The 144,179-nt window shown below is 44.6% G+C and overlaps 2 protein-coding genes and 5 pseudogenes across 2 annotated transcripts; all 7 read right to left on the bottom strand.

Moving 5' to 3' along the window:
* Positions 1-3,587: 3,587 nt before the first annotated feature.
* On the bottom strand, positions 3,588-8,246 carry LOC139311845 (zinc finger protein 845-like; annotated as a pseudogene).
* A 20,661-nt stretch (positions 8,247-28,907) lies between these two features.
* Positions 28,908-30,995, bottom strand: LOC139311854 (zinc finger protein 850-like). Its single transcript, XM_070936379.1, has 3 exons — positions 30,185-30,995; positions 28,991-30,106; positions 28,908-28,909 (listed from the first exon to the last, which is right to left on the bottom strand). Coding segments are annotated over exons 1-3 (1,929 nt in total).
* A 1,995-nt stretch (positions 30,996-32,990) lies between these two features.
* LOC139310001 (zinc finger protein 721-like) lies at positions 32,991-57,838 on the bottom strand (annotated as a pseudogene).
* A 5,895-nt stretch (positions 57,839-63,733) lies between these two features.
* Positions 63,734-82,168, bottom strand: LOC139311848 (zinc finger protein 665-like). The gene is made up of 4 exons (XM_070936369.1): positions 82,148-82,168; positions 80,162-80,208; positions 76,421-77,709; positions 63,734-64,390 (listed from the first exon to the last, which is right to left on the bottom strand). The coding sequence occupies exons 2-4, from the start codon at positions 80,184-80,186 to the stop codon at positions 63,734-63,736; spliced, it is 1,971 nt and encodes a 656-aa protein (XP_070792470.1). The 5' UTR covers positions 80,187-80,208; positions 82,148-82,168.
* Positions 82,169-87,008: 4,840 nt separating this feature from the next.
* On the bottom strand, positions 87,009-88,303 carry LOC139311882 (zinc finger protein 665-like; annotated as a pseudogene).
* Positions 88,304-97,725: 9,422 nt separating this feature from the next.
* LOC139311889 (zinc finger protein 91-like) lies at positions 97,726-120,860 on the bottom strand (annotated as a pseudogene).
* A 20,039-nt stretch (positions 120,861-140,899) lies between these two features.
* On the bottom strand, positions 140,900-142,609 carry LOC139311865 (zinc finger protein 420-like; annotated as a pseudogene).
* Between the last annotated feature and the right edge of the window lie 1,570 nt (positions 142,610-144,179).

Below are 144,179 nucleotides of genomic sequence, written 5' to 3'. Positions count from 1 at the left end.
GGGAGGAGGGGCGGCCTGGAGGCCGGAGGGAGAGCAGCCCCACCTGACGCCAGCGGGATCCAGAAACCTCTCCGGAGGGATCCAGCGCCGATCCTCGCCGGGCGAAGCGGGACACGCGGAGGGCAGCGGAGATCCAGGCAGTGGGAGGGGAGAGGGGGGGCGGGGCTTCTGCGCTCATCTGGAGTTCCGCCCCCTCCTTGCAGCCTCTGCTCCTCCCCCTCCCTCCCCCCAATCTCCCCTCCCAGCCAGGAAACCTCCGCCGTTCCTCCGATGGGCGTCGGGGTCGAGGGTTCCTCTGCCCATGGAAAGAGTGTCCCCTGCACGGTGGAAGCGGGGCTGCCCTCCTCCTGCTCCAGGGTGCCTGGGAGAGCTTGGATGAAGCCCCTTGGAGGGTTTTCTCTTGAGGAGCTCCGTGGAAAGGGCCAGGAACCTTCACTTCCCTTTTGGGGGTTTCTTTCCTTTTTGGGGGGTTCCTTCCTAACTGGATAATAAATATTTCTTTTTACTCTCAGGAACTTTTCATTCAGCTGCCATCAGATCTTACACTGATCTCTAATAGTCTCTGGTGCAGGGGTTCCATGAAGACCCTCCATCCTGAGGGTTTAAACTGGGGGAGGATCTCTGAGCAGAGATGGGGCTTCTCTCATTCCTTTGCTAATCACCAGGAACCCCCCAGACAGGAAAGAAGAGACTTTGGGGGAGCAGCCCAGATCTGATGCTTTTCCCCATAGAGGCAGCACAATACAATTGGGAAACAAGGCTGAAAATATTGCCAATCCACTGTCCAATAGAAATGATTCCATTTTTCATTTTTCACTTATGTGAGATTTAAAAACCCAAAATTTGATACAACTCGAAGACACATCTGGTGAACAAAATCAAAGATTTATTGAAAAACATGAAAATAAAAAGAAAAGCGGTTGCAAATGTCATAATGAATAAGTCCAGTTGATCCATGACTTAATGGAGTCTTCCCATTATGGGTCTGGGTCATAGGTCCCATTTGGGGATGTGTCCGTCATAACTTCAAATGGTCGCAGGTTGATGGCTGCCTGGAGTGAACCTCCATGATGGCTGCCTCTGCCCTCCAGCTGTGCCTGATGAGCTCTTGGCTCAAAGGGGGGACCGACCCAAACTCAGCCTCTCCCACTGGAGCTGAGAAGGGAAGACGGCAGAGACCCCCACAGGAGGGGCCACAAACAATGGAACCCCCTTTGATGGCAGGAGAAGCTGAATGCTCACAGAGGCACAAAAGGGTGGGTGGGTGGAGGAATTAGCAGCGTGAAATGGCAGAAATGCCCTTTTTCCTATTTTCAGTTGACCTTCTGTGTATCCCAGGACTGGACCTTCTTCCCAGAGAGCCTTAAATCCATAAAGAGAAAGAGCCTCCATCAGACTTGAGGAGCATCCGGGTACCAGGCGCCTCTGGGGAACCAGGTGTCCGGATCAAGGGGCTCACAGGCGGCTCCCACTCTGTGCTTGGAGGGACTGGGGAGATGCCAGAAACCCCCCTGAAGTAGCCAATTCATGAATCTCACAGAAAGATCCCATTAAATGTATACTAGTCCTCTTGATTATTTTGAACATTAACTTTATTAGGGAGATCGCAGATCCAACAAAGGAACAATATAAGTTGTGTGTGTCTGTATGAAAACATGAAAAAGACAGTGTGAAAAATAATCTTTCCAAAAAAGATAGTAAGAAAAAGAAAACTTTCTCTTTTCTTCCTCCGCCAGCATATTCAACATCAACATTTTATCCTTAAATAAACCAGCAGATGCATCTTCATTCCACCCTCACCCCATTTTCTCCTCTCTAAATCTTCAGACTTCTCCTTATTGATCAACAAAGGCGCCTCTGGGGAACCAGGTGTCTGGATCAAGGGGCTCACAGGGGGCTCCCACTGTGCTTGGAGGGACTGGGGAGATGCCAGAAGCCCCCCTGAAGTAGCCAATTCATGAATCCCACAGAAAGATCTCATTAAATGTATACTATTTGAAGTGATATTTTTTATGAGAAATAGGTAAATTGGGTTTGGATTGATGGAAATAGGCAAGAAAAATATTTAATGTAACATTATTATTTATGACTAATAATGAAATATCTCTGTAAAGAGTCAGAATATACTTAAAGGAATATAAATTTATAGTTAAATCCACAACTGTGCACAGAGTAGCTTTAATTGCACACACAACAGCCTCATAGTAACTGAATTTGGGGCAGTGGTCAGTTCCTTCCGGTTCGGCCCGGTTCTCCCGAGCCGGTAGCAGTGACAATATGACATCACCGAACTGGTTCTGCCCCCCCCCGTGCCCCACCCCTCCCCCATGCCCCACCCCCTCTCCACGTTATTCTTACCTTTTATTTGGCCCCACCCCCAATCTATTGCTTCCTCCTGAGTCCCAGCTGACGGCTAGAGGGAAAAAAACTGTTTAAGCTCTTGCCGTGGAGCTTCAAAGGGCTGCCCTACAGCTGATCAGCGTTAAAAGAAAATAAATGGGTAGACCATTCCCTGCAAAAATACTTGAGTAGATCAGTGCCTGCAAAAATAAATGGGTAGATTGGTACAGCTCTGCAGTTAAAAGCCTGGTAGACCAGTACCTCTGCTAAATCCTAAATAATTGTCACATGACCATCAAGCTGTGCCCACAAAATAAGCTACACCCACAGAACCGGTAGTAAAAAAATTTAGAACCTACCCCTGATTTGTGGTCACATGAAACGCAACTTGGTATCTATTTTCAATTTGCAATAAATTGATGACATAATCTTGTGACCTCAATGTGTGACCTAAGTAAGATGGGATCCATTTAATCACGGGTGTGTCAGGCACATGTAGGTGGCGACCAATGATCTGCCCTCAAGAGCAGGGATCCATCCAAATTCCAACCCAGGACATTTCTCTTAAAGTTCCCCTCCGAATGCAACACAGGAAGTCAAGTGTCCAGCGAGGGAGGATGGAGCCCGAAGAATCGGGATGGCAGCTGTTTGTACACAATTGGTGTTCTTTCTGTTTTAAAGGGCATCATACAAAAAGTTAAAAAAAACAGCAAGATTTTGACTAAACACTAAGGCACAATTTGACTGCCATCTTGAGGTTTTTGACATCCAGCCAGTCCATGCCCTGAAAATAGTCCTCTTGATTATTTTGAATAATAATTTTATTAAGGATCGTATTCACAGGTCCAACAAAGAAACAATATAGGTTTGTGGGTGTCTGTATGAAAACATGAAAAAAGACCATGTGAAAAATAATCTTTCCAAAAAAGATAGTAAGAAAAAGAAAACTTTCTCTTTTCTTCCTCAACCAGCATATTCAACATCAACATTTTATCCCTAAATAAACCACCAGATGCATCTTCATTCCACCCTCACCCCATTTTCTCCTCTCTAAATCTTCAGACTTCTCCTTATTGATCAACAAAGTCTAGTAAGAATTAACAAAAATATCTGGGTGCCTTCACTTACGACTGTAGCAACGTATGACCGGAAAGCCATTCTAAGTGATGGTCCTAAGCTGAGGACTTCCTGTTCTCTGCAAAACATTTTATCTACTCTGCACATAAGTTACTAATATGGCTTTGTGAGCAAAATATCCTCATACTCCCAACACTTGTGCCCTTTTGTCTCATTGTGTTCTCTCTGATGGTATTTAAGGTTGCTTCAGTAGGAAAAACATTTTCCCCACATCAAATATTTGTACGGTTTCCCTTCTGTCACTGTGTGAAGTTCCTGGTAAATGTTAACATCTGAATGTTTTTTTAAAAGAGGGTTTCCAACATTTTTCACAGCTGAAAAGATTTATCTCTGCTATGGACTTTCTGGTGCTTTTTTAGCTTTGATTTACTATGAAAAGGTTTCTCGCGCTATGCACACTTGTGAAGCTACTTTCCTTTTTTATTTTGAAAAGTTTTTCAGTTTTATTTCTTATACACATAATATAAAATGTACATTTTCTTATACATAATCATACATATACATGTTTTCCTTAAAGAAAGCATTAAAGTAGGCGTTTTAATTACATTCAGAGTTGCTCTTCTACCCTTCTTCCCTCATTTCGCAACCTTCTTTTCCTATTTCCCTTACCTCCCTCCTCTCCCCTCCTTTCTCCTTCCACCTCTCCTACCTCATCCTACTTCCCCTTCCTTTCCCCCACTCCTCACTTCTTTTCCCCCTTCTCACCTTCTCTCCTACTCCTGTCCCCTACCCTTCCTTCCTCTCCTTTTCCCTTTCTTCCATTCCTCTCACTCCCTGTCCTCTTCCTACCCTCTACTCCTCTCTCCTTTCTATCTTCTTTGCTGTGGAATATTCTCCTTGTTTGGTATCCGAGCAACTCCTATATTCTAATAGTATATACTTTCTTTCAATTTCTTTTCAGATTTATTCCATCTATCAGTATTATCATCATAATTGTACATTTATTCTTATTATCTTCTTTCTCCCCCCCATCCCCTGTTTTCATTTACTCTGGTGTCGTCTGGGTTTCTATTTCTCTTTTATCCTCTTCCTCGTTTAACTTTCTATTATCTAAATCATTTATCTAACCTCTTATCTTCATATTTCTTTTCTAACCATATGTAAAATCTTCCCAATGTCTTGAAATACACTGATTCCTCTTTATCTCTTATTCTTAATCTATTCATTTCCACACAGTCTGAAATCTTCTTTATTCCTTCACCTTCTGACAGAATTTTTTCTGTCTTCCAATTTTGTGCAAATACAATTCTTGCTGTTGTTATTATATGTAGAGTTAAATGCACATCTTCTTTACTATATCTCTCTGGGAGAATACCCAATAAAAAATCTCTGGTTTTAATTCTATAGACTTATGTGATATTTCTTCCAACCATTTTTGTACTCTAGACCAATAATTTTTTGCTTCTAAACATGACCACCACATATGATAGTATGATCTTGGAAAACGCAAACATTTCCAACATTTGGCTGAATTATCCTTAAACATCTTTGTTAATCTTTCTGGTGGCATATGCCACCTATAAAACATTTTATATAGATTTTCTTTGCCCAATCAGACTCTTCAGGTTCTTGAAACCCTAATCCACATAGATTTGATCCATAAACCATACAAAAAACCAAGAACAATCAAACAGTCCAAAAGGGCATAAATAGAGGAAAAAAATAGAAAGAAAGAGAGAGAGAGAGAAAAAAGGAAAGAAAGAGAGAGAGAAAGAAAAGATAAAACCAGATCACGGCAAAAATAAAAATGCACTAGTCCAAAACCCAGGTGTTTGCCCAAAATATCCAACCAGGCAATAAAAAGATGAAAAAAATATATCTCCCCCAAAAATAGAAAAAACAAAAACCCTGCCAATGAACTCTTTTAAATCCAGGAAGAGGGAATTTCTACAAGGAAAAAGGAAAAGGCACAAAAAGAAAAAATCCAGAAAGAAAAAAATAATATTCCCAAATCTTACAAAAGTTATAACTCCATCAAGCAAAAGGTAAAAACAAACAGCTTTCTTTCTTCTTCTTTTTTCTTCTTCTGTATCTTCCCCCTTCTGTTACAAAGTCACAAGACCATTTCTTATCAAAATCTTCTAGCCAGTTTCCAAAACATCCCAAGGTCACTCCCTTCTCATCTTTCCCTTTGTCCAATATATCTCTTTTAATATCCTCTGCAATCCAAAATAGTCTTAAAGGAGAGAGGAAAAAAAAACCCCAAACCCCAGCTTCGAAGCTCTAAATTCAACTTTTCAAATTACAGTTCATTAGCCAAAAATTCCTCTTTTCCCAATCTGCGTTCAGTTTGTTAAATTACTTTTTCAGCTTTTGTTAATTAGCTTTTATTAACTGCTTCTGCTTCTTTGCCACTGTTCCGGAGATGGGGAGGTAGCCTTTTTCAACTCCCTCCCCTCTCTCTTTGCCAATTTTCTCAAGTAAAATAGTTTTTAAAAGTTCAGGAGTTAAATATATAAGGAATCTTGTTTCCGAGACCAGTTTCTCACCCAGTTGATCACCAAGTTCTTTTTGTTTCTTCTCTTCTTGTGTGCGATCGCCCGGCTTTTGACAGTTCCTAATGATTGTCTTCCCTTTGCTGCTGGGTCGGAGGCTGATGCAGACACTTCAGGGGACTTGTGGCTTCCCTGTTCGTGCCTGCCTGTGCCTCCGTTCTTCACTGTCCTTACAGGACAGCTATGATCCCTGGTGATCCCCTAAAGCAGCTGAGATATCAGCATTTTCCAGGAGCCCCGGAATTTACTGTACCGCCACTGGCACTGGCCACACACCCCATCGTGAGACTACTTACCTGTGTGACTTCGGATATGCACACGTAGTACCGAAGGTTGGGCAAAACATTTCCCACACTCCAGACATTTCTATGGTTTCTCTCCAGTGTGGATTCGCTGATGAGTCACAAGAGTATCTTTCCGAGAAAAACATTTATCGCACACTGAGCATTTGTGGGGCTTCTCTCCTGTATGGATTCGGCTGTGACTTCTAAGGGAACCTGAATGAGCAAATGCTCTCCCACAGTCTAAACATTTGTAGTTTTTTTCCCCTGTGTGAATTTTCACATGACTTCTAAGGGCTGATGAGGTACGATAAAATCTTCCACATTCATTGCATTGATGTGGCTTCTCCCCTGTGTGGGTTTTATGATGTGTCAAAAGGTTTTCCTTATAAGCAAAAGATTTTCCACATTCTACGCATTTGTATGGCTTCTCTCCTGTGTGGAGCCTCCGATGGCTTCCAAGGTGTTGTTTTTGGGAAAAGCATTTCCCACACTCCCCACATTTGTAGGGTTTCTCCCCTGTGTGGATTCTCTGATGAATTTGAAGCACTCCTGGACAAATAAAACTTTTCCCACACTCCCCACATTTATAGGGCAACTCTCCTTTATGCCATTCCTGGTGTCTCTGAAGTTCATAAGAATACATAAATCGCTTCTCACATTCTGGGCATTCATAGGGTCTCTCTCCAGTGTGGAGTTTCTGATGTCGCATCAAATGTGATTTTGTGGTAAAACATTTCCCACATTCGAGGCACTTTTTGTTTTTCTCCCCTCTGTGTGTTTTCTCATGACTCCGAAGAGATGAACTCTGGGTGAAACATTTTTCACACTCAAAGCATTTGTAAGATTTTATTCCTGCATGAACCTTCTCATGGAGCCAAAGACTTGAGTTCTGAGAAAAGCTCTTCCCACATTCCCAACACTTGTAAGGTTTCTCCCCTGTGTGAATTCTCTCGTGGTTTCTGAGAGTGGTTTTTTCACGGAAAAATTTCCCACATTCCAGACATTGATAAGGTTTCTCTCCAGTGTGGATTTTCTGATGTGAAAGAAGTCCTGACTTTTGACCAAAGCGTAAGTCACATTCCTCACATTTGTAGGTTTTTACTGTTGGGGGCCTTCTGAGATCTTTGGCGTGTTTTCCAGAGAAGGATTTCTTACCCTCTAAACCTTTACTGGATCCACTTCCCACATGGACCTTCCTGTGGGTCAAAAGGAGGGACCGGCGAGCAAATGATTTCCCACACTCTCCACATTTGCAGGGTTTCTCCTCTTTGTGCCTCTTCTGGTGACTCCGAAGTTGAGAAGAACCCACAAATCGTTTCTCGCATTCTGGGCATTCATAGGGTCTCTCTCCGGTGTGAAGTCTCTGATGTTGAATTAGGGTTGACTTGTCAGCAAAACATTTCCCACATTCTGGGCACTTTTCGTTTTTCTCCCCTGTGTGTGTTTTCTCATGTCTCTGAAGTGATGAACTCTGGGTGAAACATTTTCCACACTCAAAGCATTTGTAAGGTTTGATTCCTGCATGGCTCTTCCCATGGCGTCTAAAACTTGACTTCTGAGAAAAGCTCTTCCCACATTCCCAACAGTTGTAAGGTTTCTCTCCTGTGTGGATTCTCATGTGGTCCCCGAGAGTGGCTTTTGCACGGAAAAATTTCCCACATTCCAGACATTGATAAGGTTTCTCTCCAGTGTGGATTTTCCGATGTGTACGAAGGCTTGACTTTAGACCAAAGTGTAAGTCACATTTCTCACATTTGTAGGTTTTTAGTGTAGGGGGACTTCTGAGATCTTTGGTGTCTTTTCCAGAGAAGGATTTCTCGCCCTCCAAACCTTCACTGGATCCACTTTGCACATGGACCTTCCTGTGGGTGAAAAGGTGGGACTGGAGAGTAAAGGATTTTCCACACTCTAAGCATTCATGGGATTTTTTGTCGTTTTGTGGAGTGCTGCTTGTGTCTGACGGGGCATCCAAAAGTTTCCCAGGCTCCATCCTTTTTGGCAGAAGCTGCCTTGGGCTCATTTTCTAATATTTGTTGATAGTTGACTTGCAAGGTAGATCTAGTTTTATCCGCTGTTGGAAAGCAAAAGAAGCAGAGAACATTATTTCCTTTCCAGAAATGTAGAGAGTCACAAAATCTCTAGAAGGAAAACACATGTTGTTGTGGTCATTAAGTGATTTTGGGGGGGTTGCTAAGTGAAGGAAGACGCAGGGAAGAAATGGAGGGGTGCCTGAAGGGGGTGGGGGACACTCTGGAAGTCCAGTACAGGCCACGCCTGAATTAGGAGAGCTGCAGTGGGGTGCAAAGCTGCAGCTGCCCCCAGAAGCCTCAGTCGCCCCATCTGGGCTCTGCAATGGGGCAGAAATGCCAAGATGGTGCCTTATTTATTTATTTATTTATTTATTTATTTATCGGACTTATATGTCACCCTTTCTCCACAAGGACTCAGGGCGGCTCACAGCAATAAAGCAACAACAAGTCCAGATTAAAATTCAAACGATAAAAGAATCTAAAATTCCCATTAAAACCCCTTCAGTCCAGGTCAGCCTGGCGAAACAACCATGTTTTAAGGTCACGGCGGAAGGAGCAAAGATCGGGGGCCACCCGGAGCTCCAAGGGGAGCTGATTCCAGAGGGTAGGTGTGCCTACAGAGAAGGCTCGCTCTCTAGGGGCCGTCAGCCGACATTACTTGGCTCAATCATTACAGTAATTGAGCAAAGACATCATGCGATACCTCACATAATGACCACTTTGCTAAACGATTGAGATTCCAATTCTCTTGTAGTCATACGTCGAGGAACCCAAAAGATTAAGGCATCACAGAAGCCAAAGAGGAGGAAAGAAAGCTGAGGTTAGTGTAAGCAACCCTTTTTCTTTTCCCATTTCCCATTTTTCTGATTATTCCACTTATGAGCTCCATCCCATCATGGCTAGTTGATCCTGGCTTCCTCGTGACACGTCTCCTCTCCCTGCATGGATGGGTTTTACAGCTCAGTCTCTTCCTCTTGGGAAGACCATGCAACCCTCCTTCGTGCTCTTTATTTATTTGCACTTTAAATTTATTTGCCACCCATCTCGCCGAGGGGCTACTCCAGGGGTCTTATGAGAGTAAAAATGGAGAAAGGAATAGAAGTGTAAACGTAACAGTATTAAGGTAATGAAATGATGAGCACCCCGAAAAGCATCACTGCTGATCAGAGCAAATAAAGCCACACAGAGCTTCCCAAAATTGAAATGAATGATCCTGTTTGTTACCTCAACTGGCCCTGAAAGCAACAGAAGAAAGAAAAAGAAAACTAACAATCTGAGCTTAATGGCTTAATCATGGCTTAATCCTGGCGTATATTTGATCCTAGGGTTTCTGAAGGGGGAGGCCTCACTGAATACCTTCAGAAGGAAAAGCCCCAAATAAAGGATCCCCAATAAAGGATCCAGAGAATTTCAATTAAAATGTAAGCTTTAGGAGAAGGCCTAAGCGCTTCAGTTTACTAAACCAGGGGTCCCCAACCTTTCGGATCTCAGGGAGCATTAAATTCATAATTTTAAATTCCGTGGACCACTAATATGATCTGCCTAATGACCGGCTGGGTGGGCGTGGCTAGGTGATCATGTGACTGGGTGGGCGTGGCCAACTCGATGTCCAACTCTATGTCATTCACATTGAGGGGCACCTCGCCCCTCCCCTGCCAGCCACTCTTGCCTCCCCTCCTGGGCCCCTTAGGGCCCCAATAGGAAGCAGTTGTTGGAGCCACCACGAGAAAGGAATGACAAAACAGCTGGCTCTTCCCTCCAGTCGTCCAAAGCCCTGCACCAGGAGGCTGAAGCAGACCCCAAGTTGGAATTTCTGCCCCCCTCCAACCCGCACAAAAAGACCCCAAAGGGGAGAGACTCTCTGCAGAAACACAAATGTTCAGTGCACATACCCAGCCCAGGAGCCATAGTTGGAGGACCCCTGATTTAGTGCAATATAAAAAAATGCAAAAAGTTTTAATGCGGCCACGAAAATTTTCTCACGGACCACCAGTTGGTGACTGCTGTACTAAACTGTAACCCCAAGTGCATTATGGGACAAGGCCTAAACAGGAACAATCTGCATACATTATGGCATGACGCAAAGAGGGGGCTGCGGGGTTTTTTAAAATTGTCTTTGTTTAACCTTTTAAGGGGTCTGGGGAGGGGGGAGGGGGGTTGGATGGGAACTAGGGTTGTGGGTTTGGGGGATAACCCACCAAGGGGAGGGTCGGGCCTGGCCATGACGCGCGGTGGGGGGTGGGGGGGATCCGGGGGTAATGGGGGGGGGGGGTTGAGCTTGTCCAGACTGTGTTTTCACCATCGGTACTGTGAGTGGGAGGGGTAGATATGGCGGGAGCAGGGGGCCATATTATGTTAAGGGAGCACGCACCCGCTGTCTTCGAGCAGTAGGGCGCTCCGGCCCCCAAAGCTCCACTCGTTTTCCAGGTTGCACAGACCCTCAGGGCCCAGGCCTTCGACTGATGTTGTGCAATGCCAGGTCTGTAGTAAATAAAGCCCCCCTCATTTGTGATCTTGTTCAGGAGGGGGGAGCGGACCTGGCAGGTATTACGGAGACCTGGTTGGGCCCGGAGGGAGGGGTCCCTCTGGTAGAAATGTGCCCACCAGGTTTCCACGCATTCCATCAACCGAGGCCACAGGGGAGGGGCGGCGGAGTAGCGGTTATTATTAGAGAAGGCCTTAGGCCGAGGGAGACCACTGTTCCTCAGACGGCCGGTTGTGACTCCCTCCTTGTGAGGTGGGGCCATGGGGTTCGGATGGGTCTGTTGATCATGTACCTGGCTCCCTGCCACGTGGCTGCAGCCCTGCCTGAGCTACTCAACGTTATCGCCGCGGTGGCGGTTGATACCCCCAGACTTATGGTCATGGGGGATTTCAACCTGCCGTCCGTGGGTGAGGCGTCTGAGGTGGCTCGGGAGTTCATGGCTTCCATGACGGCCATGGACCTGACCCAGCTAATTCATGGCCCTACGCACACGGGGGGAAACACACTGGACTTGGTTTTTGTCTCTGGACAGTGGTTGAGTGATCTCGAGATAGGGGACATAGTCATCGAGCCCTTGTCATGGTCGGATCACTCTCTCTTTCGCCTTGACTTTCGAACCGCGGTACCCCGCCGCAGGGAGGCAGAACCCATAAAATGGGACCGCCCCAGGCGCCTGATGGAACCTGATAGGTTCCAGATGGAGCTTGGGCCAATCCCCGAGGATCTGGCTCACGCCTCGACTGGAGCCATAGTGGCCGCCTGGGACAGGGCGGCCGCTGGAGCTCTGAATCGAGTTGTGCCTTTGCGGCCTCTGACCCGGCGCCGATCTCACCTGGCTCCTTGGTTCACCGAGGAGCTGAGGGAGATGAAGCGCTGGAAAAGACGCCTAGAGAGTAGTCGGAGGGCTAGTCTTTCTGATTTGGACCGGACACTGGTAAGATCTCATATTAGGAATTACCTAGTGGCGATAAAAGCAGCAAAATGTACTCATTTTGCTGCTCTTATTGCATCATCAGATAATCGCCCGGACGCCCTGTTTAGGGTGACCCACTCCCTGCTCCACCAGGAAGCACGGGAGGACCCCTTAAAGGGAAGAGCCGAGGATTTTTGTTCAGTATCTGCATGACAAAATCACTCAGATTCGGGAAGGTCTGGACTCCGACTGGGTAGGTCCAGCCAGGGTGACGGAGGCAGGTCTTGAGAATGTTATCTGGGATGAGTTTGATCCTGTGACCCCAGATGACGTGGACAGGATTCTGGGTAGATTGAACGCGACCACGTGTTTGTTGGACCTGTGTCCCTCTTGGTTAGTGCTGGCTTCCCGGGAGGTGACGCTAGGCTGCCTCCAGGGGACTATAAATGCTTTATTGGGTGAGGGTGCCTTCCCTGCCACCTTGAAGGAGGTGGTGGTGAGGCCTCTCCTCAAGAAGCCCTCCCTGGACCCGGCAGTATTGGCTAATTATCATCCAGTCTCCAACCTTCGCTTTGTGGCGAAGGTTGTTGAGAGTGTGGTTGTGTGACAGCTTCCCCAGTACCTGGATGAAACGTCGTATCTGGATCCGTTCCAGTCGGGTTTCAGGCCTGGGTACAGCACGGAAACGGCATTGGTCGCGTTGGCTGATGATCTCTGGAGGGCTCGGGACAGGGGTTGCTCCTCTGTCCTGGTCCTGTTAGATCTCTCAGCGGCTTTTGATACCATCGACCATGGTATCATGCTGCACCGGTTGGAAGAGTTGAGGGTGGGAGGCACCGTACTATGGTGGTTCTCCTCCTTTCTCTCCAACCGGTCGCAGTCTCTGTTGACAGGGGGGCAGAGGTCGACCCCGAGGCCCCTCATATGTGGGGTGCCATAGGGATCGGTCCTCTCGCCCCTTTTGTTCAACATTTATGTAAAGCCGCTGGGCGAGATAATCCGTGGTTTCGGGGTGAAGTACCATTACGCTGACGACACCCAGCTGTACATCTCCACCCCGGGCCACCCCAACGATGCCCTTGAAGTGATGTCCCGGTGCCTGGAAGCCGTACGGATCTGGATGGGGAGAAACAGGCTCAGGCTCAACCCATCCAAGACCGAGTGGCTGTGGTTTCCGACGTCCCGATATAGTCAGCTGGTGCCATCGCTGACTATTGGGGGCGAAACATTGGCCCCCACGGAAAGGGCTCGCAACTTGGGCGTCCTCCTGGATTCACGGCTGTCGTTAGAAGAGCACTTGACGGCCGTGACTGGGAGGATTTTTCATCAGGTTCGCCTGATCCGCCAGTTGCGTCCCTTTCTAGATCGGGACTCTCTACACACAGTCATTCATGCCCTCATTACCTCTCGTCTGGACTATTGTAACGCTCTCTACATGGGGCTCCCCTTGAGGTGCACTCGGAGGCTCCAACTGGCGCAAAGTGCGGCCGCGCGGGTGGTTATGGGAGCGACGTGGAGTTCCCATGTAACACCTCTCCTGCGCGAGCTGCACTGGCTCCCAGTGGTCTTCCGAGTGCGCTTCAAGGTTCTGGTTATCACCTTTAAAACGCTCCATGGCCTAGGACCTGGTTATCTACGGGACCACCTGCTACCACCAATAGCCTCCCACCGGCCAGTATGCTCCTATAGAGAGGGGCTCCTCCGGGTGCTGTCGGCCAAACAATGTCGACTGGCGGCCCCTAGGGGGAGAGCCTTCTCTGTGGGGGCACCTACGATCTGGAACGAGCTCCCCCCGGAGATACGGAGGATCCCGGATCTGCGCACCTTCCGTCGCGCGCTTAAGACTTTTTTATTTCATCAAGCTGGCCTGGCCTAACCCTTCTCCCCTTTTAAATATAAATCTTAATTTGTTTTTAAATTATGGGGTATTTTAAATTTGTTCAGCCTTATTATTTAATTCGTTTTTATTCTATTTTAAATTTTTGTATTTATGTGTTTTATCTTCTGGCTGTTCACCGCCCTGAGTCCTTCGGGAGTAGGGTGGTATAGAAATTTAAATAAAAAAATAAAATAAATAAATAAATAAATAAAATAAATGGCTAAGAATGTATCGCTGAAACAAGACCTAGTTTGGGCTGAGAGAACATTTTCCCCTGAAAGAACCAGATGAAGGCTGGGCAGGGCAGCCCCACCTCCACTTGAGTCCCCAGGCAGCCTCTTTTGGCTTCAGGGCTGCCTCCCCCACCCGGCCGATGCGACTCCCCCACTCCGTGGCTTTCCGCTCAGGGTCCACGTCCAACTCCACCAAGAGTGGCTTCTCACAACTAATACAGATCAAACAAATTTCGCCTTCACTCTACACCTTGGCAGAAAAACCCAATTTTATTTCATGGCATGGGCCCTGGGTACTTGCAGGATCACCTTCTGCCTGCCTCCAACCGCCCAGTGCGCTCACATAGGACTGCCCTCCTCCGGGTGCCATCGGCCAGACAATGTCGGCTGATGACGCCCAGGATGAGGGCGTTCTCTGTGGGCGCACCCACCCTCTGCAATGGTTAACCCACTGGGCTCCGGATGGCCCCCAACCTCCGCTCTTTCCGCGGTGACCTAAAGACATGGCTTTTCCAACAAATTTGCTGATCTGATGGGAGCTTTTAACTTTAATTCTTTGGGGATTTTAAATTGAGTATTTTAGTCATAATTTTACTGTTTTATTGTTTTATCTTATCTTGTCCTTCGGGAGAAGTATAAATAAACTAAACTAAACTAAACTATTGCATTGCCACATAAAGATTTTTTTAAAAGCTTATTTTCCAGACCAAATTTCATTGACTCACCTTTAAAGTTACAGCCAAGAGGTCTCTGGGTCACCTCTCTGAGTCAAGGGCAAGGATGACCCTCACTTGGTTTGATTTCTCCTTAACTGATTGGCCCTTTGTGCAGGAAGCTGCTTCTCCAGCCGGGCCAAGATTCCCAAATTTTCTAGGATGGAGTCCTGGCCAAAATGTTGCATGTTCTGATCCAAGAAGGCCCCTTTCTCCCCTCTGCAGTTCACGGCCAGATCCTTGCTGGTCTCCTGCAAAGAGAAATGAAAAAGGCTCAGATGCCGACAGTAACGCTGAGCTTAATCTATAAATGACCTGGACGAGGAAGGAAAAATAGGATTGTTTGCTGAGAATACAAGATAAAAGGAGGTAGAATTGAGATTCAAGAAGATCTTGATGGGCCAAAACGGAAGAAACCAGCAGGATGAAGTCCAACAGGGAGCAACAAATAATTGTGAGTGGAAAACTCAAAGGAAGACAAGCGAGATCATAAAAGGGATCCTGTTTCCTGCTCTTTTTGGAGGCTGCAAGGCCATAAGAATTCCAGGCTTCCTGGGACCCAATGCTACTTTGGACAGGCATTTTAAAATCATGTACCGTAAGGCAACCTCCTGGCCATCAGTTTGTTCTAGGAGCCGCTCACAAGACCAGCCTCAAAACTTCCTTAGTTTGTGCTTTCTAAAACATTAAAGGTAAAACAAAGCGAACTGAAAAACAGGAAAGACAAAACTAAAACTGGAAGAAGAGAAAAACCTCTACTGTTCAAAGAATCGACAAAATAACTAGGAACTTGAAAACAAGCTAAAAGAGCATGGGCAAGAGACTAATGAATATTGACTCACCTTGCATAGATTGTCTGCTCATTCAAATTCACATGTCATGCATGATTTAGCATGTTTGGGGAGGGAAGCAGGCAATATGTAGAAGATGGTCGGTGAGAATGGAACCTCATAGTATCTCAGCCAATGGGGAAAGAGATGGAGGGATGGGCGGCCATTTTGAAAGCTTCTCCCCGTTTATGGCAATAAAAGAAATGAAAAGTCTTCAGTGTCTCTTGGTTGGTTCTTGGTCAGGCACATTTGCCACTGGTTGAGATGGAAAGCAGCCAGGAGGACATCACAGACCCAAAGCTACTTTGGACAGGCGTTTTCCACTTATGCCAGGCAACCTTCTGGCCATCAGCTTCTTCTAGGAGCCGCTCACAAGACCAGCCTCACAACTTCCTTAGAGTTTGTGCTTTCTAAAACATCCACCGTGGAGGCGATGCCACATCCAGGACTCCCCATTGCAACGAGGTCGGTCAGTCTGTGTTAATTCCACATTGCATATCTCAAGACACCTTTTAAAGCTCCGTTTACTCCAGTTTTGCAACTGCGCTTGAGGGAAACGGATCTTCAGAGGCTTCCTGTTCAAACGGACCACACAGAGACCTCCTGCAAGTAACCTCCCCTAAAGCTTCTTCCCCGATCCATCCGGATCCCCCCGGGGAGCCTTGGTCGGGCGAAGAGGGGGCAGATCCACCCCGGGGATTAGAGAGAGACTTTTCTGAAAGCAACTTCGCCACAGCTCCTTCTAGGATCCCCCCGGATCCCCCAGGGAAGCTTTGGTCGGGAGAGGAGGGGACAGAAATCCAGCCAGGAAACCTCCGCCGTTCCTCCGATGGGCGTCGGGGTCGAGGGTTCCTCTGCCCATGGAAAGAGTGTCCCCTGCACGGTGGAAGCGGGGCTGCCCTCCTCCTGCTCCAGGGTGTCTGTGTTGCAATATTTTGAGGATCAGACTCAATAAATAATTCAGGAACAAAGTATTCAAACAAAGTACTATTTATTTATAATAGGCATTCTATATTCTCTGAATGATCACAGATAGAAGCAAAGAAGGAGGTGCATACATCCCCTTTTATACCAATAAGGCGGAGTAAAGGATGGGAGTGGTTACATATGAATATATTAAGGAAGGAAGAATAAATTAACCCCTGATACCCTGTGTATGTACATTTTCCCCATTTGAAAATAAGGCATTTACTTGTGACAAATCCCCCTCTAAATGCCGATTCGATATACAACAATAATTACATTCAGATTCAGAACAATATAACACTTGTAGTTTTGAGGTTAAATATTTATGTTGTTTAGATTGCAAAGGCTTAGTCAATATATCAGCTATTTGTTCTGAAGTTTCGCAATGAATGGCCTTAATGAATCCATCTTGAGACAATTGCCTTACATGTTTGAATTTGATATCTATATGTCTGGACCTTTGACCAATGGCATCAGATATAGATATCTCTATAGCAGCTTTATTATCTTCATGTATAATAAATGGTAATGAAGGATTTTTCCAAACATCTGATAACAAATCATTAAACCATACTAAATTATTTGAGGCTTTAGACAAACAGACATATTCTGCCTCAGTTGTTGATGTGGCTACTAAATCTTGTTTCCCAGTATACCAGTAGACTGGACAATCGTTAAGGAAGAATACATAACCTGAGGTGCTTTTTCTGCACTTAGTATCACCTGCCCAATCTGCATCAGCGTAACAAGTGAGAATGGGTTCTTTAACATTATTAAAGTAAGCAGAAATCTATGCTATGCTTTAAATATCTTAATATTCGTTTAATAGCTTCCCAATGATACGTTAGTGGCTTACTAACATATCTGGATAACAGATTAAGGGGTAAAGCAATATCAGGTCTAGTCCAATTAGATATATACAAAAGGGAACCAATAACCGATCTATAAAGTGTGTTATCTTTAAATTCAGGGGATGATTCATCCATGTTTCTTAGAAAATCAGTTTGCATTGGAGTATCACAAGGTTTAGCATCATTTAAATTACATTTATTTAGAAGTTCTATAATTTTGTCTTTCTGAGATAATTTAAATCCTTTTTTTGTCTTACTGATTTGAACTCCAAGATATTTATTTACTTTCCCCAGTGATTTCAAAGAAAAATGTTCATTTAGTTTTGTTACAAATATATCTCTTTTTTCTTTATGTTTACCAATATATAAAATGTCATCCACATAAATTAATACGAATTCCAATGAATCACCTTCCTTTTTAACAAAGAAACAGTTGTCTGCAGTTGTGGCATTAAAATTCATGGTTTTGAGTACATTGACCAAACATTCATACCAACGTTTGCCGGATTGCTTTAATCCGTATAAACTTTTGTTTAATAACCAAGTTTCATTTTTGTTTGTGTATTGGCTGTGAGGTGCTCTCACATATATCTCTTTATCAAGTTTTGCATGTAAATATGCAGTGTGTATATCATATTGAAAAACATCAAGATTAAATGCAGATGCAATAACCAAAGCAGTTTTAACACTCTCAGTTCTTACAGTGGGAGAGTATGTGTCAGTGTAATCTTCAGGATATTTTTGAGCATAACCTTGTGCGACTAGTCTAGCTTTATATAATGTGTTGCCTTCCTCCAAATTTTTAATTTTAAATATCCATCTGGTACCTATAATTGTTTTGTCTTTAGGTGCAGAAGTTGGTGTGAATACATTTAATTCTCGCAAGCTGTCCATTTCTTTGGCCATGGCTAATTCCCACTTTTTTCTTTCTTCAGTGGGGAGTTTTAATACTTCCTCGTATGTGTTGGGTATTGATGTTTCATTGTTCATGCACATTATGTAATCTTTATATTTACTTGGTACTTGATTTGTGTTACATCTAATTGTCTTTTTTGGTATGCTGTCGTTATCGTGTAAGTATCTTGCTTCCTTTTTGGTTAATGAATCTGTTTTTATTCTGGTGTGACTATTTGTCCATGTTTTATTCTCGTTTTCATGTATGTTGTGGTTATGTTCTTCTCTCTCTATTTTATCTTGATGTTTAATGTCTGTTTTTGTAATTCGAAATATCTCATTAAGATGTATCTTAGACCAATTGGCCTGTTCATGAAATACAGCTGTTCTAGAAATTATGAATTTGTTGTTATTATCAATAAATCTGTATCCTTTTGTGCCTGTTTCGTATCCCATGAATCTAAGTCTTCTGGATACGTTATCTCCTTTACGTCTTAATTGTTTTGGTATGTGTACATCCGCTGTAACTCCAAATATGTGCATGTGTGATATTTTAGGTTTTCTATTATACATTAGTTCATATGGTGTTTTATTTATGATGCTGGACCAAGTTCTGTTTTGAGTGTAATTTGAATATAATAAGGCTTCTGACCAGAATTGTTTTCCTAAGCCAGCATCTTCTAATGTACATCTAATCATGGTTTGTAGTGTCGAGTTTTTTCGTTCTATCACTCCATTTTGGAATGCAGAGAAAGGGCTAGATGTGAAGTGTAACATTCCTTTATCCTTTAGCCATTGAGAGAATTCTTTTGACATGAATTCAGATCCCCTATCTGTCATGATTTGTTTTATTTTAATATTGTGTTGTGTTTCTACACGTTTATGAAACTCTTTTGGAAAGTTTCATCTTTGTGTTTCAAAGTATAGACAAACCCGTAACGACTATAGTCATCTACAATAGTTAGGAAATATCGTTTTTTATATGTGATTGATGGGGTTAATGGACCAACTAGATCCATGTGTACCAGATCAAAAATGTGGTCAGATGACCTTGTTGCCCTTTTTGGTTTGGGATTAGTTCTGAGTTTTGAGGATTTACATACTGAACATTCCAAATAATTTTTACAATTTTTTATCTTAACACCTTCAGCATGTTCAATCATTTTTTGTATTACAGGAAAACTAGCATGTCCTAATTTTCTATGTAATATATGTGCACATTCATCATGAATTGGTTTCCCAATGGTGGGTTTCTTGTTATTGAGTGTATCACTAGTGGATGTGTTTTTGTGGTCATGGTTTGTTTCATGTTCCTCATTATCACTATTACTGTTATCTTCATTTTTTATGCTAGTGTTATCTTCTGTGTTTGAATCAATAATATGTAGCCATTTTTCTTCTGTGATTAAATAAGGCAGGCCCCCTTTGATAACCACACTACCCAGATTTGTTTTGTTTTTCTCTAGGATTGCTTTTCCTTTTGAGAATACTATGTTTATGTCAGAATCTCTGCTTAGTTTTATTGCACTAAGTATGTTGTGAGGTATTTCTGGTATTAATAATACCCCCTCTATTTTCCCTAGACCAGGTAAATTTACACTTCCTCTTCCAATAACTTGGACATTTTCTTGATTGGCTAATTTTATTACAAATTTATCTTCTATAAATGAAGATAGTATTTTCTTGTCATGTGTTGTGTGATTGGTTGCTCCAGAATCAATGAGCCAAGCATTATTACTTGACTTTTGTATGTTAGTTATGTTATGTTTATCTAATCCATTTAATGATCCAGATTTTCTATCTCTTGAATTATCTCTGCCCCCTCTATGCTCTCTAAAGTTTGGTGAGTTTCTATATCTATATCTATCAATAGATGATTGTCTGTTATGATATCTGCTTCTATAGTCATGTTTTTCTCTTTCTCTAAGAAATTTAGGACAATCTCTTCTACAGTGTTCTTTGGATCCACAATTATAACATTCAATTGATTCTCGATGTTCCTCTTGGAATACTACTCTCTTCGTCTGTCTATGTTCTGTGTGTGTACTATAGCGGCTTCTTCTCAGATTATCTTCAGCTATTAGCTTATTTGATAAGTTTTCTATAGATAGGTATCCCAAATTAATTGTGTCTAAATGTGATATGTAGTTATCCCATGATGAGTCTAATGAATTAAGGATAACACTTTTCATTGTTTGATCTGATATTATTTCTCCCCTTAAATGTAGCTCTGCTCTGATTTTGTTTAGTGATATTAAGTGTTCACTTATAGTGGTCCCAGATTTTATCCTGGCTGAGAAGAAATCTTTAGACATTCTTGTTGTGGTTGCTACGCTTTCACTATGAAACAGTTTAAACATGCAATGAATTATTTCTGAGACAGTGAGATTATGCTTAATACTATGATGCATAGCGGGAGATATACTAGATATTAATAAGTAGAATGCTCTGTGATGCAGGCAGTCCAATTTTAGAGTCCAAGGTTTTTTGGGAGGGTTAGTTATGAAAAATAATAAATTTTCTTTTAGAAAAACAACCTGAAGTTGTTGACACCATTCTTGTAAATTAATGCCATCTATTCTCAGCTTTGGGAAATCATTAGGCAAGTCCCCAATATTGTTTGTTTCATTACTTACAACTGGAGGTTGTCCATGATCTTGTAGATGTTGGTAGTTGCAGAATGGTGTGGGTATGCTCGCAATGAGTCTGAATGGTTCTCTTTGTTCTTCATGTCTTCCGTAGTTGTCTGTGTGTGTTTGCGCATGCGCGTTGCTCATTTCACTTCTGTAGCTGTCGGGAGAGGTTCTCGTCGCTGTAGCTCCCTCGTAGATCTCTTCCTCCGATGACTCGGTCTCCGGTTCGACCTTGGGTGTCCAGGAGATGGCCGGCGCTCACTTCCTTTCGCTGAAGCTATCCTGGTTGAAGTCTCTGGCTCCCGGAAGCGTCTGCGGCGTGGGGGAGTATTTGCAAGGTCCTCTGGGTTCAGGCGCTGGTATTTTCGCCGTCCGGATGGAAGCGGGTGAATTCTGAGAAGTTTGCTTGCTTGCTTGTCTTTTCTTTATTTTTTGTTCAGCAGCTTCTGTTGATTTTTTTGTAATTTTTAAATTTGGGCCAAATGTTACGAACAGCGTTCTTATGGCTGATTTTATTTTTAGTTCAGTAGAGGTTTCTTCGATGTCTGTATCAGATTCTTCTGAAGAATAGAGTTTTTCTTTTTTATCTTTCACACTGTGTATGGCTTTTTGCGCCAGAGATTTTGAATCCTGTTTTCTGATTGGCTCTGCTTCGCGCATCTTAGTGGTCGGTTGAAACCAAGATGGCTGCCATTCAAAATTTTGTGCGGGACCGTTAGTCTTTCTTTTCGTTATATTTTCATCTATAGGTAATTCGCTCACCATTTTTAGGTCTTTAGATTCAGCTGTTACGATGTGGTTTTCTCTCGCTGCTCCGCTGTCTTTTATGTTGTTTTGGAGGTTCGCGGTGAGTTTCAGTAATTTCAGTATCTCTGATTTGAGAGCGTTGTTTTCTACCTTGTTCACTTCTTGGTTGTCAGGTTCATCGGTTACCTCTTTGTTGTCTGAAGTGTAGTTTTCAGATTCTTCTGTCATCTTATTTGTAGACTCATCGATCATTTCTTGATCTGTTTCCATTTCTTTATTGTGTGCCCTGGTGTTGGGTCTTTCTCTTTTGTTTCTAGGGTTTTCTTTCTTTGGCATGTTTATTTTTATTGAGTCATTTAACCATCCTCTGCTACCAGCTTGTTGCAATATTTTGAGGATCAGACTCAATAAATAATTCAGGAACAAAGTATTCAAACAAAGTACTATTTATTTACAATAGGCATTCTATATTCTCTGAATGATCACAGATAGAAGCAAAGAAGGAGGTGCATACATCCCCTTTTATACCAATAAGGCGGAGTAAAGGATGGGAGTGGTTACATATGAATATATTAAGGAAGGAAGAATAAATTAACCCCTGATACCCTGTGTATGTACATTTTCCCCATTTGAGAATAAGGCATTTACTTGTGACAGTCTGGGAGAGCTTGTATGACGCCCCTTGGAGGGTTTTCTCTTGAGGAGCTCCGTGGAAAGGGCCAGGAACCTTCAGTTCCCTTTTTGGGGTTTCTTTCCTTTTTTGGGGGTTCCTTCCTAACTGGATAATAAATATTTTGAAACTTGCTTTTGAACCTGCGAATGCGGATTGTCAATCTGTTCTCAAGCCATTAGTCTCTAACCCGGCCTCCACTCTGGCGGATTTTCTTAAAGCTTGCCGTGTTATCGGCACCCAAACCTACCAGATGGATGCATTGGCCGCAGCCCTAAAAAAGGGGAACCAACCTCGAGGCACTTGTTTCAATTGTGGAAAACCTGGCCATTTCAAAAAACAGTGCCACGCCCTGGGTGGCGGCGCTGCCCGCCCCCTACCTAATTTCAGTGCCAAACCAAAGACGGTATGCCCTAAATGTAAAAAGGGCTACCATTGGGCCAATCAATGTCGACCTTTCCCTCAGAATCAGGGAAACTAATAACGGGGCTTGCAGCTAGCCCCCCTCCAAAGGCTGCACCCCCTCTTTCCTGTGGTGACATTTCTTTCTCTCCTGTCGCTTCCTCTCCGCTTTCTGCTCTGCCCTGCTGTCAAGGCACGGATCTGAAACTTCTTGCTGACACTTCTGTTGATTTTCCTAATCTCCTGGTTGTCGCAGACGCCCAGTTGCCCGGCCCGCTCCCACCGGATGTTACTGCAACCATTCTCCCGGTGGCGGCGGCCTGTCAACGAGGCATCTTTGTCCTTCCTTCCGTGATTGATCCTCCACCCCAAAATTGTGTTCAGATTCAATTCTATACCAATGTCCCCATATTGGCGAAAAAAGGGGATATTGTTGCTCGGTTGGTACTGTTACCTAAGGATGTGTCAGCTTCCTCTGTGGAGCCCCCGCCCACTGAGCTCTTAGCTCTTACCAAGCCAATCACTCCCCAGAAACCGATTATGCCGTTTTTAATTAACGGCATTCTCTTTTCTGGCCTTCTAGACTCTGGCGCTGATGTTTCAGTCATAAGAACAGCGGAATGGCCCTCTCAATGGCCCCTTGAACCATCTCCAGCAGTACGGGGAGTGGGAGGCACACAACAGGCAAGTTCCAGTAAAAATTGGCTCACAGTACAACGTGTTACAAAAGGAATTACGGCACAAATCAAGCCAGTTGTCCTGCCTCTTCACATTAATTTATGGGGCAGAGATCTTATTTCACAATTTGATGCAAAACTTATTTTAGAGGACTAGCAATGTCTCCAACTCCCCTGAAACTTACTCTGCTCTCCCCTACGCCTGTCTGGATAGATCAATGGCCACTTACCAGTGAAAAATTAATTGCATTACAACAGCTGGTGGATGACCAACTGTGCTCCGGACATTTGGAGCCAACCACTAGCCCGTACAATACTCCAGTATTTGTGGTCAAGAAGAAGTCAGGGAAATGGAGATTAATTCAGGATCTTCGCGCTGTCAATGCTATCGTTAAGCCAATGGGCCCACTTCAATGCGGGATGCCCAATCCAAATTTGATTCCTAAAGATTATGATTTGGTGGTCATTGATCTCAAGGACTCCTTTTTCACTATCCCGTTGAATAATAATGATAAGGAACTTTTTGCTTTTTCGATCCCTCAAACTAATATGTCTCGCCCTACCCCGCGCTATCAATGGACTGTCTTACCTCAAGGCATGCTCAACAGTCCCACAATGTGTCAATTTTATGTCGACGCAGTTCTTTCGCCTTTTCGTACTTCTCACCCTCATTTGCTGCTTTATCACTACATGGATGATATCCTCATGGCCGCCCCGGGTCCTCCTGGCACGGTCCGACCTTTTCTCCCTGAACTGATCCAGCACCTGTCCTCTCATGGGTTTCAGGTGGCTCCAGAAAAAATTCAGACCCACCCACCTTTCTCATATCTGGGTCATAAGGTCTTAACCTCCTCCTCTTCACCTACCCTGCCTCATATTATTCTTCCGAATCCTCTTACTCTTGTGGCCCTCCAGCAGATATTGGGCGCGATAAATTTTGTCCGCCCGTTTCTTGCACTCATCACGGCCCAACTTTTCCCTCTTTTCCTGGCCCTCAAAGGCCCTTCATCTCCCTCCTCACTCATTGTTTTGACTGATCCTCAAAAGCATGTGCTCACCCTCATTGACTCCGCGATGGCCACTCGTTGGGTGGATCGAGCCATCCCTAATGAACCTGTATCCCTTGTACTTTTTAACACCCCCTCCATCCCAACCGCTGCCCTCATTCAATATAAAAAGGGCACTGTTGCCGTCCTGGAATGGATTCATCTTCCTAATACTCCGCGCAAATCTATTAAACCCTTGCATTATATGTTCGCTTTGCTCATTACCAAAGGCCGGTTTCGAGCAAAGTGTCTCATTGGCTTTGACGTTACTTCTTTGTTTGTTCCTATGTCCCTCACCACTTGGGAACCCCTGTATGCTACCTCTGATTCCTTGCAACTTTCTTTGGCAGAATGGGCGGGCAGTGTCTCCTGTCATGTCCCGTCTGACCCTCGCTTTCAACTCCTTCACAATGTTCCGATGTCTTTCCATTCCACTCTTTCCTCATCCCCAATCTCTAATGCTGTCACTGTGTATGTAGACGGCAGCAAATCTTATGGAGCGTGTGTGTGGAAAGAGGGGGCCCAGTGGCAGACCAAAATTACCCCTCCTCAAACTTCTGCTCAGCGGGCCGAATTAGCCGCTACCATCTTGGCTTTTCAAACTTTCCCCACCTCTCCCTTCAATCTTATCCTTGACAGCCTTTATGTTTACAAGGTTCTCACATCCTTGTCGGACTCCTATATCTCCCCATCTCTTGATGATAATCTTTTAAGTTTATTTATAACCTTACAATCCCTTCTTCATGCTAGGACTGAACTCTTTTTTCCAGCCCATATCAGAAGTCACCAACCATTTCCTGGTATTATTCAAGAGGGAAACTCTCGGGCTGATGCTGCAGCAGCCGCTGCCCTTACTGCCCCTTCTGATCTCTCTATTCTCTCCTTGTCCCCTATTACCCCGTGGGCTAGCCACTCTTACTTTCACCAAAATCGTAAGGCCTTAATGAAACAATTCTCTCTCTCTGCAACGGAGGCCTCTGCTATTATTCAACAATGCCCCACTTGCAGCTTACAAGCGCACTCTGTCCCCCTGGGGGTCAACCCCCGGGGCACGGAGAGTTGTCAATTATGGCAAATGGATGTCACATTGTATCCATCATTTGCCCCCTGGAAGTATGTTCATGTTTCTATTGATATGTACTCAGGGTTTATTATGGCCTCCGCGCAGAGGGGTGAAGCCACCAAACATGTTATTAATCATTGCATTCGGACTTTTAGTATTCTGGGCAACCCCAAACAATTAAAAACAGACAATGCCCCTGCATATACTAGTGCAGCCTTTGCACAGTTTTGCCATCGCTGGTCCATCTTACACAAGCTTGGAATCCCATACAATTCCACTGGCCAGGCGATCGTGGAACGGGCTAATCAGACCCTAATAAAGGCCCATGATGCTCATAAAAAACAGAAAGGGGAAAATACCCCCGGCTTGCCTGGAATACAAAATACCTTGAACCTTGTCTTGTTTACCCTCAACTTCCTCAATGTTTCCGGCACCCCCGGGTCAACCGCCGCAAGTCGGCACTTTTCTGCTTCTCCTACAGACTCTCCACGACCGCAAGTTTATTATCGCCGTCTTCCAGATCCTACGTGGAAAGGCCCGGCCTCTCTTGTCACCTGGGGTCGGGGCTACGCTGCAGTCAACGACAATGGCGAAATTATATGGACTCCTGCTCGCTGTGTTCGTCCATATATGGTCACTTAACCATGTCATTGTGACCAGTGATCCAGGGACATGGGCCAGCAACGCATTGGTGAGAGATTTGAATAAAGCTGCTTTACTTCTCAATAAAACTAACTGTTGGATTTGCATGCACATCCCCTCTGATGGAAAAACAGGCTTGGCACTTCATAGTGTGACTTTCAATGAGACCGGATGGACGTTCCTGTGGCCCTACACAACAGCCCTGCTTAACCACACGTATGCTGTTCCTACCCGGATTTTAGAGCCAGCCCGTTTTTGTTTCAGCAGCGCCGGCCTGTCCACTAATGCCACGTACATGGGGACCAATTGTTATCGGACCATTACATGGAACTCGGCGGTCACTAAAAACTCAGATATCCAGAGGCATCTTGCCCAATCTCGGGGTGGCAATGAACTATCGGGATCTTCATTTACTAAATAACTGGACAGTACATATGTTCAACGAGACTATCAAGGTGCTGAAGCTGATGAACAAAGAACTGGTTGAAATCAGGGAGGTAGTCTTACAAAACCGATATGCCTTAGATATTATGCTAGTAACTAAAGGAGGCGTTTGTGCCCTCATGCACTCACCTTGTTGTACCTATGTATCTGATTATCAGTATAACATCACTCACACCATAGAGCATATAGAGAACATGATCAAAAACAATCCCTTATCATCTGATGGATCTGCCATTGACATTTGGGCTGCCCTTTGGTCATGGCTCCCGGATGGTTCTTGGTTAAAATCAATTATGCCAATTATTGTATCTATAATCGTATTGCTTGTTTTGCTTTGCTGCTGTATCCAATGTCTCCCCTCCCTTCTGCAAATGTGCAAAGATTTTATTCCCTCCAATAGGAAGGACGTCCTGATAAGTGAAACCAAAGCCCTTCTGGAACTGGAGGAAGCCAATCTCAACAAAACAGAAAAGGAGGAGATGTGGGAATATTTGTACAGAAATATACTTGCATATTAGAATTATCCATAGGCCTTGCCACAGCAGGGAAATAGGATGTTGACGTCATCTGGAAAGTCCCGACTGCTCAGGCAAGAAATACCTACATTGTTATTCTCGTACCAGCCTGGGAAGGGTCTACGTAACTAATATAATATGAGTGTATGCAACCCGATCATGTAACCACCCCCAATCCCGCCTTGCTATGATGCTGTATAATGAGTTTTATGAATTTCTAATAAAAGGGGGTCACGGAGTCAGCTCTTGGCTCCCATCCCGAGATACCTGTCTGCGTGTCTCATTTTTCTCATGGGAGACCACCACAGGTCTGGGTCATAGGTCCCATTTGGGGATGTGTCCGTCATAACTTCAAATGGGGGCAGGTTGATGGCTGCCTGGAGTGAACCTCCATGATGGCTGCCTCTGCCCTCCAGCTGTGCCTGATGAGCTCTTGGCTCAAAGGGGGGACCGACCCCAACTCAGCCTCTCCCACTGGAGCTGAGAAGGGCAGATGGCAGAGACCCCCACAGGAGGGGCCACAAATAATGGAACCCCCTTTGATGGCAGGAGGAGCTGAATGCTCACAGAGGCACAAGAGGGTGGGTGGGTGGAGGAATTAGCAGCGTGAAATGGCAGAATGGCCCCTTTTTCCTATTTTCACTTGACCTTCTGTGTATCCCAGGACTGGACCTTCTTCCCAGAGAGCCTTAAATCCCTAAAGAGAAAGAGCCTCCATCAGACTTGAGGAGCATCCGGGTACCAGGCGCCTCTGGGGAACCAGGTGTCCGGATCAAGGAACTCACAGGGGGCCCCCACTCTGTGCTTGGAGGGATTGGGGAGATGCCAGAAACCCCCCTGAAGTAGCCAATTCATGAATCCCACAGAAAGATCCCATTAAATGTATATTATTTGAAGTGATATTTTTTATGAAAAATAGGTAAATTGGGTTTGGATTGATGGAAATAGGCAAGAAAAATATTTAATGTAACATTATTATTAATGACTAATAATGAAATATCTCCGTAAAGAGTCAGAATATACTTAAAGGAATGTAAATTTATAGTTAAATCCACAACTGTCCACACAGTAATGCAACACAGGAAGTCAAAAGTGTCCAGCGAGGGAGGATGGAGCCTGAAGAATTGGGATGGCAGCTGTTTGTACACAATTGGTGTTCTTTCTGTTTTAAAGGACATCACACACAGAGCTTTAAAAAAGCAGCAGGATTTTGACTAAACACTATGGCACAATTTGACTGCCATCTTGAGGTTTTTGACATCCAGCCAGTCGATACCATGAAAATAGTCCTCTTGATTGTTTTGAACAATAATTTTATTAAGGATTGTATTTGCAGATCCAACAAAGGAACAATATAATTTTTTGTGTGTGTGTATGAAAACATGAAAAAGACAGTGTAAAAAATAATCTTTCCAAAAAATATAGTAAGAAAAAGAAAACTTTCTCTTTTGTTCCTCAACCAGCATATTCAACATCAACATTTTATCCCTAAATAAACCACCAAATGCATCTTCATTCCACCCTCACCCCATTTTCTCCTCTCTAAATCTTCAGAGTTCTCCTTATTGATCAACAAAGTCTAGTAAGAATTAACAAAAATACCTGGGTGCCTTCACTTACGACTGTAGCAATGTATGACCGGAAAGCCATTTCAAGTGATGGTCCTAAGCCGAGGACTTCCTTTTCTCTGCAAAACATTATATCTACTCTGCGTATAAGTTACTAATATGGCTTTGTGAGCAAAATATCCTCATACTCCCAACACTTGTGCCCTTTTCCCTCACTGTGTCCTCTCTGATGGTATTTAAGGCTGCTTCAGTAGGAAAAATATTTTCCCCACATCAAATATTTGCACAATTTCCCTTCTGTCACTGTGTGAAGTTCCTGGTAAATGTTAACATCTGAATGTTTTTTTAAAAGAGGGTTTCCAACATTTTTCACAGCTGAAAAGATTTATCTCTGCTATGGACTTTCTGGTGCTTTTTTAGCTTTGATTTACTATGAAAAGGTTTCTCGCACTCTGCACACTTGTGAAGCTACTCTCTTGTGTGATTTCGGGTGTGCATTTGAAGTTTTGAACGATGGGCAAAACAGTTCCCACACTCCAGACATTTATATGGGTTTTCTCTAGTGTGGATTCGCTGATGTATCACAAGATTATCTTTCCGAGAAAAACATTTTCCACACTCCAGACATTTATATGGTTTCTCTCCTGTGTGGATTCGCTGATGCTTCACAAGAGTATCTTTCCGAGAAAAACATTTATCGCACTCTGAGCATTTGTGAGGTTTCTCTCCTGTATGGATTCGGCTGTGACTTCTAAGGGAAGATGGTTCAGCAAATGATCTCCCACAATCTAAACATTTGTAGTTTTTTTCCCCTGTGTGAATTTTCACATGACTTCTAAGGGCTGATGAGGTACGATAAAATCTTCCACAGTCGTTGCATTGATATGGTTTCTCCCCTGTGTGTGTTTTATGATGTGTCCAAAGGTCTCCCTTTTGAGTGAAACATTTTCCACATTCAACGCATCTGTATGGCTTCTCTCCTGTGTGGAGCATTTGATGCCTTCCAAGGTGTTGTTTTTGGGAAAAGCATTTCCCACACTCCCCACATTTGTAGGGTTTCTCCCCTGTGTGGATTCTCTGATGAATTTGAAGCACTCCTGGGAAAAAAAAACTCTTCCCACACTCCCCACATTTATAGGGCAAATCTCCCTTATGCCATTCCTGGTGTCTCTGAAGTTCATAAGAATACATAAATCGCTTCTCACATTCTGGGCATTCATAGGATCTCTCTCCAGTATGAAGTTTTTGATGTCGCTCCAGGGTTGATTTTTTGGAAAAACATTTCCCACATTCAGGGCACTTTTTGTTTTTCTCCCCTCTGTGTGTTTTATCATGATAATGAAGACCTGAAGAGTTGACGAAACATTTTCCACACTCAAAGCACTTGTAAGATTTTATTCCTGCATGAACCTGCTTATGGACCCAAAGACTTGAGTTCTGAGAAAAGCTCTTCCCACATTCCCAACACTTGTAAGGTTTCTCCCCTGTATGAATTCTCTCGTGGTTTCTGAGAGTGGCTTTTTCACGGAAAAATTTCCCACATTCCAGACATTGATAAGGTTTCTCTTCAGTGTGGATTTTCTGATGTCTAAGAAGTCCTGACTTTAGACCAAAGCGTAAGTCACATTCCTCACATTTGTAGGTTTTTACTGTTGGGGGCCTTCTGAGATCTTTGGCGTGTTTACCAGAGAAGGATTTCTTACCCTCTAAACCTTTTCTTGACCCACTTCCCACATGGACCTTCCTGTGGGTCAAAAGGAGGGACTGCCCAGCAAATGATTTCCCACACTCCCCACATTTGCAGGGTTTCTCCTCTTTGTGCCTCTTCTGGTGACTCCGAAGTTGAGAAGAACCCACAAATGGTTTCTCGCATTCTGGGCATTCATAGGGTCTCTCTCCGGTGTGAAGTCTCTGATGTTGAATTAGGGTTGACTTGTCAGCAAAACATTTCCCACATTCTGGGCACTTTTCGTTTTTCTCCCCTGTGTGTGTTTTCTCATGTCTCTGAAATGATGAGCTCTCAATGAAACATTTTCCACACTCAAAGCATTTGTAAGGTTTGATTCCTGCATGGCTCTTCCCATGGCGTCTAAAACTTGACTTCTGAGAAAAGCTCTTCCCACATTCCCAACAGTTGTAAGGTTTCTCTCCTGTGTGGATTCTCTCATGGTTTCTAAGAGTGGCTTTTTCACGGAAAGAATTCCCACATTCCAGACATTGATAAGGTTTCTCTCCAGTGTGGATTTTCTGATGTGTACGAAGGCTTGACTTTAGACAAAAGCGTAAGTCACATTCCTCACATTTGTAGGTTTTTAGTGTTGCGGGCCTTCTGAGGTCTTTGGCGTCTTTTCCAGAGAAGGATTTCTCGCCCTCCAAACCTTCACTGGATCCACTTCCCACATGAACCTTCCTGTGGGTCAAAAGCTGGGACTGGAGAGTAAAGGATTTCCCACACTCTAAGCATTCATGGGCTTTTTTCTCGTTTTGTGGAGTGCTGCTTGTGTCTGATGGAGCATCCAAAAGGTTCCCAGGCTCCATCCTTTCTGGCGGAAGCTGCCTTGGGCTGATTTTCTAATATTTGTTGATAGTTGACTTGCAAAGTAGATCTGGGTTTATCCGCTGTTGGAAGGAAAAAGAAGCAGAGAAGAGAATTTCCTTTCCAGAAATGGAGAGAGTCACAAAATCTCTAGAAGGAAAACATTTCCAATGTTGTGGTTATTAAGTGATTTTTTGGGGGGTCGTTAAGTGAAGGGAGACCCAGGAAGAACTGGAGGGGTGCCTGAAGGGGGTCGGGGAGACCCTGGAAGTCCAGCACAGGCCACGCCTGAATTAGGAGAGCTGCAGTGGGGTGAAAAGCTGCAGCCGCCCCCAGAAGCCTCAGTCGCCCCATCTGGGCCCTGCAATGGGGCAGAAATGCCAAGATGGTGCCTTAAGTGGAGGCCTGGGGCCTTCAACCATTTCAGCCAGTGCCACTGACCCCAGGCCTGGACTTCAGCCCAATGTCACCGGTGCCCCCCAGAAATGTGACCTTAATCCCCAGACCGGTGGCCCTTGCAGCCTTGCGCCATTCTGCAACCCTCAATGTTCCATTCTGTTTCTAAGGAACGTCTCCCAAAGCATCTCTAAGCCTCTCCTCAAGTCAAATACGGACTGTGCTTGGACTCCAATGGCCTCCCCAGCCCTCTGCCCCCCCCTCCCTGAGACAAAGTTATGCTTCTTACTTGGGACTTCATCCACTCAATGACCAGTGAAATCATTACGCTAATGGAGCAAACACATCATGTGATACCTCACATAATGACCACTTTGCTAAACGATTGAGATTCCAATTCCATTTTTAGTCATACGTCGAGGACTACCGACAGGCAACCCAAAAGATTAAGGCATCACAGAAGCCAAAGAGGAGGAAAGAAAGTTGAGATCAGTGTAAGCAACCCTTTTCTTTTCCCCTTTTCTTGCTTTTTCTGCTTATTCCACTTATGAGCTCCATCTCATCATGGCTAGTTGATCCTGGCTTCCTCGTGACACCTTTCCTCCCCCTGCATGGATCCGTTTCACAGCTCAGTCTCTTCCTCTTGGGAAGACCATGCAACTCTCCTTCGTGCTCTTTATTTATTTCCTGTTTAAAATTATTTGCCACCCATCTCACCGAGAGGCTACTCCAGGGGTCTTATCAAAGTAATGAAATGATGAGCAATGGGATAAACAATGAAAGTACAGTAACGTCAAATGAAAAATGGAAGGTGGGTGAAGCAGTGAGTGTGGGTGGAAATAGGCTTTGCTATCAGTCTGGTGGCCTCCTCCTCCCTACCTGCCCCACGGGGGTCCTTCAGTCGGAAGTGACACACCTGCCTTGGGCAAGAAGGGAGGGGAACAGAGGAGCTGATGGCTTCTCCAACAAGAGTTTACCTCCGTGGCCACATCTGGCTTCCTCCACAAACCACACTTTAGCACAAGACACAGGACTATCTGAGTTGAGGTCATCCCTCTGCATTTCCTACCCGGATGGGAGAGAGGCCGGCCGATTCCCTGGGCCACCCCAGGCTGCTTGGCTGATGCACCTGAGCACAACCAGGTCCAACCCAAAAGCTGTGTGGGTGTTTGTGTAATGGAAGGAGGAGCTCAGTCAGGCCACCCTAAAAGGGACTCGATCCCAGAAGATCAGGCAGGAAAGGAGGAGGGGAAAATGGCTCCGATTTAGCATTTCATCCTTCTCCAGGAGAGCCAGCACAGGCACCCCGAAAAGGATCACTGCTGATCAGAGCAAATAAAGCTAAACAGAGCTTCCCAAAATTGAAATGAACGATCCTGTTTGTTATCTCAACTGGCCCTGAAAGCAACAGAAGAAAGAAAAAGAAAACCAACAATCTGAACTGCGAAATGGCTTAATCCTGGAGTACCTCTGCACCTTGGCAGAAAAACCCAATTTTATTGCATTGCCACATAAAGATTTTTTTTAAAAGCTTATTTTTCCAAACCAAGTTTCATTGACTCACCTTTAAAGTTACAGCCAAGAGGTCTCTGGGTCACTTGTTACTTCTCTGAGTCAAGGCCAGGGATGACCCTCACTGTTTGATTTCTCCTTAACTGATTGGCCCTTTGTGCAGGAAGCTGCTTCTCCAGCCGGGCCAAGATTCCCAAATTTTCAAGATTGGAGACCCGGCCAAAATGTTGTGTGTTCTGATCCAAGAAGGCCCCTTTCTCCTCTCTGCAGTTCACGGCCAGATCCTCGCTGGTCTCCTGCAAAGAGAAATGAAAAAGGCTCAGATGCCGACAGTAACGCTGAGCTTGATCTATAAATGACCTGGACGAGGAAGGAAAAAATAGGATTGTTTGCTGAGGATACAAGATAACAGGAGATCCAATCGTGATTGAAGATCTTGATGAGCCAAAATGGAAGAATCTGGCAAGATGGAAGCCCAAGAGGGACCTATGCATAGTTGTGAGTAAGAAAACCCAATGGAAAACAAGAGAGATCCTGCTGCTCCTTCGGGCTCTTTTTGGAGGCTTAAGAGGTCATAAGAATTCCAGGCTTCCTGGGACCCAAAGCTACTTTGGACAGGCATTTTCCACTTATGCCAGGCAACCTTCTGGCCATCAGCTTCTTCTAGGAGCCGCTCACAAGACCAGCCTCAAAACTTCCTTAGAGTTTGTGCTTTCTAAAACATGCACCGTGGAGGCGATGCCACATCCAGGACTCCCCATTGCAACGAGGTCGGTCAGTCTGTGTTAATTCCACATTGCTGAGCACATTGTAAGCCGCCCTGAGTCTTCGGAGAAGGGCGGCATATAAATCAAATTAAAAAAAAAAATTGCATATCTCAAGACACCTTTTAAAGCTCAGTTTACTCCAGTTTTCCAACTGCGCTTGAGGGAAACGGATCTTCAGAGGCTTCCTGTTCAAACGGACCGCACAGAGACCTTCTGCAAGCAACCTACCCAAAAGTTCCTTCCCGGATCCACCCGGGGAGCCTTGGTCGGGAGAGGAGGGGGCAGATCCAGTCAGGGGACGGAGCCCCCTTTGCCCCCCTGGAGCGAAGGGAGGGATCGGCTCCCTGCAGGCAACGCCAGAGCCGGATCTCCCCGAGGAAAGCCCGGCAAGCCGAAGAGCGGGATCCGCAGCTCCCTTCCTCCTGGCGGGGAGAGGATCTCCTGGGAGGAGGGGCGGCCTGGAGGCCGGAGGGAGAGCAGCCCCACCTGACGCCAGTGGGATCCAGAAACCTCTCCGGAGGGATCCAGCGCCGATCTTCGCCGGGCGAAGCGGGACACGCGGAGGGCAGCGGAGATCCAGGCAGTGGGAGGGGAGAGGGGGCGGGGCTTCTGCGCCCCTCTGGAGTTCCGCCCCCTCCTTGCAGCCCCGCCCCTCAGCAGCCTCTGCTCCTCCCCCTCCCTCCCCCCCAATCTCCCCCCCCCAGCCAGGAAACCTCCGCCGTTCCTCCGATGGGCGTCGGGGTCGAGGGTTCCTCTGCCCATGGAAAGAGTGTCCCCTGCACGGTGGAAGCGGGGCTGCCCTCCTCCTGCTCCAGGGTGTCTGGGAGAGCTTGGATGAAGCCCCTTGGAGGGTTTTCTCTTGAGGAGCTCCGTGGAAAGGGCCAGGAACCTTCCGTTCCCTTTTGGGGGTTTCTTTCCTTTTTGGGGGGTTCCTTCCTAACTGGATAATAAATATTTCTTTTTCCTCCCAGGAACTTTTCATTCAGCTGCCATCAGATCTTAAACTGATCTCCAATAGTCTCTGGTGCAGGGGTTCCATGAAGACCCTCCATCCTGAGGGTTTAAACTGGGGGGGGATCTCTGAGCAGAGATGGGGCTTCTCTCATTCCTTTGCTAATCACCAGGAACCCCCCAGACAGGAAAGAAGAGACTTTGGGGGAGCAGCCCAGATCTGATGCTTTTTCCCATAGAGGCAGCACAATTCAACTGCGAAACAAGGCTGAAAATATTGCCAAGCCACTGTCCAATAGAAATGATTCCATTTTTCATTTTTCACTTATGTGAGATTTAAAAACCCAAAATTTGATACAACTCAAAGAGACATCTGGTGAACAAAATCAAAGATTTATTGAAAAACATGAAAATAAAAAGAAAAGCGGTTGCAAATCCATGACTTAATGGAGTCTCCCCATTATGGGTCTAGGTCTTAGGTCCCATTTGGGTGTAGGAAGTAAGCACCCCCTCCCCATTCCTGGAAGAGTAAAATATTTTAGGAAATATTAAAAAGGCAGAATATTATATTTCTCTGGATGAGAACTGGAGAAACATGTTTTAAAAGAAAAGCAGCTTCCTGCCCCCACCCTTTTGTTAATGGGCCAGAGGTAGAAACTCAATCCTTTGTCAAAGGACATTTGCAACACAATGGGACCCATCTAGGATGAAACTCACCACATGTGACTTGGGAAGCACATGTGACCATCAGCCAGCAAGGCTAGCTAAGAGCCCCACCCCCTGGGAGTCTGACAACCAATCAGGATACTCTTTCGGGGCCCCAGGAAGTTCAGAGCCAGGGAGAGCATAAAAACCAGAGAATTTGCTGTATCTGCCCTTTTCTGTTCAGGAACTCAAGCCATGTGATCCTGTCCACCATTAAACCATCTTTCCAAGCAGTCTCCATGTTTCCAGTGTCTGTTTCCCCACTTGGAGCAGAACCCAGAAGGATATTTCTTCCAACATGGGGATGTGTCTGTCATAACTTCAAATGGGGGCAGGTTGATGGCTGCCTGGAGTGAACCTCCATGATGGCTGCCTCTGCCCTCCAGCTGTGCCTGATGAGCTCTTGGCTCAAAGGGGGGACCGACCCAAACTCAGCCTCTCCCACTGGAGCTGAGAAGGGAAGACGGCAGAGACCCCCACAGGAGGGGCCACAAATAATGGAACCCCCTTTGTTGGCAGGAGGAGCTGAATGCTCACAGAGGCACAAGAGGGTGGGTGGGTGGAGGAATTAGCAGCGTGAAATGGCAGAATGGCCCCTTTTTCCTATTTTCAGTTGACCTTCTGTGTATCCCAGGACTGGACCTTCTTCCCAGAGAGCCTTAAATCCATAAAGAGAAAGAGCCTCCATCAGACTTGAGGAGCATCCGGGTACCAGGCGCCTCTGGGGAACTAGGTGTCCGGATCAAGGTGCTCACAGGGGGCTCCCACTCTGTGCTTGGAGGGGGCAGGAAGATGCCAGAAGCCCCCCTGAAGTAGCCAATTCATGAATCCCACAGAACGATCCCATTAAATGTATATTATTTGAAGTGATATTTTTTATGAAAAATAGGTAAATTGGGTTTGGATTGATGGAAATAGGCAAGAAAAATATTTAATGTAACATTATTATTTATGACTAATAATGAAATATCTCCGTAAAGAGTCAGAATATACTTAAAAGGAATGTAAATTTATAGTTAAAACCACAACTGTGCACACAATTAGCTTTAATTGCACACAAAACAGCCTCACAGTAACTGAATTTGGGGTCACATGAAACGCAACTGGGTATCAATTTTCAATTTTCAATAAATTGATGACATAATTGAAATTCGCACTTCTTGTGACCTCAATGTGTATCCTAAGTAAGATGGGGTTCATTTAATCACAGGTGTGTCAGGCAGATTTAGGTAGCGACCAATGATCTGGCCTCAAGAGCAGGGATCCATCCAAATTCCAACCCAGGACATTTCTCTTAAAGTTCCCCTCTGAATGCAACACAGGAAGTCAAAAGTGTCCAGCGAGGGAGGATGGAGTCTGAAGAATCGGGATGGCAGCTGTTTGTACACAACTGGTGTTCTTTCTGTTTTAAAGGGCATCATACAAAAAGATAAAAAAACAGCAGGATTTTGACTAAGCACTATGGCATAATTTGACTGCCATCTTGAGGTTTTTGACATCCAGCCAGTCCATACCATGAAAATAGTCCTCTTGATTATTTTGAACATTAATTTTATTAAGGACTGTATTCACAGATCCAACAAAGGAACAATGTAAGTTTGTGTGTGTGTGTATGAAAACATGAAAAAGAGCATGTGAAAAATAATCTTTCCAAAAAAGATAGTAAGAAAAAGAAAACTTTGCCTCTTCAGCCTCAGCCAGCATATTCAACATCAACATTTTATCCCTAAATAAACCACCAAATGCATCTTCATTCCACCCTCACCCCATTTTCTCCTCTCTAAATCTTCAGAGTTCTCCTTATTGATCAACAAATTCTAGTAAGAATTAACAAAAATACCTGGGTGCCTTCACTTACAACTGTAGCAACGTATGACCGGAAAGCCATTCCAAGTGATGGTCCTAAGCCGAGGACTTCCTGTTCTCTGCAAAACATTGTATCTACTCTGCACATAAGTTACTAATATGGCTTTGTGAGCAAAATATCCTCATACTCCCAACACTTGTGCCCTTTTGCCTCATTGTGTTCTCTCTGATGGTATTTAAGGCTGCTTCAGTAGGAAAAACATTTTCCCCACATCAAATATTTGTATGATTTCCCTTCTGTCACTGTGTGAAGTTCCTGGTAAATGTTAACATCTGAATGTTTTTTTAAAAGAGGGTTTCCAACATTTTTCACAGCTGAAAAGATTTATCTCTGCTGTGGACTTTCTGGTGCTTTTTTAGCTTTGATTTACTATGAAAAGGTTTCTCGCGCTATGCACACTTGTGAAGCTACTTTCCTTTTTTATTTTGAAAAGTTTTTCAGTTTTATTTCTTATACACATAATATAAAATGTACATTTTCTTATACATAATCATACATATACATGTTTTCCTTAAAGAAAGCATTAAAGTAGGCGTTTTAATTACATTCAGAGTTGCTCTTCTACCCTTCTTCCCTCATTTCGCAACCTTCTTTTCCTATTTCCCTTACCTCCCTCCTCTCCCCTCCTTTCTCCTTCCACCTCTCCTACCTCATCCTACTTCCCCTTCCTTTCCCCCACTCCTCACTTCTTTTCCCCCTTCTCACCTTCTCTCCTACTCCTGTCCCCTACCCTTCCTTCCTCTCCTTTTCCCTTTCTTCCATTCCTCTCACTCCCTGTCCTCTTCCTACCCTCTACTCCTCTCTCCTTTCTATCTTCTTTGCTGTGGAATATTCTCCTTGTTTGGTATCCGAGCAACTCCTATATTCTAATAGTATATACTTTCTTTCGATTTCTTTTCAGATTTATTCCATCTATCAGTATTATCATCATAATTGTACATTTATTCTTATTATCTTCTTTCTCCCCCCCATCCCCCGTTTTCATTTACTCTGGTGTCATCTGGGTTTCTATTTCTCTTTTATCCTCTTCCTCGTTTAACTTTCTATTATCTAAATCATTTATCTAACCTCTCATCTTCATATTTCTTTTCTAACCATATGTAAAATCTTCCCAATGTCTTGAAATACACTGATTCCTCTTTATCTCTTATTCTTAATCTATTCATTTCCACACAGTCTGAAATCTTCTTTATTCCTTCACCTTCTGACAGAATTTTTTCTGTCTTCCAATTTTGTGCAAATACAATTCTTGCTGTTGTTATTATATGTAGAGTTAAATGCACATCTTCTTTACTATATCTCTCTGGGAGAATACCCAATAAAAAATCTCTGGTTTTAATTCTATAGACTTATGTGATATTTCTTCCAACCATTTTTGTATTCTAGACCAATAATTTTTTGCTTCTAAACATGACCACCACATATGATAGTATGATCTCGGAAAATGCAAACATTTCCAACATTTGGCTGAATTATCCTTAAACATCTTTGTTAATCTTCCTGGTGGCATATGCCACCTATAAAACATTTTATATAGATTTTCTTTGCCCAATCAGACTCTTCAGGTTCTTGAAACCCTAATCCACATAGATTTGATCCATAAACCATACAAAAAACCAAGAACAATCAAACAGTCCAAAAGGGCATAAATAGAGGAAAAAAATAGAAAGAAAGAGAGAGAGAGAAAAAAAAGGAAAGAAAGAGAGAGAGAAAGAAAAGATAAAACCAGATCAAGGCAAAAATAAAAATGCACTAGTCCAAAACCCAGGTGTTTGCCCAAAATATCCAACCAGGCAATAAAAAGATGAAAAAAATATATCTCCCCCAAAAATAGAAAAAACAAAAACCCTGCCAATGAACTCTTTTAAATCCAGGAAGAGGGAATTTCTACAAGGAAAAAGGAAAAGGCACAAAAAGAAAAAATCCAGAAAGAAAAAAATAATATTCCCAAATCTTACAAAAGTTATAACTCCATCAAGCAAAAGGTAAAAACAAACAGCTTTCTTTCTTCTTCTTTTTTCTTCTTCTGTATCTTCCCCCTTCTGTTACAAAGTCACAAGACCATTTCTTATCAAAATCTTCTAGCCAGTTTCCAAAACATCCCAAGGTCACTCCCTTCTCATCTTTCCCTTTGTCCAATATATCTCTTTTAATATCCTCTGCAATCCAAAATAGTCTTAAAGGAGAGAGGAAAAAAAACCCCAAACCCCAGCTTCAAAGCTCTAAATTCAACTTTTCAAATTACAGTTCATTAGCCAAAAATTCCTCTTTTCCCAATCTGCGTTCAGTTTGTTAAATTACTTTTTCAGCTTTTGTTAATTAGCTTTTATTAACCGCTTCTGCTTCTTCGCCGCTGTTCCGGAGATGGGGAGGTAGCCTTTTTCAACTCCCTCCCCTCTCTCTTTGCCAATTTTCTCAAGTAAAATAGTTTTTAAAAGTTCAGGAGTTAAATATATAAGGAATCTTGTTTCCGAGACCAGTTTCTCACCCAGTTGATCACCAAGTTCTTTTTGTTTCTTCTCTTCTTGTGTGCGATCGCCCGGCTTTTGACAGTTCCTAATGATTGTCTTCCCTTTGCTGCTGGGTCAGAGGCTGATGCAGATACTTCAGGGGACTTGTGGCTTCCCTGTTCGTGCCTGCCTGTGCCTCCGTTCTTCACTGTCCTTACAGGACAGCTATGATCCCTGGTGATCCCCTAAAGCAGCTGAGATATCAGCATTTTCCAGGAGCCCCGGAATTTACTGTACCGCCACTGGCACTGGCCACACACCCCATCGTGAGACTACTTACCTGTGTGACTTCGGATATGCACACGTAGTACTGAAGGTTGGGCAAAACATTTCCCACACTCCAGACATTTCTATGGTTTCTCTCCAGTGTGGATTCGCTGATGAGTCACAAGAGTATCTTTTCGAGAAAAACATTTATCGCACACTGAGCATTTGTGGGGCTTCTCTCCTGTATGGATTCGGCTGTGACTTCTAAGGGAACCTGAATGAGCAAATGCTCTCCCACAGTCTAAACATTTGTAGTTTTTTTCCCCTGTGTGAATTTTCACATGACTTCTAAGGGCTGATGAGGTACGATAAAATCTTCCACATTCATTGCATTGATGTGGCTTCTCCCCTGTGTGGGTTTTATGATGTGTCGAAAGGTTTTCCTTATAAGCAAAAGATTTTCCACATTCTACGCATTTGTATGGCTTCTCTCCTGTGTGGAGCCTCCGATGGCTTCCAAGGTGTTGTTTTTGGGAAAAGCATTTCCCACACTCCCCACATTTGTAGGGTTTCTCCCCTGTGTGGATTCTCTGATGAATTTGAAGCACTCCTGGACAAATAAAACTTTTCCCACACTCCCCACATTTATAGGGCAACTCTCCTTTATGCCATTCCTGGTGTCTCTGAAGTTCATAAGAATACATAAATCGCTTCTCACATTCTGGGCATTCATAGGGTCTCTCTCCAGTGTGGAGTTTCTGATGTCGCATCAAATGTGATTTTGTGGTAAAACATTTCCCACATTCGAGGCACTTTTTGTTTTTCTCCCCTCTGTGTGTTTTCTCATGACTCCGAAGAGATGAACTCTGGGTGAAACATTTTTCACACTCAAAGCATTTGTAAGATTTTATTCCTGCATGAACCTTCTCATGGAGCCAAAGACTTGAGTTCTGAGAAAAGCTCTTCCCACATTCCCAACACTTGTAAGGTTTCTCCCCTGTATGAATTCTCTCGTGGTTTCTGAGAGTGGTTTTTTCACGGAAAAATTTCCCACATTCCAGACATTGATAAGGTTTCTCTCCAGTGTGGATTTTCTGATGTGTACGAAGGCTTGACTTTAGACCAAAGTGTAAGTCACATTCCTCACATTTATAGGTTTTTAGTGTAGGGGGACTTCTGAGGTCTTTGGCATCTTTTCCATTGAAGGATTTCTCGCCCTCCAAACCTTCACTGGATCCACTTCGCACATGGACCTTCCTGTGGGTCAAAAGGTGGGACTGGAGAGTAAAGGATTTCCCACACTCTAAGCATTCATGGGGTTTTTTGTCATTTTGTGGAGTGCTGCTTGTGTCTGACGGGGCATCCAAAAGTTTCCCAGGCTCCATCCTTTCTGGCGGAAGCTGCCTTGGGCTGATTTTCTAATATTTGTTGATAGTTGACTTGCAAGGTAGATCTGGGTTTATCCGCTATTAGAAGGAAAAAGAAGCAGTGAAGAATATTTTCGTTCCAGAAATGTAGAGTCACAAAATCTCCAGGAGGAAAACACATGTTGTTGTGGTCATTAAGTGATTTTTGGGCGGTCGTTAAGTGAAGGAAGGCACAGGGAAGAAGTGGAGGGGTGCCTGAAGGGGGTCGGGGAGACCCTGGAAGGCCACGCCTGAATTTGGAGAGCTGCAGTGGGGTGCAAAGCTGTAGCCGTCCCCAGAAGCCTCAGTCGCCCCATCTGGGCCCTGCAATGGGGCAGAAACGCCAAGATGGTGCCTTAAGTGGAGGCCTGGGGCCTTCAGCCATTTCAGCCATTGCCACTGACCCCAGGCCTGGACTTCAGCCCAATGTCACTGGTGCCACCCAGAAATGTGGCCTTAATCCCCAGACCGGTGGCCCTTGCAGCCTTGCGCCATTCTGCAACACGCAATGTTCCATACCGTTTCTAAGGAACGTCTCCCAAAGCATCTCTAAGCCTCTCCTCAAGTCAAATACGGACTGTGCTTGGACTCCAATGGCCTCCCCAGCCCTCTGCCCACCCACCCCCCTCAAGACAAAGCTATGCTTCTTACTTGGGACTTGATCCGCTCAATGACCAGTGAAATCATTACACTAATTGAGCAAACACATCATATGATACCTCACATAATGACCACTTTGCTAAACGATTGAGATTCCAATTTCATTTTTAGTCATATGTCGAGGACTACCTACAGGGAGCCCAAAAGATTAAGGCATCACAGAAGCCGAAGAGGGGGAAAGAGAGCTGAGGTTAGTGTAAGCGACCCATCTTTTCTTTTCCCCTTTCCTTGCTTTTTCTGATTATTCCACTTATGAGCTCCATCCCATCATGGCTAGTTGATCCTGGCTTCCTTGTGACACGTTTCCTCCCCCTGCATGGATCCGTTTCACAGCTCAGTCTCTTCCTCTTGGGAAGACCATGCAACTGTCCTTCGTGCTCTTTATTTATTTCCTGTTTAAAATTATTTGCCACCCATCTCGCGGAGGGGCTACTCCAGGGGTCTTATGAGAATAAAAATGGAGAAAGGAATAGAAGTGTAAACGTAACAGTATCAAAGTAATGAAATGATGAGCAATGGGATAAACAATGAAAGTACAGTAACGTCAAATGAAAAATGGACAGTGGGTGAAGCAGTGAGTGTGGGTGGAAATAGGCTTTGCTATCAGTCTGGTGACCTCCTCCTCCCTACCTGCCCCACAGGGGTCCTTCAGTCGGAAGTGACACACCTGCCTTGGGCAAGAAGGGAGGGGAACAGAGCAGCTGCTGGCTTCTCCAACAAGTTTCCCTTCCGGGGCCACATCTGGCTTCCTCCACAAACCACACTTTAGCAGAAGACACAGGACTGTCTGAGTTGAGGTCATCCCTCTGCATTTCCTACCCGGATGGGAGAGAGGCCGGCCGATTCCCTGGGCCACCCCAGGCTGCTTGGATGATGCACCTGAGCACAACCAGGTCCAACCCAAAAGCTGTGTGGGTGTTTGTGTATTAGAAGGAGGAGCTCAGTCAGACCACCCTAAAAGAGACTCGATCCCAGAAGATCAGGCAGGAAAGGAGGAGGGGAAAATGGCTCCGATTGGGCGTTTTATCCTTCTCCAGGAGAGCCAGCACAGGCACCCCAAAAAGGATCACTGCTGATCAGAGCAAATAAAGCTACACAGAGCTTCCCAAAATTGAAATGAACGATCCTGTTTGTTATCTCAACTGGCCCTGAAAGCAACAGAAGAAAGAAAAAGAAAACCAACAATCTGAACTGCGAAAAGACTTAATCCTGGAGTACCTCTGCACCTTGGCAGAAAAACCCAATTTTATTGCATTGCCACATAAAGATTTTTTTTAAAAGCTTATTTTTCCAAACCAAGTTTCATTGACTCACCTTTAAAGTTACAGCCAAGAGGTCTCTGGGTCACTTGTTACTTCTCTGAGTCAAGGCCAGGGATGACCCTCACTGTTTGATTTCTCCTTAACTGATTGGCCCTTTGTGCAGGAAGCTGCTTCTCCAGCCGTGCCAAGATTTCCAAATTTTCAAGATTGGAGACCCGGCCAAAATGTTGTGTGTTCTGATCCAAGAAGGCCCCTTCCTCCTCTCTGCAGTTCACGGCCAGATCCTCGCTGGTCTCCTGCAAAGAGAAATGAAAAAGGCTCAGATGCCGACAGTAACACTGAGCTTGATCTATAAATGACCTGGACGAGGAAGGAAAAAATAGGATTGTTTGCTGAGGATACAAGATAACAGGAGATCCAATCGTGATTGAAGATCTTGATGAGCCAAAATGGAAGAATCTGGCAAGATGGAAGCCCAAGAGGGACCTATGCATAGTTGTGAGTAAGAAATCCCAATGGAAAACAAGAGAGATCCTGCTGCTCCTTCGGGCTCTTTTTGGAGGCTTAAGAGGCCATAAGAATTCCAGGCTTCCTGGGACCCAATGCTACCTTGGACAGGCATTTTCCACTTATGCCAGGCAACCTTCTGGCCATCAGTTTCTTCTAGGAGCCGCTCACAAGACCAGCCTCAAAACTTCCTTAGAGTTTGTGCTTTCTAAAACATGCACCATGGAGGCGATGCCACATCCAGGACTCCCCATTGCAACGAGGTCGGTCAGTCTGTGTTAATTCCACATTGCTGAGCACATTGTAAGCCGCCCTGAGTCTTCGGAGAAGGGCGGCATATAAATCAAATTAAAAAAAAAAATTGCATATCTCAAGACACCTTTTAAAGCTCAGTTTACTCCAGTTTTCCAACTGCGCTTGAGGGAAACGGATCTTCAGAGGCTTCCTGTTCAAACGGACCGCACAGAGACCTTCTGCAAGCAACCTACCCAAAAGTTCCTTCCCGGATCCACCCGGGGAGCCTTGGTCGGGAGAGGAGGGGGCAGATCCAGTCAGGGGACGGAGCCCCCTTTGCCCCCCTGGAGCGAAGGGAGGGATCGGCTCCCTGCAGGCAACGCCAGAGCCGGATCTCCCCGAGGAAAGCCCGGCAAGCCGAAGAGCGGGATCCGCAGCTCCCTTCCTCCTGGCGGGGAGAGGATCTCCTGGGAGGAGGGGCGGCCTGGAGGCCGGAGGGAGAGCAGCCCCACCTGACGCCAGCGGGATCCAGAAACCTCTCCGGAGGGATCCAGCGCCGATCTTCGCCGGGCGAAGCGGGACACGCGGAGGGCAGCGGAGATCCAGCGAGGGGGAGGGGAGAGGGGGGCGGGGCTACTGCGCTCATCTGGAGTTCCGCCCCCTCCTTGCAGCCCCGCCCCTCAGCAGCCTCTGCTCCTCCCCCTCCCTCCCCCCCCAGCCAGGAAACCTCCGCCGTTCCTCCGATGGGCGTCGGGGTCGAGGGTTCCTCTGCCCATGGAAAGAGTGTCCCCTGCACGGTGGAAGCGGGGCTGCCCTCCTCCTGCTCCAGGGTGCCTGGGAGAGCTTGGATGAAGCCCCTTGGAGGGTTTTCTCTTGAGGAGCTCCGTGGAAAGGGCCAGGAACCTTCCGTTCCCTTTTGGGGGTTTCTTTCCTTTTTGGGGGGTTCCTTCCTAACTGGATAATAAATATTTCTTTTTACTCCCAGGAACTTTTCATTCAGCTGCCATCAGATCCTGCACTGATCTCTAATAGTCACTGGTGCAGGGGTTCCATGGAGACCCTCCTTCCTGAGGGTTTAAACTGGGGGAGGGTCTCTGAGCAGAGATGGGGCTTCTCTCATTCCTTTGCTAATCACCAGAAACCCCCCAGACAGGAAAGAAGAGACTTTGGGGGAGCAGCCCAGATCTGATGCTTTTTCCCAAAGAGGCAGCACAATTCAACTGCGAAACAAGGCTGAAAATATTGCCAAGTCACTGTCCAATAGAAATGATTCCATTTTTCATTTTTCACTTATGTGAGATTTAAAAACCCAAAATTTGATACAACTCGAAGAGACATCTGGTGAACAAAATCAAAGATTTATTGAAAAACATGAAAATAAAAAGAAAAGCGGTTGCAAATCCATGACTTAATGGAGTCTCCCCATTATGGGTCTAGGTCTTAGGTCCCATTTGGGTGTAGGAAGTAAGCACCCCCTCCCCATTCCTGGAAGAGTAAAATATTTTAGGAAATATTAAAAAGGCAGAATATTATATTTCTCTGGATGAGAACTGGAGAAACACCCTTTTGTTAATGGGCCAGAGGTAGAAACTCAATCCTTTGTCAAAGGACATTTGCAACACAATGGGACCCATCTAGGATGAAACTCACCACATGTGACCTGGGAAGCACATGTGACCATCAGCCAGCAAGGCTAGCTAAGAGCCCCACCCCCTGGGAGTCTGACAACCAATCAGGATACAGAGCCAGGGAGAGCATAAAAATCAGAGAATTTGCTGTATCTGCCCTTTTCTGTTCAGGAACTCAAGCCATGTGATCCTGTCCACCATTAAACTATCTTTCCAAGCAGTCTCCATGTTTCCAGTGTCTGTTTCCCCACTTGGAGCAGAACCTAGAAGGAGATTTCTTCCAACATGGGGAAATCCTGGCACAATTTGACTGCCATCTTGAGGTTTTTGACATCCAGCCAGTCCATACCATGAAAATAGTCCTCTTGATTATTTTGAACATTAATTTTATTAAGGATCGTATTCGCAGATCCAACAAAGGAACAATATAAGTTTGTGTGTGTTTGTATGAAAACATGAAAAAGACAGTGTGAAAAATAATCTTTCCAAAAAAGATAGTAAGAAAAAGAAAACTTTCTCTTTTCTTCCTCAGCCACATATTCAACATCAACATTTTATCCCTAAATAAACCACCAAATGCATCGTCATTCCACCCTCACCCCATTTTCTCCTCTCTAAATCTTCAGACTTCTCCTTATTGATCAACAAAGTCTAGTAAGAATTAACAAAAATACCTGGGTGCCTTCACTTACGACTGTAGCAACATATGACCGGAAAGCCATTCCAAGTGATGGTCCTAAGTCGAGGACTTCCTTTTCTCTGCAAAACATTATATCTACTCTGCACATAAGATACTAATGTGGCTTTGTGAGCAAAGTATCCTCATACTCCCAACACTTGTGCCCTTTTCCCTCACTGTGTCCTCTCTGATGGTATTTAAGGCTGCTTCAGTAGGAAAAATATTTTTCCCACATCAAATATTTGTACGATTTCCCTTCTGTCACTGTGTGAAGTTCCTGGTAAATGTTAACATCTGAATGTTTTTTTAAAAAACGGTTTCCAACATTTTTTTTTAATTGAAAAATTTTTCAAATACAAGTTTTTCCCCCTTTCCCCCCCCCTCCACCCTAACCCCCCTCCCCCTCCCCTCCCCCTGTGGCTTCTCCAAAATAAAACCCAAATTAATAACAGATTATATAATACTTTACCATCCTTTTGTACCACCCCCCATATACTAACCCTTTCTTTCTAACAATATTATTATATCCCCCTTATACTATACATTTCAAAAACAACATTCAACTGTAAAATTATATAATAAATTCTAATTTAGCAATTTCATCTATTCAACTCATAATCTATCCTTCTAACAATATCATTATATCCCCCTTATACTATACATTTCAAAGCAACATTCAAAGCAACTTTCAGCTGTAAAACTATATAATAAATCCTAATTTAGCAATTTCAACTCATAATCCATCCATTTCCTCCTCCCCCATACATATATCTCTTAATTCGAATCTTTTACGTATATTGATATAACATAACATCCCTTCTCCTAAACTAAACAATCAGTAAACCAACCTATCTCCACCCACTTTCCTACAGGTCTACATACATAATATTTTCAATATCTTTTATTCTTCTGCCCATTCCACTAAAAAAAAAATTATTTACATATATATATAAAATCCTCAATTGACTTTAAGTTTGTAATCCATATGATATCTTCTGTAATGTCTCACAGCTGGATTGTTAATTCCATTACCCATGTTAGGGTAACATCACATCCTAATTCCAACAGTATGTTCGGTATCTTCAATTACCATCTGCCCCCATCAATAGTAAATATTTTCATATATAAAAAAACCCACCCGAGTGACTTTATATTTATATTCCATATAGTGTCGTCTATAATGTCTTCCATCTAGATTATTAATTCCAACCACCGTGTTGGGGTAACAGCCAGATCTTCTGCATGCCCCAATCCCATAGTTCTCTTGCCTTATAGCTCAGCATAAACGTAATCCATTTGTCAAAGAATCCAAAATAGAAAATTCCAATCCACTCAATTTATGGCCATCTTCACATCCCAAGAGTGCAGCACTACAGAGATCTGTCACTCTCCTCAGGATAATATAAACCAATACTTTGCCTCAACTAAATTTCTAAATATTCAATCGTCTCTTGAGTAACTGGCATTACACTGTTGTTTGGTCTAAAAGTTTTTATTTTTGTAGGACCTGCTTCTTCTTTTCTTAACTTTTTGTGGCTTAGATCTCCATCCTGGTTTCCTTTCTATGAGTTGTATATCAACTGTTTGGTTTCCATGCTGGTCTGTAGCTTGATAAGTCATCACATTAGAATCCAAAGCCGCCTCTCTTGTATTTATAGGTAATCCAACTATAGCCTCCGAAGGAGAATCCAGAAGCGGCTCATCCACAAAAGCCTCTGTAACTTGTTGTTTTTCCGTTACCTCCACCTCCATCTGTTTAGCCTGAATTTCAATCTCTTGTTGATTTTGCTTTTCTTTATTCCCCTCGTGTATTATACATGGAGATGTTAAACCCATTTTAAAAACCTTATAGTAAAATTCTTCCGCTTTTTCAACTGTATTTAATTGATATCGTTCTCCTTGATATCTCAATATTATACCAACTGGGACATCCCACCTGAATGGGATGTTTTGTTTCTTTAGTTCAGTCACCAAAAATCCAAAATCCTTTCTACCTTTTAACATCTTAGGCGGTAGTTCTTTAAATATCCAGATCTTCCTTCCATGCATTTCAAGAGTGGAGTTGAAAGACTTTTGCACAATATCATTTCTTATTTCTTTATCAGTAAAGTAAATCACCACATCTCTAGGCAACTGCCTTTGCTTTGCCACCCAAGAATTAACTCTGTAGGCCTTATCAATCTTGCAGGATACATCTTCAGGGCTAACCTTTAAAATCCCAGCCAGAACTTCAGCAGACATCTTTCTCAAATCTTGTCTTTTATCTTCCTGTATTCCCCTAATTCTAACCGCAAATTCCATGAGTCTGAATTGCATTATTGTGGTTTCATTTTCAATCCTTTGTTTTATATTATCTACATTGTAAGTCTTATAGTCAGCTTCCTTTATTTTTTTAAACTCTACTTCTGAGCTTTTTTCTTGAATCCTTATTAAATCATTTTCAATTCTTTGTATTTTATTATCCAAATTATAAATCTTATCAACTTCCTTAGTGTCTATTTTTGAATTTATAATTTCATCCATCTTCAGAATTATTTCTATAAAACTTTTCATATGTTGCTTCAGAATATCATACTTTTGTTGAATCAACTCTTTAATTTCCTGTCTAAAATTTTCAAGATTCAGATTCACAGTCTTATCATGTCTTGCCATCTCCTCCAGTAAAAATTTCTTTAGGTCTATGAAGCCATTCTTCTGCATCTGCAAACTCTCAACTTGTTTATGCGATTTATAAATGGGAGAGCCCCCCCCCCCCCATGGCTTGGTTATCTGGCTTTGTCAGTTTTAGCGCCATCCTGCCACACAAAAGATTTTTTTTTCCTTTTTCCTTTTAAAGAAAAAGACTTCTCTCCAAACAATATCAATCACAAGTCTCTAAGAAGGAAGAAACATGAAATAAGAATTTTTTCTCTCACTTCTAACCAGCACTTTTGCTAGATACTTTGTAACTTTGTAACGTTATAAGCTATTCAAACGGAAGGACTTTCACTTTCAGCTTTTCTCAAGCCTCAGCCAGTCGCCATTTTAAACTCTCCTTTTTCCTCCTTTCACTCTTCTTTAACTTTAAAATCAGTCTTGGGGTTAGAATACTTGCAGTTTAGAATCCCTGATTCGAATTTCATCCTGCTTATTCAGATGATCTGTTAATTTCGTTGATTGGTCCGGTCCCAGCGCCTGGCTCTGCAAAAGGCAGAGTTCTCCCGAAGCCCGGAGCAGCGGCGAGCGGAAATAGGGAGCCACAACCTGCTCGTCCCCAAGAGTAAAAAAAAGAACTCTGGGGACTTTGCAGAGCGCTCTACCTGCCCTCGCCTGCTCTGTCTCACATTTCCTTCAGGAAATGGAGTTTTTCGAGTCGCCTTTCAGATGTAAAGGCGGATCTTTACAGGCAACGGGGCTGGCGGTCTCAGAGGACCATCTGGCGGCGACGGAAGCCAGACCGGAAGCCCGGTTTCCAACATTTTTCACACCTGAAGAGATTTATCTCTGCTATGGACTTTCTGGTGCTTTTTTAGCTTTGATTTACTATGAAAAGGTTTCTCGCACTCTGCACACTTGTGAAGCTACTCTCTTGTGTGATTTCGGGTGTGCATTTGAAGTTTTGAACGATGGGCAAAACATTTCCCACACTCCAGACATTTATATGGGTTTTCTCTAGTGTGGATTCGCTGATGTATCACAAGAGTATCTTTCCGAGAAAAACATTTATCACACTCCAGACATTTATATGGGGTTTCTCCAGTGTGGATTCGCTGATGTATCACAAGAGTATCTTTCCGAGAAAAACATTTTCCACACTCCAGACATTTATATGGGTTTTCTCCAGTGTGGATTTGCTGATGTATCACAAGATTATCTTTCCGAGAAAAACATTTCCCACACTCCAGACATTTATATGGGTTTTCTCCAGTGTGGATTCGCTGATGTATCACAAGAGTATCTTTCCGAGAAAAACATTTTCCACACTCCAGACATTTATATGGGTTTTCTCCAGTGTGGGTTCGCTGATGTATCACAAGATTATCTTTCCGAGAAAAACATTTATCACACTCTGAGCATTTGTGGGGTTTCTCTCCTGTATGAATTCGGCTGTGACTTCTAAGGGAAGATGGGTCAGCAAATGCTCTCCCACAGTCTAAACATTTGTAGTTTTTTTCCCCTGTGTGAATTTTCACATGACTTCTAAGGGCTGATGAGGTACGATAAAATCTTCCACAGTCGTTGCATTGATATGGCTTCTCCCCTGTGTGTGTTTTATGATGTGTCCAAAGGTCTCCCTTTTGAGTGAAACATTTTCCACATTCAACGCATCTGAATGGCTTCTCTCCTGTGTGGAACCTTTGATGTCTTCCAAGGTGTTGTTTTTGGGAAAAGCATTTCCCACACTCCCCACATTTGTAGGGTTTCTCCCCTGTGTGGATTCTCTGATGAATTTGAAGCACTCCTGGGAAAAAAAAACTTTTCCCACACTCCCCACATTTATAGGGCAACTCTCCTTTATGCCATTCCTGGTGTCTCTGAAGTTCATAAGAATACATAAATCGCTTCTCACATTCTGGGCATTCATAGGGTCTCTCTCCAGTATGAATTTTTTGATGTCGCTCCAGGGTTGATTTTGTGGAAAAACATTTCCCACATTCGAGGCACTTTTTGTTTTTCTCCCCTCTGTGTGTTTTCTCATGACTTCGAAGAGATGAACTCTGGGTGAAACATTTTCCACACTCAAAGCACTTGTAAGATTTTATTCCTGCATGAACCTGCTTATGGACCCAAAGACTTGAGTTCTGGCAAAAGCTCTTCCCACATTCCCAACACTTGTAAGGTTTCTCCCCTGTGTGAATTCTCTCGTGGTTTCTGAGAGTGGTTTTTTCACCGAAAAATTTCCCACATTCCAGACATTGATAAGGTTTCTCTCCAGTGTGGATTTTCTGATGTGAAAGAAGTCCTGACTTTAGACCAAAGCGTAAGTCACATTCCTCACATTTATAGGTTTTTACTGTTGGGGGCCTTCTGAGATCTTTGGTGTGTTTTCCAGAGAAGGATTTCTTACCCTCTAAACCTTTACTGGATCCACTTCCCACATGGACCTTCCTGTGGGTCAAAAGGTGGGACTGGAGAGTAAAGGATTTCCCACACTCTAAGCATTCATGGGTTTTTTTGTCGTTTTGTGGAGTGCTGCTTGTGTCTGACGGGGCATCCAAAAGTTTCCCAGGCTCCATCCTTTCTGGCGGAAGCTGCCTTGGGCTGATTTTCTAATATTTGTTGATAGTTGACTTGCAAGGTAGATCTAGTTTTATCCGCTATTGGAAGGCAAAAGAAGCAGAGAACATTATTTTCTTTCCAGAAATGTAGAGAGTCACAAAATCTCTAGAAGGAAAACACATGTTGTTGTGGTCATTAAGTGATTTTGGGGGGGTTGCTAAGTGAAGGAAGATGCAGGGAAGAAATGGAGGGGTGCCTGAAGGGGGTGGTGGACACCCTGGAAGTCCAGCACAGGCCACGCCTGAATTAGGAGAGCTGCAGTGGGGTGCAAAGCTGCAGCCGCCCCCAGAAGCCTCAGTCGGCCCATCTGGGCTCTGCAATGGGGCAGAAATTCCAAGATGGTGCCTTATTTATTTATTTATTTATTTATTTATTTATTTATTTATTTATTTATCAGACTTATACGTCGCCCTTTCTCCACAAGGACTCAGGGCGGCTCACAGCAATAAAGCAACAACAAGTCCAGAATAAAATTCAAACGATAAAAGAATCTAAAATTCCCATTAAAACCCCTTCAGTCCAGGTCAGCCTGGCGAAACAACCATGTTTTAAGGTCACGGCGGAAGAAGCAAAGATCGGGGGCCACCCGGAGCTCCAAGGGGAGCTGATTCCAGAGGGTAGGTGCGCCTACAGAGAAGGCTCGCTCTCTAGGGGCCGTCAGCCGACATTACTTGGCTCAATCATTACAGTAATTGAGCAAAGACATCATGCGATACCTCACATAATGACCACTTTGCTAAACGATTGAGATTCCAATTCCATTTGTAGTCATATGTCGAGCACTACCTACAGGGAACCCAAAAGATTAAGGCATCACAGAAGCCAAAGAGGGGGAAAGAAAGCTGAGGTTAGTGTAAGAAACACTTTTTCTTTTCCCGTTTTCTTGCTTTTTCTGATTATTCCACTTATGAGCTCCATCCCATCATGGCTAGTTGATCCTGGCTTCCTCGTGACACGTCTCCTCCCCCTGCATGGATCCGTTTCACAGCTCAGTCTCTTCCTCTTGGGAAGACCATGCAACCCTCCTTCGTGCTCTTTATTTATTTGCACTTTAAATTTATTTGCCACCCATCTCGCTGAGGGGCTACTCCAGGGGTCTTATGAGAGTAAAAATGGAGAAAGGAATAGAAGTGTAAATGTAACTGTATCAAGGTAATGAAATGATGAGCACCCTGAAAAGCATCACTGCTGATCAGAGCAAATAAAGCTACCCAGAGCTTCCCAAAATTGAAATGAATGATCCTGTTTGTTACCTCAACTGGCCCTGAAAGCAACAGAAGAAAGAAAAAGAAAACCAACAATCTGAGCTGTGTTATGACTTAATCCTGGAGTATATTTGATCCTAGGGTTTCTGAAGGGGGGGGCTCACTGAATACCTTCAGAAGGAAACGCCCCAAATAAAGGATCCCCAATAAAGGATCCAGAGAATTTCAATTAAAATGTAAGCTTTAGGAGAAGGCCTAAGCGCTTCAGCTTACTAAACCAGGGGTCCCCAACCTTTCGGATCTCAGGGAGCACTAAATTCATAATTTTAAATTCCATGGACCACTAATATGATCTGCCTATTGACCGGCTGGGTGGGCGTGGCTAGGTGATCATGTGACTGGGTGGGCGTGGCCAACTCGATGTCCAACTCTATGTCATTCACATTGAGGGGCACCTCGCCCCTCCCCTGCCAGCCACTCTTGCCTCCCCTCCTGGGCCCCTTAGGGCCCCAACAGGAAGCAGTTGTTGGAGCCACCACGAGAAAGGATTGGCAAAACAGCTGGCTCTTCCCTCCAGCCTTCGTCCAAAGCCCTGCACCAGGAGGCTGAAGCAGACCCCAAGTTGGAATTTCTGCCCCCCTCCAACCCGCACAAAAAGACCCCAAAGGGGGGAGACTCTCTGCAGAAACACAAACGTTCCATGCACATATCCAGCCCAGGGGCCATAGTTCGAGGACCCCTGATTTAGTGCAATATAAAAAAATGCAAAAAGTTTTAATGCGGCCACGAAAATTTTCTCACGGACCACCAGTTGGTGACCGCTGTACTAAACTGTAACCCCAAGTGCATTATGGGACAAGGCCTAAACAGGAACAATCTGCATACATTATGGCATGACGCAAAGAGGGGGCTGCGGGGTTTTTTAAAATTGTCTTTGTTTAACCTTTTAAGGGGTCTGGGGAGGGGGGAGGGGGGTTGGATGGGAACTAGGGTTGTGGGTTTGGGGGATAACTCACCAAGGGGAGGGTCGGGCCTGGCCATGACGCGCGGTGGTGGGTGGGTGGGATCCGGGGGTAATGGAGGGGGGGGGGTTGAGCTTGTCCAGACTGTGTTTAAACCATCGGTACTGTGAGTGGGAGGGGTAGATATGGCGGGAGCAGGGGGCCATATTATGTTAAGGGAGCACGCACCCGCTGTCTTCGAGCAGTAGGGCGCTCTGGCCCCCAAAGCTCCACTCGTTTTCCAGGTTGCACAGACCCTCAGGGCCCAGGCCTTCGACTGATGTTGTGCAATGCCAGGTCTGTAGTAAATAAAGCCCCCCTCATTTGTGATCTTGTTCAGGAGGGGGGAGCGGACCTGGCAGGTATTAGGGAGACCTGGTTGGGCCCGGAGGGAGGGGTCCCTCTGGTAGAAATGTGCCCACCAGGTTTCCACGCATTCCATCAACCGAGGCCACAGGGGAGGGGCGGCGGAGTAGCGGTTATTATTAGAGAAGGCCTTAGGCCGAGGGAGACCACTGTTCCTCAGACGGCCGGTTGTGAGTCCCTCCTTGTGAGGTGGGGCCATGGGGTTCAGATGGGTCTGTTGATCATGTACCTGGCTCCCTGCCACGTGGCTGCAGCCCTTCCTGTGCTACTCAACGTTATCGCCGCGGTGGCGGTTGATACCCCCAGACTTATGGTCATGGGGGATTTCAACCTGCCGTCCGTGGGTGAGGCGTCTGAGGTGGCTCGGGAGTTCATGGCTTCCATGACGGCCATGGACCTGACCCAGCTAATTCATGGCCCTACGCACACGGGGGGAAACACACTGGACTTGGTTTTTGTCTCTGGACAGTGGTTGAGTGATCTCGAGATAGGGGACATAGTCATCGAGCCCTTGTCATGGTCGGATCACTCTCTCTTTCGCCTTGACTTTCGAACCGCGGTACCCCGCCGCAGGGAGGCAGAACCCATAAGATGGGACCGCCCCAGGCGCCTGATGGAACCTGATAGGTTCCAGATGGAGCTTGGGCCAATCCCCGAGGATCTGGCTCACGCCTTGACTGGAGCCATAGTGGCCGCCTGGGACAGGGCGGCCGCTGGAGCTCTGGATCGAGTCGTGCCTTTGCGGCCTCTGACCCGGCGCCGATCTCACCTGGCTCCTTGGTTCACCGAGGAGCTGAGGGAGATGAAGCGCTGGAAAAGACGCCTAGAGAGTAGTTGGAGGGCTAGTCTTTCTGAATTGGACCGGACACTGGTAAGATCTCATATTAGGAATTACCTAGTGGCGATAAAAGCAGCAAAATGTACTCATTTTGCTGCTCTTATTGCGTCATCAGATAATCGCCCGGCCGCCCTGTTTAGGGTGACCCACTCCATGCTCCACCAGGAAGCACGGGAGGACCCCTTAAAGGGAAGAGCCGAGGATTTTTGTTCAGTATCTGCATGACAAAATCACTCAGATTCGGGAAGGTCTGGACTCCGACTGGGTAGGTCCAGCCAGGGTGACGGAGGCAGGTCTTGAGAATGTTATCTGGGATGAGTTTGATCCTGTGACCCCAGATGACGTGGACAGGATTCTGGGTAGATTGAACGCGACCACGTGTTTGTTGGACCTGTGTCCCTCTTGGTTAGTGCTGGCTTCCCGGGAGGTGACGCTAGGCTGCCTCCAGGGGACTATAAATGCTTTATTGGGTGAGGGTGCCTTCCCTGCCACCTTGAAGGAGGCGGTGGTGAGGCCTCTCCTCAAGAAGCCCTCCCTGGACCCGGCAGTATTGGCTAATTATCATCCAGTCTCCAACCTTCGCTTTGTGGCGAAGGTTGTTGAGTGTGGTTGCGCGACAGCTTCCCCAGTACCTGGATGAAACGTTGTATCTGGATCCGTTCCAGTCGGGTTTCAGGCCTGGGTACAGCACGGAAATGGCATTGGTCACGTTGGCTGATGATCTCTGGAGGGATCGGGACAGGGGTTGCTCCTCTGTCCTGGTCCTGTTAGATCTCTCAGCGGCTTTTGATACCATTGACCATGGTATCATGCTGCACCGGTTGGAAGAGTTGGGGGTGGGAGGCACCGTACTATGGTGGTTCTCCTCCTTTCTCTCCGACCGGTCGCAGTCTGTGTTGACAGGGGGGCAGAGGTCGACCCCGAGGCCCCTCATATGTGGGGTGCCACAGGGATCGGTCCTCTCGCCCCTTTTGTTCAGCATTTATGTAAAGCCGCTGGGTGAGATCATCCGTGGTTTCGGGGTGAAGTACCATCAGTACGCTGACGACACCCAGCTGTACATCTCCACCCCGGGCCACCCCAACAATCTCCTTGAAGTGATGTCCCGGTGCCTGGAAGCCGTACGGATCTGGATGGGGAGAAACAGGCTCAGGCTCAACCCATCCAAGACTGAGTGGCTGTGGTTTCTGACGTCCCGATATAGTTAGCTGGTTTCATCGCTGACTATTGGGGGCGAATCATTGGCCCCCACAGAAAGGGCTCGCAACTTGGGCGTCCTCCTGGATTCACGGCTGACTTTAGAAGAGCACTTGATGGCCGTGACCGGAAGGATTTTTCATCAGGTTCGCCTGATCCGCCAGTTGCGTCCCTTTCCAGATCGGGACTCCCTACACACAGTTACTCATGCCCTCGTCACTTCTCGTCTGGACTATTGTAACACTCTCTACATGGGACTCCCCTTGAGGTGCACTCAGAGGCTCCAACTGGCGCAAAGTGCGGCTGCGCGGGTGGTTATGGGAGCGACGTGGAGTTCCCATGTAACACCTCTCCTGCGCGAGCTGCACTGGCTCCCAGTGGTCTTCCGAGTGCGCTTCAAGGTTCTGGTTATCACCTTTAAAGCGCTCCATGGCTTAGGACCTGGTTATCTACGGGACCACCTGCTACCACCAATAGCCTCCCACCGGCCAGTATGCTCCCATAGAGAGGGGCTCCTCCGGGTGCTGTCGGCCAAACAATGTCGACTGGCGGCCCCTAGGGGGAGAGCCTTCTCTGTGGGGGCACCTACAATCTGGAACGAGCTTCCCCCGGAGATACGGAGGATCCCGGATCTGTGCACCTTCTGTCGCGTGCTTAAGACTTTTTTATTTCATCAAGCTGGCCTGGCCTAAATCTTCTCCCCTTTTTAAATGCAAATTTTAATCTGTTTTTAAATTATGGGGTATTTTAAATTTGTTCAGCCAAATTATTTAATTCGTTTTTATTCTATTTTAAATTTTTGTATTTATGTGTTTTATCTTCTGGCTGTTCACCGCCCTGAGTCCTTCGGGAGTAGGGTGGTATAGAAATTTAAATAATAAAATAAAATAAATAAATAAAATAAATAAATGGCTAAGAATGTATCGCTGAAACAAGACCCAGTTTGGGCTGAGAGAACATTTTCCCCTGAAAGAACCAGATGAAGGCTGGGCAGGGCAGCCCCACCTCCACTTGAATCCCCCGGCAGCCTCTTTTGGCTTCAGGGCTGCCTCTCCCCCACCCCCCCCGGCCGATGCGACTCCCCCACTCCGTGGCCTTCCGCTCAGGGTCCACCTCCAACTCCACCAAGAGTGGCTTCTTACAACTAATATAGATCAAACAAATTTCGCCTTCACTCTGCACCTTGGCAGAAAAACCCAATTTTATTTCATGGCATGGGCCGTGGGTACTTGCAGGATCACCTTCTGCCTGCCTCCAACCGCCCAGTGCGTTCACATAGGACTGCCCTCCTCCAGACAATGTCGGCTGATGACGCCCAGGATGAGGGCGTTCTCTGTGGGCGCACCCACCCTCTGGAATGGTTAACCCACTGGGCTCCGGATGGCCCCCAACCTCCGCTCTTTCCGCGGTGACCTAAAGACATGGCTTTTCCAACAAATTTGCTGATCTGATGGGAGCTTTTAACTTTAATTCTTTGGGGATTTTAAATTGAGTATTTTAGTCATAATTTTACTGTTTTATTGTTTTATCTTATCTAGTCCTTCGGGAGAAGTATAAATAAACTAAACTAAACTAAACTATTGCATTGCCACATAAATATTTTTTTAAAAGCTTATTTTCCAAACCAAATTTCATTGACTCACCTTTAAAGTTACAGCCAAGAGGTCTCTGGGTCACCTCTCTGAGTCAAGGGCAAGGATGACCCTCACTTGGTTTGATTTCTCCTTAACTGATTGGCCCTTTGTGCAGGAAGCTGCTTCTCCAGCCGGGCCAAGATTCCCAAATTTTCTAGGATGGAGTCATGGCCAAAATGTTGCGTGTTCTGATCCAAGAAGGCCCCTTTCTTCTCTCTGCAGTTCACGGCCAGATCCTCGCTGGTCTCCTGCAAAGAGAAATGAAAAAGGCTCAGATGCCGAAAGTAACGCTGAGCTTAATCTATAAATGACCTGGACGAGGAAGGAAAAAATAGGATTGTTTGCTGAGAATACAAGATAAAAGGAGGTAGAATTGAGATTCAAGAAGATCTTGATGGGCCAAAATGGAAGAAACCAGCAGGATGAAGTCCAACAGGGAGCAACAAATAATTGTGAGTAGAAAACTCAAAGGAAGACAAGCGAGATCAGAAAAGGGATCCTGTTTCAGAATTCCAGGCTTCCTGGGACCCAATGCTACTTTGGACAGGCATTTTAAAATCATGTACCGTAAGGCAACCTCCTGGCCATCAGTTTGTTCTAGGAGCCGCTCACAAGACCAGCCTCAAAACTTCCTTAGAGTTTGTGCTTTCTAAAACATCCACCATGAAGGGGCTGCCACACTGATAGGAGTAAGTGAAAGGTCTTCAAAATTTAAAATTGTAAGAGGAAGTTGCTGCAAGAGGATTGAAGATAAAACAAAGCGAACTGAAAAACAGGAAAGACAAAACTAAAACGGAAGAAGAGAAAAACCTCTACTGTTCAAAGAATCCACCAAATAACTAGGAACTTGAAAACAAGCTAAAAGAGCATGGGCAAGAGACTATTGAATGTTGACTCATCTTGCATAGATTGTCTGCTCATTCAAATTCACATGTCATGCATGATTTAGCATGTTCGGGGAGGGAAGCAGGAAATATGTAGAAGATGGTCGGTGAGAATGGAACCTTATAGTATCTCAGCCAATGGGGAAAGAGATGGAGGGATGGGCGGCCATTTTGAAACCTTCTCCCCGTTTATGGCAATAAAAGAAATGAAAAGTCTTCAGTGTCTCTTGGTTGGTTCTTGGTCAGGCACGTTTGCCACTGGTTGAGATGGAAAGCAGCCAGGAGGACATCACAGACCCAAAGCTACTTTGGACAGGCATTTTCCACTTATGCCAGGCAACCTTCTGGCCATCAGCTTCTTCTAGGAGCTGCTCACAAGACCAGCCTCACAACTTCCTTAGAGTTTGTGCTTTCTAAGACATCCACCGTGGAGGCGATGCCACATCCAGGACTCCCCATTGCAACGAGGTCGGTCAGATCTCCTGGGAGGAGGGGCGGCCTGGAGGCCGGAGGGAGAGCAGCCCCACCTGACGCCAGCGGGATCCAGAAACCTCTCCGGAGGGATCCAGCGCCGATGTTCGCCGGGCGAAGCGGGACACGCGGAGGGCAGCGGAGATCCAGGCAGTGGGAGGGGAGAGGGGGGCGGGGCTTCTGCGCTCATCTGGAGGTCCGCCCCCTCCTTGCAGCCCCGCCCCTCAGCAGCCTCTGCTCTTCCCCCTCCCTCCCCCCAATCTCCCCTCCCAGCCAGGACACCTCCGCCGTTCCTCCGATGGGCGTCGGGGTCGAGGGTTCCTCTGCCCATGGAAAGAGTGTCCCCTGCACGGTGGAAGCGGGGCTGCCCTCCTCCTGCTCCAGGGTGCCTGGGAGAGCTTGGATGAAGCCCCTTGGAGGGTTTTCTCTTGAGGAGCTCCGTGGAAAGGGCCAGGAACCTTCAGTTCCCTTTTGGGGGTTTCTTTCCTTTTTTGGGGGTTCCTTCCTAACTGGATAATAAATGTTTCTTTTTACTCCCAGGAACATACATACATGCATACATTTATTCATTCATTCATTCATTCATTCATTCAGCTGCCATCAGATCTTACACTGATCTCTAATAGTCTCTGGTGCAGGGGTTCCATGAAGACCCTCCGTCCTGAGGGTTTAAACTGGGGGAGGGTCTCTGAGCAGAGATGGGGCTTCTCTCATTCCTTTGCTAATCACCAGGAACCCCCCAGACAGGAAAGAAGAGACTTTGGGGGAGCAGCCCAGATCTGATGCTTTTCCCCATAGAGGCAGCACAATACAACTGGGAAACAAGGCTGAAAATATTGCCAAGCCACTGTCCGATAGAAATGATTTCATTTCTCGCTTATATTCGTCTTATTTTTACAAAGTCGAGACAGGGAACATATCCCACACATCTTCCTTCACCTATTTTCCTGACAACAACCCTGTGAGATAGACTAGGCTGAGAGAGTGACTGGCCCAAGGTCACCCAAGCTGGCTTTCATAGCCCAGTCGGGACTGGAACTCATGGCCTCAGGCTTTGTAACGCAGGGTCTTAGCCACTAGGCCATACTCGATGTCCTGGGTGTTGATTGAGAATTGTCATCTTTTAGGATGGGGGGTGGGACTTCACCTCCCAGAATTCATGCTGGCTGGGGAATTCTGGGAGTTGAAATCCACACAGCTTAAAATTATCAAGCTTGAGAAACACAGATATTAACGTACACAGTCATGCATCAATATCCGTGTAGTAACATGTATGTTTGAGGAGTTTGCATCTCTATGAAAATCACCCTGTGCTCAAGGACGAATGTAATCCACATTGAAGACTGGAACTCGTTGGAGTTACTCACTTGCAAGAAGCAGCTGCAGAAGGGGAGACAAACCATTATAAAACTGATAATTACCGTAACCCAAATCTTGATCGTTCCGATTTGCCATCCAGTAAGTGTGACTTATCTGTAGCAATCCCTGCCCTGTGGAAGGCCTTTCCCTTGGGGATCCTGTAGGCCCCCCACCCTTCTAGCCTTCTGGAAACCTGTACAAGGCTGTTTCACTCACACACACACACAGTTTCTGGGATTGGGTAAGGCTGAGATGGGAGGATTAGAATTTGGGTGTGTTTGTTGGTGTGTCTCAGCTGCTTGCTTGTTTTGGTGTTAGGGTTGTGAGCCCTTTTTCAAAGTTGTGTTTTACAAAAGAGGTGGACACACAGTCATAGTTATTGCCTTTATACCAGTGATGAAATCCAATTTTTTTTACTACTGGTTCTGTGGGTGTGGTGTGGCTTGGTTGGTGTGGCAGGGGAAGGATACTGCAAAATCTCCATTCCCACCCCACTCCAGGGGAAGGAAATCTCCATTCCCACCCCACTCCAGGGGAAGGATTAACATCAAGCTGTCTGCAATTACTGCAAGTTCAAATCTCACCAGGCTCAAGGTTGACTCAGCCTTCCATCCTTTCTAAGGTAGGTAAAATGAGGACCCAGATTGTGGGGGCAATAAGATGACTTTGTATAAATATACAAAAGTATGAAGGCTATTGCTTAATGCATTGTAAGCCGCCCTGAGTCTCCGGAGAAGGGCGGGATTAAAAATAAATAAAAAAAGTAACAACTGCCGGGCGGAGCCTCGAGCTGCCATCTCTACCGGTTCTCTGAACCACCAGCTGTCATTGCTACCAGATCGGCCGAGCCAGTCCAAACCGGGAGCATTTCACCCCTGGGCGAGAGCCAGATCTCTCCGAGGAAACCCCGGCAAGCCAAACAGCAGGATCAGCAACTCCCTTCCACCTGGCAGGGAGATCATCTCCTGGGAGGAGGGGCGGCCTGGAGGCCGGAGGGAGAGCAGCCCCGTCTGCCCTGCCCCGAGCAGGACACAGACGCCTCTGCCAAGGGATCCAGCGCTGATCTTCACCGGGTGAAGCAGGACTCGTGGAGGAAACTGGAGATCCAGCCAATGGGCGGAGAGAGGAGGGGCGGGGCATTTATACTCCTCTCAGGCTCCACCTCCTCCTATCAGCCCCACCCCTTGGCAGCCTCTTCTCCACCCCTCCCCTCTAATCTCCCCTCCCAGCCATCACCACGTCCTCCAAAACCTCCTCTGATGGGTGTCTGACTGTCCTTGTTGATGGTTCCTCTGCCCATGTGAAGAGTGTCTGCAGGCTGGAAGTGAGTGCCCCTCCTGCTCCAGTGTGTGTATGTGTGCATGTATGTCTGCATGCATGTGTGAAAGCTTAAGCTCTGAGGATGGCCCTGAAAGAGTTGCGCAAAGGCACCGCAAGAGTTGGGGGGTCCTTGATGGTCTCGGTGGTTGGTTGGTGGGTTTGTGGAGCTGGAGAAGAGGGGCGGAGGCGCACCTTGAGGCCCGATCTTGACCCGGAAGAAGAGCAGCTCCGAGGGGGGAAACTCCATCTCCCTTTGATTTACGGACTCCTCTTTCCTTGTATGTTGTGCCAAGTTGGGAAATCGGAGGTGGAAACCCCGAGTAGGAGGAACCCCGTTACCCGAGTGGATTAGGGCTTGTTTGGGATGGTGATTTGCCGGTGTTAGAACCTGGGTTATCGTTTCCAGCTATTTTCCTCATTTTACGGACCTTGGAAGGATGGGTCTACCTTGAGCCTGCTGAGATTGCAGGCAGGTGTGGCAGTCAGCAGAAATAGCCTTACTGCATTCTAACCACTGTGCCACTTAACAATTCACACCAAACTGATTACATAATTCAAAGCCGCACTTCCTGTAACCAAAAGTTCTAAGTAAGACGTGGTCCAAAATAACTATAAGTGTGTCAGGCACATGTAGGTAGCCACCAATGATCTGCCTTTAGGAGCAGGAGTCCATCCAAATCTCCAGAACATTTTTCCTGAAGTTCATCTGAAATTTTCCTCTTTTAATTCAATCCTGGAAGTCAGAAGTGTCCAGCTAGAGAAGATGGAGTCAAAAGAATCAAGATGGCGGCTGTTTTAAAGGGCAACACATATCAAGCTAAAAAGCAGCAGGATTTTAACTGCAAAGCATGGCACAATCAGACAGCCATCTTGACTTTTTTGAACTCCCAGCCCATGTCCTGAAAACAGTTTGCTTGATTATTTTGAACAATAATTTTATTAAGGATTGTACACAAAGCTCAAACAAAGAAACAATACAAATATGTGTGTGAATATATGAAAAAGACAAGGTGGATAAAAAGGAAAAAAAACCCTCCAAAGAAGATACTAGGAAAAATAAAGTTTCCCTCTTCATCCTCAGCAGCAGATTCAACATCAACACTGAAAAAACAACCTCTATAATTTATTTATCTCTAAATAAATAATCAGATGCATGTTCATTCAAGTCTTTATTACAGGCTCTTCATTATGAAGAGCCTGTAGTACAGTGGACTAAAGCACTGTTATTAACATCTGCTGCTTGCAATTACTGCAAGTTCAAATCTCCCCAGGCTCAAGGTTGACTCAGCCTTCCATCCTTTCAAAGGTAGGTGAAATGAGGACCCAGATTGTGGGAGCAATAAGCTGACTTTGTATAAATATACAAAAGTATGAAGGCTATTGCTTAACGCATTGTAAACCACCCTGAGTCTCCGGAGAAGGGCGGCATATAAATTAAAGCAAAATAAATAAATAAATAAAGTCTCACCCCATTTTTCTCCTCTCTGAATCTCCAGTTCTATGGATCAACAAAGCTCTAGTAAAAATTAACAAAAACACCTGTGTATCTTGGTTTATGGCTGGAAATCCATTCCCAGTTAGACATAACTTGAGGACTATCTGTACCCTGCAAAACATTATATATACTTCCCAAACAACTCGTAAGTCTTTTGGGTAATCACGCTGGTAAGTTACAGATGCAGCTTTGAGAGCAAAACATCCTCACACTCACAAAAACAAACAATTGTATGATTTCCCTTCTGTCAGTGTGTAAAATTGTTGATGAATGGTAAGGTGTGACTTTTGAAAAAAATGAACCCCATTATTCACAACTGAAGAGATTTATCTCTGCTATGGACTTTCTGGTGCATTTTTAGTTACAGTGAAGAGGTTTCTCACACTCTGCACACTTGTGATGCCAGTCTCCTGTGTGATTTCAGGTGTGCCTGCAAAGTACTGAAGGTTGGGAAAAAATTTCCACATTCCAGACATTTTTTCCTCCAATGTGGATTCGTTGATGCATCACAAGGGAATCTTTCTGTGAAAAACATTGATCACACTCTGGGCATTTGTGGGGTTTCTCTCCTGTATGGATTCGGCTGTGAACTTTAAGGGAAGACGAATGAGCAAATGCTCTCCCACAGTCCAAACATATGTAATTTTTTTCCCCTGTGTGAATTTTCAGATGACTTCTAAGGGCTGATGAGGTACGATAAAAGCTTCCACATTCATTACATTGATATGGTTTCTCCCCTGTGTGGGTTTTATGATGTGTCGAAAGGTTTTCCTTATAAGCAAAAGATTTTCCACATTCTACGCATTTGTATGGCTTCTCTCCTGTATGGACCCTTTGATGGCTTCTGAGGTGTTGTTTTCGGGAAAAGCATTTCCCACACTCCCCACACTTGAATGGCTTCTCCCCCGTGTGGATTCTCTCATGAAGCCGGATCTCTCTTTGTGTAACAAACCTTTTCCCACACTCCCCACATTGATAGGGTTTCTCCCCTTTGTGCCTCTTCTGGTGTCTCTGAAGTTCAGAAGAATCCACAAATCGTCTCTCACATTCTGGGCATTCATAGGGTCTCTCTCCCGTGTGACGTCTCTGATGTCGCACCAGATTTGATTTCTGGATAAAACATTTCCCGCATTCGAGGCACTTTTCGTTTTTCTCCCCTGTGTGTGTTTTCAAATGACTCTGAAGAGTTGAACTCCGGGTGAAACAGTTCCCGCACTCAAAGCACTTGTAAGATTTTATTCCTGTATGAATCTTCTCATGGACCCAAAGACTTGACTTCTGAGAAAAGCTCTTTCCACATTCCCAACACTTAAATGGCTTCTCCCCTGTGTGAATTCTCTCGTGGTTTCTGAGAGTGGCTTTTTTACGGAAACCCCCCCCACATTCCAGACATTGATAAGGTTTCTCTCCAGTGTGGATTTTCAGATGTGTAAGAAGCCCTGACTTTAGACCAAAGCGTAAGTCACATTCCTCACATTTAAAGGGTTTTAATCTGGGCGGGCTTCTGGGAACTTTGGCCTCTTTTCCAGAGAAAGATTTCTCACCCTCCAAACCTTGACTGCATCCACTTCCCACATGGACCTTCCTGTGGGTCAAAAGGAGGGACTGGAGACCAAAGGATTTCCCACACTCTGAGCATTCATGCGTTTTTTGGTGATTTTTCGGAGTGCTGCTTGTTTCTGATGGAGAAGCCATATGTTTCTCACCTTCCATGCTTTCTGGCTGCTGGTTATGCCGAATTTCCACTACCTACTGATAGTTGTCTTGCGGGTAATTTGGTCACAGTTGTTTCCCTGCTAGAAAAAAGAATACAGAAATTGTATTTTCTTTTGAGAAACATACAGAATCACAAAGTCTTTGATTTGGAAGGGACCCTGAAGATCTTCCAGATTCGCCTCTTCCTCCACAATGGGACATGGGTCCCCAGGACACCCGAGATGAAATCTCCACAGTTATTTTTGTCACCCCGTATCTCTAGGAGGCAAACTCTTCTGCTATTCATTGACTCTTATCTTTTCCTCCTTGGTTCTCATCCTATTACAAGGTGAAAAGGAAGCTCCGAATTTAGAGGTAGTCCCCCACTTATGACTACAATTGGGACTGGAATCTCGGTCATTCAGTCTCGACAAGTATAATCCCAAACTCCTCTTTGTGGATATTATTTATTTATTTATTTATTTAATTTTATTGGTTCGATTTATATGCCGACCTTCTCTGGAGACTCAGGGCGGCTTACAATGCGTTAAGGAATAGCCTTCATACTTTTGTATATACCTGTTTAGTAGGGCTTTCGCCCCCACCCCCAAGCGGTGTTCTTTTTTATACAAAGTCAGCTTATTGCCCCCACAATCCGGGTCCTCATTTTACCTACCTCGGAAGGATGGAAGGCTGAGTCAACCTTGAGCCTGGTGAGATTTGAACTCGCAGTAATTGCAGGCAGCTGGTGCTACTTTAACAGCACTTAGTCAGCTGCGCCACCAAGGCTCTATTAAGTGATCTGATGGGTTCTTAAGTGGAGGAAGCCCCAGCTAAGGGATGTGGGGGTGTCACTGGGATGGAGGAGGTCCTGGAGCAATGGAATAGCCCCCCCCCCCACATGAGTTGAGGGTGCTGAAATAGGATTCAAAGCTGAAGCCACTCCTGGAAGCCTGAGTCGCCCCAGTCCAGCCATGCAAAGAGCCCTGACTGACAGCAATGCTGGGGCTGGGCCTAAAGTGTAGGCCCTCATCACTTTCAACCAACTGCCACCGACCCCAGGACTGGACTTCAGCCCAGTGCCACCCCAGCCACTGAGAAATGAGGCCTCAAGCCCCAGGCCGCCAGTTTTTCCAGCGTTGCGCCATTCTCCAAACTGCATGTTCCATAGTGTTTCCAAGCAAGGTGTCCCAAATGCATCTCTAACCTTCTTTCAGGACCCCACCAACTGGCCCATGATAAAAGGCCTAACTTCCCTTTTAAATTGTAAATTTAAAATTTGTTTTAAACTATTAGGGGTGTTTTAATTTGTTTTGGGCCAAACGATTAATGAGTTTTTATATTGTCTTTTAAATTTTGTAGTTTGTGTGTTTTATCTTTGGCTGTTCACCGCTGAGTCCTTCGGGAGTAGGGCTAATGTGAATGATGTAGGAATAGTACAGGGTCAGCTATATGAACACTGAAGGACCCTCTTTATTCACATTATTATAAGAAAGAAATGTGCTTGTTTAGAGATTACACTAAGTCAGCTAAATTCCATTCTTGGTAATATATATATCTTCTGAGGGGCCTAGTTGTCAAGAATACAAGGACATCCATATGAAACAAAAGTTACTTATTAACCAAAGCAGCCATGAATCTACTCATCAGTAATCACAGAACCGAGGAAGGTTGTTTAGCTAAGATAATCTTATGAACTAAAAAATAATGTAGGAATTTAGTAATTTAGAAAGTATCAATTATCATGTAACAATTGTATGTTAACCATATATGGAAAACTGCTGTGCTCACAAAATCCTTTGTCTTGGAAATGTATAAACGCAGTTGTATCAGAGCTCTTCTTGGTTCAGACTTGCATGTACCAAACTGCCTCTGAACCTTGCGCAATAAACTGTCTCTGGCTGACCCAGGAATGTTGTTTGGTCTCATCATTCCATAACAGGGCGGTATATAAATCCAATAAAACTAAAACTAAACTAAACTGTGCCAGGGCTCCCATGGCCTCTCTTCCCACATAAGGGAAGATTGCTTACCTGGGACTTTGTCTGCTTGATGACCCGTGAAATTGCTTAACAGCCTGACATCAATACCTGGGAAGATCCTGGAAAAGATAATCAAGCTAGAGATCTGGGAAAGTCTAGAAACAAGCAAAGCTACGCGGGATGGTCAAAAACAGATCATGGCAGACAAATCTTATTGCATTCTTTGACCAAGTGACTGAGTTAGTGGAACAGGGAAATTCAGTGGACACCATATCCTTGGATTTCGGGAAGGCATGTGACAAAGTAGACCCATCTTTGCAAGTAGAAAAATGAGATAAGACAGCATCACCACCAGCATCACCACCAGATGGATTCACACCTGGCTGATCCATAGCACTCAATGTGTAGACCTCCATGGAACTATATTTTAACTTAGCCTGCTGCTACCGACGGCCTCCCATCGATCTGTGCGCTCCCACAGAGAGGGCCTCCTCGGGGCGCCATCAGCCAAACAATGTAGGCTGGTGACCCCCAGGGGGAGGGCCTTCTCTGTGGGGGCACCCACCCTCTGGAATCAGCTGCCCCCAGAGATAAGGAGAATCCAAGACCTCGGTGCCTTCCGCCGTGCCCTTAAAACCTTCTTTTTCCAGCAAGCCGGGCTGGCCTGACACTTTTTAAAATGTTTTTAATTGTCTGTTATTGTTTTTAATCATGGGGCCAAATTTATATATATCTTTTTAATTGTATTTTAATGTTTGTAGTTTATGTTTTTACTTGGCTGTTCACCGCCCTGAGTCCTCAGGGAGAAGGGCGGTATACAAATTTAAAAATAAATAAATAAATAAATAAATAAATAAATAAATAAATAAATAAATAAAACTTCCTCCAGCACCTTTGGAGCAAAAGCCAATTTTTCTACATTTCTCATTTGTCCACTAAAGATAAAAAATGCTTATTTTCCAAACCAAGATTTGTTTACTCACTTTTAAATTTGCAGTTAAGAGGTCTCAGGGTCACTTGTTACCCCTCTGGATCAAGGCCAGCTATGACTGTCTACCGCTGACCTGTTTGATTTCTCCTTAATCGATTGGCCCTTTGTGCAGGAAGCTGCTTCTCCAACTGAGCCAAGATTTCCAAATTCTCTAGAATGGAGTCCCGGCCAAATGTCGGTAGATCCTGATCCAACAATGCCCCTTTCTCCTCTGGAGTTCACAGCCACAGCCTCACTGGTCTCCTGCAAAGAGAAAGGAAAAAGGCTCAGATGCTGACAGAAATGTTGAAGATCATCTATAAAAGGCCTGGAAGAGGGAGGAGAAAATGGAATTAATTGTTTAAGATACAAATAATAGAGACTGAATGGCAAATTCAAGATCTTGATAAGCCAAAATGGAAGAATCTGGCAAGATGGAAGCCCAAGAGAAACCAATGCATAGTTGTGAGTAAGAAAACTCAAAGGAAGATGAGAGATCAGATGGGGAAGAGCACGTGTGAAAAGGGCTGTTCTTTCCGGTTCTTTTTGGAGACTAAAAGATTCCAGGCTTCCTGGGCCCCAGAGATAACTTGGATAGGCATTTTGGGAAATATTTACAATTATGAAATTCTGGCGATCAACTTGTTCTGTTACTTGCTTTACAAGACCAGCCTCAAAACCTCCTTAGAATTTGTGCTTTGTGAAATACCCACTAAGAAGCAGCTACCACTTCAGGGAAAAATAAGGAAAATACTGATTTTGACTGATTCTACCCAGCTTTTAAAATCAGAAGCCAAGTAATCATCAGCAAAAAAAAAAGCAAAGGATTTCACTGTTCACCTTTTATATTGAGAAGAAAGAAAGAGGAATTCAAGATGAGCTCAATTCAATTTAAGCTTTTTTCCCCTCTTCCCAAAACCTCCCCTCCCCATTGCAAATGAGGATAGTCAAAACAAATATTTTAAAGCTCCATTTTCCCACCTGCCCTTGCGGGCTAGGAATGCTCACAGACCTCGTGCTCTGACGGACCACAGAGAGAACTTCTGAAAGCAACCTCCCCAAAGCTCCTTCTCGGATCCACCCGGAGTGCCTTGGCCGGGCGAAGAGGGGGCAGATCCAGCCCGGGGACGGAGCCCCCTTTGCCACCCTGGAGGGAAGGAAGGGATCCGCTCCCTGCAGGCAACGCCAGAGACGGATCTCCCCGAGGAAGACCCTGAAAGCCGAAGAGCGGGATCCGCAGCTCCCTTCCTTCCTGGCGGGGAGAAGATCTCCAGGCTGGAGGGAGAGCAGCCCCACCTGCCCCGAGCGGGATCCAGGAGCTTCTCCCGAGGGATCCAGCGCCGATCCTCGCCGGGCGAATCGGGACACGCGGCTACCCAGCAGGTGGGAGGGAAGGAGAGGTGCTTCTGCTCTCCTCTTGGGATCCGCCCCCGCCATGAAGCCCCGCCCCCGCCATGAAGCCCCGCCCCTTAGGCTCCTCCTCTCCTCTCCACCCCTCCCCTCCAATATCGCCTCCCTGTTAGGACCACGTGCTGCGAAACTTACTCGGATCCTCCGATAGGTGTCTTGTGTCGAGGGTTCCTCTGACCATGGAAAGAGTGTTCCCTCTTTGTACGTTGGAAGCGGGGCTGCCCCTCCTGCTCCATTGTACTTGTGCAGGAGCTGCCTTGTTTCATGTGTTTCCGTTTAGGAACTTCCTTCAAAATGCCAGTAATTCGCAGCAATATACAGTTAACTTTTGTTATGCCTGCTAAAATACTTTATTTTTTTTTTAAATTTGATTTATATGCCGCCCTTCTCTGGAGACTCAGGGCGCTTACAGTGCGTTAAGCAATAGCCTTCATCCTTTTGTATATTTATACAAAGTCAGCTTATTGCCCCCACAAACTGGGTCCTCAATTTACCTACCTTAGAAAGGATGGAAGGCTGAGTCAACCTTGAGCCTGGGGAGATTCGAACCTGCAGTAATTGCAGGCAGTTGGTCTTAATAACCAGCTTAATAACGGTGCCTTAGACCACTGTACTACCAAGGCTCTTGCTATTGATGTTTCCTCCTAACGGAGGCTTTTAATTCAAATAGCTTCATGTCTTACAGTGATTTGCAATGGCCACTGGTGCAGAGGTTACATGATGGCCCTCCATCATGAGAATTTAAATTGGGTGGGGGTCTCTTAAGACCATGAGCCTGGGTCAAGGGTGAAATGTAAAATTTGTTACTACCGGTTCTGTGGGTGTGGCTTGGTGGGGGGGGGGGTAATGTGACTGGGTGGGCGTGGCCAACGTTTTTTTTAAAAAAAACTTTTCAAAGCATTTTTTCTAATGCTTTGAAAAGCCTCTGCCGATCAGGCAACTCAGCTGGGATCGTCAGAGTCTTTTCAAAGCATTTTTTTTACCACCTCTTCGGCCATAAGGTTGCAGAAAAAAATGCTTTGAAAAGCCTCTGATGATCCCAGCTGAGCCACGCAATCATCAGAGGCTTTTTTTTTTTTACTTTTAAAAGCATTTTTTTGTCAGAAGAGGTTGTAGAAAAAATGCTTTTAAAAATTAAAAAAAAAAAGCCTCTGATGATTGTGCGGCTCAGCTGGGCAGGGGGGGAGGGGCAGGGATTTTTGCTACTGGTTCTCCGAGCCACCATCGCTACCGGATTGGGTGATCTGGTCCAAACCGGGAGCATTTCACCCCTGGCCTGGGTGGGTTTTCTCCAGAATCTCAGACTCTTTGGGTGGGTCATCTCCAAATCCCCAGAGCTCCCGGGACAGGAAAGAAGAGAGTTTGGAGGAGCAGCCCAGATCTTATGGTTGTTCCCATAGGGGCAATACAAGTATGGCAGCTCAGCAGCTGAGAGGGGAGGAAAGAGGCCCTGAAATACTGCTAGGCCTCTGCTCAGTAGAATTTTTAAAATATTTATTTATATCCCGCCTTTATTAGTTTTACCAATCACTCAAGGCAGTGAAGCTATCCCACACATCTTCCTCCTGTTTTCCTCACAACAACCCTGTGAGGGGGGTTACGCTGAGAGGGTGACTGGCCTAAGGCCACTCAGCTGGCTTTGATGGCCAAGGAGTTACTGAAACTTACTTTCTAGCCCAGTTTTATGTATTTGACCTCAGCTCCAGAATCGAGATGGCAGCTTCTTGTGCACAGCTGAAGTTCTGTCCCTTTTAAAGGCAGCCCCCACAGCCCCATATATGACTTTATAAACCTTCTTCCCAAGTTGAAGGAAATCAACCGCTGGTAGATGACCTGTATGAGTTTTACTGCAGGTTTGGTTTGTTAGAAGAATTATCCTTCTGGGTTCAGCTCCAAGTGGGGAAAAAGACACTGGAAACATGGAGACTGCTTAGAAAGATGGTTTAATGGTGGACAGGATCACATGGTTTGAATTCCTTAACAGAAAAAGGGGCCGAGATGCAGTGAGTCCCTCGGGTTTTATGCCCTCTCTGGCTTTGAACTTCCTGGGGCCCAGAAAGAGTATCCTGATTGGTTGTCAGGCTCCCAGGGGGTGGGGGTCTTAGCTAGCCTTGCTGGCTGATGTAATCTTCCCAGGTGCCATGTGGTGAATTTCTGTTGCTAGATGGGTCCTATTGTGTTACAGATGATGGTCCATTGACAAAGATTGAGTTTCTGCCTCTGGCCCATTGACAAAGGGTGGGGGCAGGAAGATGGGAGCTGCTTCGTCTTTAAAACATGCTTCTCCATTTCTCATCCAGGGAAACATAATATTCTGCCTTTTTAATATTTCCCAAAATATTTTTTTTTGCTTTGATTTATATGCCACCCTTCTCCGGAGACTCAGGGCGGCTTACAATGCGTTAAGCAATAGCCTTCATACTTTTGTATATTTATACAAAGTCAGCTTATTGCCCCCACAATCTGGGACCTCATTTTACCTACCTTTGAAAGGATGGAAGGCTGAGTCAACCTTTAGCCTGGTGAGAATTGAACTCGCAGTAATTGCAAGCAGCAGATGTTAATAACAGTGCTTTAGTCCACGTTCATTCCTCTAGGGAAGGGGTGGATGCTAACTTCCTACAGATCCCAGAAAAAGAGGGATCCCGAACCACAGAAAGTGGGAGATTTCTTCACATTTGGGGTTGAGGGGCGGAAATCCGAAGGAGCCGCTCCGTCCAGACGTTCTGAGCAAGGGAGACACGTGTTTCAAGAAAGGAAACTGGCTTTTTTCGCCCGTGAAGCGAAGCTGCGCCTTTCCCGAGAGAGCCAAGCCGAGGATTCCCCAGTGAAAAAGGCTGGCGGGGGGGGGGGGGGGGCTGGGGAGATGATCCGGCTGGACTGGAAGGGAAGTTTTTTGGAGGGGCGGGGGTGTCAGCGACCCCACATGATTGTGGGAGGGACTCCGTGTGCATGTGTGTTTGCGTGTCCCACCTTGACCTGCGGCCCCCCAAAAGACTGAACGGATCCCCCTCCCACTTTCCCCGCGTCTCTCTGCCCCGAACTCTCTCCTCCAGCGGGCGAAGACAAGGGAGTCTCTGCCCGGACACCGATGACGCTATAGAAGGGAGAGTTCTCATTGGTTCTTCCGCTTTCCTGGCTTTCCCAATTCCCAAATTCGAGGAGAACGCTCCCTGCCCCTAATCCAGACCCACGGATGCCGCCTCTTGGGCTGGGAGCATCTTTGTCTTTCTCCTCTCTCTTTGGGGGTGCTTGTGGGGCAGCAACCATGGGATCTGCTGGGATTCCCCCGATATTACTGGTAGGGGTGCTGGCCACGATCCCTGGAAGCGAAGGGGGGAAGGAGATCCCCGGTAAGGAGGGGTCTCGTCTGGGGGAGGAGCGGGGCTGAGGGGCGCCCTCAATACTTCTGGGAGAAGGAGGGGGAGAAAGGAGCTGCTCAGGACCCCCAGACTCCCCCCCCCGCAATCAAGCCCCTTCCCCCGGAGAACATTCGAACTGGATCTGCAGGACCCTTGCTCAAAGTAGGTCCTCAGCCAGGCCACAGCAGGCTCCCATGAAAGGTGAGGTTGGCAGCAACAGGATTTGAACCCAGGACCAATTGGTTCCCAACTGCGGTCCCGGGGCTGCTGCACCAGGAAGCAACTTCTGGAGTGGGGGGGGTCTGTCCCACAGCGTCCTTGGTGCTGAAGGTGGGTCCTGTGTGGAGTCTTGGGGGGGCGTCTCCTGGGGGCACCTTTGCTCTGGGCTCTTGGGGAGGGAGAACGTTTCATCTCTCCAGGAGCTGCTGCTCGGACGGGAACTTGTGAATTTAATCAGGGCAGCAAATACAGGCAAAAACGGGGCTGCAGGGAGGGGTTTCTGGGGACCTCAGCCTTCTGGGCACTCTCTGCCTCTCCCCCAGCTTGGCTAACTTCTAAAAAAAGCTCCAGACTCGCCACTGCTAGGGGCTTCCTTCCCCCAGACTGAGTCGGAAGGAGCCCCAAAACTGTGGCCTCACTTCCAAAAGGTGCATTTTTTCCCCAAAAGAAAGAAAAAAATATTTTTTTTTCCTTGAAAACATTTAGCTTCTCATCTAAGAAGCTTCTTCGGTTCTGACTGACTGGGGGGGGGGGGTCGGGGAATGGAAGGACTTGTATTGTGTCACAAAGGACAAACCCATCAGGAGGTGATGTCCATCTGCATCTAAAAAGACATGGGTGGCTCTTTTGAGGACAGCCACGTCCACCTGGACAGAGAGGAGCCCTGGATGGAAAGAGAGGCCAAAGCAGCCATCTTTGGCAAAATGAGCATCCCTCCCACAACAGAGGGGGGTCGAAAGGACCCCCCCTCCTCCTGTCTACAACAGGGTCCTTTCTGCAGCCCCAGGAAGGCTCCACACCCCTTTGCACCCTGATTCAGCACCAAATGACTGCAAGGAATATCAATCCTTCCATTCTCCACTGCTCAGTCAGAACTGAAGAAGCTCCTGGGATGAGAAGGGAAACGTTTTCATGGGAAAAAAACCAAGAAAGTCCAGTTGCCTTTTGGAAAAGCATTTTAGGGACAACCATGACCTGGAGGATGGAGGCTCTTCATGGAGACCCCTGGCTCCACTTTCCCTTTTCAAAATCTCAGGAGACACAGCCTGGACTCTTGGGGGTCTTAAAAGATCTTAAGGGGGCATCTAGTCCACCCCTTCAGGCACAAAGACAAAGGGAGATTAGGTGTGGGAATGCGGTGGCCATAGTACATGTATAGACCAGTTTAATTGGTTGGACACGTGTATGGAACTTAGCACCGAAATAATCTGACTATGAAAAGCGGGTTCAGCTACATGACCATTGGAGGGGCCCTATTTAGATTGGAGGCCGTGTTTGCCTGCATAGCAGAGATATCTCCTTGTAGAACATTCCTGAGGGTTGAGGTAATCTGATACCGGGAGGATGGGCCCCTCGGCTGGCAGCAACTGGCAGCAAATATGATAACATTAGCAGAGTTAAGTTTTGTTTTTCACCTTAAGTATCGCTTTCCTAGAATTCACGTGATTTACTGTAATTGGTAGAATGTGAAACCTATATGGAGAATATATGGATGCTTTTCTATTTTGTGTATGTAATATGAGATGTGTAGCCATAATAACGCCTTCTGATGACGCTGTATTTTGATAACTAATAAAAGAGATGGCAGGCTTTTGTTCTCTGCTCTCTCATCACGAGAAACACCTGTCCTTGTGCTTTCTCTAATCTGGACTACTCATGAGGAGCCCGCCAGGATGAATGCAACAATTAGGGTTGAGAGTCATGGGGTGGGGGACAAAAGAAACCCCTCACTGCCCTCCAGTTCTGGTATGAAGCAGCCCCCCCCAGACTGAAAATCTTCCCCTCTTACCAACTCTGCTTCTACTGGAGGGGGGGCGGGTCTGAGTTGCTCTTCCAAACTCTCCCTTCAGTGAAGGGTGCTGGGGCCCCTCCCTTTGAGATGATCTTGGGTGGGGGCTACAGGGGACCTATCTGGAAGGGGGACAGGAAAGAGGTCTTGAAAATCATTCAAAGAAAGCTAGTGGGGATGAATTGGGGGGGGGGACAAGAAAATTTTGGAGTATCCAGGGCAGGTGGGGGTCGAAGTGCTGAGAGAGCCCAGGAGTATGGGTGTAGGTATCCTTATTGTGATCCCCTCCCCAGATTCCCCCCCCCAGGAAGAAGGATAGAGAAGCATGGATATTACTTTCCTTGCAGCCCAGAGTTTCTGGGGGTCTCTTCCCTTCTCTCGTATTTCCTGCCGCTTTGGGGGGCAAAAAGACCCCACTAGGATCCAAGGTTTTCTCCAGAGTGCTAGGCGGACTGCTGGACCAGTTGAGTGTCTGCCTGCCTTTTTCCACCCTGGGAAGATGGAGGCCCATCAGGAAGCGCCTCCCCTTCCCCTCATTTTCCTCTCCCCTCCAGATCTCCACTAGGGGTGGATCCCGCTGGGACCGACAGTTCCTCATCCCTCCTCTAGAGGGCATCTTCTGGTAGCCTCTTGTGATAGGTTTCATGCCCCTCCTATGAGAAGCGTGGCTCCCTGGCAATGATGGGCCCTGGACTCTGATGGGTTCCTCCTCCTTCCCACAGCCCAATTCCTGATCCAGTGGAGGTCCGAGAGCCCTTTCCTCCCCCCCTCTGTGACTGCACAGCCATCTTGTCTGTTATGACCCCTCCCAGTCCATCTCCTGAAAAAGGCCCTTTTGATTATTTTGAACAATACTTTTATTAAGGATTATATGCAGAGAAAGAAACTTAATACAAATATCTGTGTGTGAATATATGAAAAAGACAATGAATAAATCCCTCCAAAAAAGATAATAGGAAAAAGAAACTTTCCTTCTTCATCCTCAACAAGTATATTCAATACCAACACTTTATTACTAAATAAGCAACCAGCTGCATCTTCCTTCTACACCTCACCGCATTTTTTCCTCTCTAAATCTTCAGTTCTCCTTATTGATCGACAAAGGGCTAGTAAAAGAAAATAACAAAAATATCTGGGTGTCTTACTTAACAACTGGAAGAACTTGCAATTGGAAATGCATTCCCACATGATCGTAAGTCCAAGACTTCCTGTACTCTACAAAACATTATATATACTCCCCACACACATGTAAGTCTTTTGTGTAATCACTCTGGGAAGTTCCTAATGCTGTTTTGTGAGCAAAACAAATTCACACTCCCAACATTTACGTCCTTTCGCCTCATTGCGTACTCTGATGATATTTGAGGTTGCTTCTGCAGGAAAAATGTGTTCCCATTCCAAATATTTGTAGCATTTCGGTCCTGTCATTGTTAAGTTTCTGGTGAACTGGAAGGTGTGACTTTTGAAAAAAATGTTTCCCACATTCTTCACAACTGAAGAGATTTATTTTTGCTATGGGCTTTCTGATGCATTTTTAGCTGGGATTTCCAATGAAAAGTTTTCTCTTTCTCCACACACTTGTGAGGCCTCTCCCCTGTGTGATTTTTGGTGTGCGTGAGAAGTGCTGAAGGCTGGGCAAAACATTTCGTACACTCGACATTTGTGCGATTATCCTCTGATGTGGACTTTCTGATGCTTTAAGAGAGTAACTTTCTGAGAAAAACATTGATTACACTCGGAGCATTTATAGGGTTTCTCTCCTGTATGGATTCTGCTGTGACGTATAAGGGAACACGACTGAATAAATGCTTTGCCACATTCTAAACATTTGAAGTTTTTTTCCCCTGTGTGAATTTTCACATGAGTTCCAAGGGCTGCTGTGGTACTATAAAATTTCCCACATTCGTTGCATTGATATGGCTTCTCCCCTGTGTGGGTTTGATGATGGGTCGAAAGGCTTCCCCTGTGTCTAAAATGTTTTCCACATTCTACACAACTGAATGGCTTCTCTCCTGTGTGGACCCTCTGATGGTTTCCAAGGTGGTGTTTTAGGGAAAAGCATTTCCCACACTCCCCACATTTGAATGGCTTCTCTCCTGTGTGGATTTTCTCATGATTCTTAATCTCTCTTCGTGTAACAAAACTTTTCTCACACTTCTCACATTCATAGGGTTTTTCTCCTTTGTGCCTCTTCTGGTGTCTCCGAAACTCAGAAGGATCCACAAATCTTCTCTCACATTCTGGGCATTCATAGGGTTTCTCTCCAGTGTGAATTCTCTGATGTTGCACCAGGCTTGATTTCTGGATAAAACATTTCCCGCATTCGAGGCACTTTTCGTTTTTCTCCCCTCGGTGTATTTTCTCATGATTGTAAAGAGATGTACGCAAGGTGAAACGTTTTCCACAATCAAAGCATTTGTAAGATTTTATTCCCGCATGAATCTTCTCATGGACCCTAAGAGCTGAAGTCTGAGAAAAGCTCTTCCCACATTCCCAACACTTGTAAGGTTTCTCCCCTGTGTGAATTCTCTCGTGGTTTCTGAGAGTGGCTTTTTCACGGAAAAATTTCCCACATTCCAGACATTGATAAGGTTTCTCTCCAGTGTGGATTTTTTGATGTTTAAGAAGGCTTGACATTCGACCAAAGGGTAAATCACATTCCTCACATTTATAAGGTTTTGGTCCTGGGGGGCTTTTGAGTCCTTCGATTTCTTTCCCAGAGAAGGATTTCACTCTCTCCAAACTTTGACTGGATCCGCTTCCCACATGGACCTTCTGGTGGGTCAAAACCAGGCACCAGAGAGGAAAGGATTTCCCGCACTCTGAATATTCATGGGTTCTTTGGTTGTTTGGAGTGCTGCTTGTGTCTGACGGGGGATCCAGGAGTTTCCCACACTCCATCCTTTTTGGCAATTGCTGCTTCGCTCTGATTTTTCTACCGTCTATTGATAGTTGAATTGCAGACAAATCTTTTATCCGGTGTTAAAAAGAAAAAGAGAGTATTACCATATTTTTCAAAGTATAAGATGAACATTTCCCCCCCTAAAAGAGGGTGAAAAATCAGTGGTGGGTTGTCCCCAGTTCGGACCGGTTTGCAAGAACCGGTAGTAAAAACGACAGGAGGCCCCGCCCAGTGCCCCAGATGTCATCGGCGGTCTGCGTATGCACAGAAGCAAGGCGCGTGAGCAAGCGAAGTGATCCCGTTGCAAACCAGTAGTAAAGGTAAGTAGAACCCACCCCTGGTAGAAATGTAGGTGTGTCTTACACACTGAATACAGCCATCTTTGGCCTCCTGAAGCCCCACCCCGCTCGTCCTATTTTTGCAAAAAATGGGCCCGTTTTTCGCAAAAAAGGGACACGCATAGGGCTTGGGAGGCCTGCAGAGTGCTCCTGGGTGCTGGGGAGGGCAAAAACCATTTTTTCCTTCTTCAAAATCTTGGTGCGCTTATAGTCCAAAAAATATGGTATTTCCTTTTGAGAAAACACATTTTAGCCTTTGGGACCATGAAGGTCTTCCAATCCCACCACTTTGCTCCACAGCCGTAATCCCACACTCTGGTTGCAATCATAAAGTAATCTTGAGGGCTCTTAAGCAGGGGAAGGCCTAGGTCAGGGGTCCTCAAACTATAGCCAGCGGGCCATATATGGCCTGCCGAAGCCATTAATCCACCCCGCTAGGGGTGGGTTCTAAATTTTTTACTACTGGTTCTGTGGGCGTGGCTTATTTTGTGGGCGTGGCTTGATGGTCATGTGACAATTCTTTAGGATTTATCAGAGATACTGGTCCACCAGGCTTTTAACTGCTTGCAGAGCTGTACCGGTCTACCCATTTGTTTTTCGAGCGCACTAGTCTACCACCACACTGCCTTTTAACACTGATCAGCTGTAGGGCGGCCCTTTGAAGCAAGAGTTTAAACAGTTTTTTTTTTCTAGCCGATCAGCTGGGACTCGGGAGGCAGCGAATAGATTGGGGGTGGAGCCAAATAAAAGGTAAGAATAACACAGGGGGGAGGGCCCAGCTCCTGAACAAAGAGAACCGGTTCGGTGATGTCATATCGTCACCGCTACTGGCTCGGCCGAACCGGGCCGAACTGGGAGAAACCCACCACTGCACCCCTCCCACATTGCCCCACCCACCCGCCAGCCCCCACCCGCCTTCTGGAGGCCGGGTAAGCCAAAAGCGCGCCATACAGAGGCCTGCTAAACAACTTAAAAAAACAATCTATTAAAAACCAGTCAACCAAAAGAGCAACCTGCAAACAAAATGAAATAAAGCACCCCCAGCAGCAAAACAAATACAAACTTGTGTGTATTGTTTAATGGACTGCTAAATTGGCCATGTTCACCCGGTCACATGACCACGTAGCTACGCCCACCCAGCCAGTCCGGCTCCCCAACAGTCTGAGGGACCGTGAATTCCCCCCCCCCCATTTAAACATTTAAAATGAGGACTCATAGCCTAGGCAATGGTTGTGAGGCTCCCTCGGGGATGGGGTTCGTCCAGGACAGGGGTCTACAACCTTAAACACTCAAAGAGCCATTTGGACCTGTTTCCTACAGAAAACAAAACACCAGGAACCACTAAATCTGGGTGGGTGTGGCCAACTCATCACTCCCATCCAGTCACATGACCTCCCCCAGCCACGCCTACCCAGGTTTTGTGGCTCTGGGTGTTTTCTGTGGGAAATGGATCTCTCTCTCCCCCCCTTCCGCTCTCTTTTTTTCCTTTCTCGTTTCCCTCTCATTCTCTCCCTCCAGCTCTCTCATTTGTGTCCCTCTCCCTCTCTCATTTGTTTCTCTTTTCCCCCTCTCTTTCATTCTCTCCATCATTTTCTCATTTCCCCCTTTTTCTCTCTCTCTCTTTCCCTCCCTCTCTCTTTCCCTCCCTCTCTCTTCCCCCTCTCTTCGTCAGAGGGAGGAAGAGAGAAATGAGAAAGAGAGGGAGGGAGGGAGAGAGAGAGGAGAGAGAGGGAGGAGAGGGAGAAAGGGAGAGATGAGAGAGAAAAGGGAGGGGGGGAAGAGAGAGACCTGTTTCCCAGAGAAAACAAAATACCGGGAGCCAAAAGAAAAAACCTGGGTAGGCATGACTGGGGGGGTATTGTGACTGGGTGGGAGTGAGTGATGTCGAGTTGGCCACGCCCACTCAGGTTTTGTGGCTCCCAGTGTTTTGTTTTCTATAATCAGGTCCAAATGGCTCTTTTGAGTGTTTAATGTTACAGACCCCCTAGGCTAGTGTAACCAAGCAGCCGGTTTCCGATTCCCTTTTCTTCCTTCTTCTGATTTTGCACTCATGAGCTCCACCCCACCATGACTACTTGATCCTGACTACCTCGTCGAATATTTTGTATATTTCATAAAATACTACCAAAAGAAAAAAACATGGATCCAGGAAACTACAGACCAATCATCCCAACTCCATACCTGGGAAGATCCTGGAAAAGATCATCAAACAATGGATCTGGGAAAGACTAGAAACAAGAAAAGCTATTATTAGAAGCCAACATGGTCAAAAACAGATCATGGCAGACAGAACTTATTGCATTCTTTGACCAAGTGACAGAATTGGTGGAGCAGCAAAACTACTTGGATACAATATACTTGGAGTTCTGTAAGGCATGTGACAAAGTAGACCGCAGTCTTCTTTTTGGCGAGATAGAAAAATCTGGGAGAGACAGCCTTTCCCACTCTCTTGGAGGCCCTACGGAGGCTGAAAGAGCCCATTTCCCCACTCCCGGTGGGACAGGAAGTGACGTTTTTTCCTGTCCCCAGCCTCCAGAGACTCCTAGAGAGGCTCCTACAGACTCCTAGAGAAGTTCTGGAGGCTGGGGACAGGAAAAAAAGTCACTTCCTGTCCCACTGGGAGTGGGGAGATGGGCCCTTTCAGCTTCCATAGGGCCTCCAAGGGACTGGGAAAGGCTGTTTCCGCCCTTCCCACATACACAGAGAGGATCTGGAACCAGGTAAGAAAGAAAAACGTGCCTACCAGGCCATCATGTGCCAGGAGCGGGGGGGGGAGGGGGGAGGGGGTTGCGCAGGCATGCGAGTGGGCACGTGCGCACGTGACCCTCCCCTGCCCCCCCTCTCCTGGCACGTGATGGCAAAAAGGTTAGCCATCACTGGCCTAGACTTACTGTCTCCGGAGCTTCTCTGAGTTTTTTTTTTTCCTTGACTTTCTTAAAGGGGAAGAGTTGTTTTAAGCTTTCAAAGTTACAATGGCACTGAAAAAAGTCACCTATAACCGTTTTTCATACTTACGACGGTTGCAGCAAACTGTCATTAGGGCAAAGAAGCTATGTTGAGTTGGCCACGCCCACCCGGTCACATGAAGCACCACAGTTGTGAAATGAGTGACACGATTGTTAAGAATGCAGCAACGGGCATAAATGATGACCGGTCATAAATGTGAGGACCAGTCAAAAGTGCATGGACCGGTCAGAAATCACTTTTTTCAGGCCTCTGGGTAGTCCCTATGTGCATAGGGACTCCTCAGAGGGCTGAAAAAGTGACTTTTGACCGGTCCTTGCACTTACAACTGTCCTCACATTTTATGTTTTGTGCTCTATCTTGTCACCATGGTGAAGAGAAGAACTGCAGTTGTGAAATGAGTGACGCAGTTAAGAATGCTGCAATAGGCATAAATGTGAGGATGGTCATTAAGTGTGAGGACCGATCAGAAATCATTTTTTGCAGCCCTCTGAGTAGTCCCTATGCATGTAGCCACGCCCACCCAGTCACGTGACCAGCTAGCCACACCCCCAAATAAGCCATGCCCACAGAACCAGTCGTTAAAAAAGTTGAATCCCACCACTGTTGGGATTTACCCCTCTAAATCAAGGCCAGGAAGCTGCTTCTTCATCCAGGCCACGATTTCCAGATCCTCTATATAACAATATACTTGGACTTCAGTAAGGCATGTGACAAAGTAGACCACAGCCTACTTCTTGGGAGAGACAGCATCACCAGCAGATGGATTCAAAACTGTCTGACCAACCACACTCAATGTATAGTTTTTTTTGTTTTTTTTTTAATTTGATTTATATGCCGCCCTTCTCCAGAGACTCAGGGCGGCTTACAATGCGTTAAGCAATAGCCTTCATAGTTTTGTATATTTATACAAAGTCAGCTTATTGCCCCCATAAACTGGGTCCTCAATTTACCTACCTTAGAAAGGATGGAAGGCTGAGTCAACCTTGAGCCTTGGAGAGATTCGCACCTGCAGTAATTGCAGGCAGCTGTGTTAATAACAGGGTACTCTAGACCGCTGTGCTATCAATGGCTCCAATAGTCCTCAATGGAACTAAATTATGCCTTCACCCAGCACCTTGGATTTTTACTGCATTACTGTTTTGCCAAATAAAGATTTAAAAAATATATGCTTATTTTCCAAACCAAGTTTCATTGCCTCACCTTTAAAGTTACAGCCAAGAGGTCTCTGGGTCACTTGTTACCCCTCTGAGTCAAGGGCAAGGATGACCCTCACTGCCGACCGGTTTGATTTCTCCTTAACTGATTGGCCCTTCGTGCAGGAAGCTGCTTCTCCAGCCGGGCCAAGATTCCCAAATTTTCTAAAACACCCCTTCTCCTCTCTAGACTTCATGGCCCCATCCTCACTGGTCTCCTGCAAAGAGAAATATGAAAAAGGCTCAGTTGCTGATGGTAATGCTGAACATAATCCATAAGAGGAAGGAGAAAATAGAATTATTTCATGAGGATACAAAATAATGGGGACAGACATGATTTAAGATCTTGATAAGTGAAAATGGAAGAAACCAGCAAGGTGAAGTCCAACAAGGAACGATGCATGGGGCAAAGCATGTGTGAAAAGGGCTGTTTTTTTCTGCTCTTTCTGAAGGCTACAAAGCACAAAAGTTCTGTTTCTGGAGCTGCCTCAAATAGGCATTTTGAACAGTACTTTAAATTGAACTGCCCCCGGAGATACGGAATAGACCCTGATGTTCCAACAGGCAGGGCTAAACATACAAACATGTGAATGATTTTTTAAATGTTATCTAATTCTGGGTTTTATTTAATTGACCAAACTAAGTAATAATTTTAATTAGCAATTTTATGATGTTTGTGTGTCTATATTTTTCTTGACTGTACACCGCCTTGATTCCTACGGGAGAAAGGCAGTATAGAAATATAATAAATAAATAAATAAATAAATAAATAAATAAATAAATAATTAATGCCAGGCAGCCTTCTAAAGCCATCAGCTGGTTCTATTACCTGCTTTACAAGATTAGCCTCAAAACTCCCTTAGAATTTGTGCTTTGTAAAAACATTCACCAAAAATACCGTCAATAAAAGGAAAATATTGCATTTTAGAGATTCCACACAGCTTTTGAGACAAGACAAAGCTTTTGGGGCTAAGACAACCTGAGCTCAATTCAGTTAATTTTTTCAGTTAATTCAGTTTGTTTGTTTATTTATTTATTTATTTATTTATTTATTTATTTAATTTTCAAATTTCTATACCGCCCTTCTCCTTTCGGACTCAGGGCGGTGAACAGCCAAAATAAAACATTTATATACAAAAGTTAAAATAGGTTTAAAATAATTAAATAAGATTTGGCCCATAATTTAAAACATTTCAATTTAAAATCAGTATCAAAATTTTAAATTTTTTTTAAAGAAAAGTTAATCTTTTCTTTCCCCAAAACTCTCCTCTCCCCGTTGCAACGAGGTCAGAGCGTTTTAACACCACGCGACAAATCTCAATAAATGTATTAAAGCTCCGTTTACTCCGTTTTTGCAACTGCCCTCCCGACATGTGCATGCTCAGAGACCTCGTGCTCCGACGGATCACAGAGAGACCTTCTGAAAGCAACTTCGCCACAGCTCCTTCCAGGATCCACCCGGAGCCCCCGGGGAGCCTTGGTCGGGGGAGGAGGGGGCAGATCCAGGGGACGGAACCCTCTTTGCCACCCCTGGAGGGAAGGGAGGGATCCTTCCCTCCAGCCGGATCTCCCCGAGGAAAACCCTGCGAGCCGAAAAGCGGGATCCGCAGCTCCCTTCCTCCTGGCGGGGAGAGGATCTCCTGGCAGGAGGGGCGACCTGGAGGTAGAGCAGCCCCACCTGAAGCGAGCGGGATCCAGAAACCTCTCCGGAGGGATCCAGCGCCGATCCTCCAAGGAAGAAGTGGAACACGAGGTAGCAACCGGAGTTCCAGCTTGTGGGAGGGAGGAGACCGGGGGGAGGAGGGGGGAGGCTTATATGATCCCCTCGGGCTCCGCCCCTTGCTTTGCAGACCCGCCCCTTAGGCTCCTCCTCCCCTTTCCCCTCCGCCCCTCCCCTCTAATCTCCCTTTCCAGCCAGGACCACGTGCTCCGAAACCTCTCTTCCTCCGATGGGCGTCGGTGTCGAGGGTTCCTCTGCCCATGGGAAGAGTGTCTCTCTCTATACGGTGGAAATGGAGCTGCCCCTCCTGGTCCAGTGTGGTTATGTTAAGCTCTGCGGATGGCCCTGAAAAAATTGAGCAAAGGCAATGCAAAAGTTGTAGGGGTGGTGGTGTCCTTGAGGGTCTTGGAGGTCGGTGGTCGGTCGGTGGGTTTGCGGAGCTGGAGAAGAGAGAAGGAGGCGCACCTCGAGGCCCGATCTTGACCCGGAGGAAGAGCAGCTCCGTCTCCCTTTGATTTACGGGCACCTCTTTCCTTCTATGTTGTGCCAAGGTGGGAAATAGGAGGTGGAAACCCCGAGTAGGAAGATGCCCGTTACCCGAGTGGATCAGGGCTTGTTTGGGATGGCGATTAGAACCTGGGTTATCGTTTCCACCGATGGTCCCCCTTGGAAAGGCAGGAAACGTCCCTTCTGTAAACTTTTGCTTTAATCGGGGTTTGTTGACCACCGATTAATTGGTTGGATTTGAACCCAATCCACAAACAAGCAAGAGAGAAAATCCCAAAACTGGGCTTTGAACTAACCTGGAACTTTACAAGATATTCCGGTAGAATCTTTTTTTTTTTTTTTAAAAAGTGCTTGGACATTTTGCCAAGAAATATCCCGGATAGGATATTTGGGTGATGAGGCCTGGCAGAGGCCAAAAGAGAGATGCCCTTTTCAGTTTATTTTTTTGTTTAGGAACTCTGTTCAAAGGAAGTCCTAGCCATCTTCAGTCAGCTTTTTTGTTTCTGCTAGAAGACTTGGTTGGTGATTCCAAATTATTGGATAGTAAACATTTAATTTAACTCTCAGGAGCTTTTAATTCAGTAATCCTTACCTCTTACAGTGATCTGCAATGGCCACTGGTGCAGAGCTTATAGGATGGCCCTCCGTTGTGAGAATTTAAATTGAGTGGGGGGTCTCTGAAGACCATGAGCCTGGGTGGGTTTCCTGCAGAGCCTCAGATTCTATGGGTTGGTCATTTCCCAATCCCCACAGCCCCCTGGACAGGAACGAGTGGAGTTTTAGGGAGCAGCCCAGATCTCGTTTGTTCTCATAGGGACAATACAAGCACAGGTAGTCCTCCGCTTACAACAAGTCCATTTAGTGACCTTTCCAGGTCACAACTCCCCTGAAAAAAGTGACATGACCGTTTATCACACTTATGACCATTTCAGCACTCCCATGGACATGCGATTGACATTCAGATGCTTAATGTTTATATTTATGACGGTTGCAGTGTCCTTGGGTTACGTGATCACCGTTTGTAAGCTGACAAGCAAAATCAATGGGAAAACCAGATTCACCTAATGATGGTGTTACTACCCCATCTCTGGCCAAAGAGCCCCTGTTGATTCAGTGCATGGAGCTTTTCATCCCGTCATCAGTTGTGAGGGATCCTCATCCATTCCTGGGCTGAATTGTGGCTCTTGGTCAAAGACGAGGTCTCCTAAGAGCATTAAGCCTTGGCCTTCTGCAGCCTTCATCCACGACCTCCGTACCTAACCGTCAGGGAGGAAGGTAGAAATGGGCTCCGACTGTCTCTTAATAAAGGCAGCTTCTCTGGTGGACATCTTGCCTCTGTTTCATTTCTTACATGGTTGGAACCAAACTCTAAGGTGCACTTCAGTGCCAGTGAGTCCCATCAATCTACAGCTGCCTTTTTTGGTAGCTGCTAGAAGATTTTGTTGGTATTCTCTCTTAACTGGATGGTAAACATTTTATATTAACCTGTGGGAGTTTTTAATTCAGATATCTTCAGGTCTTAGACTGGTCCTTAATAGCCTGACATTAACTGACTTCTGGGTTGCCTGAAATGCAACCTGTTATCAATTAACTATTCACACCAAACTGATTACATAATTCAGAATCGCAGTTCCCTGTGGCTTACATGTTCTAAGTAAGATGTGGTCCAAAATAACCATGAGCGTGTCAGGCACATGTAGGTAGCCCCCAATGATCTGCCTTTAGGAGCAGGAGTCCATCCAAATCTCCAGGGCATTTTTCCTAAAGTTCATCCGAAATCTCCTCTTTTAATTCAACCCTGGAAGTCAGAAGTGTCCAGCTAGAGAAGATGGAGTCAAAAGAATCAAGATGGCGGATGTTTTAAAGGGCAACACATATAAAGCTAAAAAGGATTTTAACTGCAAACAACATGGCAACAATCAGGCGGCCATCTTGACTTTTTTGAACTCCCAGCCCATGTCCTGAAAACAGTCCTGTTATTTTGAACAGTAATTTTATTAAGGATTGTATACAGAGATCAAAGAAACTTAATACAAATATGTGTGTGTGAATATATGAAAAAGACAATGTGGAAAAAAAAGAAAAATTCCTCCATAAAAAGATAATGGGAAAAATAAAAGTTTCCCTCTTCATCCTCAACAGCAGATTCAACATCAACACAAAAAAAACAACCTCATTTTCATTCAAGCCTCACCCCATTTTTATTGTCTCAGAATCTCCGGTTCAGCTCATTGATCAACAAAGAATTAACAAAAACACTTGTGTTTCTTGATTTATGACTGGAAATCCATTCCCAGTTATGGACATAACTCGAGAACTATCTGTACTCTGCGAAACATTATATATACTCCCCAAACACTCGTAAATCTTTTGGGTGATCATGCTGGTAAGTTACAAATGCAGCTTTGTGAGCAAAATATCCTCAGGCTCCCAACACCAAACAACTGGAGGATTTCCCTTCTGTCACTGTGTGAAATTCCTAATGAATGATTATGACTTTAAAAAAAAATGTTTCTCATATTGTTCACAACTGAAGAGATTTATCTCTGCTATGGACTTTCAGGTACATTTTTAGTTCTGATTTACAATGAAAAGATTTCCCACACACTGCACACTTGTGATGCCAGTCTCCTGTGTGATTTCAGGTGTGCCTGCAAAGTGCTGAAGGTTGGGGAAAATATTTTCCACATTCCAGACATTTTTTTTCCCAGTGTGGATTCGTTGATGCATCACAAGAGAATCTTTCCGTGAAAAACATTTATCGCACTCTGAGCATTTGTGGGGTTTTTCTCCTGTATGGATTCGGCTGTGAACTCTAAGGGAAGATGAATGAGCAAATGCTCTCCCACAATCTAAACATTTGTGATTTTTTTCCCTTGTGTGAATTTTCAAATGACTTTTAAGGGCTGATATGGAAATATAAAAGCTTCCACATTCATTGCATTGATATGGCTTCTCCCCTGTGTGGGTTTTATGATGTGTCAAAAGGTTTTCCTTATAAGGAAAAGATTTTCCACATTCTACGCATCTATATGGCTTCTCTCCTGTGTGGACCCTCTGATGCCTTCCAAGATGGTGTTTTTGGGAAAAGAATTTCCCACACTCCCCACATTTGAATGGCTTCTCTCCTGTGTGGGTTCTCTTATGATCCTGAAGCTCTCTTGGAGTAACAAAACTTTTCCCACACTCCCCACATTGATAAGGTTTCTCCCCTTTGTGCCTCTTCTGGTGTCTCTGAAGTTCATGAGAATATATAAATCGTTTCTCACATTCTGGGCATTCGTAGGGTCTCTCTCCAGTGTGTCGTTTCTGATGTCGCATCAGGGATGATTTGTAGGAAAAATGTTTCCCACATTCAAGGCACTTTTCGTTTTTCTCCCCTGTGTGTGTTTTCCAATGACACTGAAGCGATGAACTCCGGGTGAAACAGTTCCCACACTCAAAGCATTTGTAAGGCTTTATTCCTGTATGAATCTTCTTATGGGACCAAAGACCTGACTTCTGAGAAAAGCTCTTCCCGCATTCCCAACACTTGTAAGGTTTCTCCCCTGTGTGAATCATCTCGTGGATTCTGAGTTGGGCTTTTCCACGGAAAAACTTCCCACATTCCAGACATTGATAAAGCTTCTCTGTTGTGTGGATTTGCTGATGTTTAAGAAGGTGTAACATTTGACCAAAGCATAAGTGACATTCATCACATTTATAGGGTTTTAATCTGGGGGGGCTTCTGAGACCTTTGGCATCTTTTCCAGAGAAGAATTTCTCACCCTCTAAACCTTCACTGGATCCATTTCCCACATGGACCTTCCTGTGGGTCAAAAGGAGGGACCAGCCAGCAAAGGATTTCCCACATTCTGAGCATTCATGGGGACTGCCATGCTTTTTTGGAGTGCTGCTTGTGTCTGAGCGGGGATCCAAGAGTTTCCCAGGCTCCATCCTTTCTGCCGGCTCCTGCCTTGCGATGAGTTTCTACCAATCTGTTGATAGTTATTTATTTATTTATTTTATTTATTCAATTTATATACCGCCCTTCTCCTAGTGGACTCAGGGCGGTGCACAGCCAAAACTAAAATACATAACAATACAAAATTTAAAATTAATTAAAAGAATTATATACTTTGGCCCGAATTAAAACAGTGCAAATTAAAACCCATTAACAAATTAAAACTAAACAATTAATAACCATTAAAAACTAAAAAAAAGGGGGGCGGTACCCCCCCTGGGAGTTGTCCTCCCAGTAAATTTTTGGTCACAATCTCTTACTCATTGTTAGAAGGAAAAAGAAACAGAAGAATATTTCATTTTCATAAATGTAGAGAATCAAAAAATCTCTGGTAGGCAAACTCTTCTGTTGTTGTAGTTAACTGATTTTGTGGGTTAAGTGGAGCGAGGCTGAGGCTTCATCAAATATCCATTAAAGAAATTACACCATTACTCAGCTCCTTGGCAGCAAAATCCAATTTCACCACATTGCTATTTTGTTAAATAAAGATAAAAAACCCTAATCCTTATTCTCCAACCAAGATTTATTTACTCACATTTAAACACCCACGTTTATTTACTCCATACTTTATTTACTCACCTTTAAAGTTACAATTAAGAGGTCTGTGGGTCACTTGTTCTCCCCTCTGAATCAAGGATAGGAATGACCATCACTGCTGACCGGTTTGATTTCTCCTTAATTAAATGATCCTTTGTGGAGGAAGCTACTTCTCCAACTTCCAAATTCTATAGGATGGAATCCCAGTCAAAGGTTGGTGGGTTCTGATCCAAGAAGGTCCCTTTTTCCTCTCTGGAGTTCACGGCCACATCTTCACTGGTCTCCTGCAAAAGGAAATGAAAAAGGCTCAGATGCCGACAGTAATGCTGTACATAATCTATAAATGACCTGGAAGAGGGAGGAGAAAATAGGATTGTGTAGAGGATACAAAATAACAGGAGATGAAGTCCAACAGGGACCAATGATGCATAATTGTGAGTAGGAAAACTCAATGGTAAACAAGAGAGATCAGATGGGGAAGAGCATGAGTGAAAAGGGCTGATCTTTCCTGCTCTTTTCGGAGGCTTCAAGGCCACCAGGTTTCCTGAGATCCAATGGACAGGCATTTTAAAATCATGCAAGGCAACCTTCTGGCCATCAGCTTGTTCTACCAGCTGCTCACAAGACCAGACTCAAAACTTCCTTAGAATTTGTGGTTTCTAAAACATCCACCAAGGAGCATCTGCCACATCACAGCCCCTTCTTGGGCAAAACCAAGAAAAAGAAAGTTTAGAAATTTTTAAAGAAGAAGCAAAGTAAACATAACCATACAAACAAAGTATCTTATTTTTAGCATTTTTTTCATCGAGCTCAAACAAAGAGGAACTCTTGGGGTTAAGAAAACATGAACTCCATTCAGTTAATTTAAACCTTTTCTTTCCCCCCAAACCCTCCCCTCCTAATTGCAATGAGGTCAATCTGTGTTAAAAAAAACCCACATTACAAATCTCAATATATGTTTTAAAGCTCCTTTTACCCCTTTTTTTTTCAACTGCACTTGCGGGATATGCATGCTCAGAGAACTCTTGCTTTGACGGACCTCAGAGAGACCTTCTGAAAAGAGACTCCTCTTGCGGGGTAAATGTCTCTTGGCAGGAAGGGTGGCCTGGATGCTGGAGGGAAAGCAGCTCCATCTGTCTCGAACGGGATCCAGGAGCCTCTCCCGAGGGATCCAGCGGCGATCCTCGCCGGGCGAAGCGGGACACGCGGAGGGAAGTGGAGATCCAGCCAGTGGGAGGGGAGAGGCGGGGTCGGGGCTTTTGCTCTCCTCCCGGGCTCCGCCCTCGCCTTGCAGCCACGCCCCTTAACAGCCCCCTCCCCTTTCTGTCTTCCCAGCCAGAACCACGTGCTCTGAAGCTTCCTTATCCGGGGTGCCTCTGCCCATGCGAAGAGCGCCCTGCTTTGCCGGGGCGGGGTTGCCTCCTGCTCCAGCATCCCAGAGGAGAACTGAAGCTCCGCGATGGCCGCCCAAGAGGCTCGGATCGCGGCGTAAAGAGGGCCGGGAATGGATGCGGAGGAGCCCGATGAAGAGCCGCTTCGGGGGTGGGAAAAGGCAGGCGCCGCCCGGACTGTCCGGGTTCCCCTCCGCGGCTGAGACGGGACGGGGAAAGAGAAGCGGGGATGAGTCCTCCCTGCAACCGCGGTTGGGGGAGCGCCAGGGGGAGGATCGGGAAGAAGCCCCGAGCAGATCCCTTCTGGTGGATCCAAAGATCCTAGAAGAGCAGCTGGGTAGGTTTCCATTAGGGAACAGTATTTAGGGGGAATCCCTGGGTGGAGAAAGTTGGAATGAGTCAGGGGCGACGGGAACCTCCGATGACTTCCCCTCCGTCCCGTGGGAGGAGGGCTCTTTATGGAGCCTGTCTGAAGGTGGAGTGTGTGGAGCTGTCCAAGGGTGTCCTCCCGGTGGCCTTCCTGGATAAGGGGTGTGTTTATGTAAAGAGAATCCGAGTCTGCCAGGAGCCCCACAACTCCTTTACCCACCCTCCCCTCCAGCCGTCTTTGTCTTTCCTACTCTATGGATCCATCCAGGGAGATCCCTCAACGAATAGTCCTTAATGGTACTACATCCACATGGAGAGAAGTAAGCAGTGGGGTACCACAAAGCCCCTTCTTCAGCCCAGAATTCTTCAATATCTTCATTAATGACTTAGATGAGGGGATAGAAGGGGAACTCATCAAATTTGCAGATGACACTAAGCTGGGAGGAATAGCCAACACCCCAGAAGACAAGCTCAGGATCCAAAAAGAGCTTTTTTGGGCCCTATCCAAAAAAATAAACTTTAATGTGGAGAAAAGCAAAGGTTTACATTTAGGCAGGAAAAAATCAGTGGTATAAGTACAGATTAGGTGAGACCTGGCTCAAAAACAGTAACTGTGAGAGAGCCTCAGCCAAAAAAGCTAATACAATCTTGAGTTCTATAAACAGAATCAAGATCACATGTATTAGTACCGCTTTAGAAAACCTTAGTAAGATCACACCTAGAGTACTGCAACCGATTTTGGTCACCATACTACAAAAAAGTTGTTGAGACTTTGGAAAAAGTTCGGAGAAGAGCAACTAAGATGATCAAAGGCCTGGAGACTAAAACATACAAAAATTGGTTGCAGGATTTGGGCTTGATTAGTCTAAAGTAAAAAAGGATTAGGGCTGATATGATAGCAGTATTCCAGTATTTGAGAGACTGCTGCAAAGAAGAGGGGGTCAAATTATTCTCCAAAGCATCAGCGCGCAGGACAAGAAACAATGGATGGAAACTAATGAAGGTTTTGGTTACCACCTTTACAGCGCTCCATGGCTCAGGACCTGGGTACTTGCGGGACTGCCTACTACCACCAATAGCCTCCCACCGGCTGGTACGGTCTCAGAGAGAGGGGCTCCTCTGGGTGCCGTCGGCCAAACAATGTCGACTGGAGGCCCCCAGGGGGAGCCTTCTCTGTGGGGGCACCCACTATCTGGAACGAGCTCCCCCTGGAGATACGGAGGATCCCGGATCTGCGCACCTTCCACTGTGCTCTAAAGACCTTTTTATTTCACCAGGCAGGCCTGGCCTAACTTTCTCCCTCTTTTTAAACAATTTTAATATTTTTTAATATTTTTAATATTCAAAGTTTAAATTTGTTTTAAATTGATTGGGGTTTTAATCTGTCTGGGCCAAACTATTTAATTCGATTTTATTTCTGCTTTTTAAATTTTGTAAATTTTGTTGGCTGTTCACCGCCCTGAGTCCTTCGGGAGTAGGGCGGTATATAAATCAAATAAAAGTAAAAAGTAAAGTAAAGAGAGAAGTAATTTGAAATTAAGGAGAAACTTCCTAACAGTGAGGACAATTAAACAGTGGAATAGCTTGCTTTTAGAAATTGTAGGTGCATCATTGGAGGTTTTTAAGAGGAGACTAGACAGTCACTTATCTAAAATAGTATAGGTTCTCCTGCTTGAGCAGGGGGCTGGACTAGAAGACCTCCAAAGTCCCTTCCAACTCCGTTACTGTTACCTCCAAGGTCCCTTTCAGCTCATGAATTTCTATTCAGGTGTTTGTGGGGGTGTCTCCTCCCCAAACACCTAAGAGAACACTGTCACATCGAAGCAAACAAAATTTCCAAGTTTCTTCTCTTTGGTCAACATGTCCTTCCTCTCTTCTCCTCCTAACTCAGCCAGAATTTCACCTTCCTTCTGCAATTCCTTCTTGTTCCTCTCAGAAATGCCTCTGGGGAAAGCATGTCATCCCATTTCACATACAAAGCAAGTGTAAGTGCACAATATTTCAATTTCAACTTCCCTGGGCATTTTGTCAAGGTTTATTTTACTTTACTTTAGTTTATTGATTAGCCCATAGACCATATCAAAGTGCAGAGTTCCAAACATAAATTATTATTAAAATCTGACAAAAATAATGTAAAATGATATTGGAATAGAATACAATTTAAAATGAGATGGTTTATAATTTAACAGATCGGTAAATAAAAATAAAATATCTCGGTAACTCCCCGCCCCCAATCACATTTTGTCAAGATATTTAAATTTATAACTGAAACGGAGGGGGGGGTAAACAGTCAGAACAGTTACAGCTGATTGATTGAAGAGGGATGGCCCTGCAAGAGGCAATCTAAGCTGTGATTGGTTGCCTCGAGTGAAAAGAGGGAGGTTCCTTCTTTCCCGCCTTTTTGCCCTGGGTGCCCCCTGTGATTTACCTCATGATGTTCCTGCTCTGCTGATTCACCTGATATGATCCTCTTTGCTTCTCATTTAATGTAAATATATTTATTTATTTAAAAAAAAACCACGCAGACACAATTTCCTGTCAGTGTCTTTGATTCCATTTGGTCACCTGACACAAAGGTGCTTTTTATCAAAGAGGCAACTGGACTTTGTGGTTTTTCTTTGAAGATGTTTCGCTTCTCATCCAAGAAGCTTCTGGATTGAAAATGTTTTCAAGGAAAAACCACAAAAGTCCAGTTGCCTCTTGAAAAAAGGCACCTTTGGGATAACCATGGCCTTGATGACTGAGAATCGCCATAGACAAATTCCCTGACACATTTCACTCCATTTAGCTTATAAATCAAGTATAATTTAGGACCACAATTAAGCCCAAAATTTCTGTCAGAGAGCGACCTTAAACTATGATTATTTTTTAGCCCAGGAAGTGAGACAATCCTTCATTTAGCATTATTCACCACCGGGGTGAACAATGTAAAAAAAGTGCAATCCAGAGAAATTAAAATGTGGTAGGATAGTGTAAATTCTTTTATTAAGGCTGGACGATAGACTAAAACATTTAAAAAACAAAAAACCCAGGCTAGATTATCGACTTTCATGCAGTTCCCACGGAAACAAAACTTCAATGAAACCTTAAAAGTTTTACTTGACAACCCTAAACAGGATTTCCTTTTTTATATATATAAATAACTTTTATTGTGGTTTTTCTTTTCCATAACTCTAATACATAATTAAACAGACAGTCATTTTTATATACTTAGATTAACAGTTCATGTAATATATACATTATATACATATATATACATCCTCAACTTCCTTGTGTATATTACCTATTTTTGTTTCTGTAAAATACCATTTTTCCCAAACCGCATTATATTCCGAATCATCTTTTTCTTTTAATTCTAAGGTAAGTTTATTCATTTTAGCATATTCATATATTTTCTGTATGAACAATCCCTCTGGTGGTAAATTAAATTCCTTCCAATATTGCGCGAGCGCAATTCTTGCTGCTGTTAGTATATGTAGGATCAAATATCTTATTTTTTTATCATATTTATTTTATTATTTTAATATTCCCAGGAGAAATGTTTCTGGATTCAGCTCAATTTGACAATTTATTAAGTCTTGTAGCCAACTTGGTCCAATACTTTTTCACTTCAGGACATAGCCACCAGGCATGAAAGAAGGTACCTTGGTGCTGGTTGCATTTCCAGCACTTTAGGCTTAGGTTTGGGTACATTTTAGCCAGCCTTGCTTTTTCTTATAGGCAATTGATTTTGTTAACGTGTAGTTTTTATTCCAAATTGTTTCCCACTCATCTAAATCTATGTTATGCTCTATATTTTTAGCCCATGCAATCATCGGTTCTTTCACCACCTCCTCTACTCTATCAAATTCTAATAAGTAATTGTATAATTTGGATATTAATTTTCTTTCGCGGCCAATCAGCAATTTATTTAGTTGTTTTAGTTCCATGTCAATTTTATATTCTTCCACGTCTTTCTTGTATCTGGATTGCAGTTGTAGGTATGGCCACCAATCAATGGATATTCTCTGTTCCTTTAATACCTGATTATTTTTAAGCTTTCCCTGCTTATCTAAAATTTCTGAGTATCTAGGCATTTTGCTGATATCTAATGTGTTGGGGTGGATCATAACTTCCATAGTAGCTAGCCAACCGGGGATTATCATAAAATGTTTTTTCTTTGTATCTTCCCAAATTCGTAGCAGTGCATCTCTTATTTTATGTCTATAGAAATATGAGTATATCCTACTCCCTTTGTCCCACATAAAAGCATGCCATCCCTTTTGTAAATCATGCCCTTCCAGGGTTAAAATTCTTCTGTTTTTTAAATTAACCCAATCCCTTATCCATACTAACGTGGCTGCTTTGTGGTATAGTTCCCACGCTGGGAGTCCAAAACCACCCCTACTTCTACTATCTTGTAGAGAATGTAATTTTATCCTTGCCTTTTTTCCTGATCAGATGAATATAGTCGTAATTTTATTTAGTTCATTGAAAAATTTTCTGTCTAATTGTATGGGGACTGTTTGAAATAAATATAATATTTTAGGTAGAATATTCATCTTAATCGTCACTATCCTACCTAAAAGCGATATTTGTGACGTTCCCCACTTTTCTAAATCCTTCTTTATTTGTTGGACCAAAACCATATAATTATTCTCCTTTAGGGACGAACACCTCGCCGTTAACCATATCCCTAGATATTTGACTTTTTTAACGATTTGTAAATCCATTTCTTTTTCTAATTCTTTTTTCTGAATTATTGTTCAATTTTTAACTATCATTTTGGTTTTCCCTTTATTAATTTTAAGTCCTGATATTTCCCCATATTTTTCTATTTCTCATATTAGAATAGGGCCAGATTCCAGAGGTTCCTCAATAATAAATACCATATCATCTGTAAAGGCCTGTGCCTTGTACTCTTCTCTTATAATTTTCATTCCCTTTATTTCTCGATTTCCTCTTCTATTTAGTAATATTTCTAATGTTAAAATAAAGAGCAGTGGTGACAATGGGCACCCTTGACATACACCCTTAGTTATCTGAAATGTGTTGGTAATATCCCCATTTACTATGACCCTTGCCTTTTGTGTCTAATAAATTGCCTCTATCATATTCTCAAATTTAATTCCCAATTTCATTTGTCTAATTTGCCTAATCATGAATTGCCAATTTAGATTGTCAAAAGCTTTTTGGGCATCCAGAAAAGCAAGCACCACTTGTTTCTCTGGATGAGCTTCATAATATTCCAGGGTGTCTACAATTATTCTCATATTATCTCTTATTTGTCTATTGGGAAGGAAGCCATTTTGATCCGGGTGCATAGTCTCATTTAATACTCTTTTCAGCCTTTCTGCTATTATATATACATGAATATTTTGTAATCCGCATTTAAAAGATATTGGTCTCTAATTTCTGATTTGACTCTTATCTGTATCTTCTTTCGGGATTAAGGTGATGTATGCTTCCCTCCACAATTGTGGTATTTTTGATTCATATAAAGCTTTCTTACAAAGTTCCAATAACATTGGTTCCATAATTTAACTCAATTTTTTATCGACTTCCTCTGGGAGGCCATCAGGTCCTGGTGTCTTGTTATTCTTAAGTCTAAGGAGTGCCCCTCTCAGTTCTTCTGGTGTTATTTCTTTATTTAGCAATTCCCTTTTTTCCTCCTCTAGTGGTATGATCCCTTCTTCCAGTAGATAATTATCAATTTTATCCTTTGGTATTTCCTCTTGTTTGTAAAGATCCGCATAATATTTTTGTACAATTTTTTTTTCTCCTTCATTATTTTGTGTGATCCCCATCTTGTCATCTAATTGTTGGATAATCCGTCCTTCTTTCTCTTTTTTTCAATTTATAGGCCAACCACCTTCTGGTTTTGTTAGCATGTTCAAAATAAAATTGTTTAGAATATTTTAAGTTTCTTGCGATCTCCTCTTGCTCTAATTCTAATATATTTAATTTATGTCTCGCAAGGGTCAAGGTTTCTTTAACAAATTCATCTCCTGGTTTTGTTTGGAGTCGCTTCTCCAAATTTCCAATTTCTTCCGATAAAATGTTATGCTGTTTCCATTTTTCCTTATTTTTCTTTGCATTCTAGGCTATTGTTATTTCCCTTATATAAGCTTTCATGGTATCCCATAAATTTATTAGTAAAGTATGGTGTTTTTTATTTTCTTTAAAAAATGTCAATTCCTTCGTTATCCTTTCAATATATTCCTTTTCCTTTAAAATTTGGGAGTTTAACACCCAACTTCTAATATATTTTTTTCACCTCTCCATATTACCTCAAGGGGATTGTGATCTGCCCACGTATTTTGGGAGATCTCAATTTTTTCTATTTCTAAACCTAATTCCTTGTTCATCCACATCATATCAATTCTAGACCAAGATAGAATAGAATAGAATGGAATGGAATGGAATAATAGAGTTGGAAGGAACCTTGGAGGTCTTCTAGTCCAACCCCCTGCCCAGGCAGGAAACTGTACACCACTTCGACAAATAGTTATCCAACATCTTCTTAAAAATTTTCAGTGTTGGAGCATTCACAACTTCTGCAGGCAAGTTATTCCCCTTATTGTTCTGTCAGGAAATTTCTCCTTAGTTCTAAGTTGCTTCTCTCCTTGATTAGTTTCCACCCATTGCTTCTTGTCCTGCCCTCAGGTGCTTTGGAGAATAGTTTGACTCCCTCTTCTCTGTGGCAACCCTGAGATATTGGAACACTGCTATCCTGTCTCCCCTAGTCCTTCTTTTCATTAAACTAGACATACCCGGTTCCTGCAACTGTTCTTCATGTTTTATCCTTGAGTCCCCTAATCATCTTTGATGCTCTTCTCTGCACTCTTTCTAGAGTCTCAACATCTTTTTTACATCGTGGCGATGTAGGTATGCATGGGGGTTGGAGTAGAAGGTGAATTTTATTGTCTTTTGGATGTAGAGTTCTCCACATATCTATCAAATTTAGTTCATCTATCATTTTATATATGGGTAATATATACTTTTTTCTTATTATTTTTATCACTAACATAATCCCATTGTAATCGCCTACAATGCATATATTATTATGGTCTGTCATAATTACCTTTTCATGTAATTTCTTATAGTATTCCCCGTTTTTTATTAGGCGCATAAAAAACTACCAACAAAATTAGTGTATGCCCTCTTTATTTCCATCATTAAAGTTTTCTTTTGGATCCGCATAAATTTGGGTAGCCTTTATTCCTTCCTTAATATATATCACCCTTTCTTCTTCTTCTCTGCCAATGCTGTGTAATATTTCCCTAGTTTATTATATTCCAAGTATTTTCCACCCTGCTTTCAAATGTGTATTTCCTGGAGGCATACTATTTCTGCTTTTTGTTTAATTAGCTTACCCTAAACAGTTCAGAGTACCCAGTTCAGAGTTGGCGAACCAGGTCCCTTCTGTCACTGTGTGAAGTGCCTGGTAAGGTGTGGCCTCTGAAAAAAGAATATGTGTTCCTGCATCGTTCACAACTAAAGAGATTTATCTCTATGGACTATCTGATGCATTTTTTGCTGTGATTTGCAATGAAGTTTTCTCACACCCCGCCCACTTGTGAGGCTAGTCTCCGGTGTGATATCTGTTGTGCATCTGAAGTGCTGAAGGTAGGGCGAAACATTGCCCGCAATTTGAACATTTATATGATTTTTCTCCAGTGTGCATTCGCTGATGCTTTGAAAGAGTATCTTTCCGAGAAAAACATTGACCACACTCCGAGCATTTAAAGGGCTTCTCTCCTGAATGGATTCGGCTGTGACTTGTAAGGTGAGATGACCGAGCAAATGCTTTCCCACACTCTAAACATTTATAAGTTTTTTCCCCCGTGTGAGTTTTTATATGATTTCTAAGGTTTGATGTGGTACGATAAAATTGTCCACACTCGATGCATTGATATGGCTTTTCCCCGCTGTGAATTTGCTGATGTCTCCAAAGTACTTCCTTATAAGTAAAATATTTACCACATTCTATGCATCTATATGGCTTCATGCCTGTATGGACCCTCTCATGCATTCCAAGGGTGTTTTCTGGAAAAGCATTTCCCACACTCCAAACATTTGTACGGCTTCTCCCCTGTGTGGATTCTCTCATGATTCTGCATGTCTTTTTGTGTAAAAAAAACGTTCCCACACTCCCCACATTTATAGGGTTCCTCCCCTTTGTGAGCCTTCTGATGTGTGCAAAGTTCAAAAGAATACATAAATTTTCTCTCACATTCTGGGCATTCAAAGGGTCTGTCTTCGGTGTGAATTTTCCAATGTTGCACCAGGGTTGATTTACTGGAAAATTATTTCCCACATTTGAGGCACTTTACATTTTTCTCCCCACTGTGTGTTTTCCAATGACTCCGAAGATCTGAACTCTGGGTGAAACAATTTCCACACACAAAGCATTTGTATACTTTTTTCTTTGTCTCCCCTCTTTGTGTTTTCTCATGACTCCGAAGAGATGAACTCTGAGTGAAACATTTCTCACACTCAAAGCACGTGTAAGATTTTATTCCTGAATGAATCTTCTCATGTAGCAGAAGAGTTGAGCTATGAGAAAAGCTCTTCCCACATTCCCAACATTTGTAAGGTTTCTCCGCTGTGTGAGTCCTCTCGTGCTTTCTGAGAGTGTCTTTTCTACGGAAAAATTTCCGACATTCCAGACATTGATAAGGTTTATCTCCAGTATGGATTTTCTGATGTTTAAGAAGTTCTAACTTTCGTTCAAAGCATAAGTCACATTCCTCACATTTATAGGGTTTTAGTACACCTTCCAAACCTTGACTGGATCCTCTTTGAAAATGGATATTCCTGTGGGTCAAAAGGAGGGACCAGCAAGCAAAGGTTTTCCCACACTCTGAGCATATATGGGAAGTTTGGTGGTTTTCTGGAGTGTTGCTTGTGTCTGACGGGAGATCCAAGGGTTTCTCATACTCCATACTTGTTGGCGGCTGCTGCCTTGTGCTGATTTTCTATAGTTTTGTTGTAGTCGACTTGCAGGTAAAGGTTGGATCACAAAATTTTATTTCTGTTAGGAAAAAAAAAGAAATGGAGAATAATATTTCCTTTTGAGAAAGGTAGGGAATCACAAAATCCTAGAAGGGACCATAACGGTCTTCAAGTCCAACCCTCAGAACACCTGGACAAAATCTCCAGTGATGGAGCCCTTACATCTCTTGGAGGCAAAATCTTCTGTTGTTGTAGTTGTTAAGTGATTGTGTGTGTTGTTAAGTGAAGGAAGACTTCACTTAACTGCAGGGGGGGCCCAAGGGGGTGGGGGAGACCCTGGAGATCCAGTGCAGGCCATGCATGAATTAAGAGCTGCAGCCACCCCCAGAAGCCTCAGTCCGTTCAATGAGGCAGAAATGCCAGGGTGGTGCGTTAAGCGGAAGCCTGCGGCCTTCAGCCATTTCAGCCATCTGCCACTGACCCCAAGCCTGGACTTCAGCCCAGTGTCACTGGTGCCACTGGGAAATGCGGCCTTAGTCCCCAGTCCGGTGGCCTTTGCAGCCTTGTGCCACTCTCCAAGCCACATGTTCCATGCTGTTTCTAAGCACCATCGACCAAAGCATCTCTAAGCTTGTCCAGGACCCCCTCAAGTCAAACACAGACTCTGCTGGGATTCCGATGGTCTCCCCTGATCCCCCTGCCCCGACAAACCTGACCTTCTTATCTGGGACTTCATCCACTTAATGACCAGTGAAATCACTTAACAACTGCAACAGTGAGTGCAGAATTACACTAATTGAGCAAAGCCATCACGTGATACCACTTTGCTAAGCAAGCGAGATTCCAACCCCAACTGTAGTCATAAGTCAAGGACTTCATACAGGCAACCCAAAAGGTTAAGGCATCACAGCAGCCAAAGAGGAGGAAATAGAGCTAAGATTAGTGTAAACAACCCATTTTATTCTCTCCTTTTCTTGCTTTTTCTGATTATTCCACTTATGAGCTCCATCCCATCATGACTAGTTGATCCTGGTTTCCTCATGACATGTTTCCTCTGCCTGCATGGATCCGTTTCACAGCTCAGTCTCTTCCTCTTGGGAAGACCATGCAACTTTCCTTCATACTGTTTATTTACTTGTTTAAATTTAATTGCCGCCTATCTTGCTGAGGGGCTACTCTGGGGCACTTATGACAGTAAAAATGTTAAAATGAATGTGTGTAAACATAACAGTATCAAAGTACTGAAATGATGAACAATGGGATAAACAATGAAGGTACAGTAATGTCAAATTAAAAGTGGATGGGGTGGGTAGGTGAAGAGTGTAGGGAGCAGGTGGGCTTTGCTATTATTCTAGTAGCCACCTCCAATGTCATTTATTTTGGGGTTAAGACAACACCATCTATGCCAGCCCTCCCTCCTCTCCAACTGCCCCATAGGGGTCCTTCAGTTAGAAGTGCCACACCTGCCTTGGGCAAGAAGGGAGGGGAACAGAGCAGCTGCTGGCTTCTTCATCAAGTTTCCCTCTGGAGCCACATCTGGCTTCTTCCACAAATCACAGTTTAGCACAAGACACAGGACTGTCTGAGTTGAGGTCATCCTTCTGCATTTCCTACCCGGATGGGAGAGGCTGGCCGATTCCCTGGGCCACCCCAGGTTGCTTGTCTGATGCCCTGAGCACAACCAGGTCCAACCAAAAAGTTGTGTATATTAGAAGGGGAAGTTCAGTCAGGCCACCCTAAAAGAGACTCAACCCCAGAAGATCAGACAGAAACGGAGGAGGGGAAAATGGCTCCGATTTAGCATTTCATCCTTCTCCAGGTGCAACAGCCAAGTTACACATACAAGGACCATGGCAGATCAAGGCAAATAAAGGTTTAGAGAGCTTCTCCAAAGTGAAATGAAAGACCTTATTTGTCATCTCAAGCAGCCCCCCCCACCCCCCCACCCCCGAAAAAAAAAGCTGCACTGAGACATGGTTTAATGCTGGGGTAAATTCACCCCAAATCTCCAATAAAGGATCCAGAGAATTTCAATTAAAGTTTAAGCTTTAGAACAAGGTCTAAGTGCTTCAGTTTACTAAACTGTAATTGCAAGTGCATTATGGAACAAGGCATAAACAAGAAAATTTTGCACATATTATAATTAAAAATGTATCATGTGAAACAAGACCCAATTTGGGCTGACACAACAGTTCCCCATGACCGGACAGCCCAATCACGAACCAAGTCCCCAGGCAGCCCCTTTCGGCTTCAAGGTGCATCCACCCAGCTCCGTGGCCTTTTACTCAGGGGTCCACCTCCAACTCGACCAAGAGCGGCTTCTTCAACAAATATTGATTAAAGGAATTACGCCTTTACCCAGCACCTTGGCAGCATTGCAGTTTTGACAAAGAAAGATTAAAAAAGCTTATTCCCCAAACCAAGATTTATTTACTCACCTTTAAATTTATAGTTAAGAGGTCTCTGGGTTACTTGTTCCCCCTCTAAGTCAAGGCCAGGGATGACCTTCACCACTGACCGGTTAAATACTGTCTGACTGAATGGCCCTTTGTGCATGAAGCTGCTTCTTCAACCAAGCCACAATTTCCAAATTCTCTCCTGCAAAGACAAATGAAAAAGGTTCAGAAGCCGACAATAATCTATAAATGACCTGGAAGAGATAGGAGAAGATACAATACAAATAATGGAGACAGAATCATGATTCAAGAAGATCTTGATAAGCCAAAATGGAAGAATCTGGCAAGATGAAGCCCAACAGGGAGCAATGCAACCTTCTGGCCATCAACTTGTTCTACTAGTTCCTCACAAGACCAGCCTCAAATTTTCCTTAGAATTTGTGGCTTTTAAAACATCCACCCAGAAGGCGCTGGCACATCACAGCCTCTTCTGGGCAAAACAAGGAAAATATAAAGGTTAGAAATTATACCCAGGTTTTTAAAGCAGAAGCAAAGTAAACATTAGCATAAAACAAACTATTTCATTTTTAGCCTTTTTCCTTTGAGCTCAATTGAGCTTGTAGATAAAAACGAGCTCAACTCAACTAATTTAAACCTTTAATCCCCCCCAAACCCTCCCCTCCCCATTGCAAAGAGGTCAGTCTGTGTTAAGACCACATTACAAACCTCAATAAATGGTTTAAAGGTCTAGGGCTCGCTGCCTTAGAAGAGTGAGGAAAATTCTCAGGAACTACTCTCACCCTGGTCATTACTTCTTTACCCTCCTACATCAGGAAGGAGATATAGAAGTATAGCCAGCAGCACAAACAGGCTGAGGAACAGTTTTTAGCTGTGGGCTGTCAAGACTCCTGAATGAGAAATAACACCATAACTACGTAGTATGATGGACTGCAGGGCCGGGCGCAATGTGTAACATGTTCACACTGGTGCAACAGGACCGGGTGTTTTGTTAATATGATTTATTGGGTTAGGGATTTTTTGTCTTCACTGTGAGTTGTATTGTGTTGGGGAGGTGCACTGAGGGAACTCAACCAATCTCATTGTACATATGTTGTGCGCTGACAATAAAGATTTGAATTGAATTGAGATTATTGCATTTTTTTTAAACTGCACTTGCGGGATATACATGCTCAGAGACCTCTTGCTCTGACGGACCACAGAGAGACCTTCTGAAAGGAACCTCCCCAAAGCTCCTTCGCGGACCCACCCGAAGCCCCCCGCGGTGCCTTGGACGGGCGAGGAGAGGGCAGATCCAGTCCGGGGACGGAGCTCCCTATGCCCCGCCCCCCCCGGGAGAAATCCGCTCCCTGCAGGCAACGCCAGAGCCGGATCTCCCCGAGGAAAACCCGGCAAGCCGAAGAGCGGGATCCGCAGCTCCCTTCATCCTGGCGGGGAGAGGATCTCCTGGCAGGAGGGGCAGCCTGGAGGCCGGAGGGAGAACAGCCCTACCTGCCCCGAGAGGGAACCTGAAGTCTCGCCCGAAGGATCCAGCGTCGATCTTCGCCGGGCTAACCGGGACTCGCGGAAAGAAGCGGAGATCCAATCAATGGGAGGCGGAGGCGGGGCTTCTACTGTAGACTCTGATTCCGCTTCCGCCTTGTAAGCCACGCCCCTTATTGCCGGTTCAGCTCCTCCCGCCTCCAATCTCCCCTTTCAGCCAGGACCACGTGCAACAAAACCAGTTCTGTATCTCCAATGGGCGTCGGTGTTCAGGGTTCCTCTGCCCATGCGAAGAGTGTCCCTCACTGCACGGTGGAAGCGCGCGCTTTTATGTGTCCATGGAAAAGACCTATTTAAGGTTTTTTGTTTCGGAACTTCGTTCAAAGTGCCAGTAACGATACAGTTACCATTTTTGGTAGTTTTACTTTTTTGGTTTTCTTTCCTAACTGCATAATAAATGTTTAATTTTACTCCCAGGATCTTTTAATTCATCTGTCATCACGTCTTATCACGAGCAGCCCAGATCTAACATTTGTTCCCAGAGGCAACACAATACAACAGGCAAATAAGCCTGAAAACATTGCCAAGCCATTGGAAAATAGAAATGATTCCATTTTTTATTTCTATTTATCGTTGCTTTATTATTTTTGCAAATAACTCAAGGCAGTGAACATATCCAACACACCTTCCTCCTCTTATTTTCCTCACAACTACCCTTTGAGGTGGGTTAGACTGAGACTGGCCTAAGCTCACCCAGCTGGCTTTCAGGGCCAAGGTGGGACTGGAACTCATTGTCTCCTGCTTTTGAGCCCTGGCATTAACCACTAGGGCTAGGCCATACTAGATGTCCTGGTTGTTGATTGGGAATGGTCATCATTTAAGATGGGTGGACTTCAGTTCCCAGAATTCATGTTGGCTGGGGAATTCTGGAAGTAGAAATCCACACATCTTAAAATAGTAAAGGTTGAGAAACACTAATATTGACTTACACAGGCATATTTATATTGTTTCCTAGTATGATTTGATTGCTTATTTGTACCCTATGACTATCACTGTGTTGTACCTTATGATTCTTGATGAATGTATTTTATTCTCCTTATGTACTGTAGGAAGATAGCACCCACCCTTTCCTAGAGGAATGAAATATTTTGGGAAATATTAAAAAAGCAGAATATTATGTTTCCCTGGATTAGAAATGTTTTAAAGACGAAGTAGCTCCCATCTTCCTGCCCCCACCCTTTGTCAACGGCCAGAGGCAGAAACTAAATCTTTGTCAATGGACTATCATCTGCAACGCAATAGGACCAATCTAGCAACAGAAACTAACACAATAGGACCCATCTAGCAAAGGAAACTCACCACATGGCACCTGGGAAGATTACATCAGCCAGCAAGGCTAGCTAAGACCCCCACCCCCTGGGAGTCTGACAACCAATCAGGATACTCTTTCTGGGCCCCAGGAAGTTCAAAGCCAGAGAGGGCATAAAATCCGGGGACTCACTGCGTCTTGCCCCTTTTTCTGTTCAGGAACTCAAGTCATGTGATCATGTCCACCATTAAACCATCTTTCCAAGCAGTCTCCATGTTTCCAGTGTCTTTTTCCCCACTTGGAGCTGAACCCAGAAGGATATTTCTTCCTACAGTACACTGAGATCATATGCACCAAAGTCAAATTCCTTGTGTGTCCAATCACACTTGGCCAATAAAGAATTCTATATACCATTTCCTGCAGAGGTGGGTTTCAGCAGGTTCTGACCAGTTCTGGAGAACTGGTAGTAAAAATTCTGACTGGCCCCACCCCCATCTATTCTCTGCCTCCCAAGTCCCAGCTGATCGGGAGGAAATGGGGATTTTGCAGTATCCTTCCCTTGTGTTCTGCCCCAGCTACGGACCCCAAAGAACACAGCACACACAAAGTCTAAACAAAGCTTATTTCACTCAAAACTCAGTCATTTGCAAATGCAGGCTGTTAATAAACTTTCTTAATAGCCTGCAAGAATCCACAGATAAGGTAATCACAGTCTTACTAGGGTTGGCAGAAAGCCCAGAAGCAATGTTGCAGAGAATCCAAACGCGAAGGAAAGCGAACTAAAGTTGTTCCCTGCAGCTTGCTGCAATCAGCGTTCCTCCTTATATAGGCTAAGGGAGTGGCCAATTAGCCCCAAGCCTTACTCTCGAGGAGACCTGAGGAACCACTCCTGCCTTTTGACAGCTCTGCGTGCCCGTGCATTGAGAAGAGGCTCCTCCTCTTCATCCTCTTCACTTAAAGGAGCTTCTGGAGGTTCTGAAGGCCCTGGCTGAATCCCTGCCTCTGGCACCACATCTTCTCCAGCCTCCTCACTGTCCAACTCGAGCGCCAGCTGCACAGGCTGCTGACGCAGCACCATACCAGCCTCCTTGTCGTTGGAATCAGCTACAATCCGCGCAGGCCGCTGGTGGGTCACAACACCTTGCCACGCCTACCAAGCCACGCCATGCCACGCCCACCAAGCCACGTCCACAGAACCAGTAATAAAAAATTGTGAAACCCACCACTGATTGCCTGTTCAAACCACATATGTGTGTTTGAAGGTGTGTGTTTTATGAAAATCATTCCCTGTTCAAGGAAAAGAAATGTAAGGATCCAATTCCAAACTTGGATACAGCTAATTCTTGACTAATGGTTGTAATGGAGTCTGCTCATTATAGAACCTGGTCATAATTACTTTTTTTTTGCAAGGGTTATCTGTCATAACTTCAAATGGTCGCAGGATGATGACTATCAATACTGAACATCCATGGGTCTGTGTGCCCTCCAGCTGTGGTTTAGTTCTTGGCTGAAAGGGGGGACTGACCCAAACTTAGCCTCTCTCGCTTTTTTTTTTTTTTTTTAATTTGATTTATGCCGCCCTTCTCCGGAGACTCAGGGCGGCTTACAATGCGTTAAGCAACAGCCTTCATATTTTTGTATATTTATACAAAGTCAGCTTATTGCCCCCACAAACTGGGTCCTCATTTAACCTACCTTAGAACGGATGGAAGGCTGAGTCAACCTTGAGCCTGGTAAGATTCGAACCTGCAGAAATTGCAGGCAGCTGTGTTAATTACAGGGTGCATTAAACCACTGTACTACCAAGGCTCCTTCAAGGCTTGAGGTGAGAAGGGAAGAGGGCACAGACCCTCACTGGAGGGACCAGGAAAAATAAAAACCCCTTTCTTCGGAGGAGGAGCTGAATGCTTGCAGATGCACATGGGTGGTGGTGATGGTGGAGGAATAAGCAGCACAAACCCGGCAGAACGAGCTCTTTTTCCTAGTATCTGTTGACCTTCCGTGTAGCCCAGGACTGAACCTTCTTCCCAAAGAGCCTTAAATCCATAAAGAGAAAGAGCCTCCATCAGACCTGAGGAGCATCCGAGTACCAAGCGCCTCTGGGGAACCAGGTGTCCAGATCAAGGTGCTCACAGGAGGACCCACCCTTTGCTTGGAGGGGACAGGGAGGTGCCAGAAGCCCCCTGAAGTACCCAATAGGAGTTGGGCAGATCCCAGATTCTGAGCACATCAGCGACTACATCACAAAGGACATTTCTAGGGGATGAAGAGGGAAAAGACCACTTCCAGAGTAAACTACCTTGGAAACCATTATGCTGCATTGGGCTGGGGATGAGATGCCACTTTATGGAGGACAGAAGAGAAGGAGAGAATTAACCACGGTTGAAGGCAAATGATGAGTTAAGGTGGGTCCCTTTTAGTGAAGCTAATGAATTTTACAAAACCATCGCATTAAATTTAGACTATTTGAAGTAATATCTGGATGGAAAATAGATAACCAAATAAATTGGTTCCAGATTGACAGGAATAGGTAAGAAAAATATTTAATGTAACATGGTATATGAATAATAATGAAATATCACAGTAAGAGAACAAGAATATATACAAAGGAATTTAAATGTAATCGAAATTAAAAAGATGACAGGCCAGGGAGCTTTTTTCTCACTTTACCACAATTATGACCTGCTTTTGTATCTTTTGAAAAGATTTCAGGATAAAATGTTTTCTATGCTACAAAGATTTCTAGGGCTCCTCTCTGTGGGACTCACAAATTTATGACAATTGTCTCATTTCAAGGAACAGATTTTCCACATTCCAAGGTCTGATGTGGTTTCTCAACCAGAAAGAGTGTCCAGTAGTGTGAGCACCTGGAGGGTTTCTCTGGAAGGCATTTTTATCTTATATTTATTTGGGAGGGGGACTCCCTAGTCAGTCGACTCAGAAACCCCCAAAGTCTTCACGAGCTGTGGGGCTGCACCTCCGTTTTTTTCATCCACTGCGGCCCCGCTCCACGACGGATCGGTGAGTACGGCAAAAAGAAGTCTACACTCTCCTCTGGGCCTGCCATGAACTCCCGCTTGAGCCGCGGCCCCCCAAAAGACTGAACGGATCCCCCTCCCACTTTCCCCGCTTCTCTCTCTGCTCCGAACTCTCCTCCAGCGGGAGAAGACAAGGGAGACTCTGCCCGGACACCGATGACGCTATAGCAGGGAAAGTTCTCATTGGTTCCTCCGCTTTCCTGGCTTTCCCAATTCCCAAATTCAAGGAGAACGCTCCCTGCCCCCAATCCAGACCCACGGATGCCGCCTCTGGGGCTGGGAGCATCTGTGTCTTTCTTCTCTCTCTTTGGGGGCGCTTGTGGGCAGCATCCATCGGCTCTGCTGGGATTCCACCGATGTTGCTGGTGGGGGGGGGGTCCAGGATCCCTGGAAGCGAAGGCCCTCTCCCGAGGGATCCAGCTCCGATCCTCGCTGGTCGAAGCGGGAGATCTAGTCAGTGAGAAAGGAGAGGTGGGAGAGGGGCTTTTGCTCTCATCTCGGGCTCCTCCGTCGTCTTGCAGCTACGCCCCTTAAAAGCACCCTTCCCTTTCTGTCTTCCCAGCCAGAACCACGTGTTCTGAAGCCTCCGTGTCCGGGGTTCCTCTGCCCATGCGAAGAGCGCTGTGCCGGTGGCGCGGCTGCCTCCTGCTCCAGCATCCCGGTGGGGAACTGAAGCGTCGCGATCCCCCAGCATCCTGGTGGGGAACTGAAGCGCCGCGGTGGCCGCCAAAGAGTGTCAGAGGGAACGGCTTGGATCGCGGCGTCTGCCGAGGCTGGAGAAGAGGACCGGGAAGGGATGCGGAACCCGAGGAAGAGCCAGTCCCGGGGGAAAGTCAGGGTCCGCCCCGGATGGCCAGGGCTTCCCTTCGTGCTGAGACGAAACGGGGAAAGAGAAGCGGGGATGAGTCCTTCGTGCAACCGCGGTTAGTGGAGCATCTGGGGGAGGATCAGGAAGAAGCCCCGAGCGGATCCCTTCTGGTGGATCCAAACCAAAGACCCTGGAAGGGCAGCTGGGCAGGTTTTCAGGAGGGAACAGAATGGAGGGGGCGCCCTACTGTATCCCTGGGTGGAGAAAGTGGGAAAGAGTCAGGGGCCACGGGAACCCCCGATATTGGGTGTGTTTATGTAAAAAGAGTCTGGCAGGAGCCGCCCAACACCTTTACCCACCCTCCCCTCCAGCCCTCTTTGTCTTTCCTAGTCTACGGATCCATCCAGGGAGATCCCTGAACGAATAGTCATTAATGGTATGGTACACCCACATGGAGAGAAGTAAGCAGTGGGGTACCACAAAGCCCCTTCTTCGGCCCAGAACTCTTCAATATCTTCATTAATGACTTAGATGAGGGGATAGAAGGGGAACTCATCAAATTTGCAGATGACACTAAGCTGGGAGGAATAGCCAACACCCAGAAGACAAGCTCAGGATCCAAAAAGAGCTTGACAAGCTTGAAGAATGGGCCCTATCCAAAAATATAAACTTTAACGTGGAGAAAAGCCAAGTTTTACATTTAGGCAGGAAAATATCAAGTACAGATTAGGTGAGATTTGGCTCAAAAACTAACTGTGAGAGAGCCTCTGCCAAAAAAGCTAATACAATCTTGAGTTCTATAAACAGAATCAAGATCACATGTATTAGTACCGCTTTAGAAAACCTTAGTAAGATCATACCTAGAGTACTGCAACCGATTTTGGTCACCATAGTACAAAAAAGATGTTGAGACTTTGGAAAAAGTTCAGAGAAGAGAAACTAAGATGATCAAAGGCCTGGAAACTAAAACATATGAAGAACGGTTGCAGGATTTGGGCTTGATTAGTCTAAAGTAAAAAAGGATTAGGGGTGACATGATAGCCGTATTCCAGTATTTGAGAGACTGCTGCAAAGAAGAGGGGGTCAAGTTATTCTCCAAAGCACCAGTGCGCAGGACAAGAAACAATGTTTGGAAACAAATCAAAGAAGCAACCTGGAATTAAGGAGAAACTTCCTAACAGTGAGGACAATTAAACAGTGGAATAGCTTGCTCTTAGAAGTTGTGGGTGCTTCATCATTGGAGGTTTTTAAGAGACTTCACTTATCTAAAATAGTATAGGTTCTCCTGCTTGAGCAGGGGGCTGGACTAGAAGACCTCCAAAGTCCCTTCAAACTCTGTTACTGTTACCTCCAAGGTCCCTTTCAGCTCATGAATTTCTATTCAGCTGTTTGGGGGGGGGTATCTCCTCCCCAAACACCTAAGAGAACACTGTCACATAATTTCCAAGTTTCTTCTCTTCGGTCAACATGTCCTTCCACTCTTCTCTTCCTAACTCAGCCAGAATTTCACCTTCCTTCTGCAATTCCTTCTTGTTCCTCTCAGAAATGCCTCTGGGGAAAGCATGTCATCCCATTTCACATGCAAAAGCAAGTGTAAGTGCACAATATTTCAGTTTCAACTTCCCTGGGCATTTTGTCAAGGTTTAGTTTACTTTAGTTTAGCTTATTAGCCCATAGGCCATATCAAAGTGCAGAGTTCCAAACATAAATTATTAAAATCTGACAAAAATAATGTAAAATGATATTGGAATAGAATACAATTTAAAATGAGATGGTTTATAATTTAACAGATCGGTAAATAAAAATAAAATATTTTGGTAACTCCCCGCCCCCAATCACATTTTGTCAACGTATTTAAATTTATAACTGAAACGGAGGGGGGGTAAACAGTCAGAACAGTTACAGCTGATTGATTGAAGAGGGATGGCCCTGCATGAGGCAATCTAAGCCGTGATTGGTTGCCTTGAGTGAAAAGAGGGAGGTTCCTTCTTTCCCGCCTTTTTGCCCTGGGTGCCCCCTGTGATTTACCTCATGAAGTTCCTGCTCTGCTGATTCACCTGATATGATCCTCCTTGCTTCTCATTTAATGTAAATATATTTATTTATTTAACAAAAAAAACACGCAGACACAATTTCCTGTCAGTGTCTTTGATTCCATTTGGTCACCTGACACAAAGGTGCTTTTTATCAAAGAGGCAACTGGACTTTGTGGTTTTTCTTTGAAGATGTTTTGCTTCTCATCCAAGAAGCTTCTGGATTGAAAATGTTTTCAAAGAAAAACCACAAAAGTCCAGTTGCCTCTTGAAAAAGGCATCTTTGGGATAACCATGGCCTGGATGACTTGAGTATCTCCATAGACAAATTCCCTGACACATTTTACTCCATTTAGCTTACAAAGCAAGTACAGGGAGTCCTTGACTTAGGACCACAATTAAGCCCAAAATTTCTGTCAAGACAGCGACCTTAAACTATGATTATCTTTCAGCCCAGGAAGTGAGCCAATCCTTCATTTAGCATTATTCATCACTGGGGTAAACAATGTAAGAAAACTGCACTCCAGAGAAATTAAAATGCGGTAGGATAGTGTAAATTCTTTTATTAAGGCTGGACGATAGACTAAAACATTTAAAAAATAAAAAACCCAGGCTAGATTATGGACTTTCATGCAGTTCCCACGGAAACAAAACTTCAATGAAACCTTAAAAGTTTTACTTGACAACCCTAAACAGGGTTTCCTATCCCAGTTCAGAGTTGGCGAACCAGGTCCCTTCTGTCACTGTGTGAGGTGCCTGGTAAGGTGTGGCCTCTGAAAAAAGAAAATGTGTCCCTGCATTGTTCACAACTGAAGAGATTTATCTCTGCTATGGACTATCTGATGCATTTTTAGCTGTGATTTGCAATGAAAAGTTTTCTCACACCCCGCCTACTTGTGAGGCTATTCTCCGGTGTGATATCGGTTGTGCATCCGAAGTGCTGAAGGTAGGGCAAAACATTGCCCACAATCTGAACATTTATATGATTTTTCTCCAGTGTGCATTCGCTGATGCTTCGAAAGAGTATCTTTCCGAGAAAAACATTGACCACACTCCGAGCATTTAAAAGGCTTCTCTCCTGAATGGATTCGGCTGTGACTTGTAAGGTGAGATGACCGAGCAAATGCTTTCCCACACTCTAAACATTTATAACTTTTTTCCCCCATGTGAGTTTTTGTATGATTTCTAAGGTTTGATGTGGTACGATAAAATTGTCCACACTCGATGCATTGATATGGCTTTTCCCCGGTGTGAATTTGCTGATGTCTCCAAAGTACTTCCTTATAAGCAAAAGATTTCCCACATTCTATGCATCTATATGGCTTCATGCCTGTATGGACCCTCTCATGCATTCCAAGGGTGTGTTTTCGGGAAAAGCATTTCCCACACTCCAAACATTTGTATGGCTTCTCCCCTGTGTGGATTCTCTCATGATTCTGCATGTCTTTTCGTGTAAGAAAACCTTTCCCACACTCCCCACACTTATAGGGTTCCTCCCCTTTGTGAGCCTTCTGATGTGTGTGAAGTTCAAAAGAATACATAAATCTTCTCCCACATTCTGGGCATTCAAAGGGTCTGTCTCCGGTGTGAATTTTCTGATGTCGCACCAAGGTTGATTTACTGGAAAAGTATTTCCCACATTCGAGGCACTTTACATTTTTCTCCCCTCCGTGTGTTTTCCAATGACTCCGAAGATCTGAACTCTGGGTGAAACAATTTCCACACACAAAGCATTTGTACATTTTTTTCTTTGTCTTCCCTCTGTGTGTTTTCTCATGACTCCGAAGAGATGAATTCTGAGTGAAACATTTTCCACACTCAAAGCATTTGTAAGATTTTATTCCTGAATGAATCTTCTTATGGATCCAAAGAGTTGAGTTATGAGAAAAGCTCTTCCCACATTCCCAACACTTGTAAGGTTTCTCCCCTGTGTGGATTCTCATGTGGTCCCCGAGAGTGTATTTTGCACGGAAGAATTTCCCACATTCCAGACATTGATAAGGTTTATCTCCAGTATGGATTTTCTGATGTTTAAGAAGTTCTAACTTTCGTTCAAAGCATAAGTCACATTCCTCACATTTATAGGGTTTTAGTACACCTTCCAAACCTTGACTGGATCCTCTTTGAAAATGAATATTCCTGTGGGTCAAAAGGAGGGACCAGCAAGCAAAGGTTTTCCCACACTCTGAGCATATATGGGAAGTTTGGTGGTTTTCTGGAGTGTTGTTTGTGTCTGACGGGAGATCCAAGGGTTTCTCATACTCCATACTTGTTGGCGGCTGCTGCCTTGTGCTGATTTTCTACAGTTTTGTTGTAATCGACTTGCAGGTAAAGGTTGGATCACAAAATTTTATTTCTGTTAGGAAAAAAAAAGAAATGGAGAATAATATTTCCTTTTGAGAAAGGTAGGGAATCACAAAATCCTAGAAGGGACCATAACGGTCTTCAAGTCCAACCCTCAGAACACCTGGACAAAATCTCCAGTGATGGAGCCCTTACATCTCTTGGAGGCAAAATCTTCTGTTGTTGTGGTTAAGTGATTGTGTGTGTTGTTAAGTGAAGGAAGACCCAGGGAAGAACTGCAGGGGGGCCTCAAGTGGGGTGGGGGAGACCCTGGAGATCCAGTGCAGGCCACGCATGAATTAAGAGCTGCAGCCACCCCCAGAAGCCTCAGTCCGCTCAATGAGGCAGAAATGCCAGGGTGGTGCGTTAAGCGGAAGCCTGCGGCCTTCAGCCATTTCAGCCATCTGCCACTGACCCCAAGCCTGGACTTCAGCCCAGTGTCACCGGTGCCACTGGGAAATGCGCCCTTAATCCCCAGTCCGGTGGCCTTTGCAGCCTTGTGCCACACTCCAAGCCACATGTTCCATGCTGTTTCTGAGCACCATGGACCAAAGCATCTCTAAGCTTGTCCAGGACCCCCTCAAGTCAAACACAGACTCTGCTGGGACTCCGATGGCCTCCCCCTCCCCCCCCACAAACCTGACCTTCTTATCTGGGACTTCATCCACTTAACGACCAGTGAAATCACTTAACTGCAACAGTGAGTGCAAAATTACACTAATTGAGCAAAGCCATCTACCTCACATAATGACCACTTTGTTAAGCAAGCAAGATTCCAATCCCAACTGTAGTCTTAAATCAAGGACTTCCTACAGGCAACCCAAAAAATTAAGGCATCACAGAAGCCAAAGAGGAGGAAAGAGAGTTGAGGTTAGTGTAAGCAACCCTTTTTCTTTTCCCCTTTCCTTGCTTTTTCTGATTATTCCACTTATGATCTGCATCCCATCATGGCTAGTTGATCCTGGCTTCCTCGTGACACGTTTCCTCTGCCTGCATGGATCCATTTCACAGCTCAGTCTCTTCCTTTTGGGAAGACTGTGCAACTTTCCTTCAGGCTCTTTATTTATTTGTTGTTTAAATTTATTTGCCACCTATCTCGCTGAGGGGCTACTCTGGGGCACTTATGACAGTAAAAATGTTAAAATGAATGTGTGTAAACATAACAGTATCAAAGTACTGAAATGATGAACAATGGGATAAACAATGAAGGTACAGTAATGTCAAATTAAAAGTGGATGGGGTGGGTAGGTGAAGAGTGTAGGGAGCAGGTGGGCTTTGCTATTATTCTAGTAGCCACCTCCAATGTCATTTATTTTGGGGTTAAGACAACACCATCTATGCCAGCCCTCCCTCCTCTCCAACTGCCCCACAGGGGTCCTTCAGTCAGAAGTGCCACACCTGCCTTGGGCAAGAAGGGAGGGGAACAGAGCAGCTGCTGGCTTCTGCAACAGGAGTTTCCCTCTGGAGCCACATCTGGCTTCTTCCATAAACCACAGTTTAGCACAAGACACAGGACTGTCTGAGTTGAGGTCATCCCTCTGCATTTCCTACCCGGATGGGAGAGGCCAGCCGATTCCCTGGGCCACCCCAGGCTGCTTGTCTGTGCCCTGAGCACAACCAGGTCCAACCAAAAAGTTGTGTATATTAGACAGTGCTGTGGAGTCGGAGTCGGAGTCGGAGTCGAGGAGTCGGAGTCGGAGGAAATTTTGGGTACCTGGAGTCGGAGTCGGAGTCGGCAAACAATGCACCGACTCCGACTCCGACTCCTACTAAATTTAGATTGGAATTTTAAAAAAAGCAAGTTTAAATGTCCCAATTCACAAAAAGTTATAATTAATGACTTCTCTACTGTAAGAATAAAGACCAATGCATGCAGTGCCTCACGTAACCGCAAAATGAACACGTTAAGTGACCGTGAAGAAGCATGCTTTTCATGTGCTTCACTATAAGGCACGCAACGCACAATTAGGAGTGGCAATACTTATACTTTCCATAGTGTTGTGTTCTGCTGTTACAGGGAACGCAGCGCCCATGGGTAACCTAGCCTCTCACTGATAAGGGATTAAGTAAATATGTTTTTTGCAGGACTAGAGACACTTGCATAAGTGAAGGGAATGGAGGGTCAATAGTTCAAGACTGAAGCTGTAAACCATTGGAAAAACTGCTGTCATTCAGCTAAGGCTATAAAAACTTGTAACTCTGATTGTTAGCTTAAATTTTAAACATGACTAAACACTGTTTAAATTTATGAACCGGCCAAATACTCTGTTCAAAGAAAATACATTGTATGTTTGTATGTGTGTTTCTAATTATTGTTATTTATTCATATTTGTTCTCTTTTATTCTTTAAAGTTTAACAATTCATTCTTTATCTTAATATCTTTATATTTGTTTGGGGTTGGCTTTCTTCCCTTTCATCTTTTTTATTGTACAGCAATCTTTCTCCTCAAACCTACCACCTCTCTCTTTTCTTTCCTTCTTACTTTCTCTTCCTCACCCTCTTCTTCTCCTCCCTACTTCCTCTTCCTTTCTCCTTCTCCTCCTCTCTTCCTCCCTCTCTTACCCTCACTCCTACTCTAATTTCCCTTCCCTTCCTTCATCCCTCTCTATTGCTGTATCCTTTTATGTATATGGACTACTCAGAGGGCTGAAAAAGTTATTTCTGACTGGTCCTCTCCCTTTTGACCAGTCCTCGAACTTACGACTGTCCTCACATTTTACGTTTTTGCCCTATCTTGTCACCATGGTGAAGAGAAGCAGTTGTGAAATGAGTGACATGGTTGTTAAAAATGCTGCACGGGCATAAATGTGAGGATGGTCATAAGTGTGAGGACCAGTCAAAAGTGCGAGGACCTGTCAGAAATGACTTTTTTCAGCCCTCTATACACATAGCCATGGCCACCCGGTCACATGACCAGCTAGCCACACCCACCCAGTCACATAACCTCCAAGCCATGCCCACAAAATAAGCCACGCCCACAGAACCGGTAGTAAAAAAATTTAGAACCCACCCCTGGTTGGGGGTCACCACAACATGAGGAACTGTATTAAAGGGTCGCGGCATTAGGAAGGTTGAGAACCAGTGGCTTAGAAGAACTTGGTGGAACAGCTTCTTGGATTCAACTGTAAGTGTTTATATTGTATAGGACAAATCATGTCTAGGTTTAGTGCTGGGATATATAGCTTATTTGTTTGTATAAAGCCATGTACGTACAACTTACAAGACTGTGTATGTTGATATTAAAAATCTAATTATATGCCAGTTAGTATAACATATTTTATATTTTAGGGAAAGAGGCATCCTAAACAATGGCAAAAAGACTGCTAACAACAAACACAACAAAGTCTACTGTTTATGAGCACTTTGCATTATCAAGTGATGGAAAACATTACGTGTGCCAATGTATTAGAAAAGATGATGATGGTGAAAAACAATGTGATGCAAAAATTAGCAGTTTCAGTGGGCCTGATAAAAATGCACCTACAAGAGCATCAAATTTGAAAAGACACTTACAGCGTTTTCATCCCAAAGTGTTAGAAGCCGTGAATGAGAAAGATAGCAATGAAAACATTGCATCTACTTCTGTGACAAAAAACGTTCAGAAATCTACTGGAGAACAATCACAAATAAGAAAATTCTTTATATCTGACAAAGTTACCATAAGGATGACACCAGAAAAATTCAAACACCACATTATTGAAATGGTAGTAAAGAATAGTGTACCACTATCCTTCTTTTCACAGACAGCCTTTTTAGGCCTAAATGGAGAAATGGCAAAAAAACTTGGTGTTTCTCTGGAAAGAGAAAGTATAAGGAAACTTATAATTGAGGAGGCCAAATGTAAAAAGGAAGAACTACAGAAAGTTATGAAAGGACGTTTTGTCTTCCTTAAAATGGATGCATGCACACATCACAGAGTCAATTATTTCGCTATTAATGTTAGATTTGTGGATGAAAATAACAAAACAATAACACGGACCCTCGGAGTAAAGGACACTCAGGCACATCACACCAGTGATTACCTTCAGAAGTTAGTGGAGGGTGTTCTAGAAGATTTTGAAATTAAAAAGGAACAGATTTTATGTGTTGTGACAGATAACGCTTCTAACATGTTGAGCACAATTGAGAAGATGAAGGCAGATGAAGAAGGTATCAAACAGATATTAGACTTAGAGGAAGACAGCTCTGCAAGTATTAGAGAAAGTTTAGAAACTGAAGAGAATGCTGACATTTTTTTAGACAACTTTGTTGAAGAAGCATTGAAGCTTGCTACTATTCATCATATGCGATGTGCTGTTCATACACTGCAACTTGCCATAAGAGATGGATTAAAAGATCGCCATGCAGCTACATTAATTGGCAAATTACGGCAAGTAACTGTTGCAGCCAGGGCCCCAAAAACAGATGCAATTTTGAAAAGACGTGCAGGAAAAGGAGCCATTTTGGATCAAACAACTCGCTGGGGAAGCACTTATTTAATGGTGAAGCGTTTGCTTGAACTTAAAGACTTCATAGAAGAAATGGACAATGAAAATCTTGCATTAACTGCAAGCCAGTGGACACAAACAAAAGAGCTGGAGAACCTTCTTTCTCACCCCTTCACTGTCACCAAGAGGTTGCAATGTGATGATCTAACCCCGGGTAAATTCCTCTTGGAATGGAAGAGCCTGTTATATCGCCTGAACAAAAATGGAGGGTTAATAGCTGAGGGCATTGCATCTTCAATGATGAAAAGAGAGAGTCTTTTGCTGGAAAATGAAATCTTGTTAGCGGCTATTTATGTCGACCCAATGAGCCGACTTTTATTGAACAGTAAACAGATTGCTACTGGGAAAAAGGCCCTCTATGATGTAGCAGTTCGCATGAAGGGATTACGACCTGAAATACCTCCACAGGAGGATGGAGTTCTTTTAAGCAATAGTGGTAACTCAGAATCATCTTCTTCAAACGAAGAATTAGACTTTGATTCCTTCTTAGACAAAATGGAAGTTGCTAAAGGAAAGCGACGTCGCATAAGCGTTACAGAACCAGTAAATGTCCAAATAAAAAAATTCCAACAGGAGTTTTATAAAGCACTAAAAGAAGTTGAAAAGTATGATCGCTCATCAAAACTTACTGTTGAAGAAGCCATCCTTGTTTATCCAGAGATCGTTAGTGATGTGGCCAGAATAGTTACTGCAATGCCACCCACCCAAGTCAGTGTCGAAAGATTATTTTCAGCCCTAAAAATAATAAAGTCTGACTTAAGAGCCTCTATGAAAGAGGATCTGGCAGAGGCAATTCTCTTCCTTAGAACTCTACATTGAATTGATTTGCATTTGCTAAGCCTATAACTACATTTCAAGATTAATATAAACCATTTCTAGGTTTTACAGATTTTGTTTTTGGTTCATATAGATAAGCTTTGTTTTTGTTCTAAAACAACCAAATAATGTGGTTTGTATTTTTGAACTGGTAAAGTTCCTGTTCCTGATGTTTATGCCTGCTGCTACTATCCAGCAACTTGATTAATTAAATTAATAAAAAAAAATTAATAAAACTTTGTTGTTTTCATTGTGTTTGTCTTTTGCTTAAACTGTTCAATACAGTAGACTGTTGGCTTCCCAGCCAGTAGTCCTGTGGTAATGACATGTATGTTGCCTTTCTTTCCTTCAAGGAATGTATAAAATACATTCGCATATTAATACAGAGGAGTCGGAGTCGGGGAGTCGGAGTCGGAGTCGGAGTCGGAAGTACAAAAAACTGAGGAGTCGGAGTCGGAGTCGGAGTCGGAACATTTATCTCCCGACTCCACAGCTCTGATATTAGAAGGGGAAGTTCAGTCAGGCCACCCTAAAAGAGACTCAACCCCAGAAGATCAGACAGAAACGGAGGAGGGGAAAATGGCTCCGATTTAGCATTTCATCCTTCTCCAGGTGCAACAGCCAAGTTACACATACAAGGACCATGGCAGATCAAGGCAAATAAAGGTATAGAGAGCTTCTCCAAAGTGAAATGAAAGACCTTATTTGTCATCCCAAGCAGCCCCTCCCACCCCCGGAAAAAAAAGCTGAACTGAGACATGGTTTAATGCTGGGGTAAATTCACCCCAAATCTCCAATAAAGGATCCAGAGAATTTCAATTAAAGTTTAAGCTTTAGAACAAGGTCTAAGTGCTTTAGTTTACTAAACTGTAATTGCAAGTGCATTATGGAACAAGGCATAAACAAGAAAATTTTGCACATATTATAATTAAAAATGTATCATGTGAAACAAACCCAATTTGGGCTGACACAACAGTTTGCCATGACTGGACAGCCCAATCACGAACCAAGTCCCCAGGCAGCCCCTTTTGGCTTCAAGGTGCATCCACCCAGCTCCGTGGCCTTCTGCTCAGGGCTCCACCTCCAACTCGGCCAAGAGCGGCTTCTTCAACAAATATTGATTAAAGGAATTACGCCTTCACCCAGCACCTTGGCAGCATTGCAGTTTTGACAAAGAAAGATTAAAAAAGCTTATTCCCCAAACCAAGATTTATTTACTCACCTTTAAATTTATAGTTAAGAGGTCTCTGGGTTACTTGTTCTCCCTCTAAGTCAAGGCCAGGGATGACCTTCACCACTGACCGGTTAAATACTGTCTGACTGAATGGCCCTTTGTGCATGAAGCTGCTTCTCCAACCAAGCCACATTTTCCAAATTCTCTCCTGCAAAGACAAATGAAAAAGGTTCAGATGCCGACAATAATCTATAAATGACCTGGAAGAGATAGGAGAAGATACAATACAAATAATGGAGACAGAATCATGATTCAAGAAGATCTTGATAAACCAAAATGGAAGAATCTAGCAAGATGGAGTATAACTGGGATGAAAACATAGTTCTGAGTAGGAAAATTCAAAGGAAGATGAGAGAGATCAGATGGGGCAGAGCATGAGTGAAAAGGGCTACTCTTTCCGGTTCTTTTTGGAGGCTTAATAGGCCAGAAGAATTCCAGGCTTCCTGGGACCCAATGCTACTTTGGACAGGCATTTTGGAAAATATTTACAATTATGTAAGGCAACCTTCTGCCCATCAGCTTGTTCTACTAGTTCCTCACAAGACCATCCTCCAATTTTCCTTAGAATTTGTGGTTTCTAAAACACCCGCCCAGAAGGCGCTGGCACATGACAGCCTCTTCTGGGCAAAACAAGGAAAATATAAAGGTTAGAAATTATACCCAGCTTTTTAAAGCAGAAGCAAAGTAAACATTAGGATAAAACAAACTATTTCATTTTTAGCCTTTTTCCTTTGAGCTCTAAGAAAGAGGATCTCTTGTAGATAAAAACAAGAGCTCAACTCAACTAATTTAAACCATTTCTTCCCCCCAAACCCTCCCCTCCCCATTGCAAAGAGATCAGTCTGTGTTAAGACCACATTACAAACCTCAATAAATGGTTTAAAGGTCCGTTTATTCCGTTTTTTAAAACTGCACTTGCGGGATATACATGTTCAGAGACCTCTTGCTCTGACAGACCACAGAGAGACCTTTTGAAAGCAACCTCCCCAAAGCTCCTTCCCGAATCCACTCGAAGTCCCGCGGGGAACATTGTCCGGGCAAGGAGGGGGCAGATCCAGCCCGGGACGGAGCCTTCTTTGCCCCCCTGGAGAGAAGGGAGAGAAACCCCTGCAAGGCGAAAAGCGGGATCCACAGCTCCCTTCATCCTGGCGCGGAGAAGATCTCCTGGCAGGAGGGGCGGCCTGGCGGCCTGGAGACCGGAGGGAGAGTAGTCCCACCTGCTCCGAACGGGATCCTGAAGTCTCTTCCGAGAGATCCAGCGCCGATCCTCGCTGGGCAAAGTGGGACTCGGGGAAGGAAGCAGAGATCTAATCAATGGGAGGCGGGGGTGAGGCTTCCGCTCTCCACTCTGATTCCATTTCCGCCTTGTAAGCCACGCCCCTTATTGCCGGTTCAGCTCCTCCCGCCTCCAATTTCACCTTTCAGCCAGGACCACGTGCAACGAAACCGCCTCTGTATCTCCAATGGGCGTCGGTGTCCAAGGTTCCTCTGCCCATGCGAAAAGTGTCCCTCTCTGCACGGTGGAAACGCGCGCTTGTATGTGTTCATGGAGAAGACCTATTTAGGTTTTTTTGTTTCGGAACTTCGTTCAAAGTGCCAGTAACGAGAAGCAATCTACAGTTACCATTTTTGGTAGTTTTACTTTTTTGGTCTTCTTTCCTAACTGGATAATAAATGTTTAATTTTACTCCCAGGATCTTTTAATTGGGGGAGCAGCCCAGTTCTCACACTTGTTCCCAGAGCCAACACAATACAACAGAGAAATAACCCTGAAAACATTGCCAAGCCACTGGAAAATAGAAATGATTCCATTTTTTATTTCTATTTATCGTTGCTTTATTATTTTTGCAAATAACTCAAGGCAGTGAACATATCCAACACACCTTCCTCCTCTTATTTTCCTCAAAACAACCCTGTGAGGTGGGTTGTTGAGTGACCACACACACAAAGGTTGAGAATATATGTGGTAACTTTATTGCCTTACATAGTGACATTATATAGTTTGTTACTTTCAAATTAGAGCATACTTGGCAGAATATCATTGGCTCACAGAATCTTCCAGGTAACTTAAATCATAGGTTAATCATTACTGCTGGCTTAAGCACTTCTAATATTTGGCTATAATTAAAATCTAACACACATCCGCCAGGCCGGACTATCAATACAATAGTTTTAAATTGGGGTATTTAAATTTATTGGGGTTTTAAATTTGAGCCATTTATTTAATTATTTTAAATTTTATATCATTGTTTTGTCTGTGTTTTTAAATAGGCTGTACACCGCCCTGAGTCCTTCGGGAGAAGGGCGGTATAGAAATAAAATTATTATTATTATTATTATTATTATTATTATTATTATTATTATTATTATTATTATTATTATTATTATTATTATCCCACTTCCTCTCCTCCTGTTCCTCTTGTTTACAGAGTTAGGGTCTTATCTTCTAATGTCATTTCCTGGCGCTTCCTTATCTGATAACCTTCCTTATCTGAGGTTTGCCATCCAAGATAGGAAAATCCCTGCACATATGCAGACTACAGATTCCTACAGTGGATTAGACTGAGACTGGCCTAAGCTCACCCAGCAGGCTTTCAGGGCCAAGGTGGGACTGGAACTCACTGTCTCCTGCTTTTGAGCCCTGGCATTAACCACTAGGGCTAGGCCATCCTAGATGTCCTGGATGTTGATTGGGAATGGTCATCTTTTAAGATGGGTGTATAGGAAGTTAGCACCCACCCCTTTCCTAGAAGAATGAAATATTTTAGGAAATATTAAAAAGGTAGAATATATTTCCCTGGATGAGAAATGGAGAAACGTGTTTTAAAGACAAAGCAGCTCCCACCTTCCTGCCTCCCCTCCTTTTGTCAATGGGCCAGAGGCAGAAACCCAATCCTTTGTCAAAGGACCATCATTTGCAACACAATAGGACCCATCTAGCAACAGAAATTCACCACATGGCACCTGGGAAGATTACATCAGCCAGCAAGGCTAGCTAAGACCCCCACCCCCTGGGAGTCTGACAACCAATCAGGATACTCTTTCTGAGCCCCAGGAAGTTCAAAGCCAGAGAGGGCATAAAACCCGGGGACTCACTGCATCTTGGCCCCTTTTCTGTTCAGGAACTCAAACCATGTGATCCTGTCCACCATTAAACCATCTTTCCAAGCAGTCTCCATGTTTCCTGTGTCTTTTTCCCCACTTGGAGCTGAACCCAGAAGGATATTTCTTCCTACAGGTGGACTTCAGTTTCCAGAATTCATGTTGGCTGGGGAATTCTGGGAGTAGAAATCCACACATCTTAAAATGGTAAAGAAATGGTTGAGAAACACGGATATTGACTTACACAGGGATATACTATTTCCTGTTCAAACCATATGTGTATTTGAAGAGTGTGTGAGTGTGTTCATGAAAATCATTCCCTGTTCAAGGACGAGAAATGTAACTGACCAAACTTAGTCTCTCTCGCTTGAGGTGAGAAGGGAAGAGGGCAGAGACCCTCACTGGAGGGACCAGGAAAATAAAAACCCCTTTCTTCGGAGGAGGAGCTGAATGCTTGCAGATGCACATGGGTGGTGGTGGTGGAGGAATAAGCAGCACGAACCCGGCAGAACGAGCTCTTCTCCAACGCGCAGCTTGGAGAATCCAAAGCTTCGGGTAGTTCAGTAGTTGGGTAGCCTACACTGAGTGTGCTCCTTTAAGAGATTTCTCTTCAGACACGCCCACTTGCTCAACAGAGTCCCAGTTTAGTTCACTCAGTTGAGCCTGTGACACTGTCTGAGAATTTCTCTGGTTAACTACTAGAAACTATTCCTGAAGCTTTGGATTCTTCAATTCCAGTCCCTTTCCTTTTTACTAAATTTGCCAGGGGTGAGTCTACCTGCTGATTCAGGCACGCTGTCAGTGACTTCTGCTCGAACTGAAGCCTGGCCTTTTTGCCTGCCCTATCTGACAGCCGCAGGCGTGTGTGGCTGTTTTCCCCGGCTTCCCACATTATGCCCTGACAGACCGGACTGCATTTGATTTGGCGGCTTGAGATTGACGCCCTGTGCTCAGCGGCGTCTCTCTCTCTCTCCTGGCGTCTGGATCACTTGTGAGTGATCGCACGCCTTCGCTCTCGCAGAGATCGTGTTGCAGCCTCCCCCCACGGGCGCTCTCATAGTCGAAGCCTTTCTCGAACACTGGAGCGTCCCTCGTCCGCCCCTCATTCGACGGAGCTTTCTCTGGCATTTAAGCAGCAGGGGGAGCGCTTCTGAGCCTTCGGCTGCCCCCTCCTGCATTATAGACTGCTAGGGGCTCAAGGCGGCGGCGCTTGAACTGTTTTTCAAAGTGCACGCCCTTTTCTAGCCGCCTCAGCGCTGGGAGCTGCGCTTAGCGGCAGCTCGCGCTCCTTGTTTTTCCCCCCATAAGGAGTCTTCCTGACGGCCTTGGACTCTTGCCTGGCCAAATTCATCGCCCGCTCAAGGACAATTCAAGGGGGGAGCAGCCCTCATAATCCCTACGGTCACCCTAGATCTGCTGCCCTGTTTGGCGCCATTTTTCAGGGCCTAAAGGAGAAGAATTGCAACGGCTGTAAATTTCTGCCTGGCAACAGCCTCACGCATGCGCAGTTGGCCCCTGGAGGCAAACCTTCTATTCTACTGCTTTGGGTGACCTAACTAGCCTGCCTCTGTGGAGCTAATTGGCTAGTTCTTCACTGTTTTCTCCAAACCCCCCCTCCCCAACTCTATTCCTGGACTTACCTGCTAGCCTTTTGATTACGTACATTTAATCCTTCGATCCTCAACTGTAAAAACTTCCTAAAAAAAAAAAAAAAAAAAAAAGAGAAAAAGGGATCAATAACCATATCTTGTATATATCTACATAACACAAATTAATTACTTACCTGACCTTCACCCTCTTCCTTTCTAAAAAAAAAAAAAAAAAGAGAGAGAGAGAGAGAGAGAGAGACAGAAAAGGAAACAAAGTCTTCAACAATGGCCGAACGTGCTCTTTCCTCGGATCTGGAGGACAATAACAGTTCTCCCGAGCGCCTTCACGAACAGGTCAAGCGGCGTAAAAAGTCCCGAAAACGCGCTACGCATTCGTATTCGTCAGCTGCTCCATGCTCTAAAAAGACAAAACACTCATCAGCTGCAGACAAGGACGCCTCCAGGAGACACAAGGCTCTGGAGCGTCAGTTCGAGAAAGCACGCAGCCAGTCAACACAGGCTGCATTCACACACTTACCAGTTCCACTCTCGCCCGTTGTTGAAGCTGCTGTCCAGCCCGTCCATCAGCCTCCTCAACAACCACTGCAACCGTTGTATCAGACGCCAAACATGGATGTCTTCCCTGAGGCAATATCAACACACTGCATGGAACCGGTGGACCTCTCCTGCAATGCCACTCTTCCTCGGCGGTCCCAGCCGGAGGCAACCTTTACTCCCACGGCTGCGGGTTTGCGCGCCGCGGAGGCAGCCCCTCCACCTCGTCAGTATGATATTCAGCAGATCATCTCTGACACGGTTACCAGGACACTGGCTGCAACTTCTCAACATGCTGCTCCATATGGGACTTGGCCTCAGCCACGATTTCCTCCTCCTCCTTCTCTGTCCCGGGACTCTCAACAGGCCCCTGTCCAGTATCAGGCTATGACGCAGGGGTCCGATCCGTATCTGGACCACGGTCACCGCGAGGAGTCGTCTTCGGAGGAGGGTGAGTGCGACCCCTCGGATATGGACTTATCTGATGATGCCGATATGCCGCCCGAAAGGCCAGCCTTCTCTGGGCTGTTTAGACCCTCGTTATTCAAATCGCTCCTGCGCAAGGCCAAGTTGGCCACGAATATGGCAGACCCAGCCCCTCAGACTGATCAGCCTGGTACCTCTCAACAACATGAGGCCTTGTTTACGGCACCTAAGGCGGAAGCGGACTTTATTCCGTGTCCACAACTTTTCTCTGAGGTGGTCCAGCGATCCTGGTCCACGCCTTCCTCCTTGCCCGCCCCTTCGGGTCTAGACAAGAAACTTTATTGTTCGGCGCCTAGTCTCCAAGATCTTCTTCAGTTACCAACTGTAGACGCGCCAGTGGCCAACCTGACGGCTTCCTCTGTAATTTCCAACGATGTCGCCGACGGTTTGCACTCCGAGGACCGGAAAGCCGAGTTTAACTTCCGGCGTACACACAATGCGACCGCCTGGGCGGTTAGGGCGGCCACCTCGGCTTCCTTCTTCAGCCGTGCCTGCTTAATCTGGCTCCGCCAGCTTCACGAGCGCCTTCCCCCTGCGGATTCACGCCTCCGCCAAGATGTCAACAAGCTGGTGGCGGCCACTGAATATACGGCGGACGCTTCGCTCAACGCTGCGAAGTTCGCTTCGCGCGCCCTGGTGTCGTCCGTCACATCTCGCCGTTTATTGTGGCTTAAGAATTGGAGGGCGGATGCCAAGTCTAGATGGCGCCTCGTCTCAACTCCGTATAAAGGTTCCCGCCTTTTTGGTGAAGCCTTAGACCCCATCCTTGTCGAGGACAAGGATAAACGGAAGGTGATGCCATCCTCGTATAAAAGGGCAGATCGTAGACCATCGTCCTACTTCACCAGGCAGCCCTTTTGGAACGACTCCGGCCCTTCGGGATCCTTCTCCTCAAGGCCCTATTCTCAGGGTTTCGACCGTTCCCTCGATAGACCCTCCTTCAGGGACCGTGGCCGAAAGGCCCCAGCACCCAAACGGCCATTTCGTGGTACGGGATCCCGTACCTTCAGAAGAGGGAAGTGACTACATCCATCTTCCCATTGGCGGCCGTCTGACTCATTTCCTTCCCCAGTGGGAGATCTCGACAACGGACGCCTGGGTGCTCCAGACAATTCGTTTGGGCCTTACCCTGGAGTTCCACTCCAAACCTCCCTCACACTTTGTCCAATGCCCTATTTCTCCCAACCTAGTCAAGCGCCAGCTAATGGAGGCAGAAATCCATCACCTGCTTCAAATCCAAGCCATCGAACCGGTTCCCCACCATCATCGCGGGACCGGCTTCTATTCAATTTTCTTCCTGGTCCCCAAATCGTCCGGGGGTCACAGGGGCATCCTAGACCTCAAGAGGCTGAACGAATTTATAGTATACCATCAGTTCAAGATGGAGTCCCTCCGTTCGATTCTGGCTTCCATTCGACCAATGGACTGGATGACCTCTATCGATTTGAAAGAAGCGTACCTCCACGTACCCATACGGCTGTCCCATCGTCGTTTTCTACGCTTCGCCTACAACAACAGGCATTACCAATACAGAGCAATGCCCTTCGGCCTCTCCTCCGCCCCAAGGACCTTTACAAAGCTCCTGGCAGCAGTGGCGGCCCATCTACGTCAACATCCGGTCCGGCTCCACTGCTACTTGGACGATATCCTAATGCTCTCCCCTTCTCCGGCCCGGGCATCCCGAGACCTAGAAGTGGTGTGTCGCTGCCTTCGTCATCATGGCTTCTCCCTCAACATTCCGAAGAGCCAACTGCAGCCAACTACTCGCATCCTTCACCTAGGGACAATAATAGATTCCGTACGGGGCCAGGTGTTCCTGTCAACGGACCGGTGTTCCAGTCTCCAGTCATTAACATCCCAGGTCCTCTCCTCTCGGAAGGTGACCTTGCTGCTCCTGTCCCGCCTGCTCGGCAAAATGATTTCCTGCCTGTCTGTCGTCCCTTGGGCGAGATTCCATTCACGCCAGCTCCAATGGTTCCTCCTCCCCTTTCAGAGGGCCAGGAGGAGCAACTCTCCCACACAAGTTTCCCTCCCGCCAGAGGTCTCAAGGTCTCTCCTCTGGTGGTCCTCCCAGAGCCTACATCAGGGCAGCTACTTCCAGAATCTACAGCGCCTGGTAGTGACAACGGACGCCAGCCTGACGGGATGGGGAGGTCATCTTTTATCCCACGTTGCCCAGGGAACGTGGTCAGCAGAGGAGAGCCTCAACGGGATCAATTGGTTGGAACTCCGTGCGATCCGCCTCTCCCTCCAACGGTTCCAGCAGATTGTGTCGGGGCACCATGTCCTGATACGCACGGACAATGTAACAGCAAAGGCGCACGTGAACCGCCAGGGGGGGACTCGCTCGGGTCCATTGATGGAGGAAACGACCCTACTGCTGATCTGGGCGGAGACGCACGTCCTGTCCCTTGTGGCGGAGCACATCGCCGGGACCACGAACATCACAGCGGACTGGCTCAGCAGGCAACACTTGGACCACGCCGAGTGGCGACTTCACCCAGATCTGTTCGCCGAGATCGTCCGCAGATTCGGCACGCCTCTAATCGATCTATTTGCCAGCCGCGACAACACTCACCTACCCAGGTTCTTCACCCGGTACCAGTGCCCTCAGGCGGAGGGAGTCGACGCCCTTGCCTCTCCCTGGCCCAGGGGTCTCCTCTATGCCTTTCCCCCTCTAACGCTCCTTCCTCGTCTGATCCGCAGGATAATAGCAGACAGGGCAGACGTCGTTCTGGTCGCACCACACTGGCCTCGGAGGTCCTGGTTTGCGGATCTGGTGGACCTGTCGGTGGCACGGCCATGGAGGATTCCAGGGGACAGGATCGTTCTCAGCCAGGGGGTCATTCTGCACCCAGACCCGCAGTGGTTGCAGTTGACCGCCTGGCGCTTGAACGGATCTTGCTAAGGCGAGCCAACGTGCCTAGCAATGCGATCCCCACGATTCAGGCGTCAAGACGGCCGTCAACATGCCGCATTTATAACGCAACCTGGAACTCCTTCTGCTCCTGGTGTGCTAAATCCCACCTGGATCCAACGTCTGCTTCTGTCCCCGAAGTGCTGGGATTCCTTCAGCGGGGCATGGACAAGCACCTTGCGCCTAACACTCTTCGTCGCCAAGTTGCTGCACTTAGTACGGTCCTTTCGACTTCTGCAAAGCTTCCTCTCTCCCAAGACCCGACGATTCGTGACTTTCTGCGAGGGGCATCCAACCTGCGCCCTCCTGTTATACATCGATACCCGACCTGGGATTTGACTCTGGTCCTTCAGGCCCTCATGCACCCTCCATTTGAGCCTCTCGCCTCCATCAGCCTCCGCTTTCTGACTCTTAAGGTGGCGTTTCTGGTCGCGATTACTTCGGCTCGCCGTGTATCCGAACTAGCTGCACTGTCTGTGAGAAGCGACCTTTGTGTCTTCCATACAAATCGCGTGGTACTAAGATTAGACCCCTCATTCCTGCCTAAAGTAAATTCCACATTCCATCGAGCCCAGGAATTAATCCTTCCGGACTTCTGCCCCGATCCTCGACATCCTCGGGAAGCAGACTGGCACCTCTTAGATGTCCGACGGGCCCTGCGCAGGTATATTAAACGAACACAGCATTTCCGGAAATCAGAATCGCTCTTCGTTTCCTTTCTGCCCTCCTCCATGGGCCGGAAGGTATCCTCCACAACCATTGGGAGATGGATTAAGTCCTGCATCTCCAAGGCTTATTCAGCTCGGAACAGACCAATTCCGCAGAGGATTCTTCCACACTCTACCAGGAGCGCCGCCACAACGGCCGCCTGGGCCACTAATGCCTCCATCTCTGACATCTGCAGAGCGGCCACCTGGTCTTCCTTGAATCCCTTCATCCGGCACTACAAGGTGGACTCCTTTGCCTCGGCGGAGGCATCCTTTGGCCGTCGGGTGCTCCAAGCTGTATGCAACTCTTCAGACGATGCGCAGCAGCCAGTCACCCTCCCTGTATAAACTTGCTTGGGTAAATCCCGAAGCTTTGGATTCTCCAAGCTGCGCGTTGGAGAACGGACGTTGCTTACCTGAACGTCCCTTCTCGACGCGCAGCTGGAGAATCCAACCCACCCAGCTTGGCTGCTGAACCTTTCTTCCTTACGCTCTACTGCTCCTTACTTCGTGAACAAAACTGGGACTCTGTTGAGCAAGTGGGCGTGTCTGAAGAGAAATCTCTTAAAGGAGCACACTCAGTGTAGGCTACCCAACTACTGAACTACCCGAAGCTTTGGATTCTCCAGCTGCGCGTCGAGAAGGGACGTTCAGGTAAGCAACGTCCGTTTTTCCTAGTATCTGTTGACCTTCCATGTAGCCCAGGACTGAACCTTCTTCCCAAAGAGCCTTAAATCCATAAAGAGAAAGAGCATCCATCAGACCTGAGGAGCATCTGAGTACCAAGTGCCTCTGGGGAACCAGGTGTCCAGATCAAGGTGATCACAGGGGCCCCGCCCTGTGCTTGGAGGGGGCAGGAAAATGCCAGAAGCCACCCTGACAATAGGAGTCGGGCAGATCCCAGATTCTGAGCACATCAGCAACTACGTCACAAAGGACATTTCTAGGGAATGAAGAGGGAAAAGACCACTTTCAGAGTAAGATACCTTGGAAAACATTATGCTGCATTGGGCTGGGGATGAGATGCCACTTTATGGAGGATAGAGGAGAAGGAGAGAATTAACCACGGTTAAAGTCAAATGATGAGTTAAGGTGGGTCTCCTTTACTTATTTATTTATTTATTTTATTGAATTTCTATACCGCCCTACTCCCAAAGGACTCAGGGCGGTGAACAGCCACGAAATAAAACACATACATATAAAAATTTAAAATCGAATAAAATGAATTAAATAAATTTGGCTGAATTAATACCCATGATTTAAAATACCCATATTTTAAAACACATTAAAATTTAAAATTTGCACTTAAAAGGGAGAAGATTTAGGCGAGGCCAGCTTGATGAAATAAAAGAGTCTTCAGCTCGCGGCGGAAGGTGCGCAGATCCGGAATCCTCCGTATCTCTGGGGGAGTTCATTCCAGATCGTCGGTGCCCCCACAGAGAAGGCTCTCCCCCTAGGGGCCGACAGCTGACATTGTTTGGCCGACGGCACCTGGAGGAGCCCCTGTCTGTGGGAGCGTACTGGTCGGTGGGAGGCTATTGATGGTAGTAGGCGGTCCCGTAAGTAACCAGGTCCTAAGCCATGGAGCGCTTTAAAGGTGGTAACCAGAACCTTGAAGCGCACCCGGAAAACCACTGGGAGCCAGTGCAGCTCGCGCAGGAGAGGTGTTACATGGGAGCTCCACACTGCTCCCATAACCACCTGCGCTAATTAGCTTTAGTGAAGCTAATGAATTTTACAAAACCATCACATTAAATTTAGACTATTTGAAGTGATATCTGGATGGAAAATAGAGTAATTGGTTCCAGATTGACAGGAATTGACAAGAAAAATATTTAATGTAACATGGTACATGAATAATAATGAAATATCACAGTAAGAGAACAAGAATATAAACAAAGGAATTTAAATGTAATCGAAATTAAAAAGATGACAAGCTTTATCTAATAACACCCAGGTCAGGGAGTTTTTTTCTCACTTTACCACAATTATGATCTGGTTTTGTATTTTTTGAAAAGATTTCAGGATAAAATGTTTTCTATGCTACAAAGATTTCTAGGGCTCCTCTCTGTGGGACTCACAAATGTATGACAATTGTCTCATTTCAGGGAACAGATTTTTCACATACCAAGTGAATGGTATGTCAATGGTATGTGGTTTCTCAAGTGGAAAGAGTGTCCAGTCGTGCGAGGACCTGGAGGGTTTATCTGGAGAGCATTTTTATCTGCAGACATTTCAGAAAAAAATTTCCCAAATATCACACCCAAAATTTCTTTATCTTGTCGATCCTTTAGGGCCTCCAGACATCTCAGTGAAGTCAGTATTTTGCAATATTCCAAGCATTTATACAATAAGCCCTTTTTTTAATGTTCCTGGGTTTATTAAGGTTTCATTACAAGCAATCTTTGACTTTGGGCCTTGGTGGTGCAGCAGACTAAAGTGCTGTTAAGTAGCACTTAGCTGCCAGCTGCCTGCAATTACTGAGAGTTCAAATCTCACCAGGCTCAAGGTTGACTCAGCCTTTCATCCTTCTGAGGTAGGTAAAATGAGGATCCGGATTGTGGGGGCAATAAGCTGACTTTGTATAAAAAGAACACTGCTTAGGGGGGGCCGAAAGCCCTACTAAGCAGGTATATACAAAAGTATAAAGGCTATTGCTTAATGCATTGTAAGCCACCCTGAGTCTCCGGAAAAGGGCGGCATATAAATTGAACCAATTAATTAATTAATTAATTAATTAATTAATTAATTAATTAATTAATTAATTAATTCTGGCCATTGTAAAATGCCCCCCCATCCCAAATTATGTGACCACATTATGAGCACTTGGCAACTGGCTGGCTTTTGCAACCAGTTCCAGGATCTTGCAGCCATCCAATCACAATTTGAATTTTTTTTTTTTGCCAATTTTTGCAGAAAAAACAAATTTGGAAGAATGGCTTTCTACTTGGGACTGCTTATTGGTTATTGACCATAAAAAATGTCATCAAATCAGATCCTGTTATATGGGCACCACAATGTATGACTGTATAAACCTATTACCAGGAATCTGTTCCTAATTGCAATCATAAGTCAAGGACTAGCTGTGCTCTGCAAAACAATCTACACTCACTTGTAACTCTTTTCTCTTGTGAAATGTCTGGTAAGTTACTAATGTGCTGCTTTGTGAGCCAAACCTTCTTACACTGCCAAGATAGATGCACTTTTGCTTAATTATGTACTTCCTGATTGTAGTTAAGGTTATGTGACTAGAAAAAGAATTTTCCTCAAAAAAAAAAAAAACAATTGTAGAATTCCTCTTCTGTCCCTGATGAGCCTGGTAAATGCTAAGATGTGATTGTTGAAAAAAGTGTTCCCAAAATTGTCCAGAGGGTGACCTTAAACTATGATATTGTTGGGAAGAAATTTCCCTGGTTTGTTCCTAGCTAGGACACACACAGATGCTGAGAAGAAATGGATGCAGAAGCCAGCTGCCAGAAAGTGGAATTCTTTTAATGTAGGAAGGCAAGAAGCAAAAAGTGACACAGCTGGAGAGTTCCTGGCTTGGGGAGTGTGTCTCTGAGCTTTTTATGCTTAATTCCCCTTTGAAGCTCCTGCAGCTTGATGGGTTTATTTATATTTCTGATTGCCCTGGGTTTTGTTTTCCTGTTTTAAAGGGGAAGGGCTGGCTTGAGTCTCTTGGAACTGTTTTCTGAGGTTTCTGGTGCTGTGAGGTTTCTGGCACTGTCCTTTTGGGGTGTACTTCCCACATTATTATTCTCTTTCAGCCCAGGAAGTGAGCTAAGCCTTCCCTTCATGTTATTCACCACTGTAGTGAACAATGTGGGAAAAGTGCACTCTAGAGAAATCAACAGGCTGTAGGAGAGTAGAAATGCTTTTATTAAGGCTGAACAATGGACTGGAAAGATTTTTTTAAAAACCCCACTCCAGAAGTTAACAAACTTCCATACAATCACAACAGAAACAAACCTTTATTATGTCACCCCAAACCTTCTTTTCACTAGACTAAACATAATCAATTCCTGCAACTGTTCTTCTGTGTTTTAGCCCAGGGGTTCTACTTACCTTTACTACTGGTTCGCAGCGGGATATTTCAGGGAAAGATTGGCATTTGGCTCTCCTGTGTGCCCCTTCTGATGTCTCCGAAGTTCAGGAGATTTCACAAATCTTTTCTCATATTTAGGCATTGATAGGGTCTGTCTCCAGTGTAAAGTCTCTGATTTCGAATTAGGTGTGACTTTTCAACAAAACATCTCCACATTCTTTTGATTTCACCTTGTATTCGCCATGTTCCTGTTCTAAGAACTCTAAATTTATCATCTAGAGGTAATCCTCTACTTACGACCACCACTGAGCCCAAAATTACTGTTCTTAAGTGAAATAGTTGTTAAATGAAACAGAATTACTCTCCTGTTGAAACAAATTACTGTTCTTAAGTGAAACAGTTAAATTGTTACAGATGAAAATACCTAACCTGATATCTGTAAATATGTGTGCTTGTGTATATGTCATTGTGTGATGTCATTGTGTCACTTACCATTGGTTACTATTTACCATTAGCCCCGCCTCCTCTGTATATAAGTTCTCGCTCCTCCCAGATTAGCCGTTCTCTAATTGTGTTCCTGAGGAAGAAAAGAAATAAATATTACTATTACAAGAAAGTCTACAGTCTCTTATATATGGGCCTAACCAGGATAACCAAACTAGCAACAAATTGGTAGCAAGAGGATGGTTTGGTAGGCCCAACCAAACATAAAGATGCAAGACTCACAAAAAGAAAAAAGAAGACCTGCCACCAGATACATAACAAAAAGAATGGCAGCCCAGCTGACTCCTGACATATATACACCAATTGAAAACATGAAGAAACAAACGCAATCACAAGAATATGAACAGCTAACGCAAAACGAACAACCACTAGCTGAAGCAGAAGAACCCTTCTCAACGCCAAACAAAGAAGATGAAGTAAAAAGAAAAATACTACAATTAATAGAAACAACTACAACTGAATCAAATCTGCTTGTGAAAATCCACAGCATGATAAAAGACCACGGAACAGCAGCAGATAACGAAAATAACAAACAAGAAAACTACGAGGTAAGAAACTCAACCCCTAACTTCAAAAACGACACCAAAGATGGCGACAGCTTCCCGCCTTTTTTATGGCAGCCATCTTACCCACCTAATACCTCTAAAATGCCCGACCAATTACTAAAAGAATCCCAAACCTCAAAATACGAAATGAAAAACAAAAACTACCAAGAAGATGACTACCTGAGCCCAAAAACAAATAAAAAACAATTATTTAAACAAAGCAAAGCTCAACCTACTGAAGTAGAAATAGACAACGCTATACAAGTGCTGACTGCAGCACTCGGGACTAAACTAAAAATACCAAACGAACTATCAGAAAATAAAATAGAAAAATCTAAACTACCATCAGCAAAAAGCCAAAAAGAAACAGACTGTCTAAACAAAGACCTAGCCACCCGAAGAAAGACGCGCTGGCAATCATACTCACCTACCGAAGAGCGACTAGCAGAGCAACCCAGCTCCATCGGCAATAGCAGCAGAGAAAATGGCCGACAAACCTCCAGTGTCTTCTCCCCCGATCCTCGCGACTCCGGAGACTCCACGACGAGCAGAGCAGCATCCCAGGCATTTTCCAGCCACCAGAGGCCCTCCGGAAACAAAACAGAACAACAGAAGGCCGTCTGGGACATCACCCCGGGAGCTGCAAACAAAGGAACCTCCCTCGCCGACTGCTGGAAGAAAATGAAGACTGAGCATGCCCAGAAGGAGCCTGCAGAAAAGGAAAAAGGAAACATAGATACAAGTCAAGACAACATAGAGATAAGTAAATACAGACATACATCTACCATCCCCAGACCTTATTGCGAGTATGCTAAGGTCTTAAACCATGGACAACTACTAAACATGAATAACACCTCACTACACTCAGGGACAATACCTCCAGACTTTATAAAATTGAAATTAGATGGAAGCAACTTAATGGAATGGGATCAGTGTTTACAGATTGTATATTTGAAAGAAAATGTTTTATTTTTTATTGATAACCCACCAAATAAGCCTTGGACCTATGAAATAGACTGCCTCCATCACAAAGCATATTATATATTAATTGTTTCTATTTCCCAAAGTATACTCCCCAGTATAGAGCATAATTTAACTGTATTTGAAGTATATCAAAAATTATTCAGACTGTTCTATAGCAAAAATGTAGCCACCACCACAAAAATCTCTAGGGAATTCTATTCTGCCAAACTAAAACATGATACATCCATGAGTGAACATATCTTGAATCTAAACGCTGTAAGAGCAGACCTTATTCAAAGGGAAGAAACCATTTCTGACAACACCATGAAAAGCATTATAATTAACTCATTAGATCACAGCTGGGATAACTACATTACCTTGATAGATAACCTAAGTATAGAGCAAATTACTTTAGAAAACCTTACCAATAAGCTTATTACTGAAGATAGACTTAGAAGAGAGCGATATACACAACAAAGAGAAGGTAGAAATCAAAGAAGGACTGATTTCAGGGCCAGAGACAGATACCCACATGAATGTCTCACATGTGGATCTGAAAGACATCAGAGTAGAGACTGCCCCAAGAATATAGGATACAGTGACTCATATAAACACAAGGATAGGAGAATACACTTTTTAGACAGAACTTCCCTAGATTATAGGTATAAGAGAAGAGAATCACCACACTCTAGAGAAAGACAAACATACAGAAATAACCCTAAAGAAAATAAGAAAGGATCACTATATGGAATAAGAAACAATAACACTTTGATGTCTGATTCACTCAACACCTGGCTCATAGATTCAGGAGCCACATGCCATACAACTCATAATAGAGAAATATTAAGCAACTTCACTGAAAAGAAATATTATATTAATGTAGCAAACCAAAATAAAGTCCTAGTGAGAGGAATAGGAGACACGCATATAAAGGGTATAGGAAAAATAGAGGGGGTACTATTTGTGCCCGAAATTCCAAATAACATATTGGCAACCCTAAAATTAAGCATAGAGAATGCAATAGAAACCACTTTCAGAGGTGGAAAGGTATTTATGACTAAGAACAACAGAAACATAGGTAAACTATTTACAAATGATGGACTAACATACCTACTGCCACAAGATAACGAACTAGTCTATGCAAACTATCAATTAAGAAACGAAAAGCCAAATTCAGATAGCCATGATGAAAGTAATAATAAGAATGCATCAACCACTGATACTAATATGTCTGAAAATTTAAACAATGGAAAACCTATTCACGATAATTGTAGTCACTTACTCCACAGAAAGCTAGGACACGCGAGCTTTCCAGTCATACGAAAAATGTTAGAGTGTTCCGAAGATTTAAAAATAAAGAACTGTAAAAATTACTTAGAATGCTCTGTGTGCAATTCATCCAAAATTAAAAACAAACCAAAACCCAAAAAAGCCACTCGCACCACACAATCAACCTTTCAACTAATTCATATGGATGTAGTAGGCCCATTAAAACCTTCAATTAAATATAAAAAAAGATACTTCCTGACCATAGTCGATGACTATAGTAGATTTGGTTTTGTATACACCCTTAATCACAAAAGTGAGGTTTTCAAAAAATTTAAGGAGTTCTTTAAAATGGTAGAAACGCAACACAATACCAAAATTAAACAAATAATGACTGACAGGGGGTCGGAATTCCTATCCAACGAATTTTCAACTTGGCTAAAATCACAAGGAATATTGCACTTTAAATCTTGTCCATTTTCCCCATTCCAAAATGGAGTTTCTGAAAGGAAAAATGGTTTGCTACAAACCATGGTTAAATGTGTGTTAGATGATGCTGGCTTAAACCAGTCATTCTGGGCTGAAGCCCTTACTTATTCCAATTACACTATAAATCGCTTATGGTCCAGTACAATCAACAAGACCCCATACGAACTCATGTATGGAAGGAAACCAAAAATTGGGCATTTGCATGTATTTGGTGTATCTGCTGATGTATATGTGCCCTCACAGTTAAGGCGCAAAGGAGAGAAAGTATCCAAAAGACTGATATTTATGGGGTACGAATCAGGAACCAAGGGATATCGCTTCATTGATAAAAATAACCACTTCATTGTATCCAGATCTGCCGTGTTTCATGAACACATGAACTGGTCAAAATTACATCTCAATGAAATTTACCCAGAATCAAAAAATATTACACACACGCACGCAAAACATCACACATCAGATACGAACCCCAAATCCACATCTACAAACAGAATCAAATGCCCAGTAATAGTTAATGATGAATGGAAAAAAGGACACCCCACTTTGAAGGTAGATCAATTAACCGAAAAAGAAGCTAAGTATATGCATAGCGATGAACATCCCCAGAATAGGCCCATTAGATCCAATAGGGGCATAATCCCTAAAAGATTAGATGATTACGTACTGTCTATACAAGCTAAACACCTGACTCCTAACACATATGATGACATACTTAAGCTACCCCTAGAAGAAAAAAGTAAGTGGGAGGAAGCAATGAAAAAAGAGATGGACAGTTTGAGAGAACTAAATGTATATACACCAACAGACCTGCCCACTGAGAAATCCCCTATTGGCACTAGGTGGATCTATAAAATCAAGGAACTAGAGGATGGTAAATTCCTATACAAAGCCAGGTTAGTGGCTCAAGGCTTTGCCCAAAGATTTCCGGATGACTATGAAGACACTTACTCCCCAACCGTTAGATCAGAAAGTGTGAAAACAGCACTAGTGTTAGCTTCTATCTTAAATCTGGAAGTATATCAATTTGACGTGCAGACAGCCTATCTGCACGCTGATCTAGATAAAGAAATTTATGTGAAAGCACCCCCAGGAAAGGATACAAAAAAGGGAGAAATTTGGCTATTAAATAAGAGCCTTTATGGACTAAAACAGTCCGGTAAGCGGTGGTATGAGTGCTTATCAAAGATACTTAAAAATATAGGCTTTGTGGCTACTTCATCTGATTTTTGCTTTTTCACAAAAAAAATAATGATTCTATTGAATATGTTTTGATTTATGTTGATGATATATTGTATTTTGGACATGACAAAATTAAATGTGATAATTTCGCTGAACAACTAGGCAAAAATTTCAACTTAAAAATATTAGGAAAGGTAAATAAGTATCTAGGAGTCCAAATTGACAAAACAGATAAGGGATTCAAATTATCTCAGAAAGACAAGATTATGGAACTCATACAAAAATGTAACTTAATTAACTCAAAAATTTGTGATACTCCTATGTCAACTGATTTTTATAGGAATGTGTATAATGAGTACGAACCATTCAAGGATAACACTTTATATCGATCAATTATTGGGTCCTTATTATACATATCTAATTGGACCAGGCCTGATATCACCCTTGCCGTAAATTTGTAAGCAATCCTAACTCATACCACTGGGAGGGAATTAAAAGGATTCTAAAATATCTAAAATATAGCATTGATATGTGCTTATTCTTAGAACCATTCATTTCTGAAAAACCAACTTTGACCTGCTACGCTGATGCTGATTGGGCTACTGATTCAAAAACCAGAAAAAGCACTTCTGGATATGTTTTTCTTATAAATGGCTGTGCGGTGCACTGGTACACAGGCAAACAGAATTTAATTGCCACTTCTACAGCGGAAGCTGAATATGTTTGCTTATCCAAAGCGGTCAACAATCTAACTTGGTTCGATGATTTGTTATCCAATGTGTGGGATGAACCTGTTTATCCAATTATTATCAATGAGGACAATAAGGCAGCAATTGATATATCAGCTTCCGAAGCAATAGGTCAACGATCTCGACATATCGATATCAAGTATAAACATGTGAGACAACTGTCAAGTATAGGATTTATTAAAGCTGTCCATTGCGATACTAGTGAACAAATTGCTGATATCCTCACTAAGCCATTGCCAACCAAACAACATATGTATTTGACTTCCAAACTTAATGTACATATATAATCTTAATAACTCACCATTAGTTAGGTATTTTAGAGGGGGATTTGTTACAGATGAAAATACCTAACCTGATATCTGTAAATATGTGTGCTTGTGTATATGTCATTGTGTGATGTCATTGTGTCACTTACCATTGGTTACTATTTACCATTAGCCCCGCCTCCTCTGTATATAAGTTCTCGCTCCTCCCAGATTAGCCGTTCTCTAATTGTGTTCCTGAGGAAGAAAAGAAATAAATATTACTATTACAAGAAAGTCTACAGTCTCTTATATATGGGCCTAACCAGGATAACCAAACTAGCAACATAAATATCCATTTTACGACCTTTCTTGCCACAGTTAATGCACTGAAGATGTTAAATTAGTAACATGGTTAAGTGAATCAGGCTTCTCCCTTGACTTTGCTTGTGAAAAGGTGACAAAAAGGGATCAGATGACCTTGGATCACTGCAACGGTCAGACATGAGAGTCAGTGGTCAAGGATCTGAATTTTGATCACGTGACCATGGGGATGCTCAGAAATGGTCATAAGTCACTTTTTTCAGTGCCATTGTAACTTCGAACGGTCACTAAATGAACTGTTCTTTGAGTTGACTACCTGTATTGACAAATTGATGGGAAAAGTGGTTCAAAGAAATGAGACAAAAAGTGTAAGACATCAGGATATTACACTTTATCTATTTATTGTGGTCTACTCTTTCTTTTTCATAAAACGCTTCTTGTGCCAAGACAGCGTTTTTGGGCACAGCCTATGTTTCTATTGTAGAAGCATAAAAAAGCCATACCCTTCCTGTTTTAAAATCCTCTTATTTCTCAGCAACATCCACTTTTTCATCCAAAGCAAACAGGCTGAAAAGTACAATTTTTAATCAGGCAATCCTAATCATCCTCTTTCTCTTTGGTCTTGAGCAGTTTTAAATTAAACTCTTGGTTTTTCTCCTGCCATATAAACTTAGATATATATATTTTTTTTCATTTTATTAAATTTGTATACCGTCCTACTCCCGAAGGACTCAGGGCGGTGAACAGCCATAAGATAAAACATGTAGATACAAAATTTAAAATAGAGATAAAACTAATTAAATAAATTTGGCTGAGACATTTTAAAACCCCAATAAATTAAAACCAAATTTAAAATTCCATTTAAAAGAGGAAAAGTTTAGGTCAGGCCAGCTTGATGGAATAAAAACGTCTTAAGCGCGCGACGGAAGGTACGCAGATCCGGAATCCTCCGAATCTCCGGGGGGAGCTCGTTCCAGATCGTAGGTGCCCCCACAGAGAAGGCTCTCCCCCTGGGGGCCACCAGTCGACATTGTTTGGCCGACGGCACCCGGAGGAGCCCCTCTCTATGGGAGCGTACTGGTCGGTGGGAGGCTATTGGTGGCAGCAGGCGGTCCCGTAAATAGCCAGGTCCTAAGCCATGGAGCGCTCTGAAGGTGATAACCAAGACCTTGAAGCGCACTCGGAAGACCACCGGGAGCCAGTGCAGCTCGCGCAGGAGAGGCGTTACATGGGAGCGCCACGTTGCTCCCATCACCACCCGCGCGGCCGCACTATATCTTCCTGTCATTGCTTATGTGGTGCACCCATTGTCCGGATAGGTATTGTTTAAAACAGAAACATGAGTCTAGTAATATAGTCATTTTTTATTACAAAACTTTTATAATGAATGACAATTGTATTTTTTCCCATCTTAACACATCCTTTTCAATTTGACTGCATCTTTCCTATATGGATTAGAGTGTGATTTTTAAGGGACGATTGACAAGAAAATGTTCTCTCACGATCTCAAGAGTTTCTAATTTTCCCCCTTTATGAACTCTTACACGGCTTCCAAGGGTTGAACAACTATCAAAAATTGTTCTATCATCAGGGCCTATTAGGACTTTTTCCATGTGATTTTTTTTTTCTGTTATCTTGCTTTTAAGAAAATATTACTTCACTGTGGCTTCACTTGCACATGGACCTTTTGATGCTTTCCAAGGTGGTATTTTCGGGAAAAACATTTCCCACACTCCACACATTTGTACAGTTTCTCCCCTGTGTGGATTCTCTGATGAACTCGAAGCAGTGTTGCTGTGAGAAAACTTTTCTCACACTCCCCACATTTATAGGGCCTCTCTCCTGTGTGCCCCTTCTGATGTCTCCGAAGTTCAGCAGATTCCACAAATGTTTTCTCACATTCTGGGCATTGATAGGGTCTGTCTCCAGTGTGAAGTTTCTGATGTCGAATTAAATTTGACTTGTAGCCAAAACATCTCCCACATTGTAGGCACTTTTCATTTTTCTGCACACGCTTTGAAGACTTCTTTCCTGTGTGAACCTTTTTGTGGTTTATAAGATAATATTTGCAACGAAAAGATTTCTCACACTCCAGACATTTATATGGATTCTCTCCACTGTGCTTTCTCTGATGTGTCAAAAGTCCATCTTTCCGGATAAAAGATTTCTCACACACTGAGCATTTATGTCGTTTCTCACCCATGTGGATTTGGCAATGACTTCTAAGGGCTGATGATTGAGCAAATTCTCTCCCACAGTCTAAACATTTGAACTTTTTTTCCCCTCTGTGAACATTCTCATGACATCTGAGGAGTGATATCGTACGGAAAAATGTTCCACACTCAATGCACTGATAGGGTTTCTCCCCTGTGTGGATACTCTGATGTTGAAAAAGATTTTCCTTCAAAGAAAAACATTTATCACAATCCTTACATTTATATAGTTTTTCTCCCCTGTGCATTCTTTTGTGGCTCTGAAGTTTAGAAGAATTGACAAATCTTTTCTCACATTCTGGGCATTGATAGGGTCTTTCCCCAGTGTGAATCCTTTGATGTCGAATTAGCTGTGACTTGTAGCCAAAACATCTCCCACATTCTAGGCACTCATGGGGTCTTTCCCCAGTGTGAATTCTCTGATGTTTCAGCAGGTTTGATTTGCTGGAAAAAGATTTCCCACATTTATTTTTATTTATTTATTTATTCTGGGCACGTTTTGCTTTCCTCCTTTGTGTGTGTTATTATTATGTTTATTATGTTTATTATGTTGGCAAAGAGATGAGCTCCGAGTGAAACATTTTCCACACAGAAAGCATTTATAAGGACTCTGCTGTGTGTGAATTTTCTCATGTTTTCTAAATAATTGTTTATAACTGAAAGATTCCCCACACTCCAGACATTGATAAGGTTTCCCTCTGGTGTGGATTTGCTGATGTTTAAGCATCTGCGAGGTTTGAGAAAAGCACAGCCCACATTGCACACATTTGCAGGGCTTCTCTTCTGTCGGGCTCTTCTGAAGCCTAGAAAGACGCCGTCTCTCAGGAAAACTTCTCCAGCACTTCCAGGATTCCTGAGATCTCTTTCCCTGGTGGATTCGCTGATGGGGTCCAAGGTGCGAGCCTTTAGCAAAACGCTCCGTGCACTGTCCACATTTGTAAGGCTTCAGTCCAGGGTGGCTCCGGAGATGTTTGGCAAAGCTCCACATTCCAGGAAAGGAGTTCCCACAAAGAAAACACAGGTGGGATCCATTCCCCATGTGCAACTTCTGGTGGATCAAAAGGAGGGACCGGTGACCAAAGGATTTCCTGCATTTTGAGCATTTTGAGTGTCTCCCCTGATTCGTCTGAGGGGACCTTTGGCCAAAGTGTTCCCTTCTCTGCATAGTTTCCAGAGGCTGCTCACTTCCAGGGCTTTCTATCCGAGGAAACTGTAACAAACAGAACTTTGGCCAAAAGGTTGGAAGATGGGCAGGAAGACGGGCTCCAGCATGAGTCCCAAAGCTCAGAAGATGAAACCTCTGGTCCTGGTGACTGACCCAGATTGGATCCTGCAAGCAGAACTTTGTCCAAAGGGTTTCTTGGTGGCACCTGCAGGATGAAGATAAAAGAAGTGAAGGAGAGAGGAAGATTTAGTTTCTTTGGCTCTCCAAATAGCCCAAACAATAGCCGGAAGAACCTCTATATGAACCCTGGAGAAGCCCCCAAAGCCTCTATTCCCTCCCTTCAGGATCAAAGCCATGCTGGGATCCTCCATGTAGAGCTGACCTTCTCTTCCCTTTTCTTAGCATGAGAGGGATGGCTGACAGAGTCCCTGTTGCCCCCCATTTGTCTGCCTGAACTGGGAATGATCCCTGCCTTTACCTTGGGAGTTGAGGGGCAGGGGTGATGATGCTACATGATGTGGGACAAACTGCAAAGAGCCTCCATAGGATTTATATGTGCCAGATAGATCTACTTGTGTACAGAGTACAACTCATGTAGGTATTCATGGACACTGTTCTTTGGGCCAGCACAGATTGAAGATGTCTTCCTCCTACTGTTGCTTTATAGTTTAGGGAGGATGCAAATACATTGATTTGGGCAAGCAATGCAGTTTGAACACAATAGGGAACGAACAGCTTCCATTACAAAAATTGACCCTATATATGAACCTAAAGAGGAAGACGGATGGAAGCCTGTCACTTTTAGAAGAAAACAACAACTGAGACCAAAACCCATTCTATGTATCTTACTCCACCCCCACTGGAACTGAACAATCACTGTCATGTTCTCCCCTAGAAGGGAATATGCAGTCACCCACAAAACTATCTTCAATAGTTCCTAAAAAAGTGGCAAAACTCATCATTTTCTGCAACAGAATGAAAGCATTCCAGAATTTCCTAGGGAAAGAAGGCGGAGTTTCAGTGACAAGCAATTCAATTCTGGGGGGAACAGAAACTCTAGTCTGTGTTCTGTCCCCGTCTCACACACGCACACAAACAGTCAGCCAGGAGTTAAAATAAACTTGCAGACAATAATTTCCTTCGATAACAGAATTGGCAGCAACCCAGTAGCTGCTTGCCAAAAACTTTACTCACAGAGGGAGGTGTTCCTCCTCCGTCAGATGAACCAAAATAAATTCACAAAGCCAAGGAATTGTCAAGTCCAGTTAATAATAAATCCAAGGAAGGCAGATAATGAAGTTCCAGAGACACAGTATGACTTGCTAGCTGTTCAGTTTTGTCCATCACAAAGCCTGAATGGCCACCACACCCACTTTTATCCCCTGTGGGGTGTGGTCCAGTGACTCAGCTTAATCTCTGGCATGCCTCCTTCTCTGCTGCGTGCACTTGTCTTTCCGATGCTGGCGGGGATCCAGCCAAGACTTATCCCCGTCACTGTCTAACTGCTACTCGGAGATGCCTGGCTCCTGGCCTATTTCTTCTCCTTTGGGAGACGCCTGAGGCATTGCCA

The sequence above is a fragment of the Pituophis catenifer genome, unplaced genomic scaffold (genome assembly GCF_029215685.1).
Source record: "Pituophis catenifer annectens isolate HBS135680 unplaced genomic scaffold, rPitCat1.0.hap2 SCAF_2, whole genome shotgun sequence".
Classification (NCBI taxonomy): Eukaryota; Metazoa; Chordata; class Lepidosauria; order Squamata; family Colubridae; genus Pituophis; species Pituophis catenifer.
The sequence above is the reverse complement of the archived record's forward strand: the minus strand, read 5'-3'. Positions and strand labels throughout refer to the sequence as shown.

What these genes read in the sequence shown, in the direction of transcription:
- LOC139311854 (XM_070936379.1), bottom strand. Translation starts at nt 30,995, where the DNA reads ATGGAGCCTGGGAACCTTTTGGATGCTCCATCAGACACAAGCAGCACT. An exon ending in CAGGAAGGTCCATGTGGGAA is followed by an intron (nt 30,107 to 30,184) that starts GTGGGTCAAGAA and finishes GGCCCCCAACAG; the next exon opens with TAAAAACCTACAAATGTGAG.
- LOC139311848 (XM_070936369.1), bottom strand. Translation starts at nt 80,186, where the DNA reads ATGATCTTTTCCAGGATCTTCCCAG. An exon ending in CTTTTCCAGGATCTTCCCAG is followed by an intron (nt 77,710 to 80,161) that starts GTATGGAGTTGG and finishes ACCGGATAAAAG; the next exon opens with ATTTGTCTGCAATTCAACTA. An exon ending in TAAAGCATCAGAAAGTCCAC is followed by an intron (nt 64,391 to 76,420) that starts ATCAGAGGATAA and finishes CAGAGACGTCAC; the next exon opens with ACGGGAGAGAGACCCTATGA.